The 121,896-nt window shown below is 47.8% G+C and overlaps 7 protein-coding genes and 2 pseudogenes across 15 annotated transcripts; 6 read left to right on the forward strand and 3 right to left on the reverse strand.

Moving 5' to 3' along the window:
• Positions 1-2,659: 2,659 nt before the first annotated feature.
• Positions 2,660-11,599, reverse strand: LOC131810901 (uncharacterized). The gene is made up of 2 exons (XM_059138881.1): positions 11,133-11,599; positions 2,660-4,279 (listed from the first exon to the last, which is right to left on the reverse strand). Exon 2 carries the CDS (start codon positions 4,037-4,039, stop codon positions 2,939-2,941), a length of 1,101 nt encoding a protein of 366 aa, XP_058994864.1. The 5' UTR covers positions 4,040-4,279; positions 11,133-11,599; the 3' UTR covers positions 2,660-2,938.
• A 19,890-nt stretch (positions 11,600-31,489) lies between these two features.
• Positions 31,490-37,221, reverse strand: LOC131811435 (ribosomal biogenesis factor-like; annotated as a pseudogene).
• Positions 37,222-42,699: 5,478 nt separating this feature from the next.
• Positions 42,700-59,433, forward strand: GSTT2B (glutathione S-transferase theta 2B). Of its 4 annotated transcripts, none has more exons than XM_059139986.1 (8): positions 42,700-42,784; positions 46,317-46,397; positions 46,633-46,854; positions 46,983-47,157; positions 56,951-57,038; positions 57,989-58,139; positions 58,226-58,399; positions 58,726-59,433. In XM_059139986.1, the coding sequence occupies exons 4-8, from the start codon at positions 47,046-47,048 to the stop codon at positions 58,933-58,935; spliced, it is 735 nt and encodes a 244-aa protein (XP_058995969.1). In that variant the 5' UTR covers positions 42,700-42,784; positions 46,317-46,397; positions 46,633-46,854; positions 46,983-47,045; the 3' UTR covers positions 58,936-59,433. The 4 variants fall into 4 exon arrangements, with proteins under 4 accessions (XP_058995969.1, XP_058995971.1, XP_058995968.1 ...); XM_059139985.1 differs by lacking the exon at positions 46,633-46,854 and adding an exon at positions 43,257-43,409 and having other exon boundaries at positions 42,722-42,784; positions 46,317-46,401; XM_059139984.1 differs by lacking the exon at positions 46,633-46,854 and adding an exon at positions 43,257-43,409 and having other exon boundaries at positions 42,722-42,784.
• Positions 59,434-61,758: 2,325 nt separating this feature from the next.
• On the reverse strand, positions 61,759-63,666 carry LOC131811433 (hsc70-interacting protein-like; annotated as a pseudogene).
• Positions 63,667-75,374: 11,708 nt separating this feature from the next.
• LOC131811493 (glutathione S-transferase theta-1-like) lies at positions 75,375-78,050 on the forward strand. Its single transcript, XM_059140112.1, has 5 exons — positions 75,375-75,821; positions 75,906-75,993; positions 77,090-77,240; positions 77,531-77,707; positions 77,783-78,050. Exons 1-5 carry the CDS (start codon positions 75,710-75,712, stop codon positions 77,981-77,983), a joined length of 729 nt encoding a protein of 242 aa, XP_058996095.1. The 5' UTR covers positions 75,375-75,709; the 3' UTR covers positions 77,984-78,050.
• A 142-nt stretch (positions 78,051-78,192) lies between these two features.
• On the forward strand, positions 78,193-90,350 carry LOC131811495 (glutathione S-transferase theta-4). The gene is made up of 5 exons (XM_059140113.1): positions 78,193-78,953; positions 81,024-81,111; positions 87,951-88,101; positions 88,649-88,825; positions 90,043-90,350. Exons 1-5 carry the CDS (start codon positions 78,842-78,844, stop codon positions 90,238-90,240), a joined length of 726 nt encoding a protein of 241 aa, XP_058996096.1. The 5' UTR covers positions 78,193-78,841; the 3' UTR covers positions 90,241-90,350.
• Positions 90,351-97,311: 6,961 nt separating this feature from the next.
• LOC131811632 (glutathione S-transferase theta-1) lies at positions 97,312-107,498 on the forward strand. Of its 3 annotated transcripts, none has more exons than XM_059140314.1 (5): positions 97,312-97,584; positions 98,470-98,489; positions 98,983-99,057; positions 106,659-106,835; positions 107,027-107,498. In XM_059140314.1, the coding sequence occupies exons 1-5, from the start codon at positions 97,389-97,391 to the stop codon at positions 107,219-107,221; spliced, it is 663 nt and encodes a 220-aa protein (XP_058996297.1). In that variant the 5' UTR covers positions 97,312-97,388; the 3' UTR covers positions 107,222-107,498. The 3 variants fall into 3 exon arrangements, with proteins under 3 accessions (XP_058996297.1, XP_058996296.1, XP_058996295.1); XM_059140313.1 differs by lacking the exon at positions 98,470-98,489 and adding an exon at positions 101,486-101,636 and having other exon boundaries at positions 97,312-97,500; positions 98,970-99,057; XM_059140312.1 differs by lacking the exons at positions 98,470-98,489; positions 106,659-106,835 and adding an exon at positions 101,486-101,636 and having other exon boundaries at positions 97,318-97,500; positions 98,970-99,057.
• Positions 107,499-109,543: 2,045 nt separating this feature from the next.
• On the forward strand, positions 109,544-115,836 carry LOC131811334 (glutathione S-transferase theta-3-like). 3 transcript variants are annotated; one of them, XM_059139772.1, is made up of 5 exons: positions 109,550-109,784; positions 111,191-111,278; positions 113,102-113,252; positions 114,904-115,080; positions 115,412-115,836. In XM_059139772.1, the coding sequence occupies exons 1-5, from the start codon at positions 109,673-109,675 to the stop codon at positions 115,604-115,606; spliced, it is 723 nt and encodes a 240-aa protein (XP_058995755.1). In that variant the 5' UTR covers positions 109,550-109,672; the 3' UTR covers positions 115,607-115,836. The 3 variants fall into 3 exon arrangements, with proteins under 3 accessions (XP_058995757.1, XP_058995755.1, XP_058995756.1); XM_059139774.1 differs by lacking the exon at positions 111,191-111,278 and having other exon boundaries at positions 109,544-109,784; XM_059139773.1 differs by lacking the exons at positions 111,191-111,278; positions 113,102-113,252 and having other exon boundaries at positions 109,644-109,784.
• A 2,679-nt stretch (positions 115,837-118,515) lies between these two features.
• On the forward strand, positions 118,516-121,075 carry LOC131811335 (D-dopachrome decarboxylase). 2 transcript variants are annotated; one of them, XR_009345889.1, is made up of 4 exons: positions 118,516-118,727; positions 119,055-119,230; positions 119,877-119,987; positions 120,826-121,075. XR_009345889.1 is itself a non-coding variant. In XM_059139775.1 (3 exons), the coding sequence occupies exons 1-3, from the start codon at positions 118,620-118,622 to the stop codon at positions 120,896-120,898; spliced, it is 357 nt and encodes a 118-aa protein (XP_058995758.1). In that variant the 5' UTR covers positions 118,519-118,619; the 3' UTR covers positions 120,899-121,075. The 2 variants fall into 2 exon arrangements, 1 of the variants encoding a protein (XP_058995758.1); XM_059139775.1 differs by lacking the exon at positions 119,877-119,987 and having other exon boundaries at positions 118,519-118,727.
• Positions 121,076-121,896: the final 821 nt, after the last annotated feature.

Consider the following 121,896-nt stretch of genomic DNA (forward strand, 5'->3'; position numbering starts at 1 on the left):
CTCAGAAGTTGCTGAATGCTAGAAAACAAATGACACAACTTTTCATCATTGGTAAGCACATAAGCCTATGGCAAAGATGGGACTGCTCGCGCCACATAATGGCTGTCTGTGTATAGGTTACATGGTTCAGAATATATCTGCAAGGCTAACTGGACAGCTTTCAGTTCAGCCCTTTGTACGGATTTAGGGGGGTAGTATCCTTGATAAGAAGCCTCTGCATATGGGGACTCTTTATAAATTCCTACATGCCCAGTTTGGTCTGCATCTACAAATATAGTAATAGCATTAGCTAAGGGTTTGTTAACCACAATTGCTAAACTGAAAACAGAGGTAGTGGAGAAAAATTGTAGAAAGTTTGTCTGCTGGCCAATGATATTTGAGTTGTCCTGGAAAACAAGACAGAGCTATTTGCCAATTCAGATTTGTGTAAAGTAGGGCCTGTTCTTTATCAGCAGTTAACACGGGCAACAGAATATAATCAGGTTCTTGGTCAATCATGTGAATAATTCGTTGTCGGCCTCTTAAAATTACTTGAGCTAGCAGTTCAGTATAGTCATTAATGACCTGCAACTGGTGTAAGGCCAGATGTATCCACTCTAAAGGCCCCTGAGCCTGCCATGTAACAGCAGCTGGCAATTGTGAAGGCCTTAGCAAGATCAAGTAAACAGGCTGCTCAGGGTCATACTGATTTACATGGGCTTGGGATAGTTTGTCATCAAAAAGTCGTAAAGCTTTTTGAGCTTTTTCAGATAGGGTACAAGTAGAAGAGGGTGCACTGTCTCCTTTAAGGGTGTCAAATACAGGTTTTTAAATCATCAGCAGTAATATATAAGAAGGGTCTTATCCAATTAATATCTCCCGTAAGTTTTTGGTAATTAGTTAATGTCCCAAGGAACTGAGTTCTAATTGTAATCTTTTGAGGCCAAATCTCTTTATTTTCTTTTTTTTTTTTTTTTTTTAAAGATTTTATTTATTTATTTGTCAGAGAGAGAGCGAGCACAGGCAGAGTGGTAGGCGGAGTCAGAGGGAGAAGCAGGCTCCCTGCGGAGCAAGGAGCCTGATGTGGGACTCGATCCCAGGACGCTGGGATCATGACCTGAGCCAAAGGCAGCTGCTCAACCAACTGAGCCACACAGGCGTCCCAAATCTCTTTATTTTCAATGATGAAGCCCAAATATTCAAAAGGCTCCATTTTTTTGCACCTTTTCTGGAGTGATAACTAAGTTCCACTGTTGCAATTTAAGAATCAAATCTTGAAAGGCCTCTTGTAATAGGCTCTCAGTTTCTGCTGCAAGAAGGTGGTCACCCATATAATGAATGCAATATATTGTAGGTTCGAATCGAGCACGGAACGGAGCAAGGGCCTTTGCCACACAGTCTTGGCACAAGGTGGTGCTATTAGCCATGGTACCTCTTAGCCGATTCCTTGTGATTAATGCTAGGAACAGAGAAAGCAAATCTTTCACAATCCTGCGGGGCTAATGGGATGGTGAAAAAGCAATCTTGTAAGTCTACAGTAATAAGCTTGTATTGTAAAGGTACGGCGGAGGGTGTGGGAAGCCCAGGTTGGGACCCCCATGTCGGTCAGCACATCTCGGCCCCACAAGTTAAGATCTATATCCAGGACAAATGGTTGAAAAGTTCCTTGATGCCCTTCTGCCATAGACCAATTTAGAAACGAGGTGCTGAGTTGTGGGGAATGGGCTTGTCCTACTCCTCTGATTGGGACGGCTGAGTCTTTAAGAGGCCAGCGCCGTGGCCAAAGCTGTTTTGCAATAACTGAGGCATCAGCGCCCGTGTCAACGAGTCCCACAAAGGCACAGCCTTGTATAAGTCAAGTCATGTATGACTTGTCTGCAGGTATCAGTTGAGTCCAGGAAATATCAGTGGAACCGAAACCACCATTCCCTCTATTGCCCTTTACAACGGCGTTGGTGGTCGTAGCTCTGGGGATTATAAACAGCTGGTCAATAGGTATCTTAGGCAATAAATGCAAAATCCCCCCTTTCAATGGTATCATAATTTTTATTTCTCCTGTATAATCTTCATCAATTACCCCTGGGTGTATTAACCCTTACATTGTCCAACTAGAACACCCTAAGAATAAAGCCCAGGTCCCTTTTAGCAGAGGTCCCCATATGCCTGTGGTTAAGGCCTTAGGGGGCTCTCCTGCTTCCAAGTATACCGGAGTATCTGGGACCAAATCTAGTCCTGCACTGGCGGGGGTACCGTGGAATAGCTTGTCGATGCCTGGGAGGTCCGCGGTACTGGCCCGAGAGCGGACATCTGAGGGATCATGGCTGCTATTGTTTGTTGGGGCTGCAGTGAGCCCCGCCTCCAGTTTCCCTGGATAATGTTCCCAAATTTGTCCTTTTGAGAGCGGCATTCATTTGCCCAATGATAACCTCTCTGGCATTTTGGGCATAATAAGGGAGGTTTTTTACTGATCTTTCCATTTTTTACCTGTCTGTCCATTAACTGAGGGCACTGAGCCTTGAAATGACCTACCTGGCCGCACTGAAAGCAGGTCTGTTTTTTATTATTACCCTTCTGCATCATTCGCTTTTGCATTTCCTGAGGGGAGATGCCCCTAAGGGCTGCGGCTAAAGTGATGCCCTGAATATAGGAAGAGCCTATCTCTGCACAAAGGCGAATATAATCCTCCAAAGTTCCTTTATTTTTCCTTGGGCGTATAGCCACCTGACAGAAAGAATTCGCATTTTCAAAAGCAAGATGTTTAACAATAATGGTCTGGCCTCCCCATCATCCACGATGCGACCCACTTCCTTTAAGAGTCTGGCTACGAAATCCTGGTAAGGTTCATCCGGTCCCTGACGGATTTTGGAAAGCTCCACAGTTCTAGTTCCGGAGGAGGGAAGTCTTTTCCAAGCCTTTAAGGCACATTGTCCAATTTGATTGTAAGCGATTTCAGGATAGTCTATTTGACCTCAGCATAGGCTTCCATTCCTATCAACATTTCATATGAGACCGGAATATTTGTTCTGTGGTTGTAAACCGCCATCTCATTTGCTCTCTCATAAAACTCAGTTTTCCAGAGTAGATAATCTCCACCGGACAGACAGGCCTTAGCTATGACTCTCCAATCATCTGGACAGAGAGCAACCTGACCAACACTGTCCAGTAAATAAAGAGTATATGGGGCGGTGGGGCCATATTGAGCAGTGGCTGTCTTAATTTCTTTTAAAATTTTAAAATTAAGATCTGCGTATCTCCGTTGCCCATTTTCATGTTGCATGATTGAATAACCGATCTGGGAATTGGGCTTTGCAGGGACAGAACCGTAGGTCTGTGTCTCTGTATGATTAACAGTGAATGTTTGAGTGCCACTTGATGTTGTTCCCAGCACAGGACGCAGTTTTCGAGAGGTGGGAATTTTACCATGTATGTCTTGCTGCGAAAAGGACCTTAGGCGAGCCGGGGCCGAAGAGGAAAAGATTACCTCTTTGTCATCATCCAAATACACATCATCTTCCTCAATTTCATAACCTCCAACCTTGATCAAGGGTGGTGTTGGAGGGACTCTAGGAGGAGCAGCATGTGGCTCACATTTTTTGTTGTTGCAAATGGAATGGCTTGGAGGAGGACGAGAGTTTGAAGTCTGTTCTATAAGCTCTGCCGATGGCAAAGGTAAATCAGCCATCAGATCCTCGATGTCCTCCGTTACTTTGGGCAAATCATGAACTTCAGGCCTATCTGGAGGTTCTTGGGAGGCTATCGAAATCAATTTGAAGGAGTGTTGAGGGTCTAATACCTCCCGAATATCTTCCCAAACCTGCATGGTGCTTGGAGGGCAGGCGGTGGGACCATGTATTTTGATTTGATTCTTAATTTCTTGTCCCACCTTTTGCCATGCATCTAGACTTACTGTTCCTTCTTTTGGAAACCAAGGGCATAATTCTGAAACTGTACAAAAAAACTGCTGCAAGGCCTTTTTAGATACCTTGGACCCTTTTTGCTTCATAAGGGCCTGCAACGCAGTCATAAAGACGACCTTTTCCATAGACTGCCACTGCCCCATATTATTTTACTCCTGTTGTGGCCCTGAAAAGACCGGGCTCCTCTTACCTGAATATCGGCAACAACTTACCTAGACACGCACTTTCACTTGCATGTGCTCAGGTCCCTGTTCGGGTGCCACTTGTCGCGGCCGGCGCGACAACTCGACCAGGCGAGACACAGAGAGATGAGGACAGGAGGGGCCAAGTGGATGATGGCCAAGCAGTGCCAGTTTTATTCAAGGCTGTGAGGCATTATATAACTAACAGAAACAATCATAAGAAGGTATCTATTTTTAGCTGATTACTAAAGAACTTACAACATACACGTAAAACCCCTCAAGCTTCCCTATGACCTATTTCCCCAAGCACTAATAGCAGACCCTCTGAGTCAGTGGTCTCTGTCTTCAGGTAACTCCTTAACCAGATGCACTAACTTCAAAGTGGCTCAAGACCTAGTTTACAATCTTACAATGGTGTAGTTTATAGCCCGTGCAAGGACAGCACAATCCCACAATGATTAATGACCAGGCCTGTTTTGCCCATTCCAGGTAAGCACATGCAGGCAACCGCATCAGCGAGTCTTAGGATCCACATAGCTCAGGCCCTTTCTCAAGCGCTACTCAACTTTAAACTTTAAAGCACATTCAAAGGACTCATCTAACTAACAACGGGCACTTTCTGGAAGAGAAAGGAGCGATCACGAAAAAGGGAAGCAGCCGGTTTTCCTTCCACCCTGAGCTGACCGGGTGTTCCCAGGTGCTCGGCTTCCCTGAAGCAGGCGGCGTTCTTCCCTGGGTGGGCCGGGCGTTCCAGGCTGCCCCTTCGGGCAGCCTTCTGCCCTGAGTGAGCCGGGCATCCCCAGCTGCCCAGCTCCAGGGTCTTACATTGTCCTTCTCCCCAAAGACCTGTTGTCAGTATATGTATTTCTTTCTTTTTTTTTTTTTTTTTTTAAAGATTTTATTTATTTATTTGACAGAGAGAAATCACAAGTAGGCAGAGAGGCAGGCAGAGAGAGAGAGAAGGAAGCAGGCTCCCTGCTGAGCAGAGAGCCCGATGCGGGACTCGATCCCAGGACCCTGAGATCATGACCTGAGCCGAAGGCAGCGGCTTAACCCACTGAGCCACCCAGGCGCCCAGTATATGTATTTCTTAAGGCCATATCTAAATGTGCTTGGTAACTAGTAAAATCCTCCAGGGATTACAGTTTTAAGTAACAAATTGTTCCAAGGGGCAGCAGCACATTGGCTTCTATTAGTCTCTGGATACTGGCTTTTGGGAGATCATTTGTAGGAGGGCGTAAGAGAAATTTTTTTGGTTTACTTTGTGTAAGGAGGGGTGTCATTCTTCCAGGGACCATGGGACCTGCCTAATGGCCACAGTGTAATCAATCCTGGGCCAGAAGAGCCAGCCAGTCAAGGTCTCTGTGAGTGCCACTGTGAAGAGCCATTAATTTTTATTTAAAAAATTTCCTAATAAGGGACGCCTGGGTGGCTCAGTTGGTTAAGCAGCTGCCTTTGGCTCAGGTCATGATCCCAGCGTCCTGGGATCGAGTCCCACATTGGGCTCCTTTCCCCGCAGTGAGCCTGCCTCTCCCTCTGACTCTGCGTGCCACTCTGCCTGTGCTAGCGCTCGCTCTCTCTCTGACAAATAAAAAATAAAATCTTAAAAAAAAAAGAATTTCCTAATAAAGTTTCTTTAGCCATTAAAAAAAAAAAAAAGATTCGACTGTGGGGATGCCTGGCCAGCTCAGTTGGTGGAGAGTGCAACTCCTGGTCTCAGGGTTGTGGAGTATAAAAAGCCCCACACTAGGTGTAGAGATGACTGGAAAAAAAAAAAGTCTTTAAAAATAGGTAAATAAAAATTCCTTTCTAAATTTCGTAGATCTTCTGAACGTGAAAGGCTTTATCACTTAAAAGGATGTGGTGCTGTTCAAGGGCTACAAATCCTTCGCTCTGTGTGTGTGTGTGTGTGTGTGTGTGTGTGTAGGATACTTCTGTTAAGGGTTACTGCCCAGAAATGCCTGAAGCTGGCAAAGCCTAACTATAGCAGAGAGAGCTGTTCCATGCACCCCAAGGGAATTTCAAGAGAGAGCGGTCTGCATACTTCAAATCCAGAGATTAGGGGAGTGCTGTCTGCAATTAAACAGGCAAATGGGGCTAGATTTTAAGGGGAATTTTCACTGGATGTGGGGACTGATTTGCCAATCTAATTTTTGTTCTTTTACCTTGTCAATGGAGTCTCTAGTGGCATGGAGAACAAAGGCAGAAGAAATGTGGAAAGAATTAAACTTCCCTACAACTTCCCTCCCCTTCACAAGTACTTAAGACAGGTGGAATAGTCTTCCACCAGGAACTCAACTGCCTCAATATTGGCCAAAGGCAACCTGTAAGTCTTCATAAATGTATGAAAATCCCTTCAGAAACTTCCCCAAGATACCTGTTGGCAATCACCCTCCAAGCAAAAGGGGCACTGGTACATTCTTATCTGAAGGGTCTCGCTGACTGGGAAACACAGGCAGAAAAAAAATTATTAAATTTCCTTACCCACTGACAAACCCTTAAAACAGGCAGAGTGATATTACTCTAGAGACTCAACTACCCCCACTTTAAGGCTTTGCTAAGTCAAAGGGCAATCCTAGTCTGAGTGACCCTTACCCCCAGGATCCTGTAAAGTCCACTTTAACAATTCTTTTGGAGGGGCACCTGGGTGGCTCAGTGGGTTAAAGCCTCTGCCTTGGGCTCAGGTCATGATCTCAGGGGTCCTGAGACAGAGGCCCGATATGTATGCATCGGGCTCTCTCTGCTCAGCAGTGAGCCTGCTTCTCCCCCTTTCTCTTCCTGCCTCTCTGCCTACTTGTGATCTGTCAAGTAAACCTTTAGAGAAAAAAAAGGTTCCTTTGGAAAACACTCTCTCTAAATCCTCCATCCCCCAACTCCCTCCCAACTTGTAAGCATATAATGATCACTCCTCACAGTCCAGGGGCAGCAGCTCTTTCTGCTCACAGGTCCTGTCCCCATGCTTTACTAGACCACCTTTTGGCACCAAAGATGTCTCAAGAATTCTTTCTTGGTCTTTGGCTCCCGACCCTCACCCCACTGAACCTCACTTACATTCTAAGACTTCATCATCATGACTAAGGTATTACTAGACAGGAGTCAATGATTTTAACAGCAGCTAGCCTCCCTCTCTCAAGGTCCTGCAAGCAGCTCTTTCTGCTCACAGGTCCTGTCCCCATGCTTTACTAGACCACCTTTTGGCACCAAAGATGTCTCAAGAATTCTTTCTTGGTCTTTGGCTCCCGACCCTCACCCCACTGAACCTCACTTACATTCTAAGACTTCATCATCATGACTAAGGTATTACTAGACAGGAGTCAATGATTTTAACAGCAGCTAGCCTCCCTCTCTCAAGGTCCTGCAAACCTTGCTCCCGAATTCCTTAGAGACAACCCCTCCCAACTTAGATCAGCACTCAATGACCCCCGTGCAGCTTTTCCTGCCCAGGGGTCCTGTCCCCATGCTTTAATAAAACCACCCTTTTTTTACACTGAAGATGTGTCCAGAATTCTTTTGACTGTTGGCTCTCAGACCCCATCGCATCGCATCACCGAAGGTTAGCTGTTACCAATTCAGAACTCTCCGTAAAGAATGTTTAAGCATATCTATTTACGGGGTGCCTGGGTGGATCAGTGGGTTTAAAGCCTCTGCCTTCAGCTCGGGTCATGATCCCAGGTCCTGGGATCGAGCCCCGATGTGGGCTCTCTGCTCTTCGAGAGGAGCCTGCTTTCTCCTCTCTCTCTGCCTGCCTCTCTGCCTACTTGTGATCTCGGTCTGTCAAATAAGTAAATAAAATCTTTAGAAACAAAACAAAAAAGAGTACCTATTTACTTAAATACAGCCAATTTAAAGGATCTATCATCTGGCTATTGGTGGATAGGATCTTATTAATTTCAGTAGTGATTCAAACCGGTAAGCTTTTTAATGGCTTAACTAGGAACCTAAGCAGCTTCCAGGGAAGACACAGATGACACACAGTCCCCATGACCCAAGATTATTCCCCCAAAATAATCTAAGAAAGCAAAGACCTCCTTTGCATAGGTGGTAAGGATGTCTCTGGTCTCCTACAAAATTGAGATGCCTCCAGTTACAGACCCACTGATCTGTGACACCAGGCAGGCACTAACTGGAATGGGACTTTTCCAGCACTGACCCTTTAGAGAACAAAATGCCCCTTATTAAGCTGGGACTTCTTATGAAACTTTCCCGAGGTGTCACAGCTGGACTGAGTGTGCTTTTTGTTAATGGTGTCCAAGATCCCCAGCCTATCTGGGGTACTCTACCTGGGTACCCAAGGCACACCCCAGTAACTGCACTGTCTGGATGTTGGAAACCAGAGAGATAATGTTCTCACTGGTCACCAAGGCAAGCTCTTAGGGTGCAGAACATGACAAAAGGAAAAACTGCATCTGGCTTTTATACAGGGACTCATCACAGCAGTTTGTCCAAACATGCTGGTCTGGTGAGAACCAGAAACTGAAAAAATGAGACTTCTGGGATCTGCCCTATATGCCTGCCCTATGCTCATTCCTTTTTATGAACAAAGAACAAAGACGACACACACCAATGAAGACCATCTCTGGGAGAAAATAATCAGCAAACAGAGGGTGCTGCCAAATTTTTCCCATGAGTTGCAAAGCCCAAGGAGCTAATCCCTAGTATTTTCTCTTGCTAATTGAAATTTATAGAGTACAAAAGACTCTTGTTCCATTAGACTCTGCAGAGATTCCAGAAAGCTCACACCATGTCTTTAAAAAAAAAAAAAATCCTACCTTCTGCTAGCTCTATTATCAGATGTCCCAGGATCTCAGTGGTGGCAGAGTCTGGGACCAGCTTTGGCCCAGCAAAATATCCTACCCACTATGCCAGCTACTGGGAGGGAAAATTCTTCCTCTACCCTCAAGTTCTTCCCGCTGGACAAAGAATTCAATTTACAAGAGACAGGAAAGGAGGAAAAAACCCAAACCTTTGTTATAAAGCCCAATAAGGAAATTGGGAAATTGACCAAAAAATGACACAGGCAGGGAGTTTTTACGCATTTTAGGGGGGAAAAAAAAACGCCGTAAGTTTATGAGGAATATACAGGGTAAGGAAAAAAATACATGCGGGGCTTGATCCCAGAATCCTGAGGTCATGACTGGAGCCCAAGGTAGGTAAATTAACCCACTAAGCCACGCGGACCACGCAAATGCCCCTGGTATTGTCCTCCATAGGTAGCACTAGTTTACACCAATCTGTTAAGTGTCTTTTTCACCAAAAACGGTGACCCGGGGTTCCATGGGGAAATTTCAATGAAGGCTGTAGGGCTGTCAGGAGTCCCCGGGGCCCAGCTTTCCTGGAGAGTTCTTGGGCGGATGGGGAAGGACGACCAGAGGGCGGGGGCATCTGAAGTTTGGCTAATACCTATTCAGAGAGGGGCACTCCCTCTTCCAGTGTCCCTCTCGTTTGCAGTAGGCACACTGGTTCGGTCCTACGATTGGGTGGCCTCTGGATCCCGAATTTGCGGGCCTCGGGTTTCTTACTCTGGGACCGGCACCAGGCTGGTGTGCACCCTGGTGAGGGTCTGACCACACCTGCCTCAACACATCCGCCAGCAAGGCTGCCTCCTGCCACATCCTGCGCTCTTTCTCTTTCTGCCGGACCTTGTCTCGGTTTCGGAAAACATCGAAAGCAATCTCAACCAACTGATTTGTGGGCATTCCTGAAGCCCCTCTCACGCTTTGCAATTTCCTGTAAATGTCAGGGGCAGCTTGCCTTATGAAGGTTTCATTGACCATGTGTACATTCTCTGGAGCTTCCGGATCTATATCCACATACTGCCGATAAGCCTTAAATATTCTTTCCCTGTACTCAAAGGGGTCCTCGTCAGGCTTCTGTCTAACCTGCAGAACTTTATTGAGGCTTCTTTGTTTAGGGACTCCATTCTTAAGACCACTCAGGATGCAGCTCCGGTAATGCTCCAGCCTGTTTCTATCCCACTCATCGTGGGGGTTCCATCGAGGGTCGGTGGTGGGGATAGCCAGGTCTCCAAGGGCTCTCACCGGATTATAAGGAGCTTCCTCGTGCATCTTATCGGCTTCAGCACGAGCCTGTTCTAGGATCAAGCTACGTTCCTCTGGTGTGAGGAAGAACTTTAGGAGGGTCTGAATATCTGCCCATGTTGGATTATGGATAGCAAAAATAGAGGCAAAAAAATTCTTCATTCCAATAGGGTCATCTAGGTAAGGAGGCATCTTGATTTTCCAACTCAGCAGGTCAGAGGTGGAAAACTGGGAACGCACGAAGATGAAACCGCTTAGCTGCTGGTTCCCATAACCCCCACCGATCAGCACCTCATTCAGGGGCGATCTTCCTGCCTGAATTTGGGTGGCCCTCTGGTCCAACGAGGTATCCTGGCAGGTTGGAGACCTATAGACCACTACAGGTCCTCCGGAATCTGGAGAAGGGGTTGGAGCTGGGGCCCGAGGTGCCGAACGTCGGGGGACAAGGTCCCCAGCAGTTCCAAGGGGAGGTGGCCCAGTGGTAGTCTTTAACTGCGTGGGTAATGAATTATCTTCCTTATTACGAGAATCAAGGGAAGTTTCCTCCTTTTGGGGACTCTTTGGCACCCAAATCATGTATTTTATCTGAATTTCCTCATTCCAGTATAATAACATAAAAGATCGTACATAGCATATCTCAGACCATTTTTTCTCCCTTTTGCAAAATAACTCCAATTGCAAGATAGTATTGTAATTTAAGGAACCATTCTGAGGCCATTTTTCTCCCGAACCCAAGGAATACAGTGGCCAGACAGTATTACAGAAAAATATCATCTTTTTCTTAGTGATGAAGTCACCCGCGAACAATGCCCAATTCCTAAGGATGCAACCCAAGGGAGTATACTTTGGGACTGAATTCTTATTTCCCATTTTATCTCCGAATTATTTAAATTAACTCTCAGCAAGTCACACAGAGCCGCTCTCACATGGGTTTTCCAAGAAATCCAATTAGCCAAGAGACCCTCTGTGAGTGTAACCCCCCGGTTTTCCTTTCTAAGAAAGGGAAAACTCCTTACCCAAGGCCTCTTGGTTGAGGTCAAACACGAAGAAAATTACCGGCAGTCAGTCATCTGTACGTTCTCACTCTCCGAAAGGATGTCTTCAGAACCCCAAACAAGTTTCTCTCCCCGAAGTTAAAACCGGAAAGCAGCGAAGGCTCACTCTGCCGATTGGAGGGAGTTCGGAATCCAGACCCCCGACTGGGGGCTAAGGTAACGCAGTTGGATTCAGAGTCCCTTCGCGGTTGCGGAATTTGTTACCGGGCTGAAAAGTTTATTTGCTGGCGTGCAAAGGAAAGTCGCACTCCACACCACCAGGCTTTTGCAGAAAAAAGGGTTGTTGTAAAGCTGCCAAGCACGAAAACAGGAAGCTGGCTCAAAAATCGGACTTCCCCTCTGATTTGAGAACACGCTTCTTTAATCACAGGGGTTGGAAGTTACATATTGATGAAGAGGGCGGGGGAAACTGACTATTCAAGAGGAAGGAGGGAGCAAGCGCTTTGAACAGACCTTACACGTTTATGTTGGGTGGAGACTTGACATTAAAATGAGGCAAAGGGGGGGACGCCTGAGTGGCTCAGTAGGTTAAAGTCTCTGCCTTTGGCTCCCATTATGATCCCAGGGTCCTGGAATCGAGCCCCCGCATTGGGCTCCCTGCTCAGCGGGGAGCCTGCTTCACGGTCTCTCATCTCTCTTTCTTCCTACTTGTTACCTCTGTCAAATAAATAAATAAAATCTTAAAAAAAAGAAAATGAGGCCATCAGGTGGTCACGGTCACCTATAGGACAGGGAGACGGTTGTGCGGATCTTCCGGGGACGGGTGTAAACTGAATGGGGTCTTAGACCAGATGGGACTGTCTTGCTTGTTTATAGGCTGAACCTTATCTGAAAAGAAGCAGGGGCTGACCAGAGAGAAACAGGTCTTTGAAAAACAAGCTTTAAGTTTTCTGCTTGTCTCAGGGAAGCCTGGCTGTCTCAGTTGGTACTGTTGGCGGAAGACCAACAAGACCTGCAAGAGACCAAGTGACACTCAGAGAAGAGAACTCGGATTTATTTTACCCCAGCCGACCCAGCTGAGCTCGTGACCCAAGTTCTGGGCCCCCCTGGGGAATGTGGTTACAGGGCTTTTGTAGGGACTTCGGGAAGTCAGGTTCCAAGGCCAGTTCTGACTGCTGGTAGGTGGGTTTGAACTTGGGGAACTGGGGGAACTGGGGCTGCTTTGGTCAAGAACAGTAGTGCAGGGAGCCTGTGGTGGAAAGCCTGTTTACAGGAGCAGAAAGGGCTGGTTATGGTTATCTCTAACTTATAGTTAGTAACTTTGTGTCTTCTGGGTCCTCCTGGCCTAGGCTATCTCAAGACCTTGAACATTATTTTATTTCATTTTTTAAAAGATTTTACTTATTTGACAGAGAAAGAGAGCACAAGCAGGCTCCCCATTGAGCAGGGAGCCCAATATGGGACCGGATTCTGAGATGCCTAAATTATAACCATTACCGCTATTTCTGCTTCTGTACCTTCGCTTGCTAACCCATGAGGAGATGGAAAAATACCAGCAGACTTTCTATAGGCACTCTGTAACCACACATCCCCTGCCCAGAATTGAACCTGACAGAATGACTGCTCCCGGACCCCCCATCCGGCTCTGGGTGCAAGAGATAACAACCATCTGGCGCCCCGCAGCTTGACAGGAAGACCTCGGCCAATCCTGAGGTGACACATACCCTGGTGGCACCAACTAAGCAGTGTGAAGAATGACAGCCCTTTGACCTAACCAAAATCTGTTCCCAGCCTTTTCCCGCTCTGTAGCGTGCCAGTCAGATTATAGAGTTGCTTGCTGTTTGATTTTCCCGCGGTATGTGGTGATTTGTTACAAGATACTATGATGTATGCTAAGTCCCTGCCTCCCCCAAAATAGTGTATAAAAGGTGTTGTGATCCTGAGCTCGGGACCTCTTAGTGTCACCATCAACGAGTGCGTGGAGGTCCGGGTTCAAACTCGTAATAAACGACCCTTACTGTTTGGCTTTGACTCTGGACTCTGGTGGTCGTCTTTGGGGGGGGTGTCGGAATTTGGGCACAACAATTCCAGGACCCTGGAATCATGACCTGAGCCACCCAGGCGCCAGAGCTGGGGTTTTTAAAGGGTGAAAATTCACAGGAAAGCATCTTGTGGTAGTTCAGTGAGGGATTAGATCAGCTGTAATATTTCTTTCCTGAATTGTTTTGCCCCTCCTGGCCTTGCCCTGTCTGGTTTTGGTGTGATAAGCGCCTGGGACTGCAAAACCGTGTTGCCAGATTGCATCAGTCACTTTCCCAGTACAATAGTGGAAGGTATGCATCTTGTGACTGCTCCTAAGTGGCAAACAATGACTATTTTTTGTACACGCAGCCCATTATGTTAGTGACCTCAGGTAGAATAGCATCCCACACACTTTCTCAGTGGCAACTTCATGTTATTTCCTGAGGCCACTTTAAAGGTTTCTTTAAACGGTAACCAAGGAAAAATAAATAAAAAATAAACGGTAACTAAGGGCTACTTAACTCTGATCAGAGGCAGCTGGGAGCCACATATCTCATTGTGGGGCCTGCCAGGGGCTTGTATTCCTGGTTTTGATGGGGCAGAAATTTTTATACTTTTTTTTTTTAAGATTTTTAATTTATTGGGGCGCCTGGGTGGCTCAGTGGGTTAAGCTGCTGCCTTCAGCTCAGGTCATGATCTCAGGGTCCTGGGATCGAGTCCCGCATCGGGCTCTCTGCTCAGCAGGGAGCCTGCTTCCCTCTCTCTCTCTCTGCCTGCCTCTCCATCTACTTGTGATTTCTCTCTGTCAAATAAATAAATGAAATCTTAAAAAAAAAAAGATTTTTAATTTATTGGGGCACCTAGGTGGCTCAGCAGGTTAAACCTCTGCCTTTGGCTCAGGTCATGATCTCAGGGTCCTGATATGGAGCCCCGAATTGGGCTCTCTGCTCAGCGGGGAACCTGCCTCCCCCACCTCTCATCTTTCTGTCAAATAAATAAATAAAAATCTTTTAAAAATTTAAAAATCACACTTAAAAAAGATTATTTATTTATTTATTTGGTGGACAGAGATCACAAGTGGGCAGAGAGGCAGGCAGATAGAGAGGGGGAAGCAGGCTTTCTGTCGAACAGACAGCTCGACGCAGGGCTCAATCCCAGGACCCTGGGATCATGACCCGAGCTGAAGGCAGAGGCTTTAACCCACTGAGCCACCCAGGCACCCCAGAAATTTAAAAAAAGATTTATTTTAGGTCTTCTCGGTGGCTCAGTGGGTTAAGCCTCTGCCTTCGGCTCAGGTCATGAGAGCTCTCTCTGCTTGCCTCTCTGCCTACTTGTGACCTCTCTGTCAAATAAATAAGATCTTAAAAAAAAAAAGATTTTTATTTTGGAGGGGAGGGGGAACTCTCAGTCCATGGAGGGTATGACTCTTGATTGCCGAGTTGTGAGTTCGAGCCCTGCGTTGGGTATACAGATGATGTAAAAAATAAAATCTTTCAAACATTTTTTTTTTAAAGATTTTATTTATTTGTGAGAGAGAGAGAGGGAGCGAGAGCGAGCACAGGCAGACAGAATGGCAGGCAGAGACAGAGGGAGGAGAAGCAGGCTCCCTGCCGAGCAAGGAGCCCGATGTGGGACTCGAACCCAGGACGCTGGGATCATGACCTGAGCCGAAGGCAGCTGCTTAACCAACTGAGCCACCCAGGCGTCCCAAAAATAAAATCTTTCAATTAAGGGTTTTATTGTTAAGTCACCTCTACACCTGATTCGGAAGTATCTATATTTATATCTATGTCTACACCACATCTTCTTTATCCTCATCAGTGGATGGACACTTGGGCTCTTTCTGTAGTTTGGCTATTGTTGATAATGCTGCTATATACAGCAGGATGCGTGTATCCCTTTGAATTTGTGTTTTTGTGTCCTTTGGGTAAACACCTAGTACTGAAGTTGCTGGCTTGTAAGGTAGCTCTATTTTTAACTTTTTTTTTTTTTTTTAAAGATTTTATTTCTTTGACAGAGACAGACAGCGAGAGCAGGAACACAAACAGGGGGAGTGGGAGAGGGGGAAGTAGGCTTTCCCTGGAGCAGGGAGCCCAAGGGGGGGCTCGATCCCAGGACCCTGGGATCATGACCTGAGCCACCCAGGTGCCCCTATTTTTAACTTTTTGAGCAACCTGCCTACTGTTCTTGAGTGGCTGCACTAGTTTGCTTTCCCACCAACAGTGCAGGAGGGTTTCCCCTTTTTCTGCATTCTTGTCACATCTGTTGTTTCCTGTTTGCTAATGTTAGCTGTTCTGACAGGTGTGAGGTGGTATCTCATTGTGGTTTGATTTGCATTTCCTTGATGATCAGTGATGTTAAGCATCTTTTCGTGTATCTGTTGGCCATCTGGAGGTCTTCTTTGGGAAAATGTCTATTCATGTGTTCTGCCCAGTTCGTAACTGGATTATTTGGGTTTGGGGTATTGAGTTTGATAAGTTCTTTATATATTTTGGATACTAACCCTTTATCACATGTGCCATCTGCAAATATCTTCTCCTATTCTGTAGGCTATCTTTCAGTTTTGTTGATTGTTTCCTTTGCTGTGCAGAAGCTTTTTATTTCAATGAACTCCCAAATAGTTCATTTTTGCTTTTGTTTCCCTTGCCTCCAGGGACGTGTCTAGTAAGAAGTTGCTGGGGCACCTGGATGGATCAGTTGGCCAGACATCGAACTCTTGATTTCAGCTCAGGTCTCGATCTCAGGGTTGGGAGTTCAAGCCTTGAGCTGGGCTCCACTCTGGTCACAGAGCCTACTTTAAAAAACAAACAAACAAACAAATGCCAAGGTCAAAGAGGATGCTGCCTGTGTTCTCTAGAATTTTGATGGTTTCCTGTTGAAGCACAGATTCTAAATTGTAATATAGGTGATTAACAACCTTTTCCTTTATGATTTGGGCATTCTGTGTCTTACTTAAGAACTCTGCCCCTACCCCCAAGGTCATAAAAGTATTCTGTAGTTTCTACTGAAAGTTTTTTCTTTTTCTTTTTTAAAAAAGATTTTATTTATTTATTTGACAGAGAAAGCGAGAGAGCACAAGCAGGCAGAACAGCAGAGAGAGAGGGAGAAGCAGGCTCCCCACTGAGGAGGGAGTCTGATGATGCGGGGCTTGATTCCAGGACCCTGGGATCATGACCTGAGCAGAAGGCAGACGCTTAATGACTGAGTCACCCAGGCACCCCAGTTTTTTTTTTTTTAAAGATTTATTTATTTGAGAGAGAGAGCACACGTGGGGAGGAGAGGGAGAAGCAGGCTCTCTGGGGACTTAATCCCAGGACGCTGGGATAGTGACCTGAGCCAAGGCAGATGCTAACTGAGTGAACCAATCAACCGGGCGCCCTCCACTAAAGTTCTTCACATACAGTTATTTAATCCACTTGGGTTAGTTTGTGTGTAGGAGGGGAACCTGGGTGGCTCAGTGGGTTAAGCCTCTTGCCTTCGGTCGGGGTCATGATCTCAGGGTCCTATGGGCTCTCTGCTCAGTGGGGAGCCTGCTTGCCCCTTCTCTCTGCTTGCCTCTTTGCCTACTTGTGATCTGTCAAATAAATAAAATCTTTTTTTTTTTTAAGAGAGCCCGATGCGGGGCTTGATCCCAGGACCCTGGGATCATGACCCGAGCCGAAGGCAGAGGCTTTAACCCGCTGAGCCACCCAGGCGCCCCCAAATAAATAAAATCTTAAAAAAAAATTTTTTTTGTGTAGGACATGAGATAAGGAGCCAATCTGAATTGCAGGTGGGTAGACTGTTCTGGCATCATTGATGTAATAGTCCATTCTTTCCCCACTACGCAGTCATGTGTCAAGGTTAGACTCTACTGTTCTGTTGGTACATCTGCCTGGTGCTATAATTTTCAATGATGCTGCTTTATAGAAAAGCTTGATACCTTTGTCTATGAGTCTTACCATCTTGATCTTTGTCTTCAGAAGTGTCTTTGCTACTCTGGACTCTGTTCCTTTCTGTAAGTTTTACAACTGGTTGATCAAGTTTGAAGAAATTTCCTGCTCAGGGCGCCTAGCTGGCTCAGTCAGTGGAGCATGTGACTCTTGATCTCAGGCACCTGAGTTTAAGCCCTACGTTGGGCATGGGGCCTACTTTAAAAATCCTGTTGGAGTTTTGATTGGGATTACATTTCAGTTACAGATCTACTTGGGAGAGAAATGACATCTTCATGATATCAGCATTTTACCATAAACATAGTATATTTTTCCACTTACTGAGGTCAAATTAATGCCTTTCAAAACACTATTATAACTTCCTCCATGAAAGTAATGTGTATCTTTGCTCAGACTCAGCCCTTCTAATGTTTATGGGCCCTACCCCTGGGGTCTCAGGTAAGCTACACGTTAACTTTTACCAAGGTCAGAATGACTTGACCAAACTTCAAAACATGGGGGCTCTATTTCTGTCCAGAGCACGCACTGTACATCTACTTTGTTGACAAATAACAACAACATAAAAAAAGACAAAAAAGAAGAACCCTCTTGGGGGCACCTGGGTGGCTCAGTCAGTTGGGTGTCTGACCCTGGATTTCAGCTCAGATCATTATCTGGGGCAGGTGGGGGTGGGTCCTGGGATCCAGTCCTGCATCAGGCTCTGCACTTAGCAGGAAGTCTGCTTCTCTCCCCCTCTTTCTCCATCTCCCTCTGCCCATCACTACCCCCACATGTATCCTTCTTAAAAAAAAAAAATCTTAAAAACAAAACAAAAAAAAGCCCAACAACTCATTTTAAACGTACGTAATAAGACCTCCTTGAAATCCCATGAGACTGAAGTCATTCAGCCTTATACAGAATCAAAGCTTAAGATAAGGTCTTTAACTTTCTGAAATGTCTTTTGTCCAATGATTTGTAACTTTTTATGTAAAAACAAAAACAAAAACGAATAAAACCCTACACCGAATGTTTCTTCCCTGGAGCACTCTCTTCCTTGTGAAGATCAGGTATCTTGGGCGACTGTCCTCATTTGGGCTCAAATAAATCTTTCAGAGATTCTAAAAGGTTTCTTCATTTTGCAGCAACAATATATTTTATAAATACCTGCTTTTTGCATTTGTATTTTACATAGTGAAGGCAGTATCTTTTTTTTTTTTTTTAAGATTTTATTTATTTATTTGACAGACAGAGACCACAAGCAGGCAGAGAGGCAGAGAGAGAGGGGGAAGCAGAGAGCTCCCCGCTGAGCAGAGAGCCCGAGACGCGGGGCTCAACCCCTGAGATCATGACCTGAGCTGAAGGCAGAGGCTTAACCCACTGAGCCACCCAGGCACCCCGCCTTTTTTTTTTTTTTTTTTTTTTTTTAAAGAAGATTTTGACAGAGAAAAAAACAGGGCACAAGCAGGGGTAGCTTCAGAGGGAAAGGAGGAAGCAGACTCTCCACTGAGCAGGGAGCCCCATGCAGAACTTGATTCCAGGACACTGGGATGATGACCTGAGCCAAAGGCAGATGCTTAACAAATTGGGCCACCCAGGCACTCCATAAGGATTTTACTTTCAAGTAACCTCTACACCCAACATGAGGCTCAAACTTACCACCCCACGGTCAAGAATTGCTTGCTCTACTACCTGAGCCCGCTAGGTGTCCCTCTTGCAGCATTTTAAAGATAGGTTCCACTGTCTTCTGGATTCCTGTGGTGCTTTTGAAGTTAGTTTTCGTAGTGCCAGTGTTTTCTCCCTTCCTCCCTCTGTCTGTCTCAAAATCCTGTCTTTAGTTTCCTACAGTTTCATACAGTATGTCTAGGTGAGATTTATTCATTTTGACCCTGCTTGAGATTTGTTGTGTGTTATGGGTTGAATTGTGTCCCCCCAAAAGGTGTGTTAAATTACCTCTGAAAGTACTTTTTAACTCCCAGTACCTCTGAGTGTGATTTTATTTTGAAGTATAATTATCACAGATGTAATTTATGTGGGAAAAACTTATGTGGCATAAAACTTACTACCTCCCTACCTCCCGCACTGGCAAGTCCTTGAAACATTCCTCCAGGGACTCAACTGTTTCAATGTTAATACTTTGCTAAGGGCAAAAGGCAATCCTTGCCCAACTGACTCTCCTCCCCCAGGGTCCTGAAAAACTACTTTAAGTAGGCAGAGAGGGAAGCAGGCCCCCTGCTGAGCAGAGCACCCCATGCGGCTTTATCCCAGGACCCCGAGATCATGACCTGAGCAGAAGGCCGAAGCTTTAACCCACTGAGCCACCCAGGAACCCCTGAAAGTCTACTTTAACATATAAAAGTTCTTTTAGAACTTTAATTTTAGAAATCCTTTAGAAAATTCCTTTAGAAATTTCCTTTATATCTACATGTTGGCAATCACCCTCCAAGCATATGGCTCACCGATATACATCTTCAGGGTCTCATGACTTAGGTTTTGTTAGACGGTAATACATGACCTTTTCCCAACAGCTAGCCCCTCGAGGTCCTGGAAACCTTGCTTCCAAAATTCCTTACAGACTTATGCTCTGCCTAATACCCTCCTAACTTGAAAGTCTATAATGGGCCACTCCTCATGACCATAGTGTAGCTCTTTCTGCCCATGGGTCCTGTCCCTGTGCTTTAATAAAACCACTGTTTTGCACCAAAAAGGTCTCAAGAATTCTTTCTTGGCCATTAGCTTAGAACCCTAATGTCTTCCCTGCATAATTAGATAAAATGCTGTCATACTGGAGGAGGGTGGCCTTTAACCCAGTGTAATGGGGGTCTTGATGAGAACAGAAGGGGGAGAGGATGAGGGGAAGACACACAGAACAACAGGCGATGACTGAGGCAGAGACTGGAGTGACAAAATTTTAGAACATACGTGAGGTTTGGTGGGGTGAGGTCCGGAGCCCATGACCAAGAAAAAATTCTTGAGACATCTTTGGTGCAAAATGGTGGTTTATTAATGCAGGGGAGAGGACCTTTGGGCAGAAAGGGCTGCTGCCCCAGGGTTGAGAGATGGCAGGTTATGTACCATGGGGGTGGGGGAAGTAAGGAAAAGGGAGGTTTCAACAGAACTTTCATAAGCTGAAGAGGACCTACAAGATACTGGATACCAGAGGCCTTGCCATTGCCAAGGTCGTTCTGCCCTTTTCAAAGCAAGCTATTAAGAAAAGTTGGGAGGGGTGCCTGGGTGGCTCAGTGAGTTAAAACCTCTGCCTTCAGCTCAGGTCATGATCCCAGAGTCCTGGGATTGAGCCCCGCATTGGGCTCTCTGCTCAGCTGGGAGCCTGCTTCCTCCTCTCTCTCTCTGCCTGCCTCTCTGCCTACTTGTGATCACTTGTCAAATAAATAAATAATATCTTTTAAAAAAAGTTGTGAGATTCCTAAAGAGTGTCACATATGTCCCACCTAGGAGTGTGTGTGTGTGGGGGGGGGGGTGTTGCAAGTTGTCAGCTCTTGCTTTGTCGTCAGCCAGACTTCTGTTCTCTCATCATTCCCTCCTGAACAATTCTGACCCTTAAATCTTTAAGGTAATTGAAGGTGAAGGTCTCAGCTTCTGTAACATCTTCCTGCTGAACGGGGGTGTAGAGTTGTCCCTACCTTCTTGGGTCAACACTGGTCAGGTGGGGAATGCCTAGGGGAGTTAGGAAAGACAGAGGAAGCTGAATCCAGGGGACACTGCTCAGGTGATCTTCCCAAGTGGAAAGGATCATCAGTGGAAGTTATGGCAGTGAAGGAGTTGATGCCAGGTGGGGAGACATGGGAGAAACAGCAAAACATAGTTAGCGTAGCAAAAAGAAAATGAATCTCAAGTAAGTTTTTTGCTAGTTGACAAAAAACCCTTTTCCAGTCTGGGAGTTTAATCAATCATTAAAGGAGAGAGGGACTGTTTAAAGTGCTAACTTGAGTATATCAGAACCCAAGAAATATTTTGTGATAATCTGGAACATAAACATAGTACTTTGTTTTTGTGATTGCACAACTTCCACCTTGTGTAGCAGTTAAAACATTTGATGCTGGGGCACCTGGGTTGGCTCAGTGGGTTAAAGCCTCTGTCTTCGGCTTGGGTCGTGATCCTAGGGTCCTGGGATCGAGCCCCGAGTCAGGCTCTCTGCTCAGCGGGGAGCCTGCTTCCCCCCCCTCCCTGCCTGCCTCTCTGCCTGCTTGTGATCTCTGTCTGTCAAATAAATGAATAAAATCTTAAAAAAAAATTCGATGCCGGGGCGCCTGGGTGGCTCAGTGGGTTAAGCCACTGCCTTCGGCTCAGGTCATGATCTCAGGGTCCTGGGATCGAGTCCCGCATCGGGCTCTCTGCTCAGCAGGGAACCTGCTTCCTCCTCTCTCTCTCTCTGCCTGCCTCTCTGCCTACTTATAATCTCTCTCTGTCAAATAAATAAATAAAATCTTTAAAAAAAAAAAAAAAAAAAATTCGATGCCAATGCCATTCTATTTTGTAAAGCTGTTTTACACTTTTGTATTACCATAGCATTTTTTTTTACCATAGCATTTTATTTTATTTTATTATTTTTTTATAAAGACTTTATTTATTTATTTGAGAGAGAGACAGTGAGAGAGAGCATGAACGAGGTGAAGGTCAGAGAGAGAAGCAGACTCCCCATGGAGCTGGGAGTCCGATGCGGGACTCGATCCCGGGACTCCAATGCGGGACTCGATCCCGGGACTCCAGGATCATGACCTGAGCCGAAGGCAGTCGTCCAACCAACTGAGCCACCCAGGCGTCCCTACCATAGCATTTTAATAGAGAAATGCTACTTCAAGATCAGTTGGGGCTGACCATGTACTTATTAGTAAGAGCTTTCATGTGCCAAATATCCTTCCGTTCCAAAGGGGGAACAAAAGTGAATGTTAGTTGGTCATACCAATGAGACAGAAGGAATTCACCACTTTTTAAGGTCTGGAAGGTTGGCCAGGTTGGTAATGGTTTTAATAATGCATTCGAGATTCCAGGCAAAACCCAGAATACAGTGTCCTATCTAGCCTGGGGGAAACCATGAACACAGGAGACATATAATCATTGGGTCCCATTAGGAGACAGTCCTCCAATTTTGGGTTTCCGTAGCTGCAGTCAAGATATCAAGGGCTATTCAGTTTGAAGGGCCATCTTTTTTTTTTTTTTTTAAGATTTTATTTATTTATTTGACAGAGAGAGATCACAGTAGACAGAGAGGCAGGCAGAGAGAGAGAGGGAAGCAGGCTCCCCGATGAGCAGAGAGCCCAATGCGGGACTCAATCCCAGGACCCTGAGATCATGACCTGAGCCGAAGGCAGTGGCTCAATCCACTGAGCCACCCAGGCGCCCTGAAGGGCCATCTTTTAATGTGTAATAAAAGGCAGTCCATTGCTACTTCATAGGGACCAAGGGAGTCCAAATCTAGGGACAATTTTCCTTTATGAAGTTTGTCACTTCGATGGCCTTTTTGCCCAAATCAGTGGCCTGGTGTAAACCCTGTATTACTTTCATTGGTTCCAAAGGTCATATCCTTTGACATCCTTTGAAGTGAATTACAGCTATCTCCTTAAGTAGATGTACTGCCTTAAGAGTAATAAATTTAGGGCTGTATTTGTGGAGTTGTGGCTTGATAATAAACCGCTTTTTTCCAAATTGCTCCATGGACATGTAGGATTAGGAAAGCATATTTGGAGTCAGTATTAGTATTAATTTTTAAGGCTTAGCAATTGCAAAGTGCTAGTGAGCACTATGGCATACCCAGCTTTTCTTATTCTTTTCATGAGAACTATGGTCATCAGTAAACCAACTGTCATTTTTTTAAAGATTTTATTTATTTGAAAGAGAGATAGAGATCACAAGTAGGCAGAGAGGCAGGCAGAGGGGGAGGGAGAAGCAGGCTCCCTGCTGAGCAAGGAGCCGAATGTGGGGCTCGATCCCATCATGACCTGAGCCGAAGGCAGAGACTTTTTTTTTTTAAATTTTTAAAAAAGATTTTATTTATTTATTTGATAGACAGAGACTATAAGCAGGCAGAGAAGCAGGCAGAGAGAGAGGAGGAAGCAGGATCCCCACTGAGCAGACAGCCCGATGCAGGGCTCAATCCCAGGACCCTGGGATCACGACCTGAGCTGAAGGCAGAGGCTTTAACCCACTGAGCCTCTGTCATTTGGATTTTTAACAGGGGCATCTTAAATCTGGCCAACTAGATTAAGCAACATCAATAACCTCTGAACAGTTTTTGCTCTATAAAGAGGTACAATGGTCAGGTTCAGGCATATGGGTAACTAGGTTTAAAGTTTGACAAGTTTTAAGTATTATTTCTGGCATATCCGTAAGTGCAGCCCAGTACTTAGTAAGTTGGCTTTCATCATCCATTGCCACTTCCAGTCGGTGCACGGGAGAAGAACGAGGCACAAACACGTCAGCTGCAAGAGAAAGGGAGCAGGGGACAACAGTCAAAAAGACTGCTGCCCCGGGCAAGTCCTCAGTCTCACTTTTATTGGGTAGAAACAATAACCAAAAGAAGAGCCAACGAAGGTCAAACATTAGTCATATGTCTTGTAGACAAACAAGAAGGAGGGCAAAGTTTATAGTTAAACAAGCACATTCAGAGGACTCCTCTAACAAGCAACAGGTGCTTTTGGGAGGAGAAAGGGGAGATAGCAGAAAAGGGAAGCAGGTGGCGTTCTGCCTGAGCGAGCCGGGCATCCCCAGCGGCTCAGCCTCAAGGCCGTATATCGTCCTCTCCCCCAAAGGCCTGTTGCCGGTATGTGTTTTTCTTAAAGCTGTATCTAAATGTGCTTGGTAACTAGTAAAACCTTCCAGGGGTTGTATTTTAAGTAATACGTTGTTCTCAGGGGCAGTTGCAATCCATTAGTGGCCTTTGGTTTCTGAGATAAATCTGGATCTGATGTGACGTGATTATAGTCAGGGACTGTCCCATAGTGAGCTCTGAAGCTCCTTTTATGAGGAGGGCTGTTCTATGCTTCGCTAACTCATTTGTTTGCAACTATAACTCAAAAGAGGTGGCTTCTAGGATAAATATGACTAAGGGATGAAACTATTAAGAAGCCCTTTGAGTGGTCCAGCCTTAACAATATCCTGATTATGGAGGATTACTGGCAAGTGGGAGAAAACTTGTCAAGAGGGAAGGGGAGTCCCACATGCATCATCCGATCCAATCATATAGAAAGTGGGGTCATCTGTTATTTATACAAGTCCATAGATAATCCTATGGAGTGGGGTATGCTGGCTTTTAGACAGTTATCCTAGCCCCACAGAATTGGTCAATGTGATAGTAGAGTTATACAATTGTTGAGGAATCAATCCCATTTTTCAGCTGTTTAATAATCATGTGCCATGGGGTTCTGTTATTATCCCCACAGAACAATCAGCAGAAGATTGTCTATATATGAGTTACTGTGGTAATTTCTCTTAAGTTTACTTCTAGTTGTCTAGCTTAGGTAAACAACAAACATTTAAAGACAATCAAATCTAGAACATCCACAAAGTTGTGTTATTAAAACATGTTTCTCTCTAAAATAACCCTCATTTCCAAAGATAGCCAAATTAGTGTAAGGACCTATTTAGCCAAAGCAACTCCATCTTGGTTAAAAGCCATTTTGTTGTTTGTGCAGTAAAACTTAAACTGACCCTGGCCCCCCCACCCCGAAAAACTTACTTAGAAGCAAGTCTGGGAAACCAGTGAAATGTGGTCAGCTAGTTCCTAATAACAGAGCCCAGAATACAAGGATGCTTGATAGCAAGAATGTGACATTCCACCAGGAAACTCCCAATTGTCTTCATGCTGGTAAAAAAAAAAAAAAAAAAAAAACAAAAACACAGCCTTGGCGTGATAGTAACCAGGCCTTCTGTATCTTGACAGTGTTCTTTACCCTGATAGGCCTTCTGAACACCCTCTTTGTCCTCACCCACTGCTGAGCGCACCCCTACTCTGCTTTTAAAAACTCTGACTGGGGCGCCTGGGTGGCTCAGTGGGTTAAGCCGCTGCCTTCGGCTCGGGTCATGATCTCAGGGTCCTGGGATCGAGTCCCGCATCGGGCTCTCTGCTCAGCAGGAAGTCTGCTTCCCTCTCTCTCTCTGCCTGCCTCTCTGCCTACTTGTAATCTCTCTCTGTCAAATAAATAAATAAAATCTTTAAAAAAAAAAATAACTCTGACTGTAATCTGCCTTGGGGTCCAAGTCCCTACTCTGCTGTGTTGGGTATACTTGGACCCAAGCTTAAGCTTGTCAAATAAACCCTCATGTGATTGCATCGGTGCTTGGCTCCTTGGTGGTCTCTCAGATGAAAAACTTGGGACGTTAGGACTAATTTATCTGGAAAAAAAAAGCCCAGCTTAAACAGATTTGGCCTAATTGTTTCCATAAGCTCTGCAAGAACAGTGAGTGATCATACAGATCTTTTATAATCTGCTTTGCTGGAGCTTCTTATAAGCAATCTCTAGGTTGAACTTTTAGTAGCCTCTACAGGCCAGAAGCCAAGCCAAGTTACTTGCCATCAGACATGCCTGCAATACCTGAGGATTTGGGCAAATTCTTCTTCCTGAGGTCTCCAAAGTATCCTGAGGTTCCTGCACCTGCCAGGAAGTGACATTCTTTACTCAACTGGTGAGGCTGCTGGGAACTCTGTAAGGGAGGTAGCAGGCCAACGGTTCCAAGGGGCTTTATGGCTCCAGGTTTTCTGAAGTCAACCTTAGTTCCTTAAAGCTGTCTGTCATATCTGAGTCTACATGTCTTTCTCAAATATGACATTCCAGTCAAAGCCTTGGTAAAATAACCAGTGTTTCCAATGGTGTCCTAAAAGTTAGGAGGAGAACAGATTCTTATTACACTGTTGCAAATGACTGATTGCCATGGAAGAATACTTACTGAGACCTTTCGAGTTTCAGAGGGTTCAGATAGAGAGAAAAGTTGAATGCTTTGATTTGTTTACAAGTCAAATGAGTATTTTTACATTTCTGTAAGTCACTGACAACCTAAGTACAATTTTTCTTAGTCTGGAAGAGTAAACATTAGAAAATGAGCAACGTCTAAAATAAGAGACATAACACTATAATCTTACAGTTCTGTTAGTCCCATGTTACTAATTCTGGTTTAGTTTGGATACAGCTTTTGTTAGTTCTGGAAATTCTTACCTATTTCAGTTCTGATCTTAAAGATACTGAATACCTGTGTTGTCCTCAAAGCCCTTTTTATGAATCTCCTTTAAGATAAAACTCATTTTACAAGAGAATTAGAATAATTATAAATGACAAAAAGACTCAGAAATGAACATTGTTAATGATCTGATTCCAGTTCACTATGATACTGTAGACAAGGAAACTCAAGTTATCCTGGGACCCATTGACACATTAACACTTCAATAATTACAATATCAAATGGTGATCTATCAAAACATTAAAACTTGGGGTGCCTGGGTAGCTCAGTGTGTTAAAGCCTCTCCCTTCGGCTCAGGTCATGATCCCAGGGTCCTGGGATCGAGCCCTGCATCAGGCTCTCTGCTCAGCAGGGAGCCTGCTTCCCTTCCCCTCTCTCTGCCTGCCTCTCTGCCTACTTGTGATCTCTGTCTGTCAAATAGATAAATAAAATATTAAAAACAAAAACACCATTAAAACTTTAGGAAATACACAGAATCCCTAGAATAGTTATAGCCTTTACCCAAATGTAACCCAAGGTTTATTTTTTTTTTTTTTAGCTGAACTTCCTGAGTAACTTAGCATACCAAGAAAAAGCATAATGAGTTAAAGAGATTTCATTTATGATTTAAATCTTGTCAACATTTGCCAAAATCTTATAAAGGTTTTTTAAAAAGATTTTATTTATTTATTTGACAGAGAGAGATCACAAGTAGGCAGAGAGGCAGGCAGAGGGAAGGGTAAGCAGGCTTCATGCTGAGCAGAGAGCCTGATGTGGGGCTTCATCCCAGGACCCTGAGATCATGATCTGAGCCGAAGGCAGAGGGCTTAACCCACTGAGCCACCCAGGAGCCCCAAATCTTACAAAGTTCTAAAGCACATGCCTAAATATAATTAGGGATGTTAAAGACCTGATATGGGCAAAATGTGGAAAATAGTTTTTCTGGACAGGCAAAGAGGAAACTGTACATTTTATTGCTGACAGATTATTAATTTAAGAATACTGTCTTTTTGAACAGAGAGAATTTCAATCTCATATCAAGTCACTTTAAAGATTTTATTTATTTATTTGTCAGAGAGAGAGTGAGCGAGAGCGAGCACAGGCAGACAGAGTGGAAGGCAGAGTCAGAGGCAGAAGCAGGCTCCCTGTGGAGCAAGGAGCCCGATGTGGGACTCGATCCCAGGACGCTGGGATCATGACCTGAGCCGAAGGCAGCTGCTTAACCAACTGAGCCACCCAGGCATCCCCCAAGTCACTTTAAAACCCATTTGTTTTAATCTTAGTCTGTCCTGACCACACCAAAGATTCCTTTTCTGAAGATTTCCCTTCACAAACCATCTAACTTTCTTTTGCATTCAGATTGTGTCCCAAGCCATTTCTTTCCAAACAACCATCTCATTTAGTAGGACAAAATTACTTTTTATCTTTAACAAAATGTGTTCCCATTCCTTATCTTTCTTATGTATCTACTTTTCCACATAGAATTGTTTCCCTTATTTCCATTAGTCTTAGTTACAGTTAGAATTTTGTATTCTTAGAATACCTTAGTCTCTAGTCAGTTAAGTATTTGTGGAGACCAAGAAAAATAAGGCTGTACCCACCTTGAGTCCAGCCCTCACATAAGTACAGCCATCTTGACAAAGCAAGAGCTGGCACCTTGCACCCCCTCTCCACCCGCTCCCCTCAGTAATATGTGTGACATTCCTCAGGCACCCCTGGCTGCCCTAAAAGAAAAACAAATAGTTAACTTGCTGAAATCACAATCCTGCAAGACAGGAGTCTCCCTTGGTTTACAAATGTCCCAGTGCTAAATCTCACTAACAAGGACACTTGATAGGAGGAATGTGACATTCCACCAGGAAACTCCCAACTGTCTTCATGTTAGTGCCTCATTAGAGGGAAAAATGGCCTTGGCTTGATAATAACCAGGCCTCCAATATCCTGACAGTCTTCTTTCCCCTGATACCCCTTTCTGAACACCTCCTTTGTCCTCACCCACCGCTGAGTCCACCCCTACTCTGCCTTTAAAAACTCAGACTGTAGTCTGGTTCGGGGTCCAAGTCCCTACTCTGCTGTGTCGGGTATACTTGGGCCCAAGCTTAAGCTTGCTGAATAAACCTTCATGTGTTTAACATTGGGGTTGGCTCCTTGGTGGTCTCTCAGATGCGAAAACTCAGGCATAACATGTTGGTTTTTTTTTTTTTAAGATTTTATTTATTTATTTGACAGAGAGAGATCACAAGTAGACAGAGAGGCAGGCAGAGAGAGAGAGAGAGGGAAGCAGGCTCCCTGCTGAGCAGAAAGCCCGATGCGGGACTCGATCCCAGGACCCTGAGATCATGACCCGAGCCGATGGCAGCGGCTTCACCCACTGAGCCACCCAGGTGCCCCAGGCATAACATGTTAATCAATTGGGAACTGTTACAACAGAATTCTTTAGATGGCAAATTTGTGAATCAGTTAAGCACAAAACATGTTTACCAACAGATTTAAATATTCTTAGTTTCTTTGCAGTTAGTCAAAAGTGTAAACCTATGTCCAGTGATCAGTGACTAAGCATTTAATTCTATTTGAAAGACCTAGATGTCCAATGAATTTAATTCATCATCCAAGCAAAACTTGGAGGGGCGCCTGGGTGGCTCAGTGGGTTAAAGCCTCTGTCTTTGGCTCAGGTCATGATCTCAGGGTCCTGGGATAGAGCCCCATATCGGGTTCTTTGCTCAGCAGGGAGCCTGCTTCCCTTCCTCTCTCTCTGCCTGCCTCTCTGCCTACTTGTGATCTCTGTCAAATAAATAAAATCTTAAAAAAAAAAAAGAATAGTTGAGAGATTCCTAAAGAGTGTCACATATGTCCCACCCAGGAGTTGCAGGGTTTCAGCTCTTGCTTTGTCCTCGGCCAGCCTTCTGTTCCCTCATCGCTGGGATGGAGCCTCGAGTCAGGCCCCCTGCTCAGTGTGGAGTCTGCTTCTCTCTCTCCCCCTCCCTTCTGCTCTCTTCTCTCTGGCTCACACTTTCTCTCTCAAATGAATAAATTAGAAATCTTAAAAGAAAAAAAGTAAATTTCTGTGGATTAAGCCATATAGTCTGTTGTACTTCATTACCCTGGCCCCAGGAACTTAATACATTGTGTTTCCTAAATTTGAGAATTCATGTCTTTCATTAATTTGCCAAATTCTCAGCCTCCATATCTTTAGTATTACCTCTTTTCTTTCCTCCTCCTCTCTCGTTCTGGAACTTCAGTTGGGCATATGTTAGACCTCATTCTATGATCCTCTCTTTTAACTTCTCTTTTATAATTTTAATATTTTTCTCTCTGTGTGCTACTTCCTGAGTGACTTCTCAGATCTTTTACTTCCTTAATTCTCTTGTCAGCTATTTTTGTGTTCACTTACCATGTTTTGTTTTGTTGTTGTTTTTTTTTAATTTCTGGAAGTCCTCATTTAACCAACTGAGCCACCCAGGCGCCCTGGAAGTCCTCATTTAAAACAAAGATTTATTTTTTATTTTAAAAATATTTTATTTATTTATTTGAGAGAAAGACAGTGAGAGAGAGTATGAGCGAGGAGAAGGTCAGAAAGAGAAGCAGACTTCCCGTGGAGCTGGGAGCCCGATGTGGGACTCGATCCTGGGACTCCAGGATCATGATCTGAGCTGAAAGCAGTCGCTTAACCAATTGAGCCACCCAGGCGCCCCTAATTTTTATTTTTTAAAGATTTTGTTTATTTATTTGAGAGAGAAAGAGAGCACAAGCAGGGGGAGTAGGAGAGGGAGAAGCAGGCTCCCCATTGAGCAGGGAGCCCAACATTGGTAAGGATCCCAGGACCCTGGGATCATGGCCTGAGTAGAAGACAGACACTTAACCGACTGAACCACCCAGGTAACTGTGAAAGTTATTTTTAAGTAATCTCTACATGGGGCTCAAACCCATAACCCTGAGATCAAGAGTTGCACAGTCCACCAATAGAGCCAGCTAGGCTCCCCTAGAAGTCCTATTTTGTTCTTTTTCAAGTCTCCCATGTCATTTCAATAGCCTTTCATTCCTTGCTCTTGTTTTAAAGTTTATTTATTCATGGGGTTTTTTGGGTGGCTCATTCAAGTTAAATGTCCAACTCTTGATTTCAGCTTAGGTCATGATCTCAGGGTTGTGAGATGGAGCCCTGTGTGGGGGTTTGCTCTGGGCATGGAGCCTGCTTAAGATTCTCTCTCTCCCTCTTCCTCCCCTACCCTGCCCCACTCTATCTTTCAAAAAATTTTTTAATTATTTTTTTAGAAGTCTTTTCTTCATCTTCCCCACCCCCCGCCCCCGAGGGGAAAAGGTGATTTAATACCCACAAATCCCCTCCATCCCCAAGTAATTACATTCTGGGATTTCAGCATTTCTTCCAATTCTGAACCTTCTGATCCCCCCCTCCCCTTATGAGAGGAAAGTTAAAGTAGACCTAAGGCCATCGAAAACAAAAAAAGTTGGGCAATAGCTCCTCCCTTGTTTGTCTTTTTTTTACTGTCACGAAACTGTCTTTCTGTGTGTCCTCTAATCCAAACACCCATCCACTGCCACTTACAAAGTGAAGGATATAAAGTAAGTTGTATTGACCATTTCAGTGAGCAGATTTTGTGAAATGCCTTCTGCTTTAGCCCTTTAAGTTTATCACATTTTGTTGGCTTCTGACATTCCACTTTCCTAGATTATAAGCAAGATCTGTTTATGGTTTTTTTTTTTAATGTCATTTGTTTTTAAAACGTGCCAATGCCTGTACATTAACAAGATTTATTTTTAATTTAATTTAATTTATTTATTTGACAGACAGAGATCACAAGTAGGCAGAGAGGCAGGCAGAGACAGGGGGTAAGCAGGCTCCTGCTGAGCAGAGAGCCTGATGTGGGGCTGGATCCCAGCACTCTGAGATCATGACCTGAGCTGAAGGCAGAGGTTTAACCCACTGAGCCACCCAGGTGCCCCCATTAATGAGATTTCTTTTTTTTTTTTTTTTTTTTTTTTTTTTTTTTTTTAAAGATTTTATTTATTTATTTGACAGAGAGAAATCACAAGTAGTTGGAGAGGCAGGCAGAGAGAGAGAGAGGGAAGCAGGCTCCCTGCTGCGCAGAGAGCCCGATGCGGGACTCGATCCCAGGACCCTGAGATCACGACCTGAGCCGAAGGCAGCGGCTTAACCCACTGAGCCACCCAGGCGCCCCTTAATGAGATTTCTTAAACAAAACTGTATAAGACTGTTAATTTGTTGGTCTTTTGCAGGGTCTTTGATGTATCTCTAGTGTATTACAACTGGGCCATTAATCTCATCACTTCATCAACATTAACTCATTCATTTTCATGACACTGCTAAGGAATCAGCTGTTTCTTTTCTTTCCTTTTTTTTTTTTTTTTTTTTTTTAAGATTTTATTCATTTATTTGAGAAAGAGAGAGAGCATGAGCAGGTGGAGAGGGAGAAGCAGACTCCCAGCTGAGCAGGGAACCTGACTTGGGGCTCGATGCCAGCACCTTAGGACCATGACCCAAGCTGAAAGCAGATGCCCAACCAACTGAGCCACCCAGGCGTCCAGGGAAAGAACTTTTGAGAAAGTATGTGAGTTCCTCCTGTATATCTACAAAAGCTTTATTCACTCTGTTAACTTTTTTCATCATTCATGATGTTTATCTTCTGAAGATTAGTGATGACTGGTTTTGCTTTGCTTTTAGACATCAAGTTGTTTTGGCTGGCTGTATGAAATATGTTCTTCTGACCTCTTAGTTTATCCTTAGCCATTGTCTTCAATACTCTTGTGCAGCAACTCACACTCCAGATGACACCATCCACATGCACAGATCTTGAGACCTTTTTAAAAAGATTTATTTATTTATTTGAGAGAGAAAGAGAGAGGTCAGGGGGAGGGCAGAGGGAGAGAGAATCTTCAAGCAGACTCCCCCATTGAGTGTTGAACCCAAGGCTGTGTTCTATCTCAGGACCCTGAGACCATGAACCTGATCTGAAACCAAGAGTAGCTGGTGGTTTAACCCCCTGAGTCAGCCAGAATCCCCTCCTTGCTCCTGTTCCAAACCCCATCTCCTATTTTGTTAAAATATTTCAGCATGCTTATTGTCCTCTATATTTTATAATTCCAATCTCTGAAGGGTCCTTTTATCTCACCATGACTCTTACTCAGGCTGGCTTATTTCTCCTGGGGACCCTGACTTGGAAATGAGGTAAAGAAGCATCTAGATTTTATGGGTGAGGGTCCTGTGAAGCCTGGCTGGGGAATGGGCAATGCCTTCTAAAAGGATTTATATTGGCTTCAGAAAACTGCCTTTAAAGTGAAGTCTGTCTGAGACCATTAAAAGTTCACTTGTCAGTTTGGGGTTTTCTGGCTTGTTCAAGGAGTATATAAGGAAACCCCAAACCCATGAGGGCAAGGCTTGGGCTACAAGTTCTCAGGAGAGACTTGTCTGTTTCTATCAAAAGTCCAGGCCCAGACACACAGTTTCCCTGTTGCCTGCTTCCATCAGTGGGCAGGCTCCTGAGGCCCGGGCTCTTTGTGGGCTCTCTGTCCCACATCTCCACAGAGTGCAGGCCTGAAGGTTCTAGGTCACAAGAAAGACAAGGATCCTTAGAGTCCTCACTGCTTAAGTTTCCCATCCCAACCACACTGACCTTTCAATCCTCTCTTAATTTTCATCCCTGGAGGGTTGCCTCATTTTTAAATTTTTATTTTATCTCTTTTTATGAACTCAGCTAGGTGTTTAAAAGGATGTCTCTTCTGGAATATTATTCTGGAATGATATAAGAAAGAACGGAACCTTGCCATTTGCAAAGTCATGGATGGAGCTAGTGAGTATAACGCTGCAGGAAATAATCCAGTCAGAGAAAGACAAATACCACACTGTTTCACTCATATGCAGAACTTAAAAGCATTATTTTTTGGTTTTTTGTTTTTTAGATTTCTTTCTTTCTTTCTTTCTTTGACAGAGAGAGAGAGAGAGACAGAGAGAACACAAGCAGGGAGAGCAGGAGAGGGGAAAGGGGACTCCCCACGGAGCAGGGAGCCCCATACAGGGCTCCATTCCAGGACCCCGGGACCACACCCTGAGCCGAAGGCAGATGCCCAGCCTACTGAGCCACCCAGACGCCCCTCATATGTGGAACTTAAGAAACAAAACAAACAGCAAAAGGAAAAAGAAAGAGAGAGGCAAACCAAGAAACAAACTCTTTTTTGGGGGGGGGGCTTTTTATTTATTTATTTTTAATTTAAATTAATTAATTTATTTTCAGAAAAACAGTATTCATTATTTTTTCACCACACCCAGTGCTCCATGCAATCCGTGCCACCACCTGGTACCCTAACCTCCCACCCCCCAAGAAACAAACTCTTAACTAGAAAGAACAAACTGATGGTTACCAGAGGGGAGGTGAGTGGGTGAAATAGGTGTTGGGGATTAAGGGGTACCCTTGTGGTGCTGAGAACTGGGTGTTATACGGAAGTGTTGAATCACTCTACTGTACACCTGAAACTAATATAACACTGTGTTAACCAACCAGAATTAAAATAAAGACATTAATCTGGGGACGCCTGGATGGCTCAGTTGGTTAAGCATTTGCCCCTGGCTTGGGTCATGTTCTCAGTTGGCTAAGCTTCTGCCTTTGGCTTGGATCACTCCCCATGTGGGATTCCCTGCTCAGCAGGAAGTCTGCTTCTCCCTCTCCTTCTGCCCCCTCCTCTGCTTGTGCTCTGTTTCTCTCTCTCATATAAATAAAATCTTTATTACAAAAAACCCCAAAGCTTTATTTTTTAAAAAATTTTATTCATTTATTTGACAGAGAGAGAGCACAAGTAGGCAGAGCAGCAGGCAATGGGAGAAAGAGAAGTGGGCTTCCCACGGAGCAGGGAGCCCAACGTGGAACTCAGTCCTAGGACCCTGGGACCATGACCCGAGCCAAATGCAGACACTTAACCAACTGAGCCACCCAGGCAGTCCTAAAAAAATATTTTAAATTAATCTACACCTATCCTGGGTCTTGAACTCACAACCCCAAGATCAATAGCTTTACACTCCAACCTGAGCCACCCAGGCACCCCCTTTTTTCTGGGCAGAAATTAGAATTTTTTATTCTATTTATTTATTTATGCAAAAAGATTTTATTTATTTATTTGACAGAGAGAGATCACAAGTAGGCCGAGAGGCAGGCAGAGAGAGAGGGGGAAGCAGGCTCCCTGCTGAGTAGAGAGCCGGATGCGGGGCTCGATCCCAGGACCCTGAGATCATGATCTGAACTGAAGGCAGAGGCTTTAACCCACTGAGCCAGCTAGGCACCCCATTTATTTATTTATTTTTAAAGATTTTTATTTATTTATTTGACAGCGAGAGAGGGAATACAAGCAGGGGGAATGAGAGATATGGGGCTTGATCCCAGGACTGAGATCATGACCTGAGCTGAAGGCAGATGCTTAACGATTGAGCCATCCAGGCACCCCAGAAATAAGCATTTTTGAAGAGGCTCCTGGAAAGGACAATGCATAAATTACTAACCCAACTCAGTGACTGAGGACATCGGTGCCTTCTTTGTGACTCCTTGCAGCCCAGAAGGCTTTTGAGCTTGCCGGATGTGTCAGTAAATATTTGAGGAATTTAACTCAGCCCTAAAGAGTGATCCTCTCTATGGGGAGAATTTCAGGCACGTGCAGTCAGACAAGTTAGAGGAAAAAGAGCCGTAGCCATCCACCCACGTGCACAACACATGCACACATACAAGCTCTTACACACTCAAGCCACACAGATACCGCCACCAATATATATATACTTGAACACTCTCACACATTGTCGCACATACATATGCACATTTTACAGGGCATGCAGGATTTGTTTTAATCAGGTATAGTCAGACACACACAGACACAGAAATGACCATCATTGTTTACCGGACCAAACTTGGGCACCAATGTCTGAGACACGGGTTTTGAAGCAAAGTAAAGCTTTACTATCAGAAAGGCAGCTCAGGGAGAAGCCTGGGCATTATTCCCAAAGCCACCTTGCCCTGTTGTGTTCTGTTGTGCCCTGTTGTGGACTGCTTATGTCCATAAGAGGGGGGTGAGGATTTTCTTGAAATCTTGAAGGAGGTAGCCTTTCTTTAAGACGATGAGTCCCCATTAGGGACCTGGTATGATCAGGTGATTAGGCTCAGGAGATAATTTCCAGATAAACACCACCTTGCTGTCCCCATTTAGGTTCCCATGGTGACTGGGTAAATAAGGAGCCAGGGCCAGAAGGCAACAGGAATGATTGATCATGCATGAAGTTAAAAGGAGCAGAGGTGGGGCGCCTGGGTGGCTCAGTGGATTAAAGCCTCTGCCTTCGGCTCAGGTCATGATCTCAGGGTGCTGGGATCGAGCCCCGAGTCGGGCTCTCTGCTCAGCAAGGAGCCTGCTTCCCCTCCTTTCTCTCTTCCTGCCTCTTTGCCTACTTGTGATCTCTGTCTGTCAAATAAATAAATAAGATCTTTAAAAAAAAAAGAGGTGCAGAGTTAAGTAGAGAACAAAACAGAATGTGGAGCTAAGTTAATAATAAGGCGATGAACACAATTATAGGTCTGCTTATACCTTCGAAACAGGTCCAGGAACCAAGTCTCTGGGCTCATCATGAAGGAAAAAGTTTTCATGCCCAGTTCTCCAAAAAAGGGAGGTGGGTTTGGGATTCTCAAGAGCAGCCTGACTCACTGAAAGAAGGTGAAAGCATTTGTTTGAGAAAAGGAAGAAAGAAGGAACCTGGTATGGTAACCCTGCCCCCCACCCCCCCAGGCTGTTGTTAGCCACTCCTGATAGACTAAAGAGGAAACAAAATCCAGCCTGGGTGATGCCCCTAGTGTTTGTTCCCTTCTCCAGGTGGGAGTGAGACAGGGAAACTGGAGGATTCCGCCCAAACCTGCTTTTTCCTGCTTCTATTCTTGCTGGAGCCTGTATCCCAGAACCCCACTTTACACATGCCTTGCAAATAGCAGACATGGAGTTATGGGACAAGGAGTTAAGAGTTCTCTCTAGGATAAACAATACCTAAAGAGGGACCCGGTGAGAATGGCTGGAGGAGGCTATCCTTTGCGTATCCCAGACTACCCGAGCTAGACACCAATGCCAGGACCTTTCTGCTCCAAGGAATGACACCTGGTCCCTTGTCTTTGTTCTAAGTGGTTCCTGGATGCCTGAGAGGAGACACACACTAGATCACCATCCCCAATAAAAACTAGGCTCAGGCACCTAAGTGGCTCAGTTGGCTGGGCGTATGCCTTCGGCTCAGGTCATGATTCTGGGGTCCTGGTCTGAAGGCAGTTGCTTAACCAACTGAGCCACCCGGGAGCCCAATTCTGAGGTCCTGGGATGGAGTTCCTCATAGGGCTCCCGCTGAGCAGGGAACCTGCCTCTCCCTCTCCCTCTGCCACTCCTCCTGCTTGAGCTGTCTCTCGAATAAAGAAATAAAATCTTTAAAAAGATACGACAAGGGACGCCTGGGTGGCTCAGTTGGTTAAGCAGCTGCCTTCGGCTCAGGTCATGATCCCAGCGTCCTGGGATCGAGTCCCACATCGGGCTCCTTGCTCCGCAGGGAGCCTGCTTCTCCGTCTGACTCTGCCTTCCACTCTGTCTGCCTGTGCTCGCTCTCACTCGCTCTGACAAATAAATAAAATCTTAAAAAAAAAAAAAAAAAAAAAGATACGACAAAAAACCCCCAAACCCCAGACTCTGTACATAGGAGAAACTCCCTCCTCTCGGAGTTTTCTTGACACCCACTCTGTTACCTGCTCTCTCTACCTTCAGTCAACTCTGCTCTCACCTCCTGCTGGCTTCTTCTGTTCGATTTCCATCCTGCTTGAAGCCAAGGCTTCTCTTGACTGATCTGGGCCCTCAGACCCACCTGCTGGCATCAGGAATAGAAAGCACCCCCCCTCCCCAATATTCTCAAAGGTAAGCTTTGGAAGGGCCAAAGAAGTTAAAAGTTTATGCTGCCTTTTCCTTCAAATAACAAGGGGGGAATAGGTTCATTGACTCACGGGGCTGACCCAAAATTTTCCATTACCCAGAGGAGGGGAAAAAAAAGCAAAAAATGTTCCAGTTCCAGCCTTCTTCACCCCAGCTGCCGTGTCCTTGGATTCCAGCCTGGAGAGCTTCCCTAGAGCCTAAAATGTTAAACCAGTAAATGCTGGATTTGCTGCCAAGGGTTTAAGCATATTTGCAATGAGGAAACAAAACAGAACAAGCTGGATGGGGTAGGGGGGAGGATGGTTAAAATATGGCTTTGTATTTTGCAGCTATTTGCACTTTGTTATACAACAAAAATGCATCTGAAGACTAGAAGATCTGCCAGGCTGTGTTAAATGATTTATGGGTCTGGCAGCTTCCCATCAAACAAACAAACAAACAAACAGAAAGGAGCTCCATGGAGCTGCACAAGAGGAAAAGTTTTTCAAGGTAGAGAGGGAACAGAAAGAAAGAAATTTATTACCAGAGAATCCATTGTTTTAGGCAAGGTCACTCTCCTTAGGGGAATGGAAGGGATTACCAATTTTTTAGTGGGACCACCGGGAAACTCCATGTTGATTGGTTAAAGGTTAGGGTCCTGGGTACTGGGACTGTGCTTCGCTTGCAGATTAAGCTCTAGGTTTGCTGATACGAGGCTCCTAACATAAGTGACTCCATTTTAGGCCTGTGGTTTTCTTTCTAACCATCTAGATCTCTTGTAGAATTGATACAAAATGTTATACACTTTATTTTCATAAATGCCAGAAGGGTCACCCTAGTCAGGGAAAACTGGGAGGAAAAAGGATTACAGGGCACAACTTTCTTGCTTTTTGCTGGTGGATGGGTTAACATTTAAATTTAAATTCTTTTGAGCACTGAAAAAAAAAATAGTAAGTCTCCATAGCTGATGATTTTTGCCTCTTGGAGCCACTGGAAAAAGAATAATGTAGACGACAATGTCAGTCTCCACCTGGAGATACATGTTTGGAGCTTGCTTTCTTTCTTTACTTACTTATTTTTAAAGATTTTAGTTATATGACAGAGGTAGAGAGAGAGCACACAAGCAGGGGGAGTGAGAGAGGGAGAAGCAGGCTCCCCACTGAGCTGGGAGCCCAATGCAGAGCTCAATCCCAGGACCCTGGGATCATGACCTAAGCCAAAGGCAAACGCTTAACCGACTGTGCCACCCAGGCACCCCATGTTTGGAGCTTTAAAAAGGTGTTTGGTTTGGGGCGCCTGGGTGGCTCAGTCATTAAAAAGGTGTTTGGTTTGCTCAAAGCTCTTGTAAAATCAGGTGTATAGGATCCCTTGAGGCTGGCCACCTTTCCATCTTGGTGCACATATATTTTGGCAAGGTGGGCAGTTAATTCAGACTCAATGTTGGACAAAGTAAAAAGGGCTCAGGGAAACCTTAGTTGCCATTTGGATTCAGAATCTACCCTGCGGTCTAGCCAAACAACATCTTGAAGGAAAGCCACCAGCTTTTTTGGAATCCTGATTTACAGATCCAATCTTAACTGCCCAGGGTTGACTCCAGGCTGAAATCTGATACTGCCAGCTGTGGCCTGATGCAGCCCAAGCAGAAGGTGTGCCCAGCTTATGCAACCAAACCACTGTGAATTTGTTCATCGGCCCAAAATGCAAGAGGCCAAAAACTGACATTGAGCATTTGCATTGAAGAAAGATGGGCTGTTCATTGGTATGGCATCACCTACCATTGGGAACCCACACTAAAAGTCCCAAACTCCCTGATGGCTTGTAAGTGTGGGTTCTTAAGGGGGCTGGGAATCAAGAGTAAGAGGGTCAGGGTTGCAGGTTCTTTAGACATTGGGTAAATTTTAAGACCGATGACCTGGCACTGGTTTGGGTCAGTGACACATTTTAGTAATGTGTGTCAGAGATGCTGTCTTTGTTAATAAAGGTTATCTATCTTGTCCCCTACACTGCATTTTATCTTTTTTCTTTATTTATTTTTCTGAGAGGGAGGGAGAGAGACAGAACACAAGCCAGGGGAGGGGCAGGTGGTGGGTAGGGAAGTAGGAGAGGGAGAAGCAGATTCCCTGCTGAGCAGGGAGCCCAGCAAGGGGCTTGATCCCAGTGATGAGGGAGCAGGAGGCTGGCTGAGGACAAAGCAAGAGCTGGCGCCTTGCACCCCCCTCTTCACCCTTTCCCCTCCATAAGTGTAGCATCCCTCAGGCAGCCCTGACTGCCATGAACAATAAGCAAATAGTTAACTTGCAGAGCTCACAATCCTGCTAGACAGGAGTCTCCCTTGGCTTACAAATGTCCTAAATCTCACTAACAAAGACGATTGATAGCAGGATTGTGAGACCCCACCAAAAAGTCTCCCAAAGATCTTAATGTTAATGGCTGGTCTAAAGACAACACTGATCCAGCAGCACGGGCAAGGCCTCCGGCAGGCCTGGAACATCCTGGCACCTTGTAGGCCCTCTTCAGCATATGAAAACTCCACTGACACCTCCCTTCCCCTCACCTTCCCCCAACAGCAGGGTACATAACCTGCCATCCCTCAACAACCCAGGGCAGCAGCTCTTCCTGCCCACGGGTCCTGTCCCCGTGCTTTAATAAACCACCATTTTGCACCAAAGATGTCTCAAGAATTCTTTCTTGGTCATCGGCTCCGGACCTCAGCCCACCAAACCTCACCTAGGTTCTAGAGCTTCATCACCAGGACCCCGGGATCATGACCTGAGCTGAAGGCTGACACTTAACTGACTGTGTCACCCAGGCACCCCTAGAAAAGGAAAGATTTTTAAAGGTGGAAAAAAAAAAAAAGGCGGAAAGGAGGTGGGAAAAGGAAATTATGCCAGAAACTCATTGCTTCCTGCAAAGTCACTTTCTAAAGAGGATAGAATGGGTTCATTGGGTAGATCTTATTAGGGCTGACAGTGAAGTTTACTGTTGATTGGTTAATAGTTACATTCCTGGTGGGGGAGAGCATCAAAGTTAGCAGATAGGTTAGATATTAAGTCTTGGTTTGCTAACATGAGGTTTAGCCAAGTGATTCCAGTTTGGGTCTGCTGTCCCCTCTCTAACAGTTGTGGAACATTGTGGTTGCTGGCTGTGCTGACTTGGGTCCTATCCCTGGGCCTGCACAGTTTATTTTCTATTTGGACCATGTGCTGTTCTGCTGTGTATTTCATATACAGAGACTCATTGCGTTTGTGGCATGTGAATCCCCAAAAGCTGGGAGCCAGGAGAAGGTACATCTCAGGGACTGTGATCCCTCTGCCCAGATGGGACTCCTAATCCCGTTCTCTGGGATATCTCACTGCTATTGTGGAAAACAGAGACAGAAGAAAAGTTATTAAATTTCCTTACCCACTGACAAACCCTTAAAACAGGCAGAGTGACATTCCTCTAGGGACTCAACTACCCCCACCTTAAGGCTTTGCTTAAATCAAAGGGCAATCCTAATCTGACCGACCCCTACCCCCAAGCAGGATCCTGTAAGTCTACTTTAACAATTCCTTTGGAGGGGTGCCTGGGTGGTTCAGTGGGTTAAAGCCTCTGCCTTGGCCTCAGGTCATGACCCCAGTGACCTGGGATCAGAACTGCATGGGATTGAGACCCACATCAGGCTCTGCTCAGCAGGGAGCCTGCTTTCCCCTCTCTCTCTGCCTGCCTCTCAGTCTACTTGTGATCTGTATGTCAAATAAATAAATAAAATCTTTAAAAACAAAAACAATTCCTTTGGAAACCTTATCTCCAAGATAGTGTTGACCATCATTCCCAAGCATATGGCTCACTGATAGATATCTAAAGGGTCTCATGAAAATGTTTTATTACTGGTAATGAATAACCTTTTTCCCAACAGTAGCTAGCCCATCAAGGTCCTGGAAACCTAGCTTCCAAAATTCCTTAGAGATTTATACCATCTCCCAACTCCCTCCCAACTTGCAAGCATATAATGGACCACTCCTCACAGCCCCGGGGCAGCAGCTCTTTCTGCCCATGGGTCCTGTCCCTGTGCTTTAATAAACCACCATTTTGCACCAAAGATGTCTCAAGAATTCTTTCTTGGTCATTGGCTCTGGACCTCACCCTACTGAACCGCTCTTATATTCTAAGACTTCATAACTATGGCCTGCTGGCCTTCTGGATGAGCAGTGGTTTGCAGCAATATGCCAATCTTCTGACTCTCCATCTGATGAAGTTCTAGAACCTAGGTGAGTTTCGGTGGGGTGAAGTCTGTTGCCGATGGCTAAGAAAGAATTCTTAAGATGTCTCTGGTGCAAAAAGGTGGTTTATTAAAGCATGGGGGCAGGACCTGTGGGCAGGCAGAAATGCTGCCCCACTATCCTGAGGAGTGGCTGATTATATACACAGGAGTTGGGTAGGTGAGGACAAAGGGGGTGTTCAGAAGGGCTATCAAAGAAGACTGTTAGGATATTGGAGGCCTGGATATTGTCAAGCCAAGGCTATTTTCCCCTCAAATGAGGCACTAACATGAAGACAATTGGGAGTTTCCTGGTGGAATGTCACATTCCTCCTATCAAACATCCTTGTTTGTGAGATTTAGGTTTAGAAGAAACTTAACTTTATTTACATTTCCTTCTGCCTCAGCCTCCTTCAGTTTTTTTTATGGAGGGGAGGGCGACATTAAGGCTTGAGGAACTGAGTTATTTGTCTCTGGAAAATGGGCTATTGATAAAATAGCTTCTTTGTTGTAAATCACTAGGACATTTGTAGATGGAGGGAGACTCCTGTCTTGCAGGATTGTGATCTCTGCAGGTTAACTATTTGTTTTTCTTTTAGGGTAGCCAGGGTGCCTGAGGAATGTGACACATATTACCGAGGGGAGGGGTGAAGGAGCAGGAGGCAGGCTGAGGACAAAGCAAAAGCTGGCACCTTGCACCCCCCCCTTCATCTGCTCCCCTCCATATGTGTAGCATTCCTCAGGCACCCCTGACTGCCATAAAATGATAAATAGTTAACTTGCTGAGATCATAATCCTGCAAGACAGGAGTCTCCCTTGGTTTGCAAATGTCCTTGAGATTACAACAAAGAAGTTACCTTATCAATAGCCCAATTTCCAAAGACACAGAACTCAGTTCCTCAAGCCCTAATGTCACCCTCCCCTCCATAAAACACCGCAGGAGGCGGAGGTAGAAGGAAAAGTAAATAAAGTTAAATTTCCTCTAAACCTAAATCTCATTAACAAGGATGCTTGATAGCAGGAATGTAACTTTCCACCAGGAGACTCCCAATTGTCTTTACTTGATAAGTAACCAGGCCTTCAATATCCTGGTAGTGCTTTTTCCGCATGCGTGGGCTAACTGGGCCAGTTCTGCTTCTGTAAGATTGCTTTGTCTGCTTTCCCGCGGGGTCCCCTGACCCAATCCACTGACGCCAAGTATGCCTGTTCAAACTATCAATCAATCAGCTCAGCCCCACCCGAAACTTGTTTGTACCTGTCTATAAAAATCCTGCACCGACCCAGCTCTGGACCTCTCGGCGTTATTGGCAACGAGCAGTGCAGAGGTCCAAGTTCAAACCTGCAATAAACGACCCTTGCTGATTGGCTTTGACTCACGTCTCTGGTGGTCTTTTAAGGTGGGGGTAATATTCAATTGGCATTTCAGGGGGTGGCGAGGGGGTGGAAGGTGCCAGCTTTTGCTTTGTCCTCAGCCAGCCTCCTGCTCCCTCATCACATCCCTGCCATTTACCTGGTACATACACCGTAGGAAGGCAGATGTTCTCATTAAAAGATTAATATTTTCCAGGCTCCTCACTGGTTAAATAATCTGGACAAAAGGGATGGGAGGTTATGTAAACCTGTCTGAAATTGTCAAAACTTCAGGATTTTTGTCCTGATCATTTGCTGAATATGATGTATCTTTCTGGTTAAGTCATACAAAAATGTTCTTCTGTGAAAATGCTTTTGTCCCTTTTGCAAACAGCTTTTGTAGATACGGGTCTGGATGAGAATAGGAGATGTAAAGTTTTGATTAGTAAATGGGACACCACAGTTTTTTGCTTTTTTTTTTTTTTTTTTTTAAAGATTTTACTTATTTATTTGAGAGAGAGAGAGCACAAGCCTGGGGAGTCCTATGCAGAATCTGATCCCAGGACCTGAGCCAGAGGCAGATGCTTAACCGACTGAGCCACCCAGCACCCAGGACACCAGTTTTACAACAAGGGAAAACATCAAAACCCAGGCAACTGATGAGGTGTGAGGGTGAGTTAGGGAAAGGGAGGGGGGCATTGATGATCCTTGTTACTGGAAGCTTTCTTGTTTTCCTGAAGGAAAACTTGCCAAGCTGCTGTGAGTCCTTTAAATTCAGGTGGGAAGCCTATTGTCTTACCTGGCAAGTGATGACTATGCAAGATGGGGGTGACCCAAGTTCTTGCACCTTCCACACAGAACACCTCCAGCTGTGGCCAGCACTTGGGGGGGGGGGTGGACTAGTGTCAGGGATTATGATCTGAGCCAAAGGCACACACTTAACCATCTGAGCCACCCAGGTGCCCCAACTCAGGTTTTTTGTACTGTGCCTCCAGCACAAGCTGGAGAGAAAAAAAAGAAGCCTAGCTGTGCATGGATCAGATTCGCCAGTGACCTCCAGGACAGAGGCTTAGTTGTGCCTTCCTGAGAGGGAGTGTCCTAATTTTAGAGGTCACTGCAATCTGAGGATTCCTCCAAATCATCAAGTTCAGGTTCATCTTTTTTTAATTTTTTTTTTTTTTTTTTTTAAACCAGCACTTCAAAGATTTTATTTATCAGAGAGAGAGGGGGGGAGAGAGAGAGCACAGGCAGACAGAATGGCAGGCAGAGGCAGAGGGAGAAGCAGGCTCCCTGCTGAGCAAGGAGCCCGATGTGGGACTCGATCCCAGGACGCTGGGATCATGACCTGAGCCGAAGGCAGCTGCTTAACCAACTGAGCCACCCAGGTGTCCCTCTTTTTTTAATTTTTAAAAATTTTTAAAAGATTTTATTTATTTATTAGAGAGACAGAGAGAGACCACCAGTAGGCAGAGCAGCAGGCAGAGAGAGAGGGAGAAGCAGACTCCTAGTGAGTGAGAAGCCTGATGCGGGACTCGATCCCAGGACCCTGAGATCATGACCTGAGCTGAAGGCAGTCGCCTAACCTACTGAGCCACTCAGGCACCCGGTTCATCTTTTTTTTAATCTTTATTTTATTTAATTGTAATTTAATTTTATTTGTTTTCATTTTATTTTTAAACTTAATTTTTAAAATTTTTTATTTTTTAAAAGATTTTATTTATTCATTTGACAGAGACACAGCGAGAGAGGGAACACAAGCAGGGGGAGAGGCAGGCAGAGGGAGAAGCAGGCTTCCCACTGAGTAAGGAGCATGATGTGGGGCTCCATCCCAGGACCCTGGGATCATGACCTGAGCCGAAGGCTGATGCCTAAGGACTGAGCCACCCAGGCACCCCTCAGGTTCATCTTTTGCTTGACATTTCTTTCCTTAATGACTCTCTCTGGTCATGTATTATAGTGAGAACAGGAAGAAGAAACCAGGCCACAGGTCTTGAACACTTTGCTTGGAAATCTCAAGTAAATATCCAAAGTCATGGTTTACAAACTGCTTTCCACACACCTGCTTTAATCAAGTTTTTGCCACTGTGCCACTCAGCCTCCAGTAACTCCTTGCTGACTGTCAGAATTCTTTTCCTTAGAAGGAACAGAAACTCAGTGCCAACTGATCTAGGCGAAAGGAGGGGAAAGGTAGAGCTGGCCCACAGGGGAACTGGGATCAGAAGCTGCCTTTCTCCCTCTCTTTCCCTTTCTGTGACTAAGCTGCTTTCCCTTAGGCCAGCCCACCTAGTGAGTTTACAGTTGTGACCAACCCACTGTGGGCCGAGGTCATGGATGTAGGGAAGACATTAGGGTTCAGAGCCTACTGCCAGGAAAGAATTCTTGAGATATATTTGGTGCAAAAAAGTGGTTTTATTAAAGCACTGGGACAGGACCTGTGGGCAGAAGGAGGTGCACCGGGGTCATGAGGAGTGGCCCATTATAGACTTTCAAGTTGGGAGGGGGTTAGGAAGAACATTAAGTCTCTAAGTTATTTTGGAAGCAAGGTTTCCAGGACCCTGAGAAGGGCTGGCTATTGTTGGGAAAAAGTTAAGTATTAGTCACGAGACCCTTCATATGAGTATCTGTGGGCCATATGCTTGGGGATGACTGTCAACATGTACCATGGGGGGTTTACGGATAAAGGAAGTTTCCAAAATAATTTTTGTATGTTAAAGTAGGCTTCCAGGATCATGGAGGTGGGGCTGAGGTTGCCTTTTGCCCTTAGCAAGTATTAACATCGAGGCAGTTGAGTTCCTAGAGGAATGCCACTCTGTTTGTTTCAAGGACTTGTCAATGGGTGGAGGTAGTAAGGAAATTTAATAATTTTTCTTCTGCCTTTGTTTCCCATATCATTCATGATGACCCCTTTACCTCCGCTCTCCTGAATTCCAACTTCAAGTATCCCAGGGAAGCCTCCTGGTCCACCTGCTTGTGTCCCGGGTTAGAGGGATGAGTGGGTGGCTCAGTGGGTTAAGCCGCTGCCTTCGGCTCTGGTCGTGATCTCAGGGTCCTGGGAACGAGCCCCACATCGGGCTCTCTGCTCAGCAGGGAGCCTGCTTCCTCCTCTCTCTCTCTCTGCCTGCCTCTCTGCCTACTTGTGATCTCTCTCTGTCAAATAAATAAATAAAATCTTAAAAAAAAAAAAAAAAAAAAGAAAGACTGGGCTAGAGTTGGAGCTAGAGCTAGAGCTGGATGGCCGGCTCTAGACCCTCCAGGGTAGGGTGAGGAGTGAGAAGAAGAAAGGGAAAAGGGATGTTTTGGCTTTTGGCTGCTGTCTCCTTGACCTGGGATCTGGGCATTTTCCCTTCTGCTCTGTGGGTGGGCAACTCTGACTGTAGAAAGAGCCTCGCAGCCTAGGTTCTCACCAACCTGCGACACACCCGAAAATATGCTTATCCCGCTCGGTGACCTCTAAAATGCCTTCCATGACGGCCGCGCGGAGTATCCCAGTCATCCATCTACGCCTTTCGCCAAGCGGCAGCGTCCGGGGACAAAACTCTGAAAGAACACCCCGATGTCCGTGGGTTTTGGGGTCTCCAGGTCGGGAGCCCGGTCTTTTTCCAAGTCAACGTGAAGCCTGGGACCCGCCAGGATCTCCGGCACAGGCGGCGGGAAAAGCAGGTAGGTATGTACCAGCTTGCCCAAGGGCTTCATCATCCGCGCCCCATGTCCCCCGGGAGCCCCATCCTGAGGCCCTTCCTCCCGTATCTCCCTCTCCGCGGTGCGTCCTCCTCCCACCCCACCGCCCCTTCCTTCCCGCGCTCGCTCCCCTCCTTGCGCCTGCCAGCTCTGCGGTGCGCCCCCTCCCCCCCGCCCTTCCTGCGCTTTCCTCCCCGCGCTCTCTCTCTCTTGGCAGGGCGGCCCCCTCCCACCCTGCAGCGCCTTCCTTGCGGTCTGCCCCTTCCCACCAGCGCGCGCCTCCCCGCCGTGCACCGGGAGCTGCGGTGAGAGATGCCGGCGAGCAAGGAGGTCCCCCAGCCCCGCAATATTAGCAGCTCTGCGTACACGGATCTCTTGCACAACGCCTGGGATCGGGGCGCTGCAGGCGCGGCCCGGAAGGACCAAGTCCAGAGCCTCGGCACGGTCCCCGCTGGGGTCAGGTTGGGGGGAGGGCGGGGCTGGATAGGTAATTTTGTGCGCGGTGCGCTCTCGCCCAAAGGTGGAGGCCCCAGGGGGGCGGGGCCTGAGACCCTATATCTCTCCCAGCGCCCCAGTCCTGCCACCGTTGCTATCCTGGATTTTTGTCCGTGCCATCCTGCTGCCACCGCGATGGGCCTGGAGCTCTACCTGGACCTGCTGTCCCAACCCTGCCGTGCCGTCTACATTTTCGCCAAGAAGAACGGCATCCCCTTCAAGCTGTGTACCACGGAGATATTCAAAGGTGGGCCCAGGCCGGCTCTTGCGGGGTCCATAGTCCTTGGGCCCTGCAGTTTCCTCTTCTTCCAAACAATTCCCGTAGTCCCAGGATGAGGAGAAAAAAGGCAAAAGAAATGTAGATAAAAATTATATTTCTGGGGTGCCTGGGTGACTCAGTGGCTTAAAGCCTCTGCCTTGGGCTCAGCTCATGATCCCAGGGTCCTGGGATGGAGCCCCGCATCTGTCTTTCTGCTCAGCAGGGACCCTGCTTCCCCCTCTTTCTCTGCCTGCCTCTCTGCCTACCTGTGATCTCTGTCAAATTAAAAAGAAAAAAAAAAATCTTAAAAACAATTATATTTCCATGCAACTTGTAGCCCATTGACAAGTGCTTCGGACAGGCAGAGTATGACAGGCTTCCAAGAACTCACACTTTCCTTTTTGTTTGTTTGTTTCATCTTTTTAAAAGATGTATATATTTATTTTACAGAGAGAGTGTGTGTAGGCTGGAGGAGTGGAGGGAGAGGGAGAGAGAGTCTCAGGCAGACTCCACACTCAACATAGAACCCAGACAGGGCTCCATCCATGACCCTGAGGTCAAGACTTGAACCCAATCCAAGAGTCAAGTGCTGGATCAGCTGTGACACCTAGACACCCCTACACATGAGGTTTTTATTTTTATTTTTAAAAGATTTTATTTATTTATTTGACAGAGTGAGAGAGCACAAGCAGGGGGACCAGTAGAGAGAGAGGGAGAAGAAGGCTCCCAACCAGAGAGCCTGATGTGAGGCTCGATCCCAGGATCCCAGGATCATGATCCAAGCCAAAGGCAGATGCTTAACCATCTGAGCCACCCAGGCACCCCCACCTACAAATGAGCTAACTTTTTTTTTTTTTTTTTTTTAGTGCTCAGTTAGCCACCCTATAGTACATCATTAGTTTCAAAGATTTTATTTATTTATTTGACAGACAGATCACAAGTAGGCAGAGAAGCAGGCAGAGAGAGAGGAAGGGAAGCAGGCTCCCCGCTGAGAAGAGCGGCCGATGTGGGGCTTGATCCCAGGACCCTGAGATTATGACCTGAGCTGAAGGCAGAGGCTTTAACCCACTGAGCCAACCAGGCACCCCTACATCATTAGTTTCAGAAGTAGAGTTCAGTAATTCATCAGTTGCAAATAATACCCAGTGCTTATCACATCAGGTGCAGACCTTAATGTCCCTCACCTCCTTCCCCCTTCTCCTCCAGCAACTCTGTTTCTTTTCCATAGTTAAGAGTCTCTCATGGTTTGTCTCCCTCTCTGATTTCTTCCCCTTCAGTTTTTCCCTCTCTTTCCCTATGGTCCTCTGAGCTATTCCTTCTGTTCCACATATGAGTGAAACCATATGATAATTGTCTTTCTCTGCTTGACTTATTTCACTTAGCATAATCTCCTCCAGTCCCATCCATGTCAATGCAAATGGTGGGTATTCATCCTTTCTGATGGCTGAGTAATTAATATTCCATTGTATATAGGAACCACATCTTTTTTATCCTTTCATCTGTTGTGTTGAAGGGCATCTTGGTTCCTTCCACAGTTTGGCTATTGTGGACATTGCTGCTATGAACATTGGGGTGCATGTGCCCCTTATTTTCACTACATCTGTATCTTTGGGGTAAATACTCAGTAGTGCAATTGCTGGGTAGTAGGGTAGCTCTATTTTTAACTCTTTGAGGAATCTTCATACTGTTCTCCAGAGTGGCTGTTCCAGCTTGCATTCCCACCAACAATGTAAGAGGGGTCCCCTTTTTCCATGTCTTTGCCAACACTTGTTGTTTCCTGCCTTGTTAATTTTTGTGATTCTTACTGGTATAAGGTGGTATCTCACTGTGGTTTTGATTTGAGTTTCCCTGATGGCTAGTGATGTGGAACATTTTCCATGTGTCTGTTAGCCATTTGAATGTCTTTTTTGGAGAAGTGTCTGTTCATGTCTTCTGCCCATTTTTGACTGGATTTTTGTTTTTTGGGTGTTGAGTTTGAGAAGTTCTTTATAGATCTTGGATACCAGCCCTTTATCTGTAATATCATTTGCAAATATCCTCCCACATTCTGTGCATTGTCTCTTAGTGTTGTTGACTATTTCCTTTGCTGTGCAGAAGCTTTTTATCTTGATAAAGACTCAAAAGTTCATATTGGCTTTTGTTTCCCTTGCCTTTGGAGGCGTGTCTTGAAAGAAGTTGCTGTGGCGATGTTGAAGAGGTTACTGCCTATGTTCTCCTCTAGGATTTTGATGGAGTCCTGTCTCACATCGAGGTCTTTCATCCACTTAGAGTTTATCTTTGTGTACGGTGTAAGAGAATGGTTGAGTTTCATTCTTTTTATTTTTAAAAGAGGGGCACCTAGGTGGCTCAGTGGGTTAAGCATCTGCCTTTGGCTCAGGTCATGATCCTAGGGTGTTGGGATCAAGTCCCACATTGGGCTCCCTGCTCAGCAGGAAGCCTGCTTCCCTCTAAGCATACCACTTCCCCTTCTTGTGCTCTCTCTTTCTCTGACAAATAAATAAATAAAATCTTTTTAAAAAACTTAAAAAAACTTTTTTTTTTTTTCTTACACATTTTAGATGCTCGGAAGGCTTAAAAAAACTTTTTAAAAGATTTTATTTGTTTATTTGACAGAGAGATTGAGATCACAAGTAGGCAGAGAGGCAGGCAGAGAGAGAGGGGGAAGCAGGCTCCCTACTGAGCAGAGAGCCTGATGCAGGGCTCCATCTCAGGACTCTGAGATCATGACCTGAGCCAAAGGCAGAGGCTTAACCCACTAGCCACCCAGGCGCTATGAGTTTCATTCTTCTGTTTGTAGCTGTCCATTTTCCCCAGCACCATTTATTGAAGAGACTGTCTTTTTTTTTTTTTTTTAAGATTTTATTTATTTATTTGACAGAGATCACAAGTAGGCAGAGAGGCAGGCAGAGAGAGGAAGGGAAGCAGGCCCCCTGCTGAGCAGAGAGCCCAACGCGGGACTCGATCCCAGGACCCTGAGATCATGACCTGAGCCGAAGGCAGCGGCTTAACCCACTGAGCCACCCAGGCACCCAAGAGACTGTCTTTTTTCCCTTTGGATATTTTTTCCTGATTTGTCAAAGATTAGTTGACCATAATGAGTTGAAGGTCCATTTCTGGAGTCTCTGTTTAGTTCTCTATGTCTTAATGTTAGCACTTTGCTAGAGGTAAAAAGCAACCTTAGCTTGACAGAAGCCAGACCTTCAGAATTCTATACCATGTACTTTAACATATGAAAATCCTTTTGAAACTCCCTTTGTCTTTACCCTCTCCTAACTTAAAAGTATATAACCAATCACTCCTTCCAATTCCAGTGCAGCTCTGCCCACGGGTCCTGTCCCATGCTTTAATACAAATACCTTTTGCTCCCAAACCATCAAGAATGATTTCTTGACCATTTGCTCCCAGCCCACATCACATCATTTTGGACTTTGATCATGGGGCCTGAGTCTTCTCATCTGGACTCTGAGCCTCTGTGTGGACTTGGTGAATACTTACTTCCTGTCTTCTTTTACTTTCACTCCAGGAGCTTTTCACAGACTACGATCATAATTACTGGAACACTTTCATGTCAATTGCTCAGACTGCAATCCTCTAGCCCATGGCTACTCTAAGGAGAGGAAAAAAGCTTGCCCTTTAGGTAGAAGCTAGTACCCTGGCCAAATGGCAAAATAAGATTCAGAAGCCTGATGCCTCTTCTTAACTTCTGTTCTTATTCAAAGCTGTCTTTCTTGGGCATGGGATAGCCACCTAAGTCACTAGCAGGGCTGCCAATCTTAAGACTCCTGTGTGAAGTTTCCTCCTCATTAGTCCAAGGGTATCCCCTCACATCTCTGGTCTAGCCACTTTTTGCCGTGAAACCCCCGCCCGGAGCCAGCTGAAACCAGTACCAGATTGAATTAAAACCCAGCTGGGGGTGGCATCTGACTTTAGCTCAGGTCATGATCTTAGGGTGCTCTGATCGATCCCTGTGTCCTGTGTCAGGCGCCATGCTCAATGGGGAGTCTGCTTCTCTCTCTGCCTTTCCCTCCCATTTGTGCTTGTGCATTCTCTCTCTCTCAAATAAAATCTTATTTTTTAAAAAGATTTTATTTCTTTATTTGACAGAGAGAAAGCGCAAGTAGGGGGAGCAGCAAGCAGAGGGAGGAGCAGACTCCCTGCTGATCAGGGAGCCGGATGTAGGACTTGATCCCAGGACATCATGACCTGAGCCAGAGGCAGACGCTTAATGACTGAGCCACCCATGCACCCTTCAGATAAAATCTTAAACAAACAAAAAACCTAACTGAGAACCATTTCCTAGGTAGGTTCGCTGTAAAGACTATATGTGCTGGAATGTCACCCGTGGTGGATTTCCATCTTCACCATTTTCTTTTTTTTCTTTTTTTTTTTTTTTTTTTAAAGATTTTATTTATTTATTTGAGAGAGAGAGACAGTGAGAGAGAGCATGAGCGAGGAGAAGGTCAGAGGGAGAAGCAGACTCCCTATGGAGCTGGGAGCCCGATGCGGGACTCGATCCTGGGACTCTGGGATCATGACCTGAGCTGAAGGCAGTCGTCCAACCAACTGGGCCACCCAGGCGTCCCTTCTTCACCATTTTCTGTCCATGTCCCCTACTATTTAAATTACAAAATCAGGTAATTTCCCTTTGTGAAACTTTTCCATTGTTTTCCATGGGTTAAAAAGGCTGAATTCTGGGGCGCCTGGGTGGCTCAGTGGGTTAAGCCGCTGCCTTCGGCTCAGGTCATGATCTCAGGGTCCTGGGATCGAGTCCCGCATCGGGCTCTCTGCTCAGCAGGGAGCCTGCTTCCGTCTCTCTCTCTCTGCCTGCCTCTCCGACTACTTGTGATTTCTCTCTGTCAAATAAATAAATAAAATCTTTAAAAAAAAAAAAAAAAAAAAAAAGGCTGAATTCTTCATAGCTCCGTATTTTGGTGTACCCATTTGTAGCCTAGGATGCAATGGGTGAAGGAGGGGCGGTTTGGGAGGGGAGATGCCGGCATCCCTCCTGTGGGGCTGGGCAGTGGTCATAGCCATTTCCTTTGAGGGATGCCTCCAGTCTCTTTGACACCAGGAACCTCTGACTTATCCTGCATGGAATAATCCCTGGGAGCATGTGTGGTGGTCCAGGTCGGGGGTGTTCCTTGGTAATAGACCTTCTCTCCTTTTTTAGGAGCATGGGATCTTCTTCATTTCCCAAGGTCTCTCCCTTGGAACACCTTTCAACCCCCTGGAAACTATTCAGGTTGCATGATTTAGGAAAAAGAAGACTGATCTGTAAGACTGCATGGCCTCAGTACTCCCTAGAGACAAGGAAAAAAATGGCTCTTTTTTTTTTTTTTTTAATAGATTTTATTTCTTTACTTGACAGAGAGAGCACAAACAGGGAGAGTGGCCAAGGGAGAGGGAGAAGCAGGCTCCCTGCTGAGCAGAGAGCCCAATGCGAGGTTCGATCCAGGACCCTGAGATCAAGCCCAATGCGGGGATTGATCCCAGGACCCTGAGATCATGATCTGAGCTGAAGGTAGACACTTAACCCATTGAGCCATCCAGGCGCCCTGGAAAAATGGCCCATTAACAAGATGTTAAACTTCAATATGACCTATCAGTTAGATCTCTTCTGCAGGGAACAGGGCAAGTAGGCGGAGGTACAGCATGGCCATAAGTTAGGACCCTGACCTAAGGATCTCTTGCAGAATGTGTTTGGCTGCTAACCAGGCTAACAAGCTGCCTCTGGATATATTGGACAATGGTAGTTGAAAGAGGCCTTGTCCTCCTCCTAATAAACCCAGATTGCTGGAGGAGACACAGTCCATTCTGAGGAAGGGGATGTTGACAGTCTCACTGGTCCTCCTTAATAGGCCCAGGTTATTCTTACTGTATGTGGGGCTTCTCTCTCCTTCATTTCCCAGGTTGATGGTTATGATGATTGGAGTGAATTGTCTCTGGTTAGTCTGCCTTGGATGGACTTGAAGGAAAAATCCCAAGCTGCTGCCCAAATGGAAACCCCTTTTGTTTCCGGAAAGTTCCCTCTCTTCTCTGGCCCAATATGGACTGCCTATCTTCAGTTGCTGGTGGAAGAAAAGCATGCATCTGCTCTTCCGTCTGAGCTGATGAGCTTTAGAACCACGGAATCCTGGGGTGTCTGGGGGCTCAGTTGGTTGAGCGACTGCCTTCGGTCAAGTAATGACCCTCAAGTCCGGGGATCTAGTCCTGCATTGGGTTCCCTGCTCAGCAGGGGGTCTGCTTCTTCTTCTGACCTTCCCCCTCTCATGCTTACTCTCTTTCTCTCTCTCAAATAAATAAATAAATAATAATTAAAAAAAAAAAAAAAGAAAAGAACTGGGAGTCCTTTCTCTGCCTTCTGGGCTTTTCTCTGCTTCCAGCCTTGCTGGCCACACCTCACCTCTTCCGCCATCCTCTCCCTCCCTCCTCCCTTCCTCCTGTTTCTTTTTTCTTTTTAATTTTTAAAATATTTTATTTGTTTATTTGACAGAGACACAGCAAGAGAGGGAACACAAGTAGGGGGAGTGGGAAAGGGAGAAGCAGGCTTCCTACCAAGCAGGGAGTCTGATGTGGGACTCGATCCTAGGATCCTGGCATCATGACCTGAGCAGAAGGCAGACACTTAAAGACTTGGCCATCTGGGCATCCCCCCTTCCTCCTGTTTCTGGACCACCTTGGGTGTGGCCTGCATGACTGGCTCCTGTGCCAGCCTGGTGCCTGGTTGTTTGTTTTAAGATTTATTTATTTATTTATTTGACCGAGAGAAAGAGATCACAAGTAGGCAGAGAGAGAGGGGGAAGCAGGCTCCCCGCTGAGCAGAGAGCCCTACTCAGGGCTCAATCCCAGGACCATGGGACCATGACCTGAGCCGAAGGCAGAGGCTTAACCCTGGTGAGGGTTAAGCGTGAGCCACCCAGGCGCCCCTAGTGGTGCCGGGTTCTTAATCCCAGCCTCGAGGCCAAGGAGTGAGGAGCACCCCCTTGGACTTATGCTGCCCACCTCATATTTCCCCACTGGTGTCCCAGGTAAAAATTGACAATGGGGAACAACTTGATTGACTTCTAAGTAGATGCGGTGGTATTTACACTAATTTAAGTGTGTTGATTTCACTAAGATAGACATATCTTTAGACTTAGCAGCATTAAATGTACAACTTTTATCCTACCAAGGATTACTGAAGGTCAAAGAAGCTCCTCTTATCTCTTTTGCAATTGTCAGCAAAAAGATGGCTTGAAATGATGTTTGATTTGTTGGTCGTCAAGTTTTGAAGTTTTGAAGCTCTCTCATTTAGAGAGCGTTCAGAGTCTTTGGTAACCTGAAACTTTCGTGTTGTGCTTGGTTGATAAATTGGGCTGAATTCATTGGACATCTAAGCCTTTTCCAAATGAGATAAAATGCTAATGCACTGATTACTGAACACAGGTTTGTGCTTTTGGCTTCTCATTGCAAAGAAGCTAAAGATAACTTGGGTCTGTTGGTAAACAGGCTTTGTGCTTTATTGAAAGATTATATTATGGAGTCACAAGCTTTACTTTTACTTTCCTTTTTTTATTTTTAAGATTTTATTTATTTGACAGAGAGAGAGCACAAGCAGGGAGAGAGGCAGAGAGAAGCAGACTCCCCACTGAGCAGGGAGCCCAATGTGGGGTTCCATCTCAGGACTGTAAGATCATGACCTGAACCAAAGGTAGGGCTTAACTGACAGCCACCCAGGTGCCCAATGAACTCATATATTATAATGAACTCATATCAGATCTTGAGCCATGCCCATTTTCGAGTCTTTGTCATTTATGGTTATTATTCTAATACTCTTGCAAAACACGTTTCATCTTTAAATGTATTTTTTTTTTTAAGAGTTTATTTTTATTTATGTACTTGACAGAGAGAGATCACAAGCAGGCAGAGAGGAGGAAGCAGGCTCCCCACCGAGCAGAGAGCCCGATGCGGGGCTGGATCCCAGGACCCTGGGATCATGACCTGAGCCGAAGGCAGAGGCTTTAACCCACTGAGCCACCCAGGCGCCCCAAAACACGTTTCATCTTAAAGGAGATTCATTAAAAGGGCTTTTGACGGGACACCAGGGTAGCTCAATTGGTTGGGTGTCTGCCTTCAGCTTAGTCCCTGGATCGAGCCCCACAGGGAGCCTGCTTCTCCCTCTGCCCCTCACTCCACTTGTGCATTCCTTCTGTCTCTCTCTCTCAAATAAATAAAATCTAAAAAAAAAAAAAAAAAGAAAGAAAGAAAGAAAAGAAAAGAGGGTTTTTGACAAACACAGGATCTTGATATCTTTAAAATAATAAAACTAAAATGGGTAAGAATTTCCAGAACTGGTGCGCCTGGGTGGCTCAGTGGATTAAGCCTCTGCCTTCCGCTCAGGTCATGATCCCAGTTTCCTGGAATCGAGCCCTGCAGTGGGCTCCCTATTCAGCAGGAAGCCTGCTTCTCCCTCTCCCACTCCCCCTGCTTGTGTTCTCTGCCAAATAAACTCTTAAAAAAATAATAAGATATACAGGAATATGACAAGTATTTCTTTGTGAATAAGTTGAAGCATTCAACTTTTCTCTACCTGAACCCTCTGAAGTCCAGAGGCTCTCAGTGATTGGGGATTCTGTCGGTTGAGGGTGGGACTCTCGGTTTTGTTTTGTTTTTCTTTTTAAGATTTTATTTATTTGATAGAGACACAGCGAGAGAAGGAACACAAGCAGGGGGAGTGGGAGAAGGAGAACAGGCCTCTGAGGAGCAAGCAGCCTGATGTGGGGCTCGATCCCAGGACCCTGGGATCATGACCTAAGCCGAAGGCAGACTCAAAGACTGAGCCACCCAGGCACCTCTGGACTCTCGGTTTTGGCCCGGGTCATGAGATCCAAGCACAGCATGGAGTCTGATATTCTCTTTCCCTCTTACTCTGCTTTCTGCCCCTTGCGTACTCTCTTTCCCTCTAAAATAATCATTAAAAAAAATAATAAAAGGTATTTTATTAAAGCATGGACCTTAGGGAGAAAGAACTGCATTGGGGTGGAAGGTGCAACTAATCATATATTTTGGAATTGGGGGTTGAGTAGAGAGATAAAGGGAGTCCCTGAAGGGATTTTGAGAAGACTAAACAGGATCCTGGAGTTGTGGCTATTGTCAGCTAAGGTTGTGTTTTGCCTCTAGCAAAGCATTAACATTAAGGCAGTTGTGAGTTCTTTGAGGAAAGTCATGCTTTGCCTGTTTCAGATATTTATCAAAGGGCTGCAAGTTGTAAGGAAATTTAATTTTATCTACATTTCGTTTGCCTTTGATCTCCTCTGGTGTCTCACCAGAGATTGTCCTCTGCTGTGTGGCCTTGGACAGGTGGCTGGCCCTCTCTGAAGCTTAGTTTTCCCTTCTGAGAAGGAGGATAATATTACTTCTACTCTGTGGGACTGGATTCTCACAGTTCCTGCCTTGAAAGCCTGTAAGTAAGGTCCTAAAGCAGGAGCAGGCCACCCTGTGAGAATTTAGAGGTGGGGATTGCTAAGCCTTGCCTCTTTGCCCTCCTTTCGCCTGCTCACCCCAGGCCTGGCCCACTAAGTCCCTTTCACCTATCTGAAGCACCCTGGGAGGTGGCAGAGCAGGGAGCCCAACCCCATTCCTGGTTCCAAGGCCCGGCTGTGGCCCCACACAGCTCTCCCCACAGCCCCAGCTACTTCTTTGCCCAGCCTGGCCTTGGGGTTCCGGCTGGGGAAGGGAGAGGAAGGGCACAGCAGGTGTGGGTCTTGCTCTGAAGGCTTTTTTTTTACTTCTTTCTCCATAGGGCAGCTCCAGACCAAGGAGTTCTTCCAGATTAATATCCTGCGGAAGATACCCGTCCTCAAAGATGGTGACTTCATCTTGACTGAAAGGTGCTCTCCTTCTCTTCCTCCTCCTAAGCCCCTAGATCCCCTGGCCTCTGGCTGTCCCATTGTGTGCCCTCTTAGACTCTATGCCGCAGATGAGGGCAGAGGGAGGAGTGTGGTGAGAAGCTGACACCTGGGGTTGGGGGTGACCAGGATGCCCGGAAGCTGGTGCAAGATAGCGCTGTACCTCCCTTGTCCTCGGCCTCCTTTTCTGGACCCTAGGGCCTCCCCATCCCCTGATGGAGGGCAGTAGAAGAGAACGTGGGGGCATTTGTCCAGTTGGACAGAGAGCAAGTTCAGCACATGGAAGCTGAAAGGGCCTCTCCTGACTCCTCAGGCCACTCTCCAGAGTTGGCCAGGGCCTGAGGGAACAACTCACGGTGAAGGCCAGCCACCAGGCAGGCAGAGGGTAAGAGGTCAGGCAGCTACAGGCACAATGGCTGGAGGACCTGTCAGGGGTGACCCATGACAGATCTGAGAACAGGCTTTTCTTCCAGGTCCTCAACCCAACACTGGGACATGCAGGGGGCTTGATGCAAGACTCCAGAGGCCCAGAGAGCCTTTTCTGAGCTGTGTGACCTTGGAGAAGTCACTTAATTATTCTGAGGCTTAGCTTTCTCACGTGAAATCTCTACCTCATGGGGCCGTGGGTGGTGGCTGCTGTGGTATCACAGATATGGGCCTCTTAACCCACTGAGCCACCCAGGCGCCCGGTAGATATGGACCTCTTAAAGGGCCAAGTGGATGGTGTGGCCCAGCGTCCATGCTGGAGACAATGAAGGAAGGAGACTAGGGAAGGTACAGTCAGGGGCAGTGCCCAGGAAGCTGTGGATGAGAGGGGAGACGTCAAGTACAGAGAAGCTCCAGCGCCCCACTGAGGGATGGGAGCAGCTGAGGAAAAAGGGCCATGAACCAGGATCCTCACAGCCACTGTTCCTGCTGGCCCTGATCTGTAGCTCCGCCATCTTGATTTACCTGAGCTCTAAGTACCAGACGGCAGACCACTGGTACCCCTCCGACCTTCAGGCCCGCGCTCGCGTCCACGAGTATCTGGGCTGGCATGCTGACTGCATCCGCGGCACCTTCGGTGTACCCTTGTGGACCCAGGTGAGGAGAGCCGTCTAAGGGTTGTTGACCGTCAGGGACCCAGGAGGAGGCAGGGACATGGCCTGAGCCCACCCTTTGCCCGTCAGGTGATAGCACCACTCACTGGGGCCCACGTGCCGGAGGAGAAGGTGGAACGGAACAAGATGGCCATGGACCGGGCGCTGCAGCAGCTGGAGGACAAGTTCTTGGAGGACAAGGCCTTCCTCATGGGCCAGCAGATGTCGCTGGCTGACCTTATGGCCTTCGAGGAGCTGATGCAGGTGTGAGCTTGGGATCTGTGGGCAGCATCCCTCCTGTCGCTGCCCTCACTAGACAGAAGCTCTCAGGAAGGCCTAGAGACAGCTAGGAATTTGCCCAGAATCACAGAGCAAGGTTCTGTCCGAACTGATGCTTTCGCCCTGAACTTCTGCTTCCCTCCTGGGTGTGGTGTTTCATGCTGGTGCTCCTGGGCCCTGAGGCTGGCCATACTTCCCTGGGCCTCACATGGGAGTTCGCAGGGTAGGGGGAGGGTGCCCAACACCTGTGCTAGTGGTTCTGGTATTGGAGCCTCAGTATTGCTGTAACTTTCCCATCCTTGTTCCTGCAGCCTGTGGCTGTTGGCTATGACCTCTTTGAGGGAAGGCCGAAACTGGCAGCATGGCGTGAGCGAGTGGAGGCTTTCCTGGGTTCTGATCTGTTCCAAGAGACCCACGGTCCAATCCTGAACATCCTGGAGCAGGCGGTCAACAAAAAATTCCCGAAGCCTTCCCCAGAAGTCTATCCGAATATTCTGCTTCGTATTTCCAGGATTCCCTGAGGAGTCTGGAAGGGGGAACTGATGGTTGGAGGCCAGGAGATTAGGCAGAAAGAGTCATTCTTAGTTTCTTACTAGTCCTTTTTCATCCCTCTGTTCTGTCTTACCTCAGTCTCTTGTTTCTGACTCCTGGAAGAACTCTACCACAGGTAGGATGCCTGATGTCCTGGGCAGTGCTGCTTCTCAGGTATAGCACATATAATCAACAGAAGACTAAAATCCACCATATAGAAAGAGCTCTAGAAATCCAATAGCATGAGGAAGAACAAATCAACTTAAAATCAGCAAATGTCATTGGTCTTTTAAGTATAATGAAGACTTGGGGAGACACCTGAGTGGCTCACTCAATTAAGTGTCTGCCTTTGGCTCAGGTCATGATCCCAGGGTCCTAGAATCGAGTCCCACATCAGGCTCCTTGCTTGGCAGGGAGCCTGCTTCTCCCTCTGCCTTCCACTCTCCCTGCTTGTGTGCTCTCTCTCCCTGACAAATAGATAAATAAAATCTTAAAAAAATATATAGTGAAGACTTGGGCTTGGGTGGCTCAGTCGGTTAAGCATCTGACTGTTGATTTTGGCCCAGATCATGATTTCAGGGTCTGAGATGGGAGTCCTGTGTCCAGCTCATACTCAGCACAGAGTCTGCTTATCCCTCTCCCTCTGTTCTCCCCCAACTTGCACAGTCTCTCTTTCTTTAAATAAATAAATAAATAAAATCTTAAAAAATATATAATGAAGACTCAGACAATTGAAGAAGAAACCAAGAATGATTGGTTCTTTTACATGGTCCTATTATATGTAGTAATAAAATTATGTCCCAGTAACCCTCATCATAGTTAATCCAAGTGACCTCATAGATAACAAGCCAATATATAACATTTTACCAGGGCAACAAAATGTTAAGAAATCCATTAGAATGGCAAGCACCTAAAGTATAAAGATGATGTTTCAATGGCTATGGTAATGGTTTTTGAAATCTGGGAAACAGAAGACTTAACAAGCACTCCTGTCTTCTAGTGTGGTTTCAGCATAAGAGAAAACAGGGGTTATAGGTTGTTGCAGAAGCCACCATGTGTATCCCCCAGATCTGTCTTTGTGACAGAGCCGACACCAGTTACTTTAATGGAGAGAATTTAACATAAAGAATTGGTGGGGTGTCTGGGTGCCTCAGTTGGTTAAGTGTCCCATTCTTGGCTCTGGTCTCAATCTCAGGGGTCATGGGTTCAAACCCTGCATCGGGCTCCATGCTGGATGGGAGCCTCCTTAATAATAATAATAAACATAAACATTAAGAATTGGTCACTGGGCATTATAGAACTCCAGGCAGAGAAAACCCAGATGATCACAGGGACAGCCACTAGCTCTAGGGCTGCGGGGGACCAAGAGAGGAAATTGGAATTCTCAAAATGTAGATGCTGGGGGAGACACCTTGTGGAAATCAGACTTCTGAGAAGGGTGCTGCTGCCTCCAAACCCATGGGGCTGAGATCAGACCTTGGAGTTGGAGGGTACTGCCATCTCAGGGTGAATGAAAACACACATCCTAGTAGTGTTGGAAAATTGCAGACCGAGTTCAACTGCACTACAGAATTCCTGCCCCCCTGAGCGAAGACCCCTTGGTGTGGGAATGTAGACAGTGTCAGGAACCTTTGGCCTCCTTCAGCCGCCTCTCCAGTTCATGGTATTTGGTGTTTTTTTGTTTGTTTGTTTGTTGTTTTTTGTTTTTATGGCAAGGCTTAATGCTGTCTCTAATACCTCCAGTGTATGGCACCATCTAGATTGGAGAAGCCAGCAGCCAATAGTAGTCTTGTAGCCATTTCTGCCTGGGAATCAAAATGTCTCCATCTTGAATAGAAAAATAATGCTGAGGACAATGGGTTTCCCCACAGGAGAGTTTATGCCTAACCAAAACAGCACTCTTGTGGGAAGGTAAAAAATGTCAGCCTTGCCCCTGTCCCGAGCTATCTAGCGTAAGCACAGTACGTCTGAGTGAGGCATTTCAGCTACCTGGAAGAGAAAACTTTGGCCCAGGACTCTACTGACGTCTGGAATCCTAGTAAGAAGCACCGGGCTCAGCCCAGGTGTAGCCGCCCCCAACCAACTGTGATGACATCCTTGAGAGTGTTAGAAAGGGGACTTGAAACTGTGGGAGGCCACGGTAAGGCTTGAGACGAGGACCAAACCAGGCCCTGACTTGTGCCTCCTTTAAAGGCTGAATAGCCGAGCAAAAGGCTTAGGTCGATTAAGTAGAGTAGCACTGAGAAAGGGTCTGTGCTATATGTTGCGCGCTCGCCTATGTGACTTCCCACACGTTTGCTAGTCAGATAGGGACGATTTGGCTGGGGTCAGAAATTCTTGGCTGGGGGCGCCTGGGTGGCTCAGTGGTTTGGGCTGCTGCCTTCGGCTCGGGTCATGCATGATCTCAGGGTCCTGGGATCGAGCCCCGCATCGGGCTCTCTGCTCCGCAAGAAGCCTGCTTCCCTCTCTCTCTCTCTCTCTGCCTGCCTCTCTGCCTACTTGTGATCTCTGTCTGTCAAATAAATAAATAAAATCTTTAAAAAAAAAAAAAAAGAAATTCTTGGCTGGTCCTTGCTGTCCTTGCACGGGCTATAGACTACACCACTGTAAGAGTGTGCTGTGCTTACACAAACTATGTCTTGAGTGGCCTTGAAGTCAGTACAACTGGCACTAGAAGGTCTGCTATTGGTGCTTGGGAAATAGATAATGGGAAAGCTTGAAGGATTTTCTTTGCATGTTGCAAACTCTTTAGTAATCAGCTAAAAATAGATACTTTTTTTTTTTTAGGGACTAACACACCTTTTAATATGTTTTTAAATATTTTTAGGGTTTAAAAAGTGTTTAAAGTTTGTAGTTCCTAGTAGGAAAACATTATCTGAATGAATACCCTAATGGCAAACCATTGTAGAATGTTTCAGTTGCATGGGGAGCAGAGGGGTAGGGATTCTCTTCACAGCACCCCAGCTTTCTTCATGAGAAGGTCGGAGGTACACTGGTTTGTATTATTGCAACATTCATTAGGTGATCGAAGTTGTTTTTCCTTCAGCAAGGGCTTTATTTGTCAGAAGGGCATTATGCTTGACCTCCAAATTTGGCTGACAATTTACTGATGAGATTCATAACCTTTGGGTTGCTCTGATATTTTGACATATTCGCTGGGTTCTGGGCCACATCCTGGAAGGCCACCATAACTTCTGGATCCTGCATGGCTGCAAGAACTTCCGGATCACTGAGAATTTCATTGAGCCCAGGCATTCCTGCCATCCCAGGCATCCCCCCCTGCCATTCCAGGCATCCCCCCAGGAAAGCCACCTGGGAAAGAGCCATCCTGAGCTCCTGATTGTCGTCTGGCTTCTTCCTCCCTCTGGGCTCTCTCGTGTTCTTCCCGAGCCTTCTTAACCCTTCCTATTCTTTCTTTGATCTCTCGCTCTTCACGTTTTCGCTCATATTTTCTCCGATGTTCAGCAATTTTCTGGGCCCTCGGTTGAACTTCCTTCAGCATTGCACTAGCATCTCCATCATAATCCAGTTTACAAGCAAGGGCAAGATCATGTGCTGCTTCTTCCCAATGGCCCAGAAGTCTATGTGCTTTCCCGCACCACTTATGAGGCTGAGCTGAATCAGGATTTATTTCAATAGCTCTGTCACAGTCTCAAATGGCAGCATTTGGCTTCTGTAATTTGATGAAGACACTGGCTCTCTTGGCATACAGAATGGCCAAGCGAGAATTTAGTTTGATGGCATCTGTGAACAAGTCAATGGCTTTCTGTGGTTCACCATCATTTAGGGCATCAATGGCAGCCACTTTTTCATCATTTGCCTGATCCATCATTTCCTTGGTTATCTCTGCATTTTCATCTCCCATTCCTTGAGGGGCATCGTTATCTGGTTCAATCACACCTTCATTGTCAATTTCTAGATCACTCTCCTCACTCTGTCTTTATGTTTTCCTCCACCTTCTTACTATCTGGTTTTTCTTCCTTGATACTGTCTTCTGATTTAGTTTTATGAGTGGCAGGTGGTATTTTACCCCCCATGCTTTCCACCCACTCCCGCAGGAAACGCATTTCCTCCGTGTGCAGAACGCTCGGATCCTGCTTATACATTTTCACGAAAGCCCAAAGCTCGTTCACTTTGCGGGGGTCCATGGTCCAGAGGCAGTGGCAGGTGGCAGGCGTGGCTGAGGTTGCGACCCGATTCAAGGCGCGGGTACTAGCTCAGCGTGATCGTGTAGAAGGGCTAAAAATAGATACTTTTTTTATGATTGTTTCTGTTAGCTATATAATGCCTCACAGCCTTGAATAAAATTGGCACTATTGGACATCCTCCTTGGTGCTCCTCCTGCCCCCATCTCTTTGTCTCTTAATTTCTTTTCACCATCCTCTTACCCTCTCGACCCTGGTCGGTTTGTCGTGCCAGCTGCGACATGAAACAAAGCCCTGGTCCAGGTGGGAGGCATCTGTCTTCAAGTCCATGCTGTGGACTAGCTCTAGCAGACAGTTTGATGTTTGGAATTCCCTGGAACTGGTTCCTCATCTTGGGGTTTGTTGCAGGGTTTCAGCTTTGATGTGTCAGGTTCCTGCATCTTCATTCTGGTGTGTCCTTCCAGGCAGTGGAAGAGTCAGCCTCTAGCTGACTCCCAAGCTGTGGGAACGAGGTGGCCTCTCATTAGTAGTGGTCACACTTAGGATTACCATCCCTGCTCTCAGACCCCCATGCTGGTCACAGTGTCCTGCCCCACAAAGGACATGGTGCTCTACCTGGACCTGCTGGCTGTCCCAGGCTGGCTGCCCCATCATATCTTCACCAGGCTTCTCCTCCAAGCCAGACTCTGTAGTACTGGTCCAGGGACCTGTTCCTCCCACACCACATACCCCCTCCTAACCACCCCTCCCTCTCGGATGCCAGAATGTTTGGGTTCCCTTCCATCTGTACCTGGCAGCCTTCCTTGCCCAGACGGAAGGCATTTGCATCAGAACATAGCCACCACTCCAAACCTCCAGCCTGTGAACCTTAGGCAGTGTCTCAGGCTACATGGGTTACTAGAACAAAAATACCAGAGGGGGGACGCCTGGGTGGCTCAGTTGGTTAAGCAGCTGCCTTCAGCTCAGGTCATGATCCCAGCGTCATGGGATCGAGTCCCACATCGGGCTCCTTGTTCCGCAGAGAGCCTGCTTCTCCCTCTGACTCTGCCTGCCACTCTGTCTGCCTGTGCTTGCTCTCACTCGCTCTCTCTCTGACAAATAAATAAATAAAATCTTTAAAAAAAAAAAAAAAAAAAAAATACCAGAGGGGCACCTGGGTGGCTCAGTCGGTCAAGCGTCTGTCTTCGGCTCTGGTCATGATCTCAGGGTCCTGAAATCAAATCCCATATCTGGCTCCCTGCTCAGAGGGGAGCCTGCTTCTCCTTCTCCCTCTGCTGCTCCCCCTGCTTGTGCTCTTTCTTCCTCTCTCTCACTCACTCTCTCTGTCTCAAATAATAAATAAAATCTTTAAAAAAAAAATCCCATTGAGAAACAAGATAGAGGATCATAAGGGAAGGGAGGGAAAAATGAAGCAAGACAAAGCCAGAGAGGGAGAGAAGCCATAAAAGACCCTTATTCTCAGGAGATCAACTGAGGGTTACTGGAGGAGAGAGGAGTGGGAGGGATGGGGTGGCCGGGGGATGGACACTGGGGAGGGTATGTGCTATGGTGAGTGCTGTGAACTGTGTAAGACCGAGGAATCACAGACCTGTACCCCTGAAATAAATAATACATTCTATGTTAATTTAAAAAGATTCCAAACACAAAAATACCAGAGGCTGGGTGGCTTACCCTTAAACATCTTACCCTTACCAACATCTATTTCTCCCACTTCTGGAGGTCGTGAAGCACAAGATCACGGTGCCGGTAGATTCAGTGTCTGATGAGAGCTTGCTTCCTGGTTCATAATGACTGGTGGTGGGAGGGGCTTGGGAGTTCCCTGGAGTCTCTTTGTAAGGGTACTTCCGATTCCCCATCGTTTTAGCGGTTAGGGTTTCACCATAGGGCTTCGGAGGACAAGGGAAGACAAAACTTTAGCCCAAAGCAGAGGCTCCCAAGCCTTGCCAGTGTGATGATTTGGGTAGCTGAGAGCACCTGCCTTGTGTGGAGGTGGGGGGATGATGGGGTTCTGGCCCTGGTCCAGAGGGAGAATCAGACTCCTTATGGAGCTGGGAGCCCCATGTAGGACTTGATCCTGGGACTCTGGAATCATGACCTGAGCCGAAGGCAGTCGCCCAACCAACTGAGCCACCCAGACACCCAATATTTTATTTAATTTTTTTTAAGTTAATTTATTTGACAGAGAGAGAGGGAGAGAGAGAGAGTGCACAAGCAGGGGGAGTGGGAGGCAGAGGGAAAGAGGGAGAAGCAGGCAGGGATCCTGATATGGGACTCGATCCCAGTACCCTCAGATCATGACCTGAGCTGAATGCAGACTTTTAACGACTGAGCCACCCAGGTGCCCAATAGAAATCTTTTTTTTTTTTTTTTTAAGACTTTATTTATTTATTTGACAGACAGAGATCACAAGTAGGCAGAGAGGCAGGCAGAGAGAGAGATGGGGAAGCAGGCTCCCGACTGAACAGAGAGCCGGATGTGGGCCTCGGTCCCATGACCCTGAGATCGTGACTTGCACAGAAACCAAAAGTGGGATGCCCAACTGACTGAGCCACCCAGGCGCCCCTCATCATGCTAAACCTTAAAACTTACGTCTTTGCCGGCAATGACAAGGGAAACATTCTTTGTACTTAGGTTCTCTTCTGCAGGCGCTGTTCATGGTGAGGCACCGCACCATGCTTAGCCAGTTCACTCGCCTGCACTCCATAAACCAACAACTGTCTCTCCAAGAAAGGATGATCTGATTGAGAATGGCTCCAACGGACGTGACTTTGCAGGGAAAATAGTTAGCAGCTGCACAGGTTTGGAAATAGTGAAGGTCCCTAACGTCGTAACCAGCAATAAGCTGCCCTGCACCATCTGGTCATCTCTGACCACATTGTTTTGCTGAGTCTTGCTTCCAGTTAGGGATATAAGACAAGACACATGCACATCTGGAATCCGGACAGTCCATCTGAGTCAAATCACACAACAGTCTCGCATCAGCATTACACCCCCAGACTGAGGCACCCATGCGGTTGTTAGCAAGGAGAATTGTTTTCCTGATGAGCTACAAGTTGTGCCCGGGGACTCTCTTCAATGTAACCAACACCAAATGGGTTTCAAACTGACCAGGACAGAACTGGGACAGTTGCTTTGGATTTTCAATTCAATGAAGCCTGTTTTAAGGGCTTCAAACAGTGAAGTCGCTGTCAAACAGGTTTCTAAAGCAAGTCTGCATGCCTGACAGGGCCATCAGAGGCACCACTGGCATTCTCTTGTGGAGTCCCACGTTTGAAAAGAAAATAGCAGAGAGTGGGTCATGGGGGCTGGGAGACACTGGTGTCTGGGAGATACTAGTTACTGAGAAATATCTTGACACATGGCCATTTCATTAGAGAACATTTATTTATTTTAAAGATGGGGTAGGGGTGGGGGACATAAATGAGCAAGCAAGGGGAAGAGTGGAGGGTAACGAACAAGCAAACTCCGAGTTGAGCTAAGCATTGAGCCTGATGTGGGACTTGATCCATGGCCTGTGAGATCATGACTTGAGCTGAAATCAAGAGCCAGGTCCTTGAGGCACCTAGGTGGCTCAGTCTTTCAGCATCTGCCTTCGGCTCAGGTCATGATCCCAGGGTCCTGGGATCGAGCCCCATTTCAGGAACCCTGTTCAGCGGGAAGCCTGCTTCTCCTTCTCCCACTCCCCCTGCTTGTATTCTCTCTCTCACTGTGTCTTCTCTGACAAATAAACAACTAAAATCTTAAAAAAGAAGAAAAAAAAAAGGAGTCAGACCCTTAACGGACTGAGCCACCCAAGTGTCCAGAGAACTCTTTTTTCTGGAAGAGTTGGGACAGCTGAGTCATGGAGCATAATTGCTGATGTGTCAGCTGCTCTGAGCACCTTGTGTATATGAGCTCCAGGAATCTCCCTGAGCCAGGCACAGTGGCTCACAAAAGGCTTTACACTGGTACATTGCACAGCTGCCACCGCACCTGTGGACCATGACATGGCCACACATTCCGGCTAATGGACCAGTAATCTGTGACTATTACTGCCAGTGTCCCTGTGGGTCACTGCTGAGTACGGCTGTGGGACACTCTCATAAGTGGCATTGCTGGCTAAAGGAGTCATGTGTCTTTTTTTGGGGGGGGGCGTTGGAGGGAAATGGAAAAATTTTTTTAAAAGATTTTATTTATTTATTTGACAGACAGATCCCAAGTAGGCAGAGAGCCAGGCGGGGGGGTGGGGTGGGTGGTGGTGGTGGTGGAAGCATCAGGCTCTGCAGGGAGCCTGATTCGGGGCTTGATCCCAGGACCCTGAGACCATGACCTGAGCCGAAGGCAGAGGCTTAACTCACTGAACCACCCAGGTGCCCCAAAATGGAATGATTTTTATTTTAAAAAAATTTTATTTATTAGGGTTTTTTTTTTTTTAAACTTTGTTAAGAGATTTTATTTATTTATTTGACAGAGAGCAACACAGCAAGAAAGGGAACACAAGCAGAGGGAGTGGGAAAGGGAGAAGCAGGCTTTCCCATGGAGCAGGGAGCCTGAAGTGGGGCTCGATCCCAGGACCTTGGGATTATGACTTGAGCCGAAGGCAGACGCCTAGCAACTGAGCCACCCCTGTGCCCCACTGCTTTTTTTAAAAAAAGATTTTATTTATTTGACAGAGATCACAAGTAGACAGAGGCAGGCACAGAGAGAAGAAGGGAAGCAGGCTCCCTGCTGAGCAGAGAGCCCAATGCAGCCTCGATCCCAGGACCTGACCTGAGGGATCATGACCTGAGCTGAAGTCAGAGGCTTTAACCCACTGAGCCACCAGGTGCCCCTGTTCTGTTTTGTTTTTTAGTGGGCGCATGATGTTATACCAGTTTCAGGCGGACAGTGTAGTGATTCTACAGCTGTACACATCATGCTAGGCTCACGAATGTAGCCACCACCTGTCATCACACAATGTGATCAAAATATTATGGACCGTATTCCCTATGCTGTGCCTTTCATCCCCGTGCCGTTTTCATTCCACAACTGGAAGCCTGCACCTTACTCCCCTTTACCCATTTTGCCCACCCCCCACCTCCCTTTCCCTCTGGCAGCCATCATTTTTTCTTCTGACTTTGAAGGTCTGATTCTGTGGTCACATGCTCTTTTTGCTAGATATCACCACACTGCTGTCTATGGAGGTTGTCCTAGCCCTCATGGATTGTTTTTGTTAGTAAACTCTGGACACGGAACCAAGATACCACAGAGCGTGGGGGTGCCAAGGAGCTTAGAAAAACAAACTTATTTTCTTGCAGTTCTGGAGTCTGGAAGTCCAAGATCAAGATGTTGGCAAGGTCAGTTTCTCCCGAGGCCTCTCTGCTGGGCTTGTAGTTGGCCATCTTCTCCCTGTGTCCTCATGTGATCTTTTCCCTGTGCATGTGAGACACTTCTGTGTCTCTCTGCCGGTCCTAATCTCTCTTATAAGGACACCAGTCAGATTGGATTAGGGCCCACTGGGGGTTAGGACTTCGACACAGGAGTGTGGGGGGGAGGACACATTTGAGCTTATAATGTGACATGCACGCGTGTACTCTGTGCTAAAAAACTTGACTGTGGCAGGTGGTTGGGGATGGAGTGGATTCTCAAGCTAGTTTTTCTGGGGGTTTACATATTTTAAATAAAACTGGGCACTTTTCAAGTGTTCAGATCCATTGGCATTTCTTCTCCTGTGACCTTTTTGTGTCATTTGTGAAGGGCCCTCATACCTAAGAATGGTATCTGGGATACAGATGGATAAGCCTCTTTGAGCCCTCTGCCCTAATTGAGGCTTTCACTGGTATAGTCTAGAAGGCCCCTGATGTCACCCAGCTGGCTTTTGTGAGATGTGAGTTCTGGGGGCCATGCCAGGCTGCAATCTTGCCACCTCAACCTTTTGCACTCTTCTTTCGTAGCCCCATGTCTTGAGTTGTTGAACACATGCCCACCAAAGCCCGCTCCTCTTTTCCTTCCTTCCTGCTTGTAGGCCCTTCTATTCACACTAGTGTGACCGAACCCAAGTTCATCTGTCCAACGCACAGTGGAAACATTACTGAGACATCGTGTGTATAGGCTGCCACGCGAGGATGCAGAGGACAAGCCTCAAACATTCCCTAGTGTCAATGAGGATGTGGAGAAAAGGGAACCCTCATGCACTGTCAGTGGGGAATGCAAACTGGTGCAGCCATTCTGCAAAAGAGCATGGAGGTTCCTCAAAAAGTTAAACATGGAAACAGTGTATGGTCTAGTCATTCCATTACTGGGTATTTACACAAAGAGTATCAAAACATTAATTCAAAAAGATGTATGTAATCCTGGGGGCCTGAGTGGCTCAGTGGGTTAAGTCTCTGCCTTTGTCTCAGGTCATGACCTCAGGGTCCTGGGATGGAGTCCTGCATCAGGCTCTCTGCTTACCAGGGAGCCTGCTTCCCTGTCTCTCTCTGCCTGCCTCTCTGCCTGCTTGTGATCTCTGTCTGTCAAATAAAGAAGTAAAATCTAATCCTATGTTTATTGCAGCATTATTTACAACAACAAATTGATGGAAGCAGCTCAAGTATCCATCGATAGATGAATGAATAAAGATATGCGTATGTATGTATAACAGAATATTATGCAGCCATGAAAAAGATTGAAATCTGGCCATTTGCAATGACATGGATGGAGCCATACAGTATTATGCTAAATGAAATAAGTCAGTGAGAGAAAGACAAATACTGTATGATTTCACTCATAGATGGAATTTAAGAAACAAAAAAATGAACAAAGGAAAAAAAACCGCAGACTCTTAACTATAAACTGGTGGTCACACAGGGGAGGCGGGTGGGGGGATGGGTGAAATAGGGGATGGGGATAGAGAGTACACTTACCAGGATGAGCACTGACGAATGTATGGGATTGCTGAATCACTATATTTTTACCCCTGAAACTAATATAATACTGTTTGCTAGCTATCTTGGAATTAAAATTACTCTATCTGAAGGTGATTAAAAAAAAAATAAAATAGGGGCACCTGGGTGGCTCAGTTGGTTAAGTGTCCAACACTTGATTTCAGCTCAGGTCATGATCTCAGGGTGGTGAGATCAAGCCCCCAGTCGGGCTCCACACTCAGTGGGGAGTCTGCTTGAGATTCTCTCTCTGCTCTCCTCCCAGCTCATGCATCCACTTTTTCTATCAAATAAATAAATCTAAAGTAAGATAAAAGTACACACACACACATACACTCACACACCCTTGCCTACCTGAAGGGGTAGAGTCAGGGATTTTGAAAGGCTAGCAAGGGGCACCTGGGTGGCTCAGGCAGTTAAGGGTCTGCCTTTGGCTCAGGTCATCATCCCAAGGTCCTGGGATCAAGTCCCCTCAATGGGGAGCCTGCTTCTCTCTTCGCATGCTGCTCTCCTTGCTTGTGAGCATGCTCTCTTCCTCTTACAAATAAAATCTAAAAAAAAAAAAAAAAGTTCTTAAAAAAAAAAAATAAAGGCCAGCAAAAGAGGGTAAAGGGGGGAAGAGTCATGTGACTCAAGATCAGCCCCAGGAAGTTTGCTGAGTGTGGGAGGGTCAATTTCATTTTGTTGTGCTCAAAGAGGAAGTCAGTGGTCCTGGATTCTGCTGGCTTCTTTATGAAAGCTTGAGCTCCTGCAAAACAACTAAATTAACGTTTGGTAGGGTGCCTGGGTGACTCAGTGGGTTAAGCCTCTGCCGTGGGCTCAGGTTATGATCTCAGGATCCTGGGATCAAGGTTCGCATGGGGCTCTCTACTCAGCAGGAAGCCTGCTTCCCCCTTTCTCTCTCTGCCTGTCTCTCTCTGCCTACTTGTGATCTCTATCTTTCAAATAAATAAGCAACAACATAAAAAAAAACTAAAAAAATTTTTTTAAATTAATATTTGGTTATCACTTGTCAAGCGTGAATGTTATTTTACAGAAACAAGGATCAGAGGATAAGCAGATTTGGGGTAAAGAGTTGAGCTGCACTTCCTGCCCTGTCAACTCTTTGGTGACATGTTTCACTAGCATCCTAGTGGGGTCTAGGGAGGGAAGAACGTAGCATCTTTGGGGCATCTGGGTGGCTCAGTTGTTAAATGTCTGTCTTCAACTCAGGTCATGGGCCCAGATCAAGGGCCCAAGGTCCTGGGATAGAGCCCCCATATTGGGTCCCAGCTCGGCAGGAAGCCTGCTTCCCACTCTTCCACTTCCCCTGCTTGTTTTCCCTCTTCTGCTGTGTCTCTCTCTCTGTCAAATTAAAATAAATAAATAAAAATAAAAATCTTAAAAAGAAAAATAGAACATAGCATCTTTAATCATCACAAAGACTACACCCTGTTTTGTTTTGGTTTTTTTTTTTTTTTTTTGGTTGTTGTTGCTTTTTTTTTTTTTTTTTTAGATTTTTATTTATGTGACAGAGAGAGAGAGACAGCACAAACAAGGGGAGTGGCAAGTAGAGTGAGAGGGAAAAGCAGGCTCCCTGCTGAGCAAAGAGCCCCACTTGAGGCTCAATTTAAGGACCCTGAGACCATGGCCTGGGCCAAAGGCAGATGCTCAACCAACTGAGCCACCCAGGCACCCCTATACCCTGTTTTACAATCAAGGGTTTCTCATCACCGACCACGTGCCTGAACAGAAAACTTAGGAAATTGAACTTACGTAACAGAAACAGCACAGGTCAAAGCACATGACACTTTCAAGTTTCTCAGAGTTCCTTCTGCCAATGTTTGTTTTTTTGTCTAGTGGTCTGTTTTCTCAGGAGAGGTCCAGGGTTCCCAGTTTCTCAGGACATCCTGCAGGAGGCCATGCGGCTTATGTGGCTGCTGTTCTTGGATGTGACAGTAGATGGCACTGCCAACCAATAAATGGGGTCCTTAACCTTGGCCTCTGAGCTCATGGTTCCCAGGGCCTTCCTACCAGGGGTCTACCCAACCTGTGTCATTCCCAGCTTGAGCCCTGAGCTGCTCCCTGTCGCATCTGTTCTGCCCTGAGGGTCTCTGGTGGGTGTGTTCCCTCTTCGATCCTGTTCCTGTGGCCTCCCTTTCAGAGATTCCTCCAATTTGCTTGTTTTCCTGGACCTTTTCCATCTTCCCTCAGAGGGTTGGGAATAGAGACATTCTGTGCCTTTTAGACCCACACCAGCTACTTTTTTGTTCACAATTGGACGGGTTGCTTTCAAAAGGCACTGCAATAAAATAGAAGACGTAAATGCACAGTAAACATTCACTGTGGGTTCAGTGTAGGTGACAGCTATGTTCTGGAGGGTGGGCCACTGCTGAACTAGCCACACTGGGCACCATCAAAGGAGGGGGCTAGCGGGATCCTCAGGTCTCCTGCCTTTGGAGGAGAGACAAAAGAGGCTCCTGGAAATGACCTTGAATCCCGAACTGGTCTTGGCAGAGGGAAGGGCATGAGCTAATGCTGAAAGCAGGGAGGTCAAGTGTGTTTGGGACTCTCCAGCAGCTGGGCATGGTGAGGGGCATACTGGCAGGCCAAGGTCATGGTGGCAAGATGAGCACAGGCTCTTGAGCCATGCCGAGGGCTGGCTGTTTGTTCCCAGGACTACTGTTGCTCAGGTATGTGATCGGCCAGGGGCATGGCCTGACCGCTAGATGGTGGAGTGGGGTGTGGAGAGCTGGGTGGAGGACAGCATAAAGGGGAATCATTCAATGGCAGAGAATTCTTCTACCAGAGGCCTGCAGGCTTCTGAGGTTGGTGGGAATGACTCAGAGGGAGCGAATGGGGGCTTTCCGGGGGTGGGGTGGGGCTATGTTGGGGCCCACAGCCCCATCCCCAAGGTCCTGGCACTGGCTTTTAATCCCTCCGGTGGACCCCACCGGGAGGGCTGGGAGACAGAAGAAAGACCCCGCTCTGGTCCCCTAGCCTATTCTCCCTCCGCTGCTTTTTGTCTGTGTCTGAGTCTCACTCCCCATTGGCTGGGTGAATGAATGAGTAAATGAACAAAGGGAAGAGTTCCTAACTGCCCTTGTCCCTCTCTCCATCTCCCCATCTTGCTTCCAGGTTCCTCTCTTTGTCACGCTTCTCGCATTCTTCCCTGTACCACATGGCTGGGGCTCTTGTTCAATATGGTAAAGCCAGCTGGGATTCTCGGTGTAGGGTTGGGTTACAGATCTCGGATATTGGACTCCCTGACGGCTCTGGGCATGTTGGGTCTGAGCTCAGCCTCCCATCGACAGCCTGGCTGGGCTTGCGTGGCTTCGCTCCCTCCTGTCTGGGCTCCAGGATGGCCGGCTGTGGACAGGCAGGCTCCTGGGGCTGCCCAGCCCTGGTTCTCCCCCTCCACTGGGGAAGAGTCTGAGCCAGCTGTGCTCCTTCTGCAGCTAGTGGCTTCCAGACCTTTTCCTTGGGAAGGACCATGGGCCTCAGCAGGAGTCAGCTTTGTGCCTGTTCCCTGTCCCTCCTTCCCAGAAAGTCCTGCCACAACCCTGGACCCTGCCTGATCCAATCAGAGTGGCCCAGGAATTCAGGGTCTTCACTGGCTGGGCTGAATCATGAACTGTCCTTGAAACCAAGGGTGGGGACAGTCCTCCCCAAGTCACATGTCCTACAAGTACTTGTGTTTGTGGACGGTGGACTTTGTCCCTAACAGTCCTGCCTGGCGGACTTCAGTTCCTATAAAACCGGTGGGGAACATTACAGTTGCCTTGCATGGGTCAAGAAAGTCAGGAAGTAGCTCTAACGTTCCAAGGTCCCAGAATGGGGTGGGGATACCTTCCTGGGAGGCCCTGGGTCATTCCCCAGGGGGCTGTCCCAGCTGTCACCTGCTCCATGACCCAGCACACCAGCATGGGCCAGCGTGGATGCTAGGCCCCAGCTCCCAACCTACCCATGGCTCACAGAGGTGCTGCCCCAGAGCTCACCCCTCAGCATCTCAAGACTGGGGTTCTGACCGAAAACTTGGGTTCTGACAGAAAAGAAGTGTACAGGACAGTCCAGGAGGAAGGGAGAAAAATGCTCAAGGCTGGGAACATGGCTACACTGCGGGGGGGCGGGACGCAACCTGGCTGAGGGCACTTGGGCTGTGGGAGGGAGTTGCGCAGGGGAGCATGGGATCTGACAGGGACTCGAGAAATCCCTGTGGATTAGGACAGAGGTGTCTTTGGTGGAGGTAGAGGGGCTGGTTAGGACGCTGGTGGAGTTGGAGGGATCGGGTCTGGGTAAGGAGGAGGGAAGACTCCAGGGGGCTGGCCAGAGCCTCAGGGGGTAGGGGTGCTGCACCTGAGGTGGGGGGATCCAGAGAAGGATGGTAAGGAGAGGGATGCCTTGAGGTGCCTGGGTGGTGCCTTTGGTTAAACGTCCGACTCTTGGTTTTGGCTTGGGTCCTGCTCTCATGGGTGGTGGGATAGAGGCCCGAGTTGGGCCTCTGAGCTCAGCAGGAGTCTGCTTGGATACTCTTTCCCTGTGGCCCTTTCCCCACTTGTGTGCTCACATGCTCGCTAGCTCTCTCACAAATAAATAAATAAATAAATAAATAAATAAATAGAGATGTCTTTACCAAGTCAGCATGTCAGGACAGTTACTCAGACTGGAGAGAGGAGAGGACTGGGCTGGGGGTGGAGGTGGGGTCATATGAGTGCGTGTGTGTGTGTGTGTGTGTGTGAGAGAGAGAGAGAGACAGAGACAGAGACAGAGACAGAGAGACTCTGTGTGACTGTGTGAGAGCATGTGACTTGTGTGTGAATGTGTGTACGTGTGTGTGACTGTGTGATTGTGTGAGAGTATGTGACTATGTATGTGTGAGTGTGTGACTATATAAATCTGTGTTTGTGAGTGTGTGACTTTGTGTGACTGTGGGTGTCTCTGTGTGTGTGTGTGTGAGTGTGTGTCTGTGTGTGTGTCAGGGTGTGACTTTGTGTGTGGGACTCTGTGTGACTGTGTGAGTTTGTGACTGCGTGTGAATCTGTGTTTGTGAATACATGACTGCGTGTGTGTGTGTGAAGTGATTGTGTATGCTACTATGTGTGATTGTGTGAGAGTATGTGATTGTTTATGTGTGTGTGACTGTGTGTATATTTGTGAGTGCGTGACTGTGTGTGAGAGTCTGTGTGCATGTGAGTCTGTGTGTGTGGGGGCTGTGTGTGACTGTGTGAATTTGTGACTGTGTGTGAATCTGTCTGTGTGTGTGTGTGTGTGTGTGTGACTCTGTGTGTGTGTGACTCTGTGTGTGTGTGTGTGAAGCCCAGGAGCCTGTGCAAAGAAAGACACAAAAGGCCTTAAAGACCAATCATGTGTGTCTGCTGCCAGGGAGCCTCCCACCTCAGCTAGGATTGTGAAAGCTGCCCTGGCTGCCAGGAAGCCGAGATAAGGGGGTAGCCCAGCCAGAGGGAAGAAATGGCTGTGGGGGTGTCCAAGCTTTTCTAACACCCTGGGAAGGAGGAGAAGGGCCAGGCTGGGGACCCTGCTGTGGAAAACCAGCGACCAGTCTCCAATAGCCCACCCTGCCACCATTCCACAGAGGCCAGGAGGTGTGGAGGCTTGGCGGGGCGCCCAGCAAGTACTTCAGAGGAAGTAGGTTTCAGGGAGGGGAACATATTTCTTCAGGCCCCATTTTGGAGGGGCCAAACAAACCCTCAGAGGCCGAACTGAGTGGAGGGAAGGTGAAGACAGTGGGAGGCACAGCCATGCCCCTGGAGCTGTTCCTGGACCTCTACTCGCCCCCCTGCCGTGCCATCTACATATTTGCCCGGAAGAATGGCATTCCCTTTGAGCTGCGGCCTGTGGAGCTAGGACGGGGTGAGTCCTGACTAGGCTGGGCTCCATGGAGGGGTTGTCCAGGGGCAAGAACTTGATGAACTACTCATCCTCTCCACCCCTCAGGGGAGCACCTGAAGCCTGAATTCCTGAAGGTAAACCCCCTGGGGAAGGTACCTGCCCTCAAAGATGGGGATTTCCTGCTGGCGGAGAGGTAATGGGGTCCTGGGGGTCCTGAGGCCTGAGGAGTCTTCTGGGCTGGGGAAGGTGGAGGGAGGAAGGCAGAAAGCTGATGACCCCTTGCTGGGAGATTTTTCCAAACTGGTGTAGTCTCTCCCCACCCCCAACTTTTGGCTCACCCAGCTTGCAGGCAAGGGCTGGGCTAGGAGACTGCTTTGGGGCAAAAGCTGGTAGCTTCCGCCTGGGAAAAAGGGGCATAGGTCACTCAGTCAAGCCTGGACCGCCTGGAGCCAGCTAAGGAAGATCAGAGCTTGAGGTCAGCCCTCCCCAAATGTCCCAAACCCGGCCTCTCAGTCCCAGGAGCCAGAAGGCAGGCAGCCCCAGATCGGCACTGGGCTCTGAATCCCAGTTCCCTACGTCCTTGCTCTCTGCCGCAGACAGGTCACAGAACTTCGTGTCCCCTGTGTCTACTCTGTAAAATGGGCAAGTAATGTGACCCTAACCCAGGATTTGCCTGAGAATAGAAACTGGCCCCCAAGTACTTAGGAGCCCAGAGGGGATCAAGAAAAGGGGTTCTGGGAGCCTGGGTGGCTCAGTGGGTTAAGCCGCTGCCTTCGGCTCAGGTCATGATCTCGGGGTCCTGGGAGCGAGTCCCGCGTGGGGCTCTCTGCTCAGCAGGGAGCCTGCTTCTCTCTCTCTCTGCCTGCCTCTCTGTCTACTTGTGATGTCTCTGTCAAATAAATAAATAAATAAATAAATCTTAAAACAAAAAAAAAAAAAAAAAAGAAAGGGGTTCTGGGGAGCACTGGCCTGGGAGGGACCTGGGAGACCCCTCGGGCAGGCCGTCCACGGCAGGTCTGCCTGCCTCCTGCTCAGTAAGACTCTGACGCCAGAGAGCGGGGCCTGGAGGCAGAGGGCTCCTAGAAGAGAGAGGAGTTGGAAATGTGGGCCCCTGGGGAAGCACTTGAAGAATGGAGAAGTTTGGTAGGGAGACGATGACCATTGCTGGGGATGTGAGAATCGGGGCATCCTCCCCTGGAGGTGGCATTGGGAGAGAGATCCAGCTGGATCATCCTGTTTGCTGCCCAGTGCTGAGGGCTGGGGAAATCTCCGACGCCCCTTGTTTGTAGCGTGGCCATCCTCTTATACCTGAACCGCAAGTACCAGGTGGCGGCCCACTGGTACCCCACGGAGCTGCAGGCCCGCGCGCGTGTGGACGAGTACCTGGCATGGCAGCACACCGCCGTCCAGCTGCCGGCCACCAACGTCTACCTGTGTAAGGTGAGACTCCCTGCCCTAGTGTGCAGGCTTGGGTGGGAGCTGGAGATACCCCCCATCACGCCCCCATGCTGGAAAGAACCCGTTGGCCTATATACAGCCTCTCATCCCCTGTCCCAGGTAGACATCTGTAATCTGTCACAGCACTCCATCCCTGGAGTCTGAATGACACCTCAGAATCCTTCTGGATACAGTGCCCACAGTGGGTGGGGGGTATAACTGATGGATGGGAGCCAGGAGGGGTAGCCAGGTGGCTGCGGATGTTTGAACCGCCTCGATTCTCCCCTGCCCAGTCCCTCCTGCCCCATTTCTCGGGGCAGCCCGTGGACCCTGCGCGGCTAGACCGGCTGTTGGAGAAGCTGAAGCCAGCTCTGAGGCACTTGGATCAGGAGGTCCTGGCCACCAAGCCCTTCCTGGCCACAGAGCAGCTCTCCCTGGCAGATTTGATGGCATTCACGGAGCTAATGCAGGTGCTTGCCTGCTTGCCTTCTGGGGTGGGGGTGGGTGGACTCTGGGCCCAGCGCTGAGTCCCCTTGTCTCCCCAGCCCACTGCTGTTGGCTGTGACATCTTCCAAGACTGGCCCCGACTGGCGGCGTGGCGAGCCCGAGTGGAGGCTGCTCTGGGTCCTGAGCTTGTCCAGGATGCCCACAGGCTTGTGCTGCAGCCTCGGGACCCCCGAGATGCCCAGCAGGATCCCAAGCTGGCCCAGGAGCTGGTGCAGAGACTGCTGGAGCGGCTCAGCTGAGAGGGGAGTGGCCAGGCCCGGAACCCTGCTCTCTCCTGCCCACAATAAACATGCTATGTGCCCTCCACTTGTCTCTAGTCTCACTCGGCCTTAGAAGGTGGGGTCTCCCCTCTTATGAGCAGAATCTAGAGGGACAAGAGATGTCTCATGATGATGCAGCCTCAAGTGACAATACTCAGGCCTCTCCATCTGGGTCCAGTTACCTTCTTGAGTTGCCAGGTGGCCACTGCCAGTCCCAAGCCAGGCCTGAAGTTTCTGGGCTGCTCTGCCTGGCTGGTTGACCCCTGATACTCCTGTGACATTGTCCCCGGGGCCCTGACTTTTTGCCAGGCTCCTGCTTCTTTTCCTCCCCACACTTTTCTAACTGCAGTTCAGGCTAGACTGACCTACGCATACCCCCGAGCATGCTTCTGAAACCCTCCATGGTTCGTTCTTATTGCCCTGTTCTCATTCTGGACTCTACAGAACCCCTTGGGTCGTGTTCTGCAATGAAGTTCTAATCCTGAGAATTCCCAAGTGTAAGTCCTTCTCAGAAATGGGCCACACGCACACACATGCACCTAGAGGGGAGGGAAGGGCAGGGCTGCAGGGGGCCCCCGCCTTCTGCCCCTGAGCGGGGGACCTCTACCTAGTCTGCCCCTGAGTTTCCCCAGAATCTTTGCTGCTGTGAGAATTCCGGGATTCCTGGCCTCATGACAACACCAAGTGAAACAATAAGTTCCAGAACACGGGGTCATGGGCCTGAGTTGGAGACGACTGAAGGGTACAGGGCCAAGGCCAAGGACTCAGGCTACATATAGGCTCAGGTTCAGAGCCTGGTAGCTGTGGCTGGTGGGGGTGTCCACCGTATGGTTCAGCATGGGCCTAGAGCTCTATCTGGACCTGCTGTCAGCATCTTGCCGTGCTGTCTATATCTTTGCTAGGAAAAATAGCATCCCCTTCGACTTCCAGTTTGTGGATCTGCTAAAAGGTAGGCACCCCCTGCTGCAGGGTATATGTCTGACCCTGAGGGGCAGCAGGCACAAGGTTAGGGTGTCTCTAAGCTGAGACACAGAGGATACTCCACCCATCAGAGTCCCCAGGGGAAGAAACGTTTCCCAAGGGAATTGTAGGCTGTCCATTCTCCCTCACTTTCTCCCCTGCTGTGACCAACAGGCTTTTCTAAGGTAAAAGGGGAAGGCAGAGCTGCTGAGTGTCCCCCAGTCTCCCATCCAGTGCCCTTGGCTTTTCCTTGTGGGAGGGTAGCCTCCTGTTAGCTGCAGCACCTCTGACCAGTTGGCAAAGGCTGCCAAAGTGTGTGGTCATTCAAATCTGAGTCAAGCCTCCTGCTTCAGCTCACACCTACCCTCCCTGCTCAGAGTGACACAGACCTTGAGTGGTACATAGGGCGCTGGTCTCCAACATATTCCAAGCACAGAAGGCATTCTTAAAATCTCAGGTTGCCGAGGCAGAAGTCTCTAGAACACAGAGGAGACCAGGCGCTCTGAAATGAGGTGTGAGTCAAGCCCTACAAGTGTTTCCAGCCACAGGCAGCCAGCTGTGGAAGGGTTAAAACGCCAGATAGATTGGGATGCCTGGCTGGCTCAGTTGGTAGAGTGTGTGGACTTTTGAGCCTGGAGTTGTGAGTTCAGGCTCATGTTGAGCAGAGAGCTTACTTTAAGATTTTATCTATTTGGGAGAGCAAGCACGCGAAAGAGCAAGAGCATGGTGGGGAAGGGCAGAGGAAGAGGGAGAGGCAGACTCCCTGCCGGGCAGAGGGCCCAATGGAGGACTCAATCCCAGGACCTTGGGATCATGACCTCAGCCTAAGGCAGACACTTAATGACTGAGTCACTCAGGCGCCTGGAGCAGAATGTACTTAAAACAAAGCCAAACAAAAAACAAAACAAGGTTCCTCAAAAAGTTAAAAATAGAGCTACCCTATGACCCAGCAATTGCACTACTAGCTATTTACCCCAAAGATATAAATGTCATGATCTGAAGAGGCACCTGCACCCCAATGTTTATAGCAGCAATGTCCACAAGAGTCAGACTATAGGAAGAGCCCGACTATAGGAAGAGCCCAGATGTCCATTGGTAGATGAATGGATAAAGGAGATGTGGTACACACACACACACACACACACACACACACACATACACACACACTGGAATACTTTTCAGCCATCAAAAAGATGATATCTTGCTGTTTACAATGGCATGGCTGGAACTAGAGGGTATTAAGCTTAGCGAAATAAGTCAGTCAGAGAAAGACAATTATATGATCTCACTCATATGTGGACTTTAAGAAACAAAATGGAGGATCATAGGGGAAGGGAGGGAAAAATAAAACAAGATGAAATCAGAGAGGGAGACAAACCATAACAGATTCTTAATCATAGGAAACAAACTGAGTGTTGCTGGAGGGGAGGGGATAGGGGGATGGGGTAACTGGGTGATGGGCCTTAAGGAGGGCATGATGTAACATCACTGTGTATTACATAAGACTGATGAAACACTGACCTTTACCTCTGAAACTAATAATACATTATATGTTAATCAATTGAATTTAAATTTTAAAAATGTTTAAAAACAAAGTAATGACCTTGAAAAAAATGCCAAAACACAACAACAAAACAAACCTCCTTGGAGATTGATTGCCTATGAGAGGCTCCCTTTTGGATTCCAGCTGTATGCTGGGGCCCGGGGCTCCTGGCTGCCCTGACCCTTTTAGAGGGGGCTGTAGAGGGTGGGATCCAGGCTCCTAGGTCTTCTGCTGTTTCCTGGGCTGGGGCTTCAGGCCCAGAGTTGGGAGTGGGGCTGGAGGTCCCCAACTTCTGTGAGCCAGCAGGTGATCCTGGTCACTGAACCTGGGATCCGGCAGGAGACTTGATCCTAATCCCTGTTCAGCCCCTGACTTGCCCTTTGACCTGAAGTGAGCCATGGTACTCCTCTGGGTTTGCTTCCCCTTCTAGAGAGAATTTCTTCCTCTGGGAGATCTGGTTCTCTCTTCCCTGGGGTCCCGGTGCCCTCAGACCTTTACCTTACCTGCCCCTCTCAGGTCACCACCACAGCAAGGAATACATAGCAATCAACCCCTTGAAGAAGTTACCCAGCCTCAAAGATGGAAAATTTGTCTTATCTGAAAGGTAAGTCTTTACCTTTTTGGGGCCCGTACCGCACCATCTGTCTCTGCTCCTCCCAGAGATCCATGCAGAGCCGACCTGATGAAGTCCCAGAACCTAAGTCAGGTTCGGTGGGGTGAGGAGGTTCGGAGCCGCTCTTGCTTTGTCCTCAGCCAGCCTCCTGCTCCCTCATCAGACCTGCTAGTGCTTATTTTTTATTGACTGTGAACAATTTTATATGTACACCAAGGGAGAATGAGTACCAAGTAATGAGGAGTATAGCAACCTCAGCATGATACCCATCACCCCATTCCAACAGTGGTCCACTCAGGGAGCCCATTTTTTCATCACCTGTAACCCCTTCTATTCCCCTGCCTGCCAACCACCCCAACATTTCATCCATAAATGTTTAGGAGTACAGTTTTAAGAGATAAGGGCTCTTGAAAAAAAAAAGAGAGAGATTTAGAGGGTGTTTGGGTGGCTCAGTTAAGTGTCTGCCTCTTGGTTTCGGCTCAGGTCATGGTCTCAAGATTGTGAGACTGAGCCCTACCTTGAGCTCTGTGCTGAGTATGGAGCCTGCTTGGGATTCTCTCTCTCCCTTTCCCTCTGTCCCACTTCTCGCACGTGTGCGCACGTTCTGTCTCAAATAAATAAATCTTAAAAAAAAAAAAGAAAAAAGCATCAATACCATGATGGCACCTTGTAAAATTAATAATAATCCCTGGCTTTTAACTAATATCCTATTTGTATTCGAAAGTCTCTGATTATCTCACAGAGAGTTTCTTTTTTTTTTTTTTTTTTTTTTTTTTTTTTTTTTTAAAGATTTTATTTATTTATTTGACAGAGAGAGATCACAAGTAGACAGAGAGGCAGGCAGAGAGAGAGAGGAGGAAGCAGGCTCCCAGCTGAGCAGAGAGCCCGATGTGGGACTCGATCCCAGGACCCTGAGATCATGACCTGAGCTGAAGGCAGCGGCTTAACCCACTGAGCCACCCAGGTGCCCCTCACAGAGAGTTTCTTTGTAGCTTGTGCATTTGAATCTGGCTCAGAAAAAGCTGCCACAGATTGTAGCTGGTGATGTGCTTCCTGGGTCCCTTTTCATCTACAGCCCCCTCCATGACCCACGTTTTTGCCTTTGCATTTTTTTTTTTTAAAGTCTGAGCCGGGCGCCTGGGTGGCTCAGTGGGTTGGGCTGCTGCCTTTGGCTCAGGTCATGATCTCGGGGTCCTGGGATCGAGTCCCGCGTCGGGCTCTCTGCTCAGCGGGGAGCCTGTTTCCCTCTCTCTCTCTCTCTGCCTGCCTCTCCATCTACTTGTGATTTCTCTCTGTCAATAAATAAATTAAAAAAAAAAAAATCTTAAAAGTCTGAGCCGCCTGATGCGGGTCTTGATCCCAGGGCTCTGAGATCATGACTGGAGCTGAAGGCAGACACTTAACCAACTGTGCCTGCCAGGCACCTCTTGCCTTTACATTTTTGTCGTGGTTGAAGAAACTGAGTTCTTTGTCCTGTGGAGTTTCCCACAGTCTGAGTTTTGCTGATCACATTCTCATGGTGTCATGTTTACATGGTTTTCCCTTCCTTTCATTTCCTGTAAACTGGTCATTGGAAGTAGAAGTTTGGTAAGATTCTGGGTTGACTGCTTCTGAGGTGGTGTCGTAAGTTTAAAGTACATCTTCCAAGTGGACACAGGATCTGGCGGGGGGTAGGGGAGGTGGGGCCCAGGGCCTGGTTATTTTCCTAGGGCTGCTGTCACAAATTACCACTGACTGAATGACTTAGCACAATGGAAATTGTATTTGTTTTCTTTCTTTCTTTCTTTCTTTTTTTACAGTTCCGGACATTAGAAGTGAAAATTGAGGTGCTAGTAGGGCCATGTTGGGGAGTTGGGGAAGCTTCGTTGAAGGCCTGTGTCTTAGCTCTGGTAGCCTCAGGCATTCCTGGCTGGGAGACCGCCATCTTGCCTTCCACCTGTGTGTGTCTCTGTGTCCAGATTTTCCCATTTTGTAAGAACATGAGTCATATGGGCTTAGAGTCTACTCTAAGACCTCATTTTATTTTTACTTTTATATTTTTAAGTAATCTCTACAACCACTGTAGGGCTTGAACTCACAATCCTGAGGCCAAGAGTCACTCGGTCTTCAACTGAGCTAGACAGGCACCCCTCCAAGATCTCATTTTAATTTAATTTCCTCTGTAAAGACCCAGTTTCCAAATCAAGCTACATTCTGAGATCCTGGGTGTTAAGATTTCCACACATCTTTGGGGAACACAATTCAACCCGTAACAGTGTGTCCCCTGGGCCCCCCAAATTCATATCCTTCCTATGTGCAAAATATAGTCACCTCATCCCAACATCTCCAGAAGTCTTAATTACTCTGGTGTCAACTCTTAGCCCAAAATGCCACGTCCACATTATCCAAATCAGGGATGGGTGAGATACAGGTGATGATTCATCCTGGGGCCTAGTTCTGCTCTCTGTGAACCTGGGAAACCAGGTGACAAGCTGTCCTGCTTCTAAAATACAATGGGGAGGAGTGCCTGGCTGGCTCAGTCGGTGGAGCATAAGACACTTGATCTCAGGGTCTTGAGTATAATCCCTACATTGGGTACTATAGACATTACTTAAAAATAACAATAAAAGGGTGCCTGGGTGGCTCAGTCAGTTAAGCGGCTGCCTTTGGCTCAGGTCATTCCCAGGGTCCTGGAATCGAGCCCTGCATCAGGCTCCCTGCTCAGTGGTGCTTCTTCTTTTCCCTCTGCCTGTCACTCTGTCTACTTGTGCTATGTCTCTGTCAAATAAAGAAATTTTAAAAATAACAATAGACACTGTGATGAAAACTTAAACAATAAACATGATTTAAAATAGAGAAATGTTGTTGGAATAAAATTTTTACTCAGATTATATTTCACAAGAGTATGTATATCCATTATAAACAGGTTTCTGAGACATGTTTCCCAACTTTTATATGTGTATATGAGTGTAAAAAACAAAATGTTATGTGGGAATTTTTTTTATTACTATTAAATAGAGGGATTTACCTTATAAGTACATCAACATGGATCTTAAAATTATCCCAGAAGAATGTTAAGTGTAGGCATTTACTGATCATTGTTGTTCTCTCTCTCTGTCTTTTTTCTTTTTTCCTAGTAAGCTTATTGTTAGCCAGTTTTGGTAAATAGAGTGATTTTAAATTTTCCACATTGGGGCTAGATTCTCTAATAAAGTAAAGTTTTCAAGAAGGAAAAAAATAAATAAATAAAAATAACAATAGAAAAAAATGTGGGGGACATCCCAGGGTGGATATTCCCATTCCCTAACAGAGAAATAGGAAGGGAAAATAAAAATTTCATGCATCCCAAGCAAGTCTGAAACCTAGCAGGGTAAATTGTTTTACATTTTAAGGCTTGAAAATCATCCTTGTTGGCTCCTTGCTCAGCTCCTTGGGTCTGTTAGGGTGGTGACTCCACCCTCTGGAACTAGGGAGACCAAGACTCGGCCCCTACCTGTGCTGCCCCGATTCAGGTCTGCTGGTGGCTGGACTTCCTCACTGTTCCTCACCTCCCTGCCCCTCCAGCCAGGGGAACAAGGGCCTAGCCCAGATGGGCAGAATCTCCCCTGACCATCTCCCTGTCCGTCTGTCTGGGAAAGGACCAGCCCCACCTTCTCAGGTTATCTGATGTTCCCAGGGAAGGACATGCATGGGCCTGCTCGGAGCCACAGTCTTGCCTGTGGTGGTCCGGGGCACTGGGACCCCTGAATGCCAGTACCCCCCAATCCCTGGATTAAAGATGACAGAGCAGGTCCCTGTGAGAGGAGTTGGTGAGAGGGTGCTAGGTAGACAAGGCCAGGCACCCACTCCAGGGTCATCCCAGGGACTTTGATAACAGCTGGGGGTCTGCTCCCCAAGAGATGGGGCTCCTTCAGGCACAGCAAGCTCTGGTCTCCGCAAGAAGAGTTCAAGAATATGCCGGTGGTGGGCCTCACTTGGCCTTGGTGTTCCCAGTGGGGAAGCCAGGAAGGCTGATGTTAAGAACGAGCACGAGGGGCCCTAGCCTCAAGGTGCAGGATAGAGACTCAGAGTGTGTCACTGGGGACTGTGGGCTCGGGCAGAGTGGCACAGGCTACAGACACCCTGGGAGGAACCAGTCAGGACTGGGAGCCATCACTGACAGGTCTGCCCAGAACAGTCGTGACCCAGGATTGGCCCCCAAGGGTGGTATTTCCAGAGATCACAAAATAGGGAGGGGCTTTGGGCCAGTGAGGCAAGCCTCTGCCTGTCCCTCGGGGGAGACCATCCTCTTGTCTCCACTGCCAATTCATTCTCCTCCCCACCTGACTCTGTCCATCTCCCCACCCCTCTGGCCTGCCTGGCCAAGGTCATACACTATGCCAGGTAGTCAAGAACAGTGGTGGGGCTTGGGCTGAGGCTCAGGGCCCGACTGCTGGGGTCAAACCCCGATCCTGTCACTCATGGTCTGTGTGTCTTTGGTAAGTTTGTTCTATTTCTGAGCCTCAGTTTCCTCAAATGTAAGCCTGCTGGTACCCACCTTACAGGGTTATTGTGAGATCAGCTGAGATGATTTAGGATTTCCATCCCTTCTTATAGAGTTGGTCCTCTGGGGCCTCCCTCCTCCCTCCCAGGCTCTTCCTTCCCTCCCTCTCCCCCCACCCATCTCTGCTCCTTTCTCATCTGCTGACTCTGCACAGGTGGTGGGTGTTGCGGGGCGAACAAGGTGGGTGGGGCAGTTCCTTGGACTTTGATATCATCAGACACTCTGGCTCAGGACTCGCTAGGGCCCCAGAGGTCCTAAATACCTCAAATGCCTTTGTCCACCCTTCCTCCCTTCCTGCCCCCCATCAGCCAAGAGCAAGACCACCCCCTCCAAATGGTGCCTCCAGTCTGTACCCTCCCCAGACCCCTGTGGTCTCTGCCCACCTCAGAACCCCTCCGCCCAGTACCAGAGTGATCTTTCTTTTCTTTCTTTCTTTTTCTTTTTTCTTTTTTTTTTTTTTTTTTAAAGATTTTACTTATTTGATAGAGACACAGCGAGAGAGGGAACACAAGCAATGAGAGAGGGAGTGGGAGAGGGAGAAGCAGGCTCTCCACAGAGCCAGGAGCCTGATGCGGCTCAATCCCAGGTCCCTGGGATCATGACCTGAGCTGGAGGCAGACGCTTAACGACTGAGCCACCCAGGCGTCTCTTTCTTTCTTTCGAGATATAATTACCATATAGCATATTATTAGTTTCAGGTGTACAACATCATGACTCGATATATGAATCTATTGTGAAATGATCACCGCGTAAAGTTGTAGTTGATGTCCATCACCAGACAGAGTTGTAGATTTTTTCCCCTTGTGGTAAGAAATTTTAAGATCTACTCTCTCACTACCCTTCAAATATACAATACAGTATTATTATTATTTTTGTAAAGATTTTATTTATTTGACAGAGAGACACAACGAGAGAGGGAACACAAGCAGGGGGAGTAGGAGAGGGAGAAGCAGGCTTCCTGCGGAGCAGGGAGCCCAATACGGGGCTCCATCCAGGACGCTGGGATTCAGACCTGAGCCTGACGTTAAGTGGATGCTTAACGACTGAGCCACCCAGGCGCCCCTACAATACAGTATTATTAACTTGGGTCACAATTACATCCCTGTGATTTATTTTATAGCTGCAAGTCTGAACCTTTTGACTCCCTCCATCCATTTCATCCCCCTGTACCCCACACCAATGTGTTCTCTGTATTTATGGCTTTGTTTTTGCTTGTTTGCTTGTTTTTTTAAGATTCTACATATAAATGAGCTCACATTGTGTTTTTCTCTGTGTGACCTATTTCACTTAGCATAACCCCTTAAGTTCCATCCATGTTGTCACAGATGGCAGGATTTCCTCCTTTTCTATGGGCGAATAACATCCCATTGTATATTTACACCACACATTCTCCGTGCATTCATTCATCGATGGACACTTAGGTTGTTTCTGTGTCTTGGTTCTAATGCCACAGTGAACGTGGGGGTGCAGATATCTTTTTCTTACAGTGTTTCTGTTTCCTTCAGATAAATATCCAGAAATGGAGTTGTTGGATTATACTGTAGTTCTATTTAGGACCTTCCATATTGTTTTCCACAATGGCTGCACCAGTTTGCATTCCCACCAACAATGCAGAAGGATTCCTTTTTCTCCACAGCCTTGCCAACACATGTTATTTTTTTGTCCTTTTGATGGCAGCCATTATCATGGGCCTGAGGTGATATCTCCTGGTGGTTTTGTCTTGCATTTCCCTGCTGATGATTGGCATAGAGCATCTTTTCATGTGTCTGTTGGCCATGTGGAGATCTTTTCTGGAAAAATGTCTCCTCAGCTCTTTGCCCTTTTTTGGTTGGTTTATTTGTTTTCTTGCTATTGAGTTGTAGGACAGAGGGAGCATTCTAAAGTTCAAGGTGTATTTTCTCACCCTCCTGCTTACATAACCTTGAGGATCAAGTCCATATCCTCCTACAGCTCCGGGGGCCTCCCTGGGTGGCCTCCCTGTCTCTGACCATTCTCCCCATCCTTCTTCTGGTCATACTTTTTCCTTTTCTCCAAATTGTTACCTCTTACCCCTGAATTCCCGTACATGTTGTTCTCCACTGAGACCTCCCTTCTCCAATGAATGGTGAACATCCATTCACCCTGCTGGCCTTCCTCTAGCACACACTGACTGGTGGACTGAATGCATTTCTTGGCACCATTTGGGCTTATTCTTCCCCTAGGAGAATGTCCGTGCCTACAGCCCACCTCTGGCTGCATCGCACTGGGTGGTGGGTGTAATGGGATTGGGGAAGGCAAGAGCAGTGCCCCTGGCTTTCCCTTTCTACAGTGTGGCCATCCTTTTCTACCTGTGCCGCAAGTACAGCACACCCTCGCACTGGTACCCACCAGACCTGCACACACGTGCCCGCGTAGATGAGTTCATGGCCTGGCAGCACACTGCCATTCAGCTGCCCATGACCAAGATCCTCTGGATCAAGGTGAGTGGGACCAATGCTAGGGCTGACCACCAGTGAATTCAAGCAAGTCTCCCTTCGCCTTCCTGAGCCTCATTTCCTTGGCTCCCTCTCCTGCTTGCCTTACAGAGCTGATGGGAGTATGGAATGAACCACTGGGTATGAAATAGTCTTGTAAAAACAAAGGGAAGGGCACCCAGGAGGGGTTGACATTACTCAAGTTGGGATAGGATTCCAGAAATTTCATTCTGAATGAGAAAACCCCAGAGTCCAAGGGCCCATAGGGACCACCAAATATGAACATGACCAATAGCCCATATATGTACCCTTACTTCTTATCTCATGCCTGTGATGGACATCACTAACCAATCACAGGATTACTTCCTGCTGGGATCTCGAAATCCCCCTGAACAATGGCCCTCTACCAACCAGAGCTACTAAAAGAGGTGAACCTACTTCATGCCCTTGGTTCTGCCCAACATTTCTCCAACATTTCTCAAGCAGACCCCAGAGGGTCAGATGGGAACTAGAGGGCAGCCTCCTCTTCCCTCCCCTCCCCCACCCTGGCCAGATGCTGATTCCAATGATCACAGGCGAGGAGGTTCCAGCCGAGAAGACAGAGCAGATGCTGGCCGAGGTGAAGAACAGCATGCAGCTCTTTGAGGAGAAGTTTCTGCAGGACAAGATGTTCATCACCGGGGACCACATCTCACTGGCTGACCTGGTGGCCCTGGTGGAGATGATGCAGGTGCGAAGTGGGGTTGGTGGGGGCACAGAGCCTGGGCACAGGTGAGACTCCTCCGTAACCACTGGGGCCATAGCTTGAGGATAGGCTGGTAAAGGAGGAGACATGGAGGACTGTGGGAGCCAGGGCTGGGGTGCCTGGACTCCACCCAGGGGTGACAGAAAGCACAGATTTTGAACCAAGGAGGACCACGATTATCCATGCTTCACAATGATTTTTCAGCATGGGGAGGGGCTGGAGGGTGGGCCCAGGACAGAGAGAAGAATACAGCATCTCTGTGAGTCAGCCAGAATCCTGGATGGCTTCTCTTTCTGTGGACTCTCCAGAATGTGTACAGAGGCCTCCAAAGCATCCTTCTGGCCGAGTGCTTCTTTCCTAGAGCCCCAGACTTACAGCTATACAAAGCAACTCCCACGGCTCTGGTCTGAGGGGCACCCACTGTGCATTTGGAGGGCATAAGATACCTGGGTGTGGGGCATTTATGTGGTCTCTACCTGCAGGGGAGGATGGCCAGTTCTGACCTAGCTGGTGTGCAGGATGGCCAATTTAGACCCTGGCTAATGTCTTGAGAGACCCACATAATCTCTGGCCAGTATGCCTCATATCTCCTTTAGACCCTGGTCAGGGTGCAGAGCAGACCATCACCAGGAAAAACCACTTCAGTTTTTCTGTCCCAGGTGGCACGGTCCCCTACATTTCACATCCTACCCCTTACATTTCATGAGCACCCACTCCATTTTGGGGCCCCCAAGTTTCTTGGGTGCATGCTTCTTAGACTGCCTACCACGTCTCCCATTCCAGGCCCTGTGCCTGATTGCAGAGACAGGCTCAATGTAGAGGAAAAAACCCTGAATTCTTCCCACCTTCATCTGAGAACAAGGGATTTCCTGGAAGAAGGCAGGACCTATCGAAAGTTTCATGCTGGAGAGGTGGGAAACATCTGGGCCAGATGTCACCTCAGAGAGGGAGTCAGGAGCCTTGGAGCAAGACCAGTGGCCAAGAACCCTGGAGATTCCAATCTTCCAATGCTCACCCCACGTCTATCACATAGCATCTGATCTCTTGCCAAGGCCTGGGGGTTGGGTGGGTCACAGACTCACTCTTTGTGGGAGGCTGATGGGGAGACACCCCGAGGCTGTGAGGGGACCCAGGTGGGGCTGGTCACCCCCCTCGCCCTCCTCTTCCCAGTTGACCACTCCTTCCTCTTCGTTTGTCTACAGCCCATGGGAAGCCAGTATAACGTCTTCCTCTGTAGCTCCAAGATAGCTGAGTGGCGCATGAGGGTGGAGCTGGCTATTGGCTCTGGCCTCTTCTGGGAGGCCCATGACCGGCTGATGAAGTTGGCAGAGTGGGACTGTTCAACACTGGATCCAATGGTCAAGGAGAAGATCTGCGAGTTGCTGCAGAAGTTCAAGTAGAAGCAGCCCATCCTGCAGGGCCCGGCTGGCTCAGCCCTTTTGAGCTGCCTTCCTTAGAGGAGGTATTAAAAACAACCTCATTTCTTTGCTGAATAAAGTACTATAACAACCACCATGGCTTCTGAGCCTGGACAGTTGGAGTAAGCACAGGATATGTACAGTGTGGGGGAGGGTGGTGGTCTCGGGTCCCCCCAGATTCCAAAAAGAGTTTAAAAATTGAAAGTTAAATACAATTAAGGGCACCCTGCTGGCTCAGTTGGTAGAGCAAGCAAATCTTGATCTCAGGATCGTGAGTTTGAGCCCCACGTTGGACATAGAGCTGACTTAAAAAAAAATCGACTGGGGGCTCTTGGGCCGCTCAGTCAGTTAAGCATCCCACTCTTGGTTTCGGCTCAGGTCATGATCTCAGGGTTGTGAGTTGAGCCCTGCATCAGGCTCCGCCCTCAGTACAAAGTCTGCTTGAGATTTTCTCCTCCTCACCCCCTCCACTCATGTGCATTTGCATTCACACATTCTCTCTCTCTCAAATAAATATATAAATATATAAATGTTTAACAAAATCAACTGGATTTAATACAACTTAGCAAATAAATATGATAAAAGTATCAATAATAATAGTTGATGAATTCAATACTCCATTCTCAATAATGAATGAAACAAGATAGAAGACTATGAAGGAAGTAGAGAACTTGAATGATGCTGTAAACCAATGGACCTACTAGATATATACACAGAACACTTCGCACAATGACCACAGAATACACAATCTTTTTTTTGGATCATTCTCCAGGATAGATCATCTGTAAGGTCACAAAATAAATCTCAATGAAGTCATATCATGTATGTTCTTGGAACATAATGGAGTGAAATTAGAAAGTAACGGAAGAAAAACTAGAAAGTTCACAAATACCTGGAAATTAAACAGTATATTCTTAAACAACCATAGAAAAGTTAGAAAATACCTCTAACACACAGAAACAAAAACACAGAGGCACTTGGGTGGTTCAGTCAGGTAAGCGTCTGCCTTTGGCTCAGGTTATGATCCCAGGGTCCTGGGATCGAATCCACAGGGAGCTCCCTGCTCAGTGGGAGTCTGCTTCTCCTTCTCCCTCTGCCCCTCATCCCGTTCCCTCCTCATGCTCTCTCTCTCTGTCCCTCCCCCTCTCTCCTGCTCTCTAGCTCCCTCATGCTCTCAAATAAATAAAAATCTTAAACAAACAAACAAACAAACAAACACTAAGCCTTCACAAACTCTTCCAAAAAAAAAAAAAAAAAGAAAGAAAGAAAGAAAAAAGAAAAAAGAGAGAGAAAAAAAAGAAACATTTCCCATCCGATTCTGTTGTTACCAGGTGGAGAATCGTTCTGAACTCAGGTTTTCCTTCTGGCAGCTTGAAAATCAATACTTGAGACACAAATGATGGTGGGAAAGGAGATGTTGCTTTATTCAGGAAGCCGGGAACCTGAGAAGATGGTGGACAACATCTCAAAGATCATCTTCCCCATCCAGGTGAAGCCACAGGGTTTTAAAAGGGAAGGCAGGGGAAGAGGGAGGGGGGTTACATGGAGGTGACGCAGGCACCCAGATGGCAAGTCTTATGTGGACATGACCCTGAACAAACTTGCTGGCATCACTGGCAGCTGTTTTTGAGTGTAGTCAGGCTTTATCTTTCAGGAGAGTTTGCTCCTTCACTCCTCATGGCCAGTGGTCTGCAAATTTCAAGGAAAGTTCTGCTACAGATCAAGGTATTTAGGTCAGCAACCAAGGAGTGCATAAGCTTGAAGACTGATTGGAGTGCTATTACACTAAGAAGCCAGTATGACCCTGAGATCAAAGCCAAGAAAAAGAGCACAAGAAAATAAAATTACATGGCAACACCCCTTCTACATACAGGTGCAAAGATTCTCATCAAAATACCAGCAAATCATATCCACGGCATATTAAAAGGATTACCCGTCGTGACCAGGAATGCAAGAGTGGTTCAACATAGGAAAATCAATCAATATAACACACAATGGCAATAGAACAAAGAACAAAAATCCCATGATTATCTTAATAGATGCAGAAACAGCATTTGATGAAATCTAACACCCTCTCAAGATAGAATTTCTCAAAAAACAAAGAGTAGAAGGGAACTTCCTCAATTTGATAAAGGGCATCTATGAAAAACTTACAGCTAACAACACACTTGGTGGTGAAAGACTGAAAGTTGACCCCCGCCCCTATCAGGAACATAAAAGGATGTTCAGGGTCAACAGAGGGACAGACCAGACCGAGTACCCTCCCTCACAGAGCTACGTGGGAAATTAAAACTGTCTGATAGCATGACGTCAGTGCAATTCTGCCCTCCCCGGTTTCTTTATTTTCCTAGTTTTATTGAACAATTGATGAATAAAAATTGTATGTACTGGGCGCCTGGGTGGCTCAGTCGTTAAGTGTCTGCCTTCGGCTCAGGTCATGATCCCAGGGTCCTGGGATCGAGTCCCACATTGGGCTCTGCTTGGTGGGAAGCCTGCTTCTCCCTCTCCCACTCCCCTTGCTTGTGTTCCCTCCCTAGCTGTGTGTCTCTCTGTCAAATAAATAAATAAAATCTTTAAAAAAATTGTATGTATTTTAAGCATACAGCGTGATGTTTTGATATTGTGCAATGATGACCACAATCAAGCTAACTAACATATCCACCATCTCACATAGTAGCCATTTTGTCATTGTGGTTGAGAACAAAGGGGGTGTACCCTGTTAGCAAATGTCAAATGTACCATCCAGTACTGTTAACTACAATCACCATACTGTACATTAGATCCCTGGAGCTTATTCGTCCTGCATATCTAAAACTTTGTACCCTTTGATCAATAGCTCCCCATCCCCCCATCCCCTGGTAGTCATCTAGTCTCTGCTTCTAAGGGTTTCTTTTCTTTTCTTTTTCTTTTATTCCACATACACATGAGGTTATGCAATATTCATCTACCTGTGTCTAGTTTGTTTTACTTAGCATAGTGACCTCCAGGTTCATCCCTGTTGTTTCAAATGACAAGATTGCCTTTTTTTTTTTTTTAAAGATTTTATTTATTTATTTGTCAGAGAGAGAGAGAGCAAGAGCGAGCACAGGCAGACAGAGAGGCAGGCAGAGTCAGAGGGAGAAGCAGGCTCCCTGTGGAGCAAGGAGCCCGATGTGGGTCTCGATCCCAGGACGCTGGGATCATGACCTGAGCCAAAGGCAGCTGTTTAGCCAACTGAGCCACCCAGGCGTTCCTAAAGATTTTATTTTAAGTCATCTCTACGCCAGTGTGGAAATTGAGTTTTACTGACTGAGTCAGCCAGGTGCCCCAGATTATTTTCTCTTTAAGGCTGAATAATAATCTGTGTGTGTATGTGTATGTGTGTGTATATATATTCCATAATACTATATCTATAATGGAATATCTATATATCTGTAATGGAATATCTATCTATGTCTCCTGATATCAATAAAATGGAATCTGGAGGCCAGAGGGGGGACCTCTCATGCCATAGCACTTGATGTCAATTATAGGGAGAATTGTCAATTACAGACCTCAAGAGGAAAAGATGTCCAGTGTTGCTCCTATAAGAAATTCATTACCCCAGGGGCACCTGGGGTTTCAGTCAGTTAATCGTCTGCCTTTAGCTCAGGTGGTGATCCTGGGGTCCTGGGATCAAGCCCTGCTTTGGGATCCTTGCACAGCGGGGAACCGGCTTCTCCCTCTCCTCCCTGCTTGTGCTCTTGGTATCGCTGTCTCTCTCTCTCAAATAAAAAGAAGGGAAGAAATCCATTACCCCAGTAACACAGCCAATGAGACCCCGACCACCCTGAATTCTTGTTTTTCTCTATTGGACTCTCGTTCAAAACAACCCCTCTCAACATCTTCCTGCTTAGTAAAATACTGTTCCTCCCTATCATTTGTGGGATTTGCCTGTAGTTTTTGCCCTAGCTTGCACGTCCTGAGTTGCAGTTCTCTGTTATTCAAGAATAAACCAATTTTTGCTAGTAAAAGAGCTTCTATTTTGAAGGTCAACAATTTCTAACAAGCTCATGGTCAAGGCTGCTACTGCTGCTCTAAGGGCCACAATGTGAGTAACAAGTACCTAAATCATGTAAAATCTTCAACGTGAAAGCATTTTTTTTTCCCTGAAGATATTTAAATGCACCTATGTTCCTTTCTAAAGATGGTAGTGGTTTAAATGTCAAGAAGGTAGGATGCCTCAGGAGAGCAACTGGCCCTCCTGTCACCAGGCGCACCTGTCACTGCCTGGAGCAATGCCCTATCTGGCTTTCTGAGCTCTTTGGACCCCTTGACCAGGACTGGCTACAAATGAAAGTGAGAGGCACCTTGATCTAAGATTATTAAGAAATTGAAGATGGCAAGAGCATTAAAGCAACTGTGGTACCCATTTATATGTGGGTTGGGGGACTGGGCAGTTGCACAGGTTGCACACCTATGAAGCCTTGGAAGGTGTGGCAGACAGACTCTAAACTGATCCCCCGGGGTGCCTGGGTGGCTCAGTGGGTTAAGCCGCTGCCTTCGGCTCAAGTCATGATCTCAGGGTCCTGGGATCAAGGCCCGCATCGGGCTCTCTGCTCGGCGGGGAGCCTGCTTCCCTCTCTCTCTCTGCCTGCCTCTCCATCTACTTGTGATTTCTCTCTGTCAAATAAATAAATAAAATCTTAAAAAAAAAAATTGAAGATGGCAAGAGCATTAAAGCAACTGTGGTACCCATTTATATGTGGGTTGGGGGACTGGGCAGTTGCACAGGTTGCACACCTATGAAGCCTTGGAAGGTGTGGCAGACAGACTCTAAACTGATCCCCCGGGGTGCCTGGGTGGCTCAGTTGGTGAAGTATCTGCCTTCGGCTCAAGTCATGATCTCAGGGTCCTGGGTTTAAGTCCCGTACTGGGCTCCCTGCTCAGTGGGGAGCTTGTTTCTCCCTTTCCTTCTACTGTTACCCCCTGCTTGTGCTCTCTCGCTGTATCAAATAAATACATAAAATCTTTCAAAAAAAAAAAAAAAAAAAAGAACCGACCTCTCCCAATGACCATAGATGATATTCACATCTTTTTATAATTCCTTCCCCTCAAGTGTGTCCAGGGCCCATGACTTGCTTCTGAGTCACAGAAAGTGACAAAGGTGATGGAATGTCACTTCTGAGATTATGTTTCATTATACAAGACTCTATCTTGCTAGCAGACTGGTTCTACAGACTCTCTCCCATGCTGACTTTGAAGAACTGAGCAACCATGTTAGGAGGTCCCTGGGGCAAGGAGTTGAGAATGACCCACAAGAAGCCAGGACCCTCAGTCCTATCATGGCAAGGAAATGAATTTGGCCAAAAACCCAAGTGAACTTGGAAGTGGATCCTTCCCCACTTGAGCCTTAGATGAGAACCCAGTCCTGGCTGGCACTTGGATTGCAGCCTTCCTGAGGACCCAGTGAATTCAGGCCCATACCTCTGATCCACAGAAATTGTAAGATAATAAATATGTGTTGTTTTAAGCCATTAAGTTCATGGTAATTTGTTATGTAGAAATAATTAATGAATACAGATGGTCTTTCTAACTCTCTAAAGCTCTCAGGTGGAAGCTGCCTTGCAGGTGGTGTGGCCTGTTTCATCCACACTCTGCCTCCCCAGGTTTGCTGGGAGATTGCACTTCCGAGACTGCTCTGAGCATTGGTTGGGAGCATTCTGTCTAAAGGGCCTTGATCTCTTTTTCCATAAAATAATAAGTCCCTCATTCTCTTGTGAGTTGAGTATGTGACTCAGATCCTAAGAAAAATATTAATCCTGGAATATGGACCAAATTAGGTTTTGAGCCTTCAAGATTGAGGCTGAGCCCTAGACAGGACCTGGCCCAGCTCCTCCTGGGGGAATGCCCTCCTCCTGGGGGTCAGCGGGAAGTGGGGATCAAGTAACTGACCTCCTCTGAGGGTCTAGCCCCTTTTTCAAACTTCAACATCTGAAGCTCTTGTCCTTCATTAAATTTTTTTTTTTTCAGTTGAGAATCATTATTACCAACATTTGCTTTCTTTGCAAAGAGCTTTCTTACTGTGTAGAAAATATTACGTTCTTGTGGATGCATTTTCAGTTGGACTTATGTTAGGAAATGACACTGATGCCATTTCACCAGTGAGGTGGCATGCTTTGGGGGATACCCGGGCTGTAAGGAACAGGCCTGAAATTAGGGCTTAGCAGGTGAATCCGGGCATGATGACTTGTAAAGGCCCTGTAGCTCTCTAGCCTCCCCATTACTTTATCTATCTACCTACCTATTTATTGTTGAGATATAATTGACACTGTGGACACTGTTGATTTGATACATTTATATGTTGTAACATGAGCTAACTGTCTATTATGTCACCTAATTACCATTTCTTTTTTTGTACGGAGAATAATTAAGATTAGCCTCTTAGCAACTTTGAAATTGTACTACAATTGTTGTCTATATTGTTGACAACTTACGTTGTTGACCAATAATCATTATTGTGATAGATCTCCACAACTTCTTTATCTCTTGTTGCAAGTTTGTACTCTTACCCATTTTTCCAGTCTCCCCACCACCCAGTCTTTGGTAACTACCATTCTACTTATGAGTTTGGCTTTTTTTTTTTTTTTTTTAGATTTCATAAATAAATGTGATTACACCGTATTTGTCTTTTCCTGTTGGACCTAGCTCACTCAGCATACTGCCCTCAAGGTCTGTTCAGGTATCACGATCTCTGGAGTATTCTTGGGAACCTGGACTCTGGAGCCAAACTTCCTGGGTCCATGATCACTTATTGCCTCAATCTCGACATCTCTAAAATGGAGATGATAGGAAATTTTGACAGCGACAACGTGGATGAACCTTGAAGACAGCATAAAATAAGGTTGTCACGAAGGACTGGGGACCTCCGCGGGACCCTTGGATGGGAGACCTACGCGTCACCGGCCCGCCTGTTCGGCTCCGCGCTCTTGGTCCCAACCCCTCAGACACGCCCTTGGTGGCTCCAGCGATTGGACCAAAGTCCCGGTGCCCGGAGCCCGGAGCCCGGAGTGGATGCCCGGAGCTACCCAACCGGGAGTGGAGGCTGGTGGGGCGTGGCCCCAGGACAGAGTGTGTTCCTAGCTGCGCTCGGGTGTGTTGGTCTGGCCGCCATGGGGCTGGAGCTTTACCTGGACTTGTTGTCCCAGCCCTGCCGCGCCGTCTACATCTTTGCCAAGAAGAACCGCATTCCCTTCGAGCTGCGCCCGGTGGACCTGCTCAAAGGTGGGCCCAGGCTTGGGTTTGGGATGGGGAGCTATGCATCGGCCCCATCTGCATTGGGGGCTCCCTTCTGTCCCTACTTCTTGGGCGTTGCCTTCTGCTTTCCCTTGTTCTCTGCCTTCTTGTGCCTTGGGCTCCCCCCACCATGCTGGGGGCTTGAAGGGAGACTGCCTGGAGGCTGCTGGAACATGTTGAGCCCTGCACTCCTGAGCTGGAGGGTTTGTGTTTCTGGTAGGCTCCCAAGGCTCCAAGGACACAGCTGAGGGAAGCAGAATGGAGGTATTGCTTGGTGGGCAGATGGGGTAACTCTGCTTGGCTGAGCCTCCACCCCCCCACCCCCACCCCCATCACTTTACCACCACGGTTTGTCACGCCCTTGCCTGCCTTCATGCCTTTGAACTGGCCTGTCCCTCTGCCTGAATTCTTCATCTTCTTCCAGTCTGCTGGGGAGATTTCCCACTTGTCCTCCCCAGGGGTCATCTCTGCTGTGTACAGGGGACAGGGCATGGGGACAAAGGAACATCCCAGCCAGGCTGTTAAATAAAGGGTGCAGAGCGGTGGGTTTCACTAGGAGAGCAGGGCAGGTGTGTCTAGTAAAGTCACAGTGTGAAGGGAGGGAGAAGGGAGGACAGTGGGTATGTTGAGGCTAGAGTGTTAAGGCAATCATGTATGGCTTCGAGGAGCTTCCGCCTGATCCTGGGGTAATGGGGAGCCACTGAAGACTGTTGAGCAGGATGGTGGATGATAAGTTTACATGCTCTTTAGAAGCTTCTCTCTGACAGCATCTGCAGGAGTAGGAGCCACTCACACAAACTGAAGCAGAGGCCAGAGGCCCAGGAGACATGAGGCTGCATCTTTTAGGGGTTGTGGGTGGGACAAAAGTGTGACTGTTCCAGCTCCAGCAGATCCTAAAGGCAGGGCCAGCTCTAGCCCAGTGGCCTAGGGCAGGGTGAACAAGGGGACACAGAGGAGCTGGAAGAAGTTGTTTGCAAGTAAATAGATACTGGGAGAAAGCCACTTCTCTGTGTTTGGTGACCTTACCTTAGAGTCCACAAGGAAAGGGGCACTATAAGGAATCAGAGCTCTATTCGGGTAACTAGCCACCTCACTCTGGCAGCCTGGGGCACCCTGAATGTGAACTTATGAGGCTAGGGATGGTGTAGAGGTGGTGGGTGGGGTGCATGTGAAGGCCCAGCTGAAGCATCACATCTTGCCCCTTGGGCTGTGGGTGGCGCTTGTGCCCAGTGGGACTTGGCATGACTGGGGCTCTCGAGGTCCATTTTGCAACATTTGGTCCTGCCCCTACCCAAGTGGCCCTCACTAGCCTTTGCCACGCAGGAGAGCACCTGGGGGCTGCAATTGGAACCATGGAAAGAACCATGGAATTGCGGCCTGGGTTTAATAGGGAGTGGGCACAGGCCTTGCAGGGCTCAGTGTTTCCTTCCTCACCCACCGTGATGGGCTCTCTGCAGGCCAGCATCTCAGCGATGCCTTTGCCCGGGTGAACCCCCTGAAGAAGGTGCCTGCTTTGAAGGATGGAGACTTCACCTTGGCCGAGAGGTAACTGGGACACTGGGGCTGCCACCAGAACTCACTGGAACCATCTGGTCCATTTATTTTATTTACTTATTTTATTGACTTATTTATGTTAAAGAGAGAGAACTTGAGTGAGCAGAGTGAAGGGCAGAGGGAGAGGGAAAGAGAGAGTCCACGGGCAGACTCCCCACAGAGCTCAGAGCTCCACACAGGGCTAGATCCCAGGACACTGAGATCATGATCTGAGCGAAACCAAGAGTCGGCCGCTTAACTGACTGAGCTGCCCAGGTGCCCTTTAACGCTCTATTTTAGAGACAAAAAAATCTAAACTCCTCAGAGGTGAAGGGTCCTTAGCCTAACATCCCATAGAGAGTCAGGTTTGGAACCCAGACCCAGGCCTACCTGCTGGTCCAGTTCACAGGAATGCTTGGACAAGTAAGCATATTTTACTTCTGTACCCATCCTGTGTTTGTTGGTGAGAGTACCCCAGGGCAGGGGCGTAGGACAGGGAAGGGACGGTGCTCTGGCTTGAGATGGCCCATGGGCCTCTGGTCTACCCAGTGACTCCAAGTCTGGGCTGCAGCCTCCTTGGGTAGGTCTCCCCCAAGGGAGGACTGTGAGTCATGTGGGTGTTTTACATCCCAACAGATCCCAAGAAGTGGAAACCTCTTTAAGGAAGTTCACACCCACCCACCCCCAGCCCCCACTCTGCTCCTTTTTATCACCTATGTCACCCCTCCCATAACAAGGAGAACTTGAGGGGCGCCTGGGTGGCTCAGTGGGTTAATGCCTCTGCCTTCGGCTCAGGTATGATCCCAGGGTCCTGGGATCGAGCCCCGCATCGGGCTTTCTGCTCAGCCAGGAGCCTGCTTCCTCCTCTCTCTGCCTGCCTCTCTGCTTACTTGTGATCTCTCTCTGTCAAATAAATAAATAAAATCTTTAAAAAAAAAAAAAAAAACCCAAGGAGAACTTGAAGCTTTTGAACTCATCTCTGGAATGGTGAAATGGATGCATTCCCCCCCCCCCGAGAATTCCTGACATTATGTCAGTGTCATTTTCTTCTTTCTGCTGCTCTCTGTTGTCCTGGGTCCTTGTGTCACCCAGTGTTGAGCACCCATGGTGCCTGCCAGGGGCATCGTGCGGTTTCTGCATTTCTCTGTGTCTTTTCTCACCGTCAAGAGGTCTGTGACTCCCCGGGACCTGCAGCTGTCCCCAGAGGTGGTTTGAACAATTAGCTGGGAGGAAAAAGAGCTCCAGGATATCTTGTACAGACAAGTGAGTTGTTAAGCCAAGATGTGGATACAGGATTCCTAATAGGAAAGGGAGGTTTTCTGCCCTTACTGGCACAACCCTTGGAGTAACCCAAGTTCCTGAAAGCTTTATTTCTTTTTTTTTTTTTTTTTTAAAGACTGTATATATTTATTTCACACAGACAGAGAGATCACAAGGAGGCAGAGAGGCAGGCAGAGAGAGAGAGGGGGAAGCAGGTTCCCCACTGAGCAGAGAGTCCGATGTGGGACTCGATCCCAGGACCCTGGGATCATGACCTGAGCTGAAAGCAGAGGCTTTAACCCACTGAGCCACCCAGGCGCCCCTCCTGAAAGCTTTCTTATGGCTCCAAATTCATGCATCTCAGGGCCCTTCCAGATCCATGCCTGTCCCAACACCATGGTAGCCCTCATGGCCTAGGGCAGGAGGAGAGCTCCAGGCGTCTGGTCTGTTCTCCTGTTCCATGATCCTGCAGCAGCCCCAGTGTTTCCTACAGGGTGCTTTAGGGAGGACAAAGGAATGACAGGAAAGCCTTTTTGAGCAGTCAGGCCATCTGAGGCTGGTCTGGGTGCCAGAGGATGAGAATGGATGCAGACTGGAAAGAACTGAGCTTTAAGCATTAGCTTTGATGGCATCTCCTCCAGGAAGCCTTCTGGCCCTCTGATCAGAGACTGACTCTGAACAGGATTCTCTTGGCAGGATACTCTGCTATGGGCTTTTGCCCAGTGCTAGGATGAGCTTGGGTGTTAGTCTCAGAAAGACTCTTAGTCCTGGGACACCCGGGTGGCTCAGTTGGTTAAGCAGCTACCTTCGGCTCAGGTCATGATCCCAGCATCCTGGGATCGAGTCCCATATCGGGCTCCTTGCTCAGCGGGGCGCCTGCTTCTCCCTCTGCCTCTGCTGCCACTCTGCCTGCCTGTGCTCTCTCTCTCTCTCACTCTCTCTGACAAATAAATAAATAAATATAATCTCTTAAAAAAAAAAAAATCTTAAAAAAAAAAAAAAAAAAGACTCTTAGACCTGCCACCAAGGGCTCTGTGCCAGGGCAAGTCCCGTCAGTGTTCTAAGCCCGACTTCCTTCTCTGGAGAATGAGGCAAAGACCTTGGCACATTGTCAGGAATATTAAAGAAGGGAATTTGATTAAGCCCCTCCTCCACCCATCATGTCCTCCCTCCCCTTCAGTGTGGCCATCCTGCTCTACCTGACCCGGAAGTATGAAGTCCCTGAACACTGGTACCCCCAAGATGTACAGGCCCGCGCCCTTGTGGATGAGTATCTGGCATGGCAGCACACGACCCTGCGGAGAAGCTGCCTCCGGGCCCTGTGGCACAAGGTGAGGCCCTGAGAGCATCGCCCCAAAGGGGCGAAAGCACCATCTCATTCTTTTCTGTTTGGATAGTCTCTGTTGACCTAACTTTGACTCGATAATTCCTTCTTCTGTTGTGCCCACGTTGCTATTAAACCCATCTAAGACAGTCTTCATTTGAGACTTTGGTAAGGGAAAATCTGTGTTCTAAGGTGATCAGCTGAGTCAGCAAAGGAGTCCCAGCCACTGGCCCAGGGCTCTTCTTGGGTCTTCTCTCTGCCCTGCTTCCGTGCATGCCCCAAAAGTACCAAGTATGCAGAAATAGAAGGTTATAAATTACCCCTTTTGTCTGTGCTCAGGGCTCAGACCTTTGGAGATCACTCTCCTCCGAGCCAGTAGGTGTTAAATAAACTCTGATCCTCCAAAGTTTCCAAAAGATCGCCGGATGGTTCTTCCGTCAGGACCCAATCCAGGTTCTGTAACAACATGTATTTTTCAGTTCTAGAAATTCCATTTGCTTCTTTTTTAAATCTCCTTTTCTGTGCTGAAATGCACCATCTGTTTACCCATTTAGTCCATCTTTTCTTCTAAATTCTTGGAAATATTTATAATAGTTACTTTAAAGTCTTTGCAGCTAATTTTCATAACTTTGTCCCTTGTGGGTCTATTTCTCTTGGCCATTTTTATCCTCCTGATTATGGGTCACAGTGTCTTCTTTTTTTTGCATGTCTTATAGTATGCTAGGCATTATGTTCAACAAAAGGTAGAGAGGCATATGGGTGGCTCAGTCATGATCCCTGGGGTCCTGGGATTAAGCCCCTTGCTCAGCAGGGAGCCTGCTTCTCCCCTTCTCTCTGACTGCCACTCCCCCTGCTTGTGCTCTCTTGCTCTCTCTCTCTCCCCCTCTATGTGTCAAATAAATAAAATCTTAAAGAAAAAAAAAAAGAGTCACATGCTCTTCCGTCTGAGCCAGACAAGTGCCCCTGTATGGTTCCAGTTACATGAAATTCCGATTCTGTTCATAAAGACAAAAAAGTAGAAGGATGGCTGTGAGGGGTCAGGGGAGGAGGGAATGGGAAGTTGTTTAATGGGGACAGAGTTTCAGTTTGGGATGATGAATGATGAACCAGATGAACCATCTGGAGATGGATGGTGCCTTTACCCGACCCCTGAGTCTAGGTTCCTGAGTCACAGAAATGAGCATGGAACTTCAGAGAAAGAAAACAGGTGGAGTTTATTAGAGATAGCTTGTATAAAAGGGGGCCAGCAAGAAAGAGGAATGTCGCTACACCCTCCCTACCGTAGGAGGCTTAGAAAGGCCCTTTTCCGAAGGGTGAGGGGCTGGAAGTGGGGAAGCATCCTTCAGTCCCATGGTCATTATCTAGTGGGCATCACTTTTTAGTGGACACAAGACAATCACAAGATACTTTTCTTTATGGTCAACATTCTTTTTTTTTTTTAAAGATTTTATTTATTTATTTGACAGACAGAGATCACAGGTAGGCAGAGAGGTAGGCAGAGAGAGAGGAGGAAGCAGGCTCCCCGCAGAGCAGAGAGCCCGACGTGGGGCTCGATCCCAGGACTCTGAGATCACGACCCGAGCCGAAGGCAGAGGCTCTAACCCACTGAGCCACCCAGGCGCCCCTATGGTCAACATTCTTTTAGGGCTCCTGGAAAATAGAAATACTTGTGCAAGCAGGCTTTAAATTGTTACTTCTAATTTTGCCCAGACAACAATTACTGCCTCATGGCTCTTACCTCTCATTCATTCTCTTTCCCAGAAGAAGGTGTTTGTCTCTAAACTTATGGCCATTTTTTAAAAGATTTTATTTATTTATTTGACAGAGAGAGTTAGTTCACAATAGGAAGAGAGGCAGGCAGAGAGAAGGGGAAGCAGGCTCCCTGATGAGGACCCTGAGATCGGGGCTTGATCCCAGGACCCTGAGATCATGACCTGAGCCGAAGGCAGAGGCTTAACCCACTGAGCCACCCAGGCACCCTGGAAACTTTTAACCCTTGTCTTAGACCAGGGACTTTCACAGGAATTAAGTAAGTCCCTCTTGCTTTCCCTAGACTATCTCAGCAATGATGGTTGTACAAGAGTGTGAATGTGCTTAGTGCCATGAAACTGTACACTTAAAAATGGTTAAGTTGGGAAATTTTATTAAGCATTTCTTACCACAATTAAAAATAAAAAAATTATAGTTAACATGTAATCGGTAGAAAAATCATTAATGCACTATTTTGCATTCTTTTCTTGTACTAAGTCTTCAGAATCCCATGTGTGTTATGCGTATACCTCACAACTCAGCTAGGACTAGCCATATTTTAAGAGCTCACTAGCAGCTACCATATCAGATAGCATAGGTTTAGGCTTTTTTTCTTTTTCATTTTTTTGTTTTTTATTTTCTATTTTTAAAAGTTCTATAACCTTTGATGGCTTTAAGGAAAGATAAGATTATTTTCTTTCCACCCTTGTTAATGATGGGAGCTATGGTTTTTGACATTGATGTCCTAATCAGAAGCAAGATTCCTCATTTTTTAAAGTATATGGATAGGGGCGCCTGGGTGGCTCAGTCAGTTAAGCACCTGTCTTTGGCTCAGGTCATGATCCCAGGGACCTGGGATTGAGCCCTACATCATGCTCCCTGCTCAGTGGGCAGTCTGCTTCTCCCTCTCCTTCCCCTGCCTCACGCTCTCTCTCTCAATCAAATAAATAAATAAAATCTTTTAAAAAAAACAATAAAGTGTATTGCTAATTGTGGGTTATGAGCTTTATTTCTCTGTTTCCTGTCATTTCTTATATAAAACAGAAATAGAGGACAAACGTTCAAAAGACCTCTCCCTTGCCCTCACTCCTTCCTGAAAGGCCGTTCTGCTCTGGGGTCCAGTGGGAGTCCTTCCAGTTTACGATTTTATACATTATTACACTTAGTTGTCATCATAAGCAAAATAAAGTTTTGCTTTGCATGTTTAAAATTTTATATAAATGCTCTCATATCGCTCTGCATTGTGCATTTTTCTATATTGCTGTGGGTGGATCTAATTTATCCATTTTAACTACTCTACAGTAATTCATTATATAAATAAATTGCAATGTACTTATTATCCTAGTATGATCTGTTACATGTAAAGAGGAACAAAACCGCTCTTCCAAACCCTGCGAATTTTGGATCAACCAAATTGAAACAGAAGGGAAATGGTAGATAATCTCTGGCAGGGGTGAATCAATAAAAAATGAGGGAGGAGGGCTAGCTGGGGTTGTGCAAATTGAGAGTTCATTGTGCCCTCCTGATGCAGTGGCTTCTCCTGAGCATCAGCCTTAGATACTGAGCAGGCATATCCTGTGGCCAGCACCCTTTATATGGAAAAGAAGCTAGAGGGGCACCTGATACGCTGTTGGTTAAACCTCTGCCTTTGGCTCAGGTCATGATCCCAGGATACTGGGATTAGGATAAAGCCCTGTGTTGGGCTCCCTGCTCAGCAGGGAGTCTGCTTCCCCGATGCCCCTCTACCCACTTGTGCTTGCTCTTTGTCTGTCTTAAATAAGTAAAATCTTAAAAAAAAAAAAAAAAGCTGGAAATCTGGACTCTTATATATGAAATGCCCCCATTTTAAAATCTCAGCAACTGATCCATATTTTAATTTTAATTTTTGTTTTTATTTCTTTTAGAGAGAGAGAGAGAGTGGGGGAGGGGAGGGACACAGAGAGAGAAAGAATCCTAAGCAGTCTCCATGCCTAATGTGCAGCCTGATGTGGGGCTCAGTCCCATGATCCTATGATGATGACCCAAGCTCATCCTATGATGAGATCAAGAGTTGGACATTTAGGGGCACCTGGGTGACTCAGTGGGCTCAAACCTCTGCTTTCAGTTCAGGCCATGATCTCAAGGTCCTGGGATCAAGCCCCACATCAGGCTCTCTGCTCAGCAGGGAGCCTGTTTCCCCCCCTCTCTGTGCCTGCCTCTCTGACTACTTGTGATCTCTGTCAAATTAAAAACAAAAAACAAAAAACAAAAAAAAAAAAGAAAAAAGAAAAAAAAAAAGAAGAGTTGGACATTTAACTGACTGAGACACCCAGGCACCCCTGATCCATATTCTTAAAAAACTCTGTAGTCAAAGGAATGCCATTAGCTCAGGGCTGGCCTCCAGCGCACCAGTGAGAGACTGCTGATTCTGTCTACCTTGTATGGGGAAGGAAACTGAAGCCTGAAGCCAGGGCTCATGTACAATCCTAGTCATGTTGACCTGAGTTCCAGGCTCCCCCAAGCAACTTAACGAAACGAAGCATGAAGCATTCTTCCCTTGCTCCTCATCCACTGTATCTCCCTATAGCTCTGCCAGCCATGATGCTGTTGATGCTTCCCCCTAAAACACCTTCCTCCCAGATCCTGGACACTACCCTTTCCTAGCCTTCTTCCTTAGTTCCTGGTAGGTCGCTGTCAGAAAATGTCCATTATACTCTTGGCTTAGTCTTTCTTGGCTGTGCCATCTCAGGCAACTGACTGTCCCTCTCACTGACTGTCCCACTTTTCCATTTAGAAGAGAGTCATGTACTATTATTCCTATAATATAGATGAGATAATTGAGGCTCAGAGGGTTTAGGTATTTTATTTTAGGCCACTTGCTTTTTAAGTGGCAGAGTGGAAACCTTGTAAGCCCATCCTAATTATTTATCCAGTAAGCGGTACTGACTTTACATTCAGGGGAAAGAGGTTATAACATAGACTGTCCCTAGGCTAGCCGCCTACTTCCAAAGTATGAAATTCATTGTTCAAGTACCCCCTGAGTCATTCTCAAAGGGGTTTGAGTCCTGTCAGATGCCCCCTGAGGCTCAGCCATCAGAGATCACAGAAGCAGGAATATTTCTGGGATATTTCTGGAAACAGTGGTCCTTTGGGAATTTCCCTGCAGGCCCCACCCAGCCTTCAAAGACAGGTGTATAGAACCAGAAAGCAGCTCAAACTGGGGTGGGGAAGGCACACTTGCCTTCCTGCCTCTGAGGCTGGGCTGGCCCCTAACTGTCTACCATGCCTCCCTGCCTCCCAGGTGATGTTCCCTGTTTTCCTGGGTGAGCCAGTGTCTCCTGAGATGCTGGCAGCCACGCTAGCCGAGTTGGATGTGACCGTGCAGTTGCTTGAGGACAAGTTCCTCCAGAACAAGGCCTTTCTCATCGGGCCCCACATCTCATTGGCTGATCTGGTAGCCATCACAGAGCTGATGCATGTGAGTGCTATGGATACGGTGGCTTGCTAGGCGGGGAGGGCCCTGGGTAGTCGCTGAAGTCTTGCTCACACTGCCCCCACCTGGTTATGGTCCATGCTTATGTGTGGAAACCTCTTCTGGGGCTCTGGGACCCCCAAACCAGGCAGAAGACCTTACCTTCCACCCGCATCCTGTTTCCTTTCTCCCTGCAGCCTGTGGGTGCTGGCTGCCAAGTCTTCGAAGGTCGACCCAAGCTGGCTGCATGGCGCCAGCGTGTAGAGGCAGCAGTGGGAGAGGATCTCTTCCAGGAGGCCCATGAGGTCATCATGAAGGCCAAGGAGTCCCCACCTGCAGACCCCACTGTAAAGCAGAAGCTGATGCCTGCGGTACTGGCCATGATTGGTTGAGTCAGGAAGCCCCGTCCCTGCAGTTTGCCCTTGGCAGTTCACAAAGCACCTTCATTTCCAATGTCCGATGGGAAGTAGGTTCAGAGGGCTATAGTGATTTGCCCGAGTGCCACTGCACCTATGCTCCCATGGTTAGACCCCTACACCCACACTATCTTGCACAGCTGCCTAAAAGCCACAGTGAGAATGGAATAGCCAGATCTCATCTCCTTTAATCACTGCATTTCATTTTCAGTTTGGGAAATAAACCTGGGCTAAGCCTGAGCCTACTCTTCTAGCCCAGATGTGTGATTTCTTTTACCTGACTTGGCCCTGGTCTTGGTCTCTATCAGAAAGACAAGCCCTTTTCTGAGGCCCTGTGGGTCAGCTTCCCCATGATGGTTGCCAAGAGTGAAATTAACAAATGCCCTTTACTCTTCTAATTCTCAGAGAAAGTGATTTGTCGGACAGCATAGGGATCAGCAGGCATCCCACATGTGACTAGACATGGTCATCAATCAGTTGGCTGGGCCAACCTCCCAGGACATGGCCCTCTGGCATCAAGTACTGTAACTCAGGAGTCCTGCTTCTGTTTGCCAGATTGGTCAGGAGGGGCAAAGCCAAACAGCAGCTCTCCTGGACAGGAATCAGTCATGCAGGGCCTTGAAGGCCATGCCTATGATCTGTAAACCATAAGTAGGCATAGTGTGCTCAGATTGCATTTCTTTTTTTTTTTTTTTAAAGATTTTATTTGACAGACAGAGATTACAAGTAGGCAGAGAGGCAGGCAGAGAGAGAGGAGGAAGCAGGCTCCCTGCTGAGCAGAGAGACCGATTAGGGGCTTGATCCCAGGACCCTGGGATCATGACCTGAGCCAAAGGCAGAGGCTTTAACCCACTGAGCCACCCAGGCGCCCCTCAGATTGCATTTCTTTATTTCTTTATATTTTAAGTAGGTTTCATACTGACTGTAGGGCTTGAACTCATGGTCCTGAGATTAAGGGCTTTGTGCTCTACTGACTGAGCCAGCCAGACACCCCACCAGATTGTGTTTAGAATTAATATTCTGGGGGAGCCTGGGTGGCTCAGTCATTGAGTGTCTGCCTTCGGCTCTGGTCATGATCCCAGAGTCCTGGGATCCAGCCCCGCATTGGCTCCCTGCTCTGCGAGGGAAGCCTGCTTCTTCCTCTCCCACTCCCCCTGCTTGTGTTCCCTCTCTTGCTGTGTCTCTGTCAAATAAATAAATAAATAAAATCTTTAAAATAATATTCTGGCTCTCTGGTGGCAGGTGGAGGTGGGGGGGTGGGTTGGACTTGAGGGTGGCCAAAGAGAGCAAGGAAACTGGATATTATAGTAATCCTGCCAAAAGTGCTTTGTGCAGGAGAGCAGGGCAAGGAAGGGGATGGAGAACATGGCCTCTCCCAGCCTGGAGAGGGCTCCAGCACTAGCCCAGGAAGGCAGTCTCTCCCTGGGAGGGAAAAGGAGGGAGTTGGGGGCAGGGAGGAGTGAGGGGGTGAGAGGGGGAAGGGGCGGATAGGTCTTACTTAAAATCTTAACTTAAAATTTTCAATAACATCTTCTTGCCAAGGCGTTTTCTCTGAATCTTGGCTTTGGGGGCAGGGTCTTCTTCCCCCAAGAGCCTCTCTTAGGGAATTGGGGGGGGGGGGTTCATGTCCACGGACCTCGGGGACCAGAAAGTGTCATTTGGAGGGACTTGGCCCTGTAAAGGAAGTGGGGAATTTACAGACCTCCTGCAGACCTCTGGATGGGCCACCCCTGGCTTCTGCCAACTGCTAGAAGGATTAGCTGGAGTGTAATAAATATGACCCCAGGAATTAGGGAGGGGCGGCTCACTCTTTCCGGGAGTTGGGGTCCAGAAACCTCCCGAGCCTCCATTGTGGGCACTGGGCCCAGGGGAGGCTACTGTACCTCCGCTTAGTGCCTCCCTTTGTGTCCTGGGGAGTCAGAAGCCCCTCCTCTCTCAGTTTCCTCCTTGAGTTCGGGCAGGTGACTTGGGCCAACTGAAGGCAGCCTAGCCCTTTCGATCCTAAATTAACTGAAGGCCCGTGCTGGAAGCGTTCTTGGTGTCCCGTTCCCATTACCACCCTCCACTGCACCATTTGACAAAGGTAGACGTTGAGTTCCGGGGAAGGGGTATGACCTGGCAGCGAAACCTCAAGTCACAGGCCAAATCTTCCAGCGACCTCGCCACCGAGAGAACTGCTGCCAGGGTTCCAGAGAAGGGAGGGAGGGAGAATTGGGGCGCCGCTGATTGGCCCAAAGTTCTCCAGAGCTATCCAATGGGCGGGGAGGGTGTGGCGGGGCTCAGACGCACCAGCACCCTACAACTCCACCCCTCTCCTCCGGATCGCGTTCCGCTGTAGGCTCGGTGGCCTGGCAGATTCTGTCGGCCGTTTCTCTTCCCCTACTTATACCCTGGGTGCGACCCCGGGGACGGACCGCTGCTCCGGTCATGGGCCTAGAGCTTTACCTGGACCTGCTCTCCCAGCCTTGTCGCGCCGTCTACATCTTCGCCAAGAAGAACGGAATCCCCTTCGAGCTGCGGCAGGTGGAGCTGCTCAAAGGTGGGCGCGGCAGAAAGGCAGGCCCCGCGGTCCCGGCGGGCGCCCGTGTGGTAACAGACCCCCGCCTGCTGCAGTAAGAGAACTGGGTCATCCGTTATCGGTTGTGCCTTTTTCGAGATCCCAGGTCTTTGTCTAGTGAATAGGAAACATTTTTCAAAATACAGGTTGAGGGGGCTCCTGGGTGGCCAGTGGGTTAAGCCTCTGCCTTCGGTTGAGGTCATGATCTCAGGGTCCTGAGATCGAGCCCCGCATCGAGCTCTCTGCTTATCGGGGAGCCTGCTCCCCTCCCCCGCCCCCCCCGCCTACCTATCTGCCTGCTTGTGATCTCTGTCAAATGAATAAATAAAATCTTTAAGAAAAAATAGAGGTTGAGAGGGAACATAGGGGAGTGAGAGCAGTGGGGGGCTGTGGGAGGCGTGGGGAAGTGGAATGAGTGCCCAGATGCCTCACACCCCGGCTTGGAGAAAACAATGAAACCGCTTCCTCATTTCTGAATTGGAGTAGCCTTCTTCTCTTGAATTTCTGCAGCTGCCAGCAGGAGAAGGCGGTTCCACCTGGCTCTGGTCTCCTCTTTACTTCTACCTAGGCCTGTTTACCTTCTGTGTTTGGTGCCCCCAGCTTGGGCCACCAACTGCAATGCTGCCACCTTGCTCTGCCTTTCTAGCACTCCTTGGGATGGGGGCTGGGCACAGAGGCATTTTCTGGAGGGAGAATATGTAGGGGTGATTCTCCTCACCCAGGTGAAGAGCAAAGAGGCCCTTTGGTGGGCCTGTGGATGGGCTGGAGCCTAGTTCCACTGAGGCCCTCAGACTCCATACACCGTCAGACCTGCTAACCCCCACTGGGGAAGGAGACTTAAGCGTTTGGCGTGGGACAGAAAGAAGAACTGAGCTGCTGGAAGCTGGGTGGTGAAAGAGAGCAGGAGCTCCTGGAGAGAATGAGTCTGAATGAGGCCTGGGGCAGGTGTGGCCGGAGCTGTGTGGTGTGGATAGGTTACGCAGCTGGCATAGGAAGACGGATTGCAGGGGCAAGCTTAGAGCCCAGGGAGGAGACTGGAGTGTCTGATACATGGATGGAATTGGCTGGGCCTGGGGTAGGGGTGACTTACAGCCGCAGGGACTCACCCTCCCCATTCATGGCCAGGTTGAGATGCTGCTTGGCCCAGGTTCCCAGGGAGGGTAGACCCAGGAAGGGTGGACCTCTGGTGGGGTCAGGGTCTGTGGTCTGGTGACCAGCAGAGTGGTCTCCTTCCTATTGCCCACCTGGATAGGGGCCTCAGAAAGTTAGTGCCTGGATATTGGGGTGCGGGTGCGGTGGGGGTGGGGGTAGGGGTGGAGGGGGGAGAGGCCTCAGTGGGGAATGGGGTTCAGAGTTCTCCTCATCCGCCTCACTGGTCTCTCCCACAGGCCAGCACCACAGTGATGCTTTTGCCCAGGTGAATCCCCTGAGGAAGGTGCCAGCCTTGAAGGATGGGGACTTCACTTTGGCTGAGAGGTATCAGGTCCCCAGGCGGCTACCCGGGCCTTGTGAGGCCAGCCAGCTGTCCGTGTATCTACTGTTGATGGCTTGGATCATGACTGGTGTGCCCTGAGCAGCTGTGCCAGCCCCAGCAGGCAGAGGAGCCTAGGGCTGGGAGGGGCTATGGAAGTCGTGGCATTCCCCTGTCCCAAGCCTTCCTTCACTTCCCGAGAAATTTACAAAGGGGGAAACTGAAGCCAGGGAGGGGAAGGACTTGCACAAGGTCACAGGGCCTCCAGCCTGTTTCCAGGCCTCCTCTGCCCACTCATCCCCCAGACGGAAGGAGAGCGAAGAGTGAAATATGGAGGAGTAACTGTACTACACTCTTTAGAACTTCTACTTCTACAAATTTTGGGCAAGTTCTATTGCCCTGGGAGTCAAGAGAGCACCCAGAGAGCTTCAGTGGCTATTTGCTGAGCACCCACCGGGAGCCATCTAGGCCTTGGGGCCAAAGCATTGAACAATTCTAAGTCCTTGGCCTCCTAGAGCTCACGTTCTGGAAGGGGGGAGGGGTGCTGCTAATCTCTGTAAGGTGCAACCTATCAGGTGGTGATGAGTGCCATGGAGAAAATAAGCAGGGTAAGAGTGGGGAGGGGGGCTGCAATTTTGAGTAGGATGTCGAGTGAAGGGCCCCTTGAGGAGGAGGCATCTGAGCAGAGACCTACAGGAACAGAGGTGCAGGGTATATGGGAAGGGTGTTCTGGCTGGAGGGAACAGCAAAGCCAAAGGCAGTGAAGTGGGACAGTGCTTGGGGGAAAGGTTGGAGAGACAAGGTGTCCAGTGTGGCTGGAGTGAGGGAGAGGAGTAACTAGGGGCTGAGGTCAGTGGGTAGCCTGTGTGGCCAGGAAGACTTTGGCTTTTACTGTAGGTAAGATGGGGCCACTGCAGGAGTTTAAGCAGAGGAGAGCTGAGATCCAATTTCGGTTTTAAAGGATCCCTCTGGCTGGGGTGAAAAGGTACTGTGCTAATCCAGGAGAGGGGTGCTGGCACCCCAGACCGAGGTGGTAGTACAGAGGAATGTAGTGGTCAGTTCTGACTCCCTTTGAAGGTCAAGCCCAAGAGTGTGCTCGAGCGATGGACATAGGAGGGAGAGATGAGAGCCCAGGCCAGCTTTCAGGTTGGCAGCTGGATAGTGATATCCTTTACTGAAGCCACACAGCACCTCTGTAGTACAGCCAGATTCACATTCCACTTGGCTTCAGAACCTCTGGTCACTGGACAGTGCAACATCCATGGAGACCTGGTGCTCTGGACAGACATGAGGCACAAGTCAGATATAGTAGAGGGAGAAGGTCAGAGAGGGCTTCCTGGGGGAGGAGGTTGGAGGCTTTGGGCAGGTAGAGAGGAGATGGGACAGGGTGGGAAGCAGTGACCCATTCACCTGGGAGGCCTTATCCCAGCCCCAGGGAATGTGAGGGGACAGCTGGCTTTGCTCCTGTCATGACCATGCATCAGATATAGTGCAGAGTGCCATGTGAGTCGCTCTTGTCTTTCAAGAACCATGTTGGGCCCCCCTTCCTCCTGGAAACTCTCTCTGAGTACCCCCTCACCGTCCTTCCTGAAATCCCAAGACATTTTGTTTTTCACCTGGTGCCCTTAGCTCAGATGATAGGATGACGCAGTATAGAGCTGTGTGACCCTAGGCAGTCACCTAACCTCTCTGAGCCTCACATTCCTACTCTGCATCATGGTATGAAGATAGTGAAGTGCTCCACCTATAGGAGCTGGGAAGATGTGAGCAGTGGGGAGGGAACAGAAAGTGACTAGTACATGTTCCTCATCTCCTCCATGTCCCCCAGTGTGGCCATCCTGTTGTATCTGAGTCGCAAGTATGAGGTCCCTGACCACTGGTATCCCCAGGACCTGCAGGCCCGTGCCCGTGTGGACGAGTACCTAGCCTGGCAGCACACAGCCCTTCGGAGTAGCTGCACCCGAGCCATGTGGCAGAAGGTGAGCTGTGGCAGGTTGGGGACCCTTCTAGAATGCTCAAAGGACAGTGCTTTCTGTTTAAAAAGTTCTGTTCAGGGCACCTGGATGGCTCAGCCAGTTGAGCATCTGCATTTGGCTCAGGTCATGATCCTGGAGTCCCAGGATTGAGTCCCAGGATTGAGCCACATGGCAGCTGGCAGCAGCAGGGTTCCCTGCTCAGCAGGGAGTCTTCTTCTCTCTCTTCCTCTGCCCCTCCCCCTGCTCCTTCTTTCTCTCTCTCTCTCAAATAAAAAAATAAAATCTTTTAAAAAATTCGTTGATACCTGAGGTCTTGGAACACCAAATTCTAGAATGCCAGAGACTCCCTAGTCCAACCAACTTGTTTCCCGCAGGGGAAACAAAGGGAGAGCCAGGGAGTGACTTCTCCAGATGTTCCCTGATTCCTGAGTGCTGAGACTCAATCCTATGCCCTTTTGCATGCTCCCAACTGCAGAAATAATTGCCTTTTGGGAGAGAGAGAAAAAAATCAAGCTCTGGCTATGCCCATACTTTTTCAGATAGAGAAGTGTTAAGTGAAAAATCTAAGACTAGGAAGAAATGAAGAGACCATTCAATAAAGTTGGTCTGATTTCTGGGTATTTAAGGATTTTGAAGCCTAAAAACACTAGAAGACTTAGAGAAAAGCCTAATAGATTTTTCATATACAATGACATCCGTGTAAGGAGGAAAGGATTAAACTTGAAACAAACAAAAAACTGACAAAGATTTGTTAGGAAAAAGTAACATTTTGCACGCCTGGGTAGCTCAGTCATTTAAGCGTCAGACCCTTGATTTCAGCTCAGGTCATGATCTTGGGGTCTTGGGGTTGAGCTCTGGGTCAGGCTTTGCGCTGAGCATGGAGTCTGCTTGTCCCTCTCCCTCTTCTCCTCTCCCTGCTTGTGCTCTCGCTCGTTCCTCTCTAAAATAAATAAATAAAATCTTAAAGAAAAAGAAAGAAAGAGAGAGAAAGGAAGGAAGGAAGGAAGGAAGGAAGGAAGGAAGGAAGGAAGAAAGAGGTGCCTGGGTGGCTCAGTCAGTTAAGCGTTTGCCTTTGGGTCAGATCATGATCTTGGGGTCCTGGCCCCCAACCCAGCTCTCTGCTCAGCCAGGAGTCTCCTTCTTCTTTTTCCTCTCCCTCTGTGCTCTCTCTCTCAAATAAATAAATAAAGTCTTCAGAAAAGTTACTTAAAGAATTTTTTTTTTTAAAGATGCATTTATTTGGGAGAGAGATAATGCACATACATCACACACACCCACCCATGAGTTGGCGGGGGAAGCGCCAGAGGGAGAGAATCTCATGTAGATTCCCTGGGTGGGGGGGCTTGTGTTGAGGCTTTCATGGTGAGGATAGTGGGGAGCCATGGAAGGCTTGATGCAGGGGGTGATATGGGCAGTCTGGGATTGCAGACGTTCTCCTACTGGCTGCCTTGCATGAGGACCTAGGGAGAGATGGGAGGCTGCCCATGTTGGAGTAGAAGGTAATGCCTGGGCTGGTGGTGGCCATGGGTGGAAAGAGTGGGTTGAAGTGAGGAGAAATTGGAAGGCCTGGTGATAGATTAGATGAGATTGGATGAGGAACTAGGCTAGACTTTGGATAGACACTGAGCCCTCTCTCTGCCTGCCCACCCACCAGATGATGTTCCCAGTGTTCCTGGGTGAACAGGTGCCCCCTGAGACATTGGCATCTACTCTGGCTGATCTGGACAGGTGCCTGCAGCTGCTTGAGGACAAGTTCCTAAAGGACCAGGACTTTGTTGCTGGACCTCACATCTCAGTGGCTGACTTGGTGGCCATCACAGAGCTGATGCATGTGAGTGCTGTGGGGTCAGGTGATCCACTGGGCACTGGGGTGTCCTGGGAGGGAGCCAATGTACCAGCTCATGTTGCCCTTTCTGGCTGTGGGACCCTGGGCAAGCCACTTCACTCTCTGAGCCTCAGTGTTCTCATCTGTAAAATGGGGCTTCAGACCCTATACTGCAGCAATACTGAGAAGATTCCCAGTGTCTCAGGGGAGAGAACGTCCAGCCTATTACTCATGTGGCCAAGAAGGGAAAACCCACCCTGGAGAATTCCTCAGATAGGTCATCCTGCCTTGTGCTTGACCATGCCTACCCCTTCCACCTGGCTCCTTCTCCCCATAGCCTGTCAGTGCTGGCTGCCAGGTCTTCAAAAGCAGACCCAAGCTGGCTGCATGGCGCCAACGTGTGGAGGTGGAGGTGGGAAAGGACCTCTTTCAGGAGGCACATGCAACTGTCATGAAGGTCAAGGACTTGCCTCCAGCTGACCCGGCCACAAAAGAGAAGCTGAAGCCCTCCGTGCAGGTTTTGCTGCAGTGAGGGGAAGACCAGGCCTGCAGTGGTGATGGAGATTCTGTTTTTAAAATAAACAGGTGGAACTGCTCCTCCTGGGCTGTAAGCAAGACACACTCTCCAGGCTCTGTTCCCCGGTTCCCTCCAGGCATCAGGTCTTCCTTCTTTTGTTTTGTCTTCAGTCTTCACTCACACCCCTTCCACTCTGACTTTGTGTGACCCCTGGAAAGAGCTTAGTAAACACATATTTGACCTTGTCCCTCCTGTGTTTAAAACTTTCTATGGTGCTGAACTGCTCTGAGGCTAAAGTATGAATCACTGAACTTTGCATTCAAGTCCTTGCCCACCCCTCCAGGACACCCTCTTCTGGTTGCACACAATAGCCCAATATTTTTAGACCCCTTCTCCCAGCTCTAGCCTCCACTTCCTGGCCTTGGCTCAGGCTGTTTCCATTGCTAATAGAGCCCCTCATCACCTTTGCCCAGTGCCCCTTGTGGTCTTTAGGCATTTGTCACCATTTTGCTTCTCCAGGGAGACCTCCCTGACTTCCCCAACCCCAAGCCATGTCATGACACCCACCAGGCTCATCATCCCCACTGCTTCCCTCTCTCAGCCCTGGAACAAAGTTGGTTCAACACCCCCTGGACTGAGCACATGTCACAGATAGGAGCTGAGCTGGTGAAGGGATGTCTGGATCAGGCATCATGACCTTGGTCTCTTAGGTCTCTCTGTCCTCCCTCTGGGGTGATGCTGTCTCCCATAGGCGGTTTGGGTACAGGGCTGGTTCATGAACCTCCTTGCAGGGAGAGAAGTCCCAGGTTAGTTCCTGGCCTTCTGGGTGCCACTGAGAGGCCTTGCGCTCCTACTCAGAACCCTGGCCACCCTCTTACCTGTGCCCCACCCTGGGTCCCAGACTTGCCACCTGTCCCTGTCCTATCTTCTCAAGACTATTAGAATCTACCTGTCTTGTATCCTAGACCCTCTGATCTCTTATTCAACCAGTAAACTGCTAACAGGACACAGTCATGAATGGAGTGTCTCAGACTGCTTGCCTTCTCATGGAGGCCCCCCCCCCCCCTTTTAAAGATTTTATTTTTAAGTAGTCTCTATACTCAACACAGGACTCAAAACGGAGATTAAGAGTTACATGCTCTCCCGGCTGAGCCAGCCAGGTGCCCCAGGGCTCCTCTAATACACACACTCAATATGGAATTTTTAGAAGTGTAATTGAAATTATTCATACACACCCACACAATTTCATTTGTATGTTCATTTACAAGTGAAACAACTTTGCAACACTGATGAGAGTACCATGCTTAGCCGTATCAACAGGATTTCCATGTTTTTAAAAAATATTTATTCTTGAGAGAGAGACAGACAGACAGAGAGTTTACACGAGCAGAAGGGTGAGGGAGGGGCAGAGACAGAGGGAGAAGCAGACTCCCCAAGGAAGCCAGACACTAGGCTAGATCCCAAGACCCTGGGATCATGACCTGCACTGCAGTCAAATGCTCTACCACTGAGCTATACCCCCAGTGTTCTCATGACCTGCACTGAAGGCAGATACCAAACTGACTGAGCCATCCGGGCACCCCCAGACTTCCATGTTTTAAGTGAGACATTTTGTTTTGACTATAAAAATAGAGGGTACTGGGGCGCCTGGGTGGCTCAGTGGGTTAAGCCTCTGCCTTTGGCTCGGGTCATGATCTCGGGGTCCTGGGATCGAGCCCCGCATCGGGCTCTCTGCTCAGCGGGGAGCCTGCTTCCCCCTCTCTCTCTGCCTACTTGTGATCTCTCTCTCTCTCTTTCTCTCTGTCAGATAAATAAATAAAATCTTTAAAAAAAAATAGAGGGTACTGTAAAGATGGCTGGTAATTTGACTGGGGCATGCCTTTACCCCTTGATGGACAGTACTTCCCTATGAGACAAGGTTGCCACAGGTGCAAGAGGCCACAAAGGCAGATATCTGTCAGAGCCAGGTGGAGATGCAGGGAGCCAGAGGTTCTCTACCCAGCCTCACCTGAACTCACAAGTGTCACCTGGCTCTTGGTCAAAGAAAAGTTCAGATTTCCACATACCACGTGAAGTGGCCTTACTTGGAAATGGTGGCAACACAGTAAAAAAGAAAAAAAAAATTAGGATGGAACCTGGGCAAGGTCCCTACAGGTGTGCATGTTTTGGGTGTGTTCAAACCCCCTATTTTGTGAAACGGAATAAAGGAAACCTCATTTACAATAAAGATGGGAGGCCACAAGAGAGAGAACTCACACCTCCTACTTGCAGCCCCTGGTAACCCCACCAGGATGAGCCCTACCTTGCATTCCCAAGGGAAAGAAGACTATAAGCCGCCAGCCGGGGAAAGGTATCTTTATACCTCCCAAGCCCCATGCTCCGTCCAGCCAGTGAGCTGTCACAACTCAGCCACTGAAAAGCGACTACACTCTTAAGTCCCATATTCCAGTGGATTTTTGTGTATAACAGTATCTCCCAACTCCTTCCTTTCTTCTGTTAAAAAACGTTTCTCTTCTTTGTTGGTTGGCCTTGCCTGTGGTTTTGCCTTAGGCTGCATGTCCCAAATTGCGGTTAATAAACCCATTTTTACTGATAAAATAACTGGCTATTTTATTTTCAAGGTTAACAATCTAAATATGGGTTAGGAAGCAGAGGACTGCACCACCCAGGAGCTCAGGGAGCCAGAATGCCCCTGGCCAGTGTGTCGGGAGCCGACAGAGGCCAGGACCCAGGCGTCCAGGCCGCGGCTCAGGTCGATCTCCTTGGGGGAGGGTCACACACCTCATGCTCCCCTCCCCGCTCCCCACCTCCCGGTCTGGCCTTAGGACTTCCGGAAATCAGCGCCGGCAGAGGCGGCGTGTAGACTATGAAGCCAATCCGGGGACGCTGCTGCCTGTCCAACCAATAGGGAGCCAGGTGTCCCTGGCGCCCCGCCCCTGCTGCCTAGTCCTCGACCCTGGGGAACACTGACCCGAACTTTGTGCGTTCTTTCTCTGCTACCCTGCGCCTCCGGTTCTTTCCCGCAGACATGCCATTTGTCGAGTTAGACACGAACTTGTCCGCCGGCCGTGTGCCCACGGGATTGGAGAAGCGGCTCTGCGCGGCCACGGCAGACATCCTGAGCAAACCTGAGGACGTGAGCGTGGGCCGGGGAGCTCCGGGCGGGAGGAGGCTGGTGGACCCGGGTCGAGCTCTGTCCACGCCCCGGCTTCGCCATCGCGCCCGGGGCCCTTCGCCGCAGGGAAACCCGCCCTCCAGGCGCTGGCCTCCCACTCTCCCCACCTCTCAGGTCTGCTGCGTGCTGCCTTCCCTGGCCCTGACACTGACTTGACCTCCAAGGACCCCGTCCCGAGCCTCTAGCCCTGACGCCAGGGGCCCGCGCATGTTGGCTCTCGTCCTCCCCGGTCCTCCGTGCGATCTCGGCCTGCACCGGCTTCAGGCGAAACTTTCGTGTTTCCCGCAGCGCGTGAACGTAACGGTGCGACCAGGTCTGGCCATGGCGGTGAACGGCTCCACCGAGCCCTGCGCTCAACTGCTCATCTCCTCCATCGGTGTGGTAGGCACAGCCGAGGACAACCGCGGCCACAGCGCCCGGTTCTTCGATTTCCTCACCAAGGAGCTGAACCTGGACCAGGATCGGTACGTGGGGGCAGGGAGAGGATGGGGGTGGCGATCCCATCTTAGAGCCCCATCTAAGGTTGGGGGAAAAAAGCATTCCTCGCCCTGCTCGAGAAGGGCCTAGTGCCAGGCACCCTTGGATAGTTGGTCCACCCTCAGAATGATTGCGGGATTGAATGAATTTCTGACTCTGCCCTGGTCCTCTTTACACGTGGGCAAGGCATGGCCTTCCAGACCTCGCTGTTTCCATCTGTGAGGTGGGAAGGCTCTCCTTTAATCGCCCCCTGGGGGAACTGCCAGACTCCCGTGGGATGGCGGTGAGCATTACCAACCTAAGAAAGCTATGGCCATTTATGATCTGCCTCTAGTCTTCTCCACGTCTTAGAGTTGATCTTAGCCAAAAGGCCAAGAGGCGATCTTCTCCACATCTTGGAAAATCAAGAATAATTTTCTAGGAGAACTTCTCCAGGCTGGTTGGGAGGAATTTTTGGTATGTCCTGAAGCTGTGTCACCTGTGGGCCTATAGCCAAGTAGGTCCCTGGTGAGGCTCCTAGGAGTTTCAGTGAGTAGTGGAGAGAACATTGGCTTAGATGTCTGGAGACCTGGGTTCTGGATCCAGCACAGCAAGGGAGGATGCCTGACAAACCTGGAAATGAACCATCTCCAGTTTGTAGGTTTCTCTTCTGTGAATAGAAGGAAATGTATTAAATGGTCACCTAAGAAGCCCGAACAGCCCTCCAACCTGGGATCCTGTGTCAGAGTTTAAGTTTGTCTCTGGGTAAGAAATATTCCTGAACCAAGCCCATGCCTGTGAGGAACTAAGAGCATGAGAAGTTTGAAAGAACCTTCTAGAATGGATCCTTTGTTGGCCCAGGAAGGCTGGTGAAGAATGGTTACTCCTGGTAGTGTTCAGACCTGGTCTTCAAGTTGGGGCGAGATAATAATTAAAAAAAAAAAAAAAGTAACATGTAAATGCTTACCATGTGCCAGGTTATCTCTAGAAACCTTACATGCATCACCCCTTTTGGTCCTTGCAAGCTCTGTCCCTCTGTTCACACCACCTTGTGTAGACATGCCATTCCTGTGAGGTTTACAGATGGGAAAACCAAAGCTGTCACGTCAGCCCTTCCCCAACCCTTTGGCTATCCCAAGTATCTTGCTCTTTACCAGAAACTTCTCATCACTTCTATGAGAGGGATAGGTTTGTTCATTCCATAGACATCAGTGGGGGGAGGGGTGGTCACCTTGTGCCTGGTTTGGAGCTAGGGTTTGAGAAAACAAAGGTGGCTGGGGCACTGACCATGCCCCCTGGGAGCCTGCAGTTTGGAAGTGGGAGGGATGCCCCTCTGAGTCCACAGACAGAGCATACAATTACCACAGAGGCAGTTGTGTTGAGTGTCTGGAGGCAGACACCATCTTGCCTCTGACTGGCCCATGGTGGGAGATCATGAACAGGATGAGGCAGGCTTGCAAAATGCCTGCTAGGCTAAGTAAGGCAGGCTAATCTGGAAGTCCATGGTAGGAGTGCCCGGCTGGGTGTCTTGGAATATGAGGCATTAGCTAAGAAGCTGATGATATCTTTTTTTTTTTTCCCTTTATCTTTTTTTCTCCTGAAGGATAATTATCCGCTTCTTTCCTGTGGAGCCCTGGCAGATTGGCAAGAAAGGGACAGTCATGACTTTCCTGTGATTGGCACAGAGGGCATCCAAAGCATGCATCTGCCAGCTCTCTGCCAGAGAGGCTTCCTGGCAGAGTAAGGGCCTGGTGGATACCAGCTTCTGGCACTTCTTCATGCAGATGTGCCTGTGACCTCACAGTCCTCTTCCCCATCCTCGTGTCAAATAAACGAAGAGAACTTCGTCTTTCTTTTCTTTCTTTTTTTTCTGCCCCAGCCCAAGACCTTTGTATTTCAAACACAATTTCTTTCTCTCCCTTTACCCCTGCCTGGCATTCTGGGTCACCCTGGGCAGCAGGGTTGGCCTATGATGTGGAAACTTTAGGGAACCTGAGAGGTGGGACGTTTCCTGTCTTCCCGGCCATTGTCTCATGTACTGTATGTAGGCTGCTCAAATCCAAGGGTGGAAGATGGCAGCTTGGAGGCCCTGCTCTTCATGCCCTTGTGTAAACTGGTGGGGCTGGCACCTGGCCCAGGCTGGGTCTTCCTGCAAATTTTGCTGACCAGAGGTACCTGTCCTCAGATTGGGCTGACCCATGCAGCCTACTGCCCCATAGAATGCTATGCCCAGCAGGGGACCAGGACAGCTGGGCTTCAGGGATCTTTCCTGGGCATTCCCAAACTCCATCTTCTCCCATGAGTCTTGTTGAGAATCCTCTGTAGCTGTTCACCTAGTAAAAGCTGTGTCCTGGAATGGCAAACCTGGAAATGTGATGTCTGCCACCAGAAACAGAGTGAGTGCAGTTGCCATCTAAATGCTGTATCACGCTTTCACATTTCAGGGGTATATGGGTAGGATTGGGGGAGCCCAAGGGGTGTCCTTTATAGTTTCCTTGCAGATGTTCAATGTAGAGTTTGCATGCCATGACCATTAGACACGGCGGTGAGCGCTGGGTTTACCTGTAGAGTTGAAAGTCTCATCCTTGTTTTAATACACCTGTGAAATGCCAAATTGAGATTTTTAGCCTATGCTGTCAACATGGTAAAGTTAGTTTCCAGTGGAGTGTTCTTG

This window comes from Mustela lutreola, chromosome 11 (genome assembly GCF_030435805.1).
Source record: "Mustela lutreola isolate mMusLut2 chromosome 11, mMusLut2.pri, whole genome shotgun sequence".
NCBI classification, from domain to species: domain Eukaryota; kingdom Metazoa; phylum Chordata; class Mammalia; order Carnivora; family Mustelidae; genus Mustela; species Mustela lutreola.

What these genes read in the sequence shown, in the direction of transcription:
- LOC131811334 (XM_059139772.1), top strand. Translation starts at nt 109,673, where the DNA reads ATGGGCCTAGAGCTTTACCTGGACCTGCTCTCCCAGCCTTGTCGCGCC. An exon ending in CCCGAGCCATGTGGCAGAAG is followed by an intron (nt 113,253 to 114,903) that starts GTGAGCTGTGGC and finishes CCCACCCACCAG; the next exon opens with ATGATGTTCCCAGTGTTCCT. An exon ending in CCATCACAGAGCTGATGCAT is followed by an intron (nt 115,081 to 115,411) that starts GTGAGTGCTGTG and finishes TTCTCCCCATAG; the next exon opens with CCTGTCAGTGCTGGCTGCCA.
- LOC131811632 (XM_059140313.1), top strand. Translation starts at nt 97,389, where the DNA reads ATGGGGCTGGAGCTTTACCTGGACTTGTTGTCCCAGCCCTGCCGCGCC. An exon ending in GACTTCACCTTGGCCGAGAG is followed by an intron (nt 99,058 to 101,485) that starts GTAACTGGGACA and finishes CCTCCCCTTCAG; the next exon opens with TGTGGCCATCCTGCTCTACC. An exon ending in CCATCACAGAGCTGATGCAT is followed by an intron (nt 106,836 to 107,026) that starts GTGAGTGCTATG and finishes TTCTCCCTGCAG; the next exon opens with CCTGTGGGTGCTGGCTGCCA.
- LOC131810901 (XM_059138881.1), bottom strand. Translation starts at nt 4,039, where the DNA reads ATGGGGCAGTGGCAGTCTATGGAAAAGGTCGTCTTTATGACTGCGTTG.
- GSTT2B (XM_059139986.1), top strand. Translation starts at nt 47,046, where the DNA reads ATGGGCCTGGAGCTCTACCTGGACCTGCTGTCCCAACCCTGCCGTGCC. An exon ending in TACCACGGAGATATTCAAAG is followed by an intron (nt 47,158 to 56,950) that starts GTGGGCCCAGGC and finishes CTTTCTCCATAG; the next exon opens with GGCAGCTCCAGACCAAGGAG. An exon ending in GTGTACCCTTGTGGACCCAG is followed by an intron (nt 58,140 to 58,225) that starts GTGAGGAGAGCC and finishes TTTGCCCGTCAG; the next exon opens with GTGATAGCACCACTCACTGG.
- LOC131811335 (XM_059139775.1), top strand. Translation starts at nt 118,620, where the DNA reads ATGCCATTTGTCGAGTTAGACACGAACTTGTCCGCCGGCCGTGTGCCC. An exon ending in TCCTGAGCAAACCTGAGGAC is followed by an intron (nt 118,728 to 119,054) that starts GTGAGCGTGGGC and finishes TGTTTCCCGCAG; the next exon opens with CGCGTGAACGTAACGGTGCG. An exon ending in CTGAACCTGGACCAGGATCG is followed by an intron (nt 119,231 to 120,825) that starts GTACGTGGGGGC and finishes TTTCTCCTGAAG; the next exon opens with GATAATTATCCGCTTCTTTC.
- LOC131811493 (XM_059140112.1), top strand. Translation starts at nt 75,710, where the DNA reads ATGCCCCTGGAGCTGTTCCTGGACCTCTACTCGCCCCCCTGCCGTGCC. An exon ending in GCCTGTGGAGCTAGGACGGG is followed by an intron (nt 75,822 to 75,905) that starts GTGAGTCCTGAC and finishes TCCACCCCTCAG; the next exon opens with GGGAGCACCTGAAGCCTGAA. An exon ending in GATTTCCTGCTGGCGGAGAG is followed by an intron (nt 75,994 to 77,089) that starts GTAATGGGGTCC and finishes CCTTGTTTGTAG; the next exon opens with CGTGGCCATCCTCTTATACC.
- LOC131811495 (XM_059140113.1), top strand. Translation starts at nt 78,842, where the DNA reads ATGGGCCTAGAGCTCTATCTGGACCTGCTGTCAGCATCTTGCCGTGCT. An exon ending in AAATTTGTCTTATCTGAAAG is followed by an intron (nt 81,112 to 87,950) that starts GTAAGTCTTTAC and finishes CCCTTTCTACAG; the next exon opens with TGTGGCCATCCTTTTCTACC. An exon ending in CCAAGATCCTCTGGATCAAG is followed by an intron (nt 88,102 to 88,648) that starts GTGAGTGGGACC and finishes CACCCTGGCCAG; the next exon opens with ATGCTGATTCCAATGATCAC.